Source organism: Aythya fuligula, chromosome 28 (assembly GCF_009819795.1).
Source record: "Aythya fuligula isolate bAytFul2 chromosome 28, bAytFul2.pri, whole genome shotgun sequence".
Classification (NCBI taxonomy): Eukaryota; Metazoa; Chordata; class Aves; order Anseriformes; family Anatidae; genus Aythya; species Aythya fuligula.
Genome location: NC_045586.1, coordinates 2,006,628 through 2,129,845, shown reverse-complemented (window position 1 = coordinate 2,129,845; position 123,218 = coordinate 2,006,628). Strand labels below are relative to the sequence as shown.

The 123,218-nt window shown below is 59.9% G+C and overlaps 16 protein-coding genes, 1 long non-coding RNA gene and 2 gene segments (V, D, J or C); 10 read left to right on the top strand and 9 right to left on the bottom strand.

The window, feature by feature from the left end:
* Nucleotides 1-7,532: 7,532 nt before the first annotated feature.
* On the bottom strand, nucleotides 7,533-10,960 carry LOC116499564. The segment is given in 4 exon segments: nucleotides 7,533-7,561; nucleotides 10,019-10,213; nucleotides 10,320-10,632; nucleotides 10,859-10,960. Coding segments are annotated over 4 exon segments (591 nt in total).
* A 1,223-nt stretch (nucleotides 10,961-12,183) lies between these two features.
* Nucleotides 12,184-15,291, top strand: LOC116499563. Its single transcript, XM_032204315.1, has 4 exons — nucleotides 12,184-12,250; nucleotides 12,376-12,702; nucleotides 12,964-13,242; nucleotides 15,209-15,291. The coding sequence occupies exons 1-4, from the start codon at nucleotides 12,184-12,186 to the stop codon at nucleotides 15,289-15,291; spliced, it is 756 nt and encodes a 251-aa protein (XP_032060206.1).
* Nucleotides 15,292-15,759: 468 nt separating this feature from the next.
* LOC116499562 lies at nucleotides 15,760-17,568 on the bottom strand. The segment is given in 4 exon segments: nucleotides 15,760-15,764; nucleotides 16,698-16,892; nucleotides 16,975-17,287; nucleotides 17,515-17,568. Coding segments are annotated over 4 exon segments (567 nt in total).
* A 1,474-nt stretch (nucleotides 17,569-19,042) lies between these two features.
* LOC116499561 lies at nucleotides 19,043-21,909 on the top strand. Its single transcript, XM_032204314.1, has 3 exons — nucleotides 19,043-19,394; nucleotides 19,654-19,932; nucleotides 21,827-21,909. Exons 1-3 carry the CDS (start codon nucleotides 19,043-19,045, stop codon nucleotides 21,907-21,909), a joined length of 714 nt encoding a protein of 237 aa, XP_032060205.1.
* Nucleotides 21,910-22,759: 850 nt separating this feature from the next.
* On the bottom strand, nucleotides 22,760-24,204 carry LOC116499559 (immunoglobulin kappa light chain-like). Its single transcript, XM_032204313.1, has 5 exons — nucleotides 24,151-24,204; nucleotides 23,611-23,923; nucleotides 23,334-23,528; nucleotides 22,952-23,073; nucleotides 22,760-22,792 (listed from the first exon to the last, which is right to left on the bottom strand). Exons 1-5 carry the CDS (start codon nucleotides 24,202-24,204, stop codon nucleotides 22,760-22,762), a joined length of 717 nt encoding a protein of 238 aa, XP_032060204.1.
* Nucleotides 24,205-25,603: 1,399 nt separating this feature from the next.
* LOC116499558 lies at nucleotides 25,604-27,570 on the top strand. Its single transcript, XM_032204312.1, has 3 exons — nucleotides 25,604-25,955; nucleotides 26,215-26,493; nucleotides 27,533-27,570. The coding sequence occupies exons 1-3, from the start codon at nucleotides 25,604-25,606 to the stop codon at nucleotides 27,568-27,570; spliced, it is 669 nt and encodes a 222-aa protein (XP_032060203.1).
* A 496-nt stretch (nucleotides 27,571-28,066) lies between these two features.
* On the top strand, nucleotides 28,067-31,991 carry APH1A (aph-1 homolog A, gamma-secretase subunit). 2 transcript variants are annotated; one of them, XM_032204484.1, is made up of 7 exons: nucleotides 28,067-28,180; nucleotides 29,383-29,553; nucleotides 29,859-29,932; nucleotides 30,308-30,430; nucleotides 30,597-30,724; nucleotides 31,093-31,216; nucleotides 31,509-31,991. In XM_032204484.1, exons 1-7 carry the CDS (start codon nucleotides 28,068-28,070, stop codon nucleotides 31,571-31,573), a joined length of 798 nt encoding a protein of 265 aa, XP_032060375.1. In that variant the 5' UTR covers nucleotide 28,067; the 3' UTR covers nucleotides 31,574-31,991. The 2 variants fall into 2 exon arrangements, with proteins under 2 accessions (XP_032060375.1, XP_032060377.1); XM_032204486.1 differs by having other exon boundaries at nucleotides 28,068-28,090.
* A 523-nt stretch (nucleotides 31,992-32,514) lies between these two features.
* On the bottom strand, nucleotides 32,515-34,952 carry CA14 (carbonic anhydrase 14). The gene is given in 8 exon segments (XM_032204311.1): nucleotides 32,515-32,603; nucleotides 32,850-32,976; nucleotides 33,068-33,225; nucleotides 33,308-33,374; nucleotides 33,490-33,585; nucleotides 34,503-34,636; nucleotides 34,735-34,819; nucleotides 34,821-34,952. Coding segments are annotated over 8 exon segments (888 nt in total).
* Nucleotides 34,953-38,186: 3,234 nt separating this feature from the next.
* LOC116499624 lies at nucleotides 38,187-39,440 on the top strand. Its single transcript, XR_004254244.1, has 4 exons — nucleotides 38,187-38,291; nucleotides 38,980-39,055; nucleotides 39,156-39,234; nucleotides 39,343-39,440. It is a non-coding gene; the product is annotated as an uncharacterized LOC116499624 (long non-coding RNA).
* Nucleotides 39,441-40,675: 1,235 nt separating this feature from the next.
* Nucleotides 40,676-41,321, top strand: MRPS21 (mitochondrial ribosomal protein S21). The gene is made up of 2 exons (XM_032204402.1): nucleotides 40,676-40,913; nucleotides 41,038-41,321. The coding sequence occupies exons 1-2, from the start codon at nucleotides 40,831-40,833 to the stop codon at nucleotides 41,216-41,218; spliced, it is 264 nt and encodes an 87-aa protein (XP_032060293.1). The 5' UTR covers nucleotides 40,676-40,830; the 3' UTR covers nucleotides 41,219-41,321.
* A 610-nt stretch (nucleotides 41,322-41,931) lies between these two features.
* Nucleotides 41,932-53,919, top strand: PRPF3 (pre-mRNA processing factor 3). The gene is made up of 16 exons (XM_032204401.1): nucleotides 41,932-41,981; nucleotides 43,624-43,801; nucleotides 44,062-44,192; nucleotides 46,935-47,081; nucleotides 47,576-47,659; nucleotides 47,741-47,961; nucleotides 48,345-48,651; nucleotides 49,362-49,528; nucleotides 49,687-49,769; nucleotides 50,379-50,522; nucleotides 50,662-50,761; nucleotides 51,278-51,391; nucleotides 51,795-51,913; nucleotides 52,431-52,514; nucleotides 52,874-52,935; nucleotides 53,262-53,919. The coding sequence occupies exons 2-16, from the start codon at nucleotides 43,657-43,659 to the stop codon at nucleotides 53,406-53,408; spliced, it is 2,055 nt and encodes a 684-aa protein (XP_032060292.1). The 5' UTR covers nucleotides 41,932-41,981; nucleotides 43,624-43,656; the 3' UTR covers nucleotides 53,409-53,919.
* A 1,264-nt stretch (nucleotides 53,920-55,183) lies between these two features.
* RPRD2 (regulation of nuclear pre-mRNA domain containing 2) lies at nucleotides 55,184-68,005 on the top strand (the record flags this gene model as incomplete). Its single annotated transcript, XM_032204399.1, has 11 exons — nucleotides 55,184-55,367; nucleotides 57,302-57,431; nucleotides 58,013-58,113; nucleotides 59,386-59,463; nucleotides 60,757-60,809; nucleotides 61,397-61,523; nucleotides 62,236-62,411; nucleotides 63,010-63,295; nucleotides 63,651-63,926; nucleotides 64,242-64,445; nucleotides 65,138-68,005. Coding segments are annotated over 11 exons (4,362 nt in total), but the record flags the coding sequence as incomplete, so codon positions are not given.
* A 3,799-nt stretch (nucleotides 68,006-71,804) lies between these two features.
* TARS2 (threonyl-tRNA synthetase 2, mitochondrial) lies at nucleotides 71,805-78,357 on the top strand. Its single transcript, XM_032204438.1, has 18 exons — nucleotides 71,805-71,877; nucleotides 71,973-72,160; nucleotides 72,291-72,414; nucleotides 72,798-72,919; nucleotides 73,009-73,126; nucleotides 73,218-73,282; nucleotides 73,408-73,486; nucleotides 73,598-73,744; nucleotides 73,865-73,963; nucleotides 74,260-74,426; nucleotides 74,540-74,702; nucleotides 74,777-74,914; nucleotides 75,346-75,423; nucleotides 75,564-75,664; nucleotides 76,115-76,216; nucleotides 77,026-77,098; nucleotides 77,224-77,338; nucleotides 78,158-78,357. The coding sequence occupies exons 1-18, from the start codon at nucleotides 71,818-71,820 to the stop codon at nucleotides 78,304-78,306; spliced, it is 2,088 nt and encodes a 695-aa protein (XP_032060329.1). The 5' UTR covers nucleotides 71,805-71,817; the 3' UTR covers nucleotides 78,307-78,357.
* A 1,309-nt stretch (nucleotides 78,358-79,666) lies between these two features.
* Nucleotides 79,667-85,702, top strand: ECM1 (extracellular matrix protein 1). Its single transcript, XM_032204310.1, has 8 exons — nucleotides 79,667-79,773; nucleotides 80,939-81,010; nucleotides 81,502-81,842; nucleotides 82,302-82,664; nucleotides 83,414-83,635; nucleotides 84,427-84,514; nucleotides 84,638-84,860; nucleotides 85,531-85,702. Exons 1-8 carry the CDS (start codon nucleotides 79,728-79,730, stop codon nucleotides 85,700-85,702), a joined length of 1,527 nt encoding a protein of 508 aa, XP_032060201.1. The 5' UTR covers nucleotides 79,667-79,727.
* A 1,404-nt stretch (nucleotides 85,703-87,106) lies between these two features.
* MCL1 (MCL1 apoptosis regulator, BCL2 family member) lies at nucleotides 87,107-91,927 on the bottom strand. The gene is made up of 3 exons (XM_032204621.1): nucleotides 91,238-91,927; nucleotides 88,891-89,138; nucleotides 87,107-88,530 (listed from the first exon to the last, which is right to left on the bottom strand). Exons 1-3 carry the CDS (start codon nucleotides 91,872-91,874, stop codon nucleotides 88,414-88,416), a joined length of 1,002 nt encoding a protein of 333 aa, XP_032060512.1. The 5' UTR covers nucleotides 91,875-91,927; the 3' UTR covers nucleotides 87,107-88,413.
* Nucleotides 91,928-94,618: 2,691 nt separating this feature from the next.
* Nucleotides 94,619-96,881, bottom strand: ENSA (endosulfine alpha). Its single transcript, XM_032204635.1, has 3 exons — nucleotides 96,728-96,881; nucleotides 96,298-96,423; nucleotides 94,619-95,587 (listed from the first exon to the last, which is right to left on the bottom strand). Exons 1-3 carry the CDS (start codon nucleotides 96,782-96,784, stop codon nucleotides 95,417-95,419), a joined length of 354 nt encoding a protein of 117 aa, XP_032060526.1. The 5' UTR covers nucleotides 96,785-96,881; the 3' UTR covers nucleotides 94,619-95,416.
* A 1,574-nt stretch (nucleotides 96,882-98,455) lies between these two features.
* On the bottom strand, nucleotides 98,456-102,390 carry GOLPH3L (golgi phosphoprotein 3 like). Its single transcript, XM_032204636.1, has 4 exons — nucleotides 102,226-102,390; nucleotides 99,710-99,841; nucleotides 99,431-99,545; nucleotides 98,456-98,986 (listed from the first exon to the last, which is right to left on the bottom strand). The coding sequence occupies exons 1-4, from the start codon at nucleotides 102,385-102,387 to the stop codon at nucleotides 98,559-98,561; spliced, it is 837 nt and encodes a 278-aa protein (XP_032060527.1). The 5' UTR covers nucleotides 102,388-102,390; the 3' UTR covers nucleotides 98,456-98,558.
* A 1,971-nt stretch (nucleotides 102,391-104,361) lies between these two features.
* HORMAD1 (HORMA domain containing 1) lies at nucleotides 104,362-113,821 on the bottom strand. Its single transcript, XM_032204309.1, has 12 exons — nucleotides 113,789-113,821; nucleotides 113,304-113,448; nucleotides 112,900-112,963; nucleotides 111,207-111,243; nucleotides 110,813-110,839; nucleotides 110,275-110,342; nucleotides 108,911-109,062; nucleotides 108,340-108,593; nucleotides 107,271-107,334; nucleotides 106,214-106,290; nucleotides 105,734-105,817; nucleotides 104,362-105,178 (listed from the first exon to the last, which is right to left on the bottom strand). Exons 1-12 carry the CDS (start codon nucleotides 113,819-113,821, stop codon nucleotides 105,107-105,109), a joined length of 1,077 nt encoding a protein of 358 aa, XP_032060200.1. The 3' UTR covers nucleotides 104,362-105,106.
* A 5,729-nt stretch (nucleotides 113,822-119,550) lies between these two features.
* Nucleotides 119,551-121,682, bottom strand: LOC116499749 (HCLS1-associated protein X-1-like). The gene is given in 8 exon segments (XM_032204580.1): nucleotides 119,551-119,652; nucleotides 119,746-119,890; nucleotides 119,974-120,124; nucleotides 120,751-120,866; nucleotides 120,954-120,999; nucleotides 121,108-121,288; nucleotides 121,290-121,508; nucleotides 121,630-121,682. Coding segments are annotated over 7 exon segments (885 nt in total). The 3' UTR covers nucleotides 119,551-119,652; nucleotides 119,746-119,771.
* Nucleotides 121,683-123,218: the final 1,536 nt, after the last annotated feature.

Here is a 123,218-nt window from a genome sequence, read left to right as displayed (position 1 = left end):
GGTTGCACGAGTGTTTTTGCAGCTGAGGGGTTGCGTGGACGGTTGCACAAGGGGGCTGCGGGCTGGGGTTTGCAGGGCTGGTTGCACACGGGGCTTGCAGGTGGGCGCTTGCACGTGCTCTGGCGCCGGAGGGGTTGCGCGCAGGGTGTTGCATGCCCGGTTGCATAAGGGGCTGCAGGCGGTTTTGCACGCTGGGCGTTGCACGGTGGAGGGCCGCAGGTGGCGTTTTTGCACGCTTGGTGAATTGCAAGGGGAGGGGTCTTTTGCACCTAGGGCCTTGCACGGGGGGTTGTGCAGAGGGTTTTGCACGCCCAGTTGCACAGAGGTTTGCACGCTGGGGTTATACCCTCTGCTGGTGGTTCCAAAGGGAGGCGGGGTGTGGGGGCTGCGCTGCTGTTGAGCTGCTCTGGTGCTTCCTCTGCACGTGCAGTAACAGCAGGAGAGGCAAATTGCAGCTGCCCAGGAGAGCCTTTGGGCGTTAAACTTCTGCAGGAATCCCCTGGAAAGCTGAACCCAACCATGCATCCCTTGCTGCCTTTTAGCCCCGTCCCACAAGACTAAAGCTCGTGTGAGAAAGCTCGAGGAAAACTTTGCCAAATTGCTGGCCCTGCTTAAAATTTGGATGCCTTCAGCAGCTGATGCTCAGCAAGCTCCTCCCCAGCGAGAGCTGCTTGGGTTTGCCTTGCAGCAAAGGCTGTAAAAATGCCCTGTTTGGGTTAATTGGCACAAAGGCAGCTTTGCAAATCCACTGGGGAAAGGTAGATGCACAAGCAGACGGTGAGCTGGTAAGTGACAGCGTAATTCTTTAATTTCAAGGCACAAACACACAGGTGGATATACTGTCTGCACATCTGGAAAACTTCTTTGCTACTTTAAAAAATAAAAAATTCTATATTTTAAGGCCACGGGAGGTGTTGATGTCCAGCAGTGGAGCCACCGAGTTCCTTGCCAGGCTGAAGGCGCTGCAGCAGCGGAGCTGCTCCAAGTATTTGTGTGTTGATTCCCTCGGCTTCGAGGCACAAATAGCCCCAGACGCTTTGGCAGCCGAGCATCTGAGCAAAACCACGGGAATCTCTGCTGGGAGGGGAGAAAATATTTCCTGGTTCAGGCATTGCAGGCTTTTCCTCTCCAGTTGTTGAGAGCTTGGCCGGTGTGTTCCCATATTTATCTGAGAAGGGGTTAAAAATGTGGTCAAAAGGACCCAATCTTGCTAGTTCTTCAACATATTTGGTCTGGAAGGTATTTTTATTTATCGGGTCAGAAGCACACAAATGCACCCACTTAGGGGAAAAAAAACCCTGGCTGGATTTGCTGAAGAGGGCAATCCGTTGCGGTGGCACTTGGGGTGCAAAAGGCTGAGCATCGCTTTATTGAAAACCGACTTTTCTTTGCAACAGCTGATATTGAAGTGCTTTAAAAGACACAATTCCCTCGGTGCAGAAATAAAAGCTCATCGGGGAGCTGGGGCAGGATTTAATGCCAGCTGTCTCGTCAGCGTGGCAACTTTCACCTGTTTTGGGACCTTTCCTGGAAAAGGCAGCAGGAAATGAGTGCCCTGTGTGCCAGGGAAGGAAATTCCTCGCAAGGGAAGGACGGGAGAATTGTGCTTTTTGCCTCGGCCTCGCTTTTGCCCCCCTGAAAACGCTTTGGGATCACGGCGTCAGCATCGGTTTTGTGCATTCATAACTAATGAATAATAAATAATAAATGCAGGAAACGGGGCTCAGCCCTCGCCATGGCGCAAAGCAGCGCTGCCTTCCCAGAAATGCCATCCTGGCTGTCAGCAGCTTTCTGCAAAGCCCTGACCCCAGTACATCCCCGCTGGCCCTGTGGAGGGCAGCTTCGAGCTCCTTTCTTCAGCTGCCTGCACGTTTTGGGGTGCACAGCTGGGTTTTTTGGGGGGTGAACCCCTAGTGGGGTGCCGAGCTGCCACTAACCCCCCTTTTTGGGGCTGGGGGTGTGCAGAAAGGGTCACAGATGCCAGGAGGTGGAGGTGAGGAGCCCCAAAGCCCCCCCAGCCTCCTGATTTGGGGTTTTGCTGCTGCATCCGTGTCGTGCCGCGGCTCCTCTGGGAGGCCGATAGGGCTGGAAAACCCAGCAGAGACCTTGAGAGCCCTTCTGGTTTCTTCCTGCGCAGAGATAATTGTGAACGGTTCTCGAAAACGGAGGGAAATCCTCTTTAGCCTTAAAGCTGCTTAGTGCATTTAGGGGCCGGGAGGCAGAGCCGAGCGGGGCACGATCGGGGTCCGGGGGTGAAAAACGGGGGAAGCTTCAACCTCCTGCTGCAGCCAGGGGGCTGGGCGGGCTCTGGGTTTTCCTACAGGGGGAAAAACTCCTGCAGGCATCCCAAAGGGAAAGGATTAAATGAATGCTGCACGGTCTGAAGGTGCCCCGGTGCGTGCCCTGCGCGAGCTGCAGCTCCTGTGATGGAAACCTCAGGATTTTCCTGCGACTTGCGGCAAGCTGCACGGTGCTGCGTTGGGAAGGAGGCGTCTGCAGGCTCTGCCGAGTAATATCAGCTTCCAGGAGGCTGCAGGGCCCCTTCCAGCCCTTTCTTTGCCCGTTTGCCACCAGCTGGGAGAGGGCTGGCGCCTCCAGCTGCGCGGTGCGAGCCCTGCAGGAGCCGTGCGTTGCGGTCAGCGCCCGTCTCGTGCGGTCGTGCACGGCGGAGACAAAGTCAATTGTTCGTCACTTTATTGGCAGGAGTTCATATGTACAACAGAAGAATAGGAAAGAGGAAAGAACCTCGGCGTTACAGAGCCCCTCGGTGTTTGCACAGCTTTTATGGCCCGCGATGGCATCATCCATCTGCTGGGAGCCGTGGGTGTCGAGTCACCGCCGTGCTAAAAACAGAGGCGGCTGCTTCGGTCGGAGGATGTAACTTCCAACGCGGTGACGAAATTCTTTTCTTCGTCCCAGTCGCCGCGTCTGCAGAGAGGGGAAGAGGCTCGGAAGCGATTCCCATGTCCTCCCATTGTGTTTCGGGGCGGGCTGGCGGCCGCGCGGGGATCCTGCGCGCACCTGGCTGCCGGCGAGCCCGAAAAAGAGGCTTGGGTGCTTCGGGAAAAAAAACTAAGCTGGCTTTTTGGCATTTCTGCAGGCAGTCCCGGTGGTGATCCGTGCTTCTCTGGTTGTCCCCAGCATGGGGCTGGCTGCCCAGAAGGTTTCCTTGTTTTGGGGAGGCGCTGCCGGGTGCTGCTGCCTTGGGGATGTCGGCGGTAGCGAAATGCTCCAAGCCCTGGTGCTGCGTGGCTCTCGTACCTGCCAAGCCTGGGGAGTCACAGCAGGAGACCCAGGAGGCTGAGAAGGACGACGAGGGGCAGGTGGCAGTGGAGGGGCGATCCCGCAGAATCTGGCATCTCCTGGGAAGCCGAGGAAGAGAAATCAGCTGGGTCCAACACGCTCCACCGATCCCCTCTGCCCTCCCCTGTCCCTGTGCGTGGGCTGCGGGGCAGAAACCAAAGCACCCCGGAGCCTCCCTGTGGCAGCTGGGTGAGCCAAATAGCTCCAGGTCACAGTTAAAATTTGGGGAGAAACCCCCTGTTTTGCACATCCCTTCCCCAAAGCCGGATGGTGCTCGAGCGGGTGGTCAGGAGCACGACCAACCCTCGTTGGGGCATCGGGCGTTAAATTTGGCTGGTAAGGCGTGCGGGAGGAGCCAATTTTTTTAGGAATCCGAAGAGAAATGCTTCGGGTACTCACCTCGTACATGTATATGGTGGGGAGTATCGTGATGTTCTCGGGGTAGTACTCGATGGTTGCGTACAAGTAATCACCTGCAGCGAAAGCAGCGTCCCGGTGAGTCGGTGCCACCCAGTGGAGGCTGGGAGCTGGACCCTGGGGGGCTGCGGGGCCACACCAGTTGCACCACTTTGCACCAGTGCAGCGGGTGCGGGAAAGCCAATGCTGCGTCACCCCGGCGGGGTCTCTGCTCTTTGAGCACCTCGGTGAGGTTTTAGCTTGGCAGAGCGTGATCCGGGATGTGAGCGAGAGCCACTGGGGGCAGAGCAGCTCCAGAGAAAGGGCTTTGAGCTCTACTTTTAATCCTTTTGTACCGTTTTACGCAGCTCTGGTCCCAGCACTGCTTAATTTCGGCCCTCCCAGAGGGAGGATGCCCCTGGGGGCGTCCGGACCCCTGCCCCCCTCCCCTGCTCCTGTTCCTGCAGAGCCTCAGCACGGGGTTGCCCTGCCCTTGCCCTGTGGTTCGTGTCGAAATTAGCAAAAAGCGAGAATTTCTTACTGAAGTGAGATGCGTATTCATATAAAAACTGTGTTATTTCCTCTTCTTCTCCCGCTTCAGCATACCCTAAAAACACAAAATCGAGCAAACAATCAAGAGAGGAGCGGTTTGTACCCCACCAGCGTCAGCAGACTTGCGTGGAGCCGGCTCGCTCCCCGCCCCAGTGGGACGTGATTTCGCAGGAGCAGCTCTGCTGCTTTATGGGCACTTTGCGCAAAACTTGCTCCCTCGTGGGAGTGCCGGATTTGCAGCCTGACCCCTAATTAAATCAGGGACTTCAGAGCAAAAGCTCTCATGTTACGGAGCGGACCGCAGCTTGACCCACGCTTGGGATTTCCCTCCGCGGGTTTGCCAAGAGAGGGATCGGGGGCAATGGGGCCACAGCCATGGGGTTGCGTCCCCATGCCCTGGGTGTCCCTGTGCCCTGGGGCCCGTCCCCATCACGGAGCCGTTTCCTCGGGCGAGCCCCTGTGAATGGGTCCGTGCACCTCACAACTCGTGCTGAGCCCTGCTCATTTCCCTTTTCCACAGCTGCACTTTTCTCCTCTCAAGCTCGGGGACTGCTATGACCCGACTCCCTTATTCCACTCGTGCTGACGGGTGGCACCCGCGGGTTCCCCTCTCCACCCCTTGCCCCATGTCCTCGCGTGACCCCGACATCCCCGGGCTGTGCCCCCAGCCTGGAGTCCGGTTCCCAGCACCACGGCGTGCTTTGACCCAGCCTCGAGGTGCACGGGGAGGCAGCACCGGGACCGGGTGGGCGCCTGGGACCTCCCTTTGGGAGGCTGGGACCCATCGGGAACGCTCCGTTCCTTTCCAGCTGCGCTCACGTCAGCTCCCAGCCACCTTCTCCCTGCGCTGGGCTTTCTGAGAAAGTTTTCCGAGCCGGCTCCTATTTGTGCTTGGGATAAAAAGGGAGCTGCGTCCGGAGCAAAGAGCTTCCATCTGGGAAGCCCCGGCTTCTTTTAACCCCTTGTGCAGTGCGGGACGCACGGCTCCATCCCTTTGCTTGGCAGAAGGGCTCCCTGCAGCCCAAAGCAGTTTCCATCCACGGCTTTGCTCCGGGCACTGCTGCTACCCCTCTTGGCTCACCTGGTGCCCTCCAGCTCGTGAGCACCCACCTGAGGACTCGGGCAGTCCTGTTTGTTCCCCAGCCCGCGTCCCTCTCCCTTAATTGGTCCCAGCTGCATGCCGCGAGCTCGTTTGAACGCAATGTGGGAAGCGTTAGGGATTGTCAAACCGCCTCCTGCACGCACCCGCTCTGCTGCGACCCCCGGCATGTACAACCCCTAGGATGCGTGCACCGAGCTTTCCCCGGCTCGGTTTTGCTCCAAACACCTCAGCCACCGAGCAAACCCCCCCAGCCCCTTCTGCCCGACCGCAGCTGGGCACCGTGCAGCATCCCGGGAGCGTGCACGCTCCGAGCTGCTCGAGCACCCAAATTGCGAGGCAGGTAAAAAAGAAAGAACAACGCGTTTACCCAGCAGAAAAGGAAGAGCCAAGAGCGCCGCGAACAAAAAACTCATCGTCCCGCCTCGCCGTGCCGTCTGCTGATGCCTCCCGGTGCTGCTGCTTGGCAATTTCTCCAGATGTCCCAGCGGCACGGCCGGGAGGCAGGAAATGACACTGCTGGGGGCCGGGCCGAGCAGCCCCCGCGCTGGGGAGAAGGCACCGCACGCTCCTCCGAAACGCGCCCACTTGGATGCGGTTGTGGGGTGGCTGGGTCAGGGGGGAGCTCGGGGCTTCCCCCGGAGTGGCAGCAATTGAGGATTTCCCTTGGCAAAAGAGTTTCCCCTTTGCCCAGGTGCGGGGCAGGTGGCTCCGGGGGTGGCTGCAGGCGGTGAGCAGCGCGCGAGGGCTGTGTCTGCAGGACGAGTGCTTCAGGAGGAGAAATCTGCAGCTGAGGGGCAGGGGCAGAAACGCTGGCTGGGAGCCAGGGCTGCTAAAAGCGGCTCCTGACTTCCCTTAAAAGTTTAGGGGATTTCTGTTGTCCTGGCTCGCGTTTAGCCTCCGTGTGCCTCACGTTCTCGGGCGGTAAGAAGAACTGGGAATGGTGGTGGGTGGATTTTATCCCACGGGGTGCAGAAGTGCTCCGCTGCGGGGTGCCTTCGGCCCCTTCCTTCTCTCTGCTCACCGTGCTTTGCGCTCCTGTCGCTGCATCCGCAGGGTGTGGTGCCCTGGTACGAAAACTGGAAACTAAAAACAAGCTGGGAGAACGTTTCTTGGAAAGAAACCAGGAGGAAAACGAGATGTCTGCGCTCTGCTCTCTGGGGAAAGACGCTGGCGCAGGAGGGCTCCAAGCTGGGCGTGAGAGCAGCAGCAGCAGGAGGAGGCTTAGGGGCACGCGGCTTGCTGCAGGCCGCACCAATCCCTGTTAATGCTTTTTTGGGGGAAAAACACGCCTGGCCGCTGTGGGTTCTTCTCCCAGCAGCAAAACCGTCGCGATGGGCACGGCGGCGCGGAGCTTTGGGGGCTTTGGTCACCTCCAGCACCCCTGGCACCGCTTCCCAGCCCCGCTGCCTCTTGTCCTCCCCGTGCCAGACGGAATTTGCAAAACCCTGGCCTAATTTCGGGGCTGGGAGTACAGGAGCGAGGCGAGGAGGGAGGCTGATGGCCCACGGCCACGCCAGCTCTGCTCCGAGGCGCCGGGGCACGGGCACCGTGGGAGCAGCATCACGGAACGGTTTTCCCCTCCTTGTGCTCTTCCTGTCAGTTTTACACTGAGGAATTAGCCAAAGTCTTCTGTCTTTTTTTGACGTTAGAAGCATCAAACAGAGCCTGGAAACGTTTCGCAGCCACCCATCGTCACGGGTGCTCTGCCCAAGGGGCTTTTTCCAGCGATCCGGAGAGCTTGACAAAGGGTTAAGCGTGGAGGAATGCTGAGCAACCGAGCAGGCAGGAAGCGAGTATCTCCAAAGCGTCCCCCCGACCCACAGAAATAACATCAAAACCAAAATCTCAACCCAAGCAGAAATCTGAGCTGGCTGGGAGCGATGCGGCGAATTCCAGCGGGGCTCGGGTGGGAACGGCAGCGTGGGAGAGGGAGAGCCGTAAAAGGTCCAAACACCGGGGTTTTGGGGCTGGTGGGGAGGGAGGGGCGAGGCAGGTTTAGGAGGATTATCTTGTGTTTTAGTCAGGGAGATGATGGGGCTGGGAAGACAAACTTCTTGGCAGGCAAACGAGCGGCGGTGGGAGCATCGTTCCTTTGGGGCTGAAATGGGGAAATGGGAAAGGGGCTGTGGCGGTGCTGCCGTGGGGGCTGTGCGATCTGCTCGGGGGCTGGCACGCACCTTTAGGTCTGCTCCTGCTCCCTCGTAACATCTGGCAACACAGCATTAAAACATCACCCGAGAAAAGCGGCCAAAAAGCAGCGCCTTTCCCATCTCTGCCCCCACGCGCCTATTTCAAAATCTCGCTCCTATTTTGCGTGAGCTCTGCGTTTTTCCCTCTTTTCCCTTCTTAAAGCCCGCGTGCCAAAAACCAAGGCCTCCGAGGTCGCGCGGCGAGGGACAGAGGGCGGCCCTGCATGTGGGAGCGCGGCCTTTCACATGGGAAAGTGTGGGGCGGGAGCCAAAAAAAAAATGTGTTTTTTTGTGCAAGGAACCACGCAGCTCGCACCGACGGCTCTGACCCCTCGCGGCACCCAGGGAAGGCACCCAGGGAGCCCGGGAAGGTGCAAAGGGAACCACTGGGGTCCTCTGCTTTAGGCTGCATGGCGTCATTTCCCAGCTTTAATAGGAGGAAGCAAAACTCGAAGGGAAATTAAAAAAAAAAAAAAAAAAAACGCAGCTGGTAAATAAGGCTGCGCGGCTAACAATGCCTCGCGCCCGAGCAGATGACATTAGCAGGATTCCTGCGGAAGCAGCCGAAGGACGTTGTTTGGTGCTTCTGCAGCAGAAAAGGAGAAGATGGATGGAGCCACCCTGCGATGGGAGTGGGAGGGAAGCCCCCGGCCTGCTCCCCACGGTGCCTGCACCCATGGGTGCTGGGATGGGGACCCCGCGGTGCCGCGCAGCGGGTGGACAGGTAGGTGGGGTGGGCGCTTCCCGCAGGAGCCCCCCATGCCAGGAGGGGATTTCTGCCAAGAGAAGGAGCCGATCCTCCTGCACGGCGCGGCGTTCTGCTCTAAATAAAGCTTTCCTGCCCTTCCCAGCTGGTTTGTGAGCAGCTCTCGGCACAGCAGGGCGTGCGCGGCGCTGGGAGGGAGGCGCTGAGATGGGAGAAAGGCGGCTGTGAGGGGGGATTCCCAAAAAGCGCCCACGGTGCACCCAGGGTTTTCCCCGTTCACGCTGGTGTTTGTTGCACCGTCCTCTTGGGGGGCTCCAAGCAGGCTCTGGCCAACGCAAAGGGGGTCTCCAGCCCCACGCTGCCCCCCTGCTGCTCCTCGGCTGGGACAGGCGCCGAGACCACCCCTGGCCTTCGTCCCGCACCGCCGACGCTGGGTGGGGAGCCCCAGGAGGATGTCTCCAAGCTGTTTGGTTGGCAAGCATCTGTCCCTTCCTAATTAAACACAGAGCAACGAGCTGGCTCCCAGGCTGGAATGCGGCTCGCTTCCCTTCCCCTCCCCATGGAGATGCTCCTCCAGCCGCGCGCGTCCGGCTGACGCCGAGGGGCCAGCTCAGCCCATGGGGGCACCACGAGTTTTGGCCCCGTCGCTCGGTGGTTTCCCCTTGGGGTTCATGTCCCAGCCACAGGAGCAGCAGCACGTGTGTGCAGGGGAAGGGGAGGTTGTGGTAAACCCTAAAGCCAGGGGAGCCTGGATGCCCCAGCACGGGGTTATGCACACAGCCAGGGACAGGGAAGGTGCCGAGAGCACGGGGAGCATCCTCAGAGCTGCTGCACATTGTGGGGTGGCCGTTCAGGAAGCAAAATGCAGAGAGGAGGGGCTAAAACAGGGCTGTGCTTAAGGCTCGAAGTGTAAAGGGACCTTTTTTTTGCCCTGTTCAACAGCAGCTCCCCGTGGCTGTCCCACGGGGTAGCACAGGGAGCAATCCCAATGAAGCCGAGACCTCCGTTGCTTACCAAGAAATCATGATTTTATTATCTGCATGGGATTCCTCACGGCTCTCGAGCTTCCCGCAGCGCTCTCCGCGTTCCTCCTCCCCCTCTGCCATGAAGCCGAGCAGGGAAATCCAGCAGAGCGCAGGATCCCACCACTTTCCCTTTCCTCTCTTGTTTTCGCCGCTCGCAGACCGCAGGCTTCTGGCAGGGCGGGCGCGGGGAAAGGGCTTCTCAGTGCCCCAGCGCCGCGTACTCGCACTCGGTCTGCAAGAGAGAGCGAGAAGCCGCGCGGTTGGGGCAGCGCTGCGCCTGCAGCTGCAGGGGATGCTTTGCCCGCGCCAAAGCCCCCGGCCGGGCTGCTTGGGAGCTCCTTCCTCCTGCCGTGCCCACAGCCTCGTGCCGGGGGCTGGGGAAGCAGCTCACCTCCGGGCCCCGTCTCGGCACCGCGCGGGCCGGCCTTCGGCGGAGCCGGGCTGCCCAGCACATCAAGGCGAGGACGGCGGCGCCGGGCGGCACGAAGGCCAGCAGCCACAGGAAGCATCCTGCTGCAGGGAGGGACGGGAGGACAAGGAGACGTTGGAATGGGGCACGGAGCTGGCGCCGGGGGCGGCCGGGGAAAGGGAGCAGGGCGGGGAGATGGGGCCAGGGCAGCGTTTGCAGCGTTTCAGCCCGGGGAGACGGGGAAAAAGGGATTTAAGGCTGGAAGAAGCAGGCTTGGAGTCCCTGCAAGCACAGAGCAACGCCCGCGGTGCCCAGGGGGAGGCTGCTCGAGCTCACCCGTGCCGATGGTCTCGCTGACAATCCTGCCCGTGCCGCGCTCGGTGGCCGTGCAATTCATGGCCCCGTCCCAGCGCTCGGCCAAGACCCAGGTGAGGTTCCAGGCACCAGGGAGGTGGCACAGCAGGGGGACAACGTCCGAGGGCTCCTCCGCGTCCACGGGCACCAGGATGGAGACCTTGGGCTCGGAGGCATCTGAAAATGAGTGGGAAAACCCAGTGTCACCAGGGATGTCCCCAGGGATGTCCCCAGGGATGTCCCCAGGGATGTCCCCAGCACCACCACACACTGCCACACTCACCTGTGACGAGGAGCCTGGTCCCGTTCCCAAACTGGGAGTGCAACACAGAGGAGATGCAGTAATAATACCCAGAGTCCTCACGCTGCACATTGCTGATACTCAAGGAGAAAATACCCTGTGCTCTCATCGTCCCTGAGTATCTCTCATTTGGTTTTGAGGCCTTTGCGCTCCAGTGAATCCATTCCAAGCTGCCGTCCGGCTTCTCCCTGTACCAATTGGCACGCTCTGGGTTACCCGAGATGCTGCAGCTCAGCTCGGCCGTCGCCCCAGGGTGCAGCCAGAGCTGTGCCGGGCTCTGCTGGATCCGCGGCTCCTCCGCAGAGGCGGCTCCTGCACGGGAGGAGTGGGTCTGAGCGCAGCAGGCAGTGCCACGGGGTCACCCTCGCGCTTCAGGCTGTCGCCTTCTGGCTCCAAACCAGCGGGGTTTCGGGGGTTTGTGCAAAATTGGCGTTGCACAGCGAGGCAGCAGCACCCCAGGGTTTACCCCAAGCGGGTTTAGCGTAGCAGAAAGCGAGGCTGGAGCATTGGTGCAGCGGGACGGGACGGGACGTACCTGTCAGGAGGAGCAGGAGAACCCCGGGCAGGCTGCACATCTCCGCCTGGGGCTGCCCACGCTCCTCGGTCGCCTCTCGGCTCCTGCAAAAGGCTTCGACACGGCACAAGGGAGCCTGGCTGTCGTCTGGGGTCGCGGAGGCACAGAGGGAAGGGGAGGCGATGCCTGGCGAGGGGACGGAGCTTCGAAAGCCAAACGGGGCGGCGGGCGCAGCCCCGGCCTCCTTCGCACCCGCCACAAGTGCTCGATGGGCTGCACACCCCAGCTCCTGCTCGCGGACTGCAATTTAATTGCAGCTCCTCATTGCAGCGGGGGGGTCCTGCTGCGCTTTGTCTGCCTGCGCCTCGCCCCGAGGAGCCCCAGGCATCGTTCCCTGCAGCAAATCTCACGAGGCCATGCCATGTGCACGGGTCTGCTCTGGAGAGGAGCACGACGAGCTCCGGGGAGGGCGGCGAGGTGCTTCTGGGTGTCTCTCGGAGCTGGAGCAGCAAACTCTGCTCGTGGAGGCTCGGCCTCGTTGCAGCAGCTGGAGGCTGGGTGCAGAGCCGAGGAGCGCTGCGGTCAGCCTCACCTTGTTGATTTTGTCACCTCTCTGCTGTTTGCTCGCACCGAACCCCTGCCCCCCAGCAAACCGTTGGGTCTGAAGGCTTTTGTCGCCAAAGCTGGGCGCTGGGGTAGCAAAGAGCCACGGTTGCCGAACCACAACAGGAAAGCAGGGCAGGGCTGGGGGACCAGAGTTGCCTCTCGCCTTCGGGCCGCGGCCCTTTGAACGTCACCGTTCAGGTCACTTCGGCTGACGTGACGATGGCTGGGGGGGCCGCGGCTGGGGGTGCAGCCGCCCCCGCCCCGAGGCAGCTCCCCAGCCTCTGCGCTGCGGTTTCCCCAAAGCAAGAGCGGCGGCACGGTGCGCTGTGGTTTGGAGTGCCCAGCGCTGGGGCTGGCTCCTTCCTTCGTCTCGAGAATTTGGGGGTGGGCACCCGAGGGCGTCGCGGGGCCCTCAAGGGGCCACCTGCGGTCCTGAGCGTCACAGAAATGGTTAAAAGCCAAATTTTCCTCCCGGATGTGGGTCCGTGCCAGCAAGCTGACAAGAGCTCTGCACCCGGCGATGCACCCCACAGCTGCCGGCAGCGGCGCGTGGGGAGGACGCATTCCCCGTGGGGACACCGCGTCCTTCGTGGGGACACCGCGTCCTCCGTGGGGACACCGTGTCCTCACGGCTGGGGGACATCGCTGCCAGGACCCCACACTTTGGGTAGCTGCAGGTCCCGGTGCACTCGGCCTCCCTGCAGAAGGACTGGGACGAGCACGCCGATGGCAACCCTGGGTTTCTCCTGCATGAAGGCGCTGCTGGCCACAGGGCTGCTTCTGCTCTGTCTGGGTGAGCATCGGGGCAGGCGCTGGGGAGAGGGGCTCCTCTCGCTTTCCGAGTGATCTCTGGGCGGTGGGAGCACCTGCTGGGCTTGGAGAGCAGGCATTGAATGAGCCCCCGGTCGGTCCCTGCAGCACCGGCAGCGCCACTGGATCTGCACCAGCCCCAGCCCGTCCTCTTCGTGGAGCCCAGCACTCCGGTGGAGATCAGCTGCATTCTGGGCGAGGGGCTCGATGGCAAAGGCAATGTGTTCTGGTACCGGCGTGTCCATGGGGAGTGGCCCCGACGGATCCTCAACTGCAGCCAGGAGGTTCAGGATGGATTTTCCTGCGAGTACACGAAGGGACGCACCGTGCTGCACATCGCTGCTGCACACACCAGCCACACCGGCCTCTACCTCTGCGCCTACTACATCAACTCCAGGCTGAAGTTTGGCAATGGCACCACGCTGATTGTGGGAGGTAGGGGGGCTGCTGGGCTGGTGGTGGCGGGTGGGGGGATCCCAACATTTACCCTTGAGCCCTCACTTGTTAGATGGGGAACCCCCCAAGTCTCCCCATTGCACGGTCTGCACCCATGTCCCTACAGCGGATGGGACCCCCGTTTCTCCCCATTGCATGGACCCCCCCATGCCCCTCGTGTCCCTATGCCGGGGTCCCCAGGGGCGAATGGGGTCCCTGCCCACATCGCAGCCCTCCGAGCCCCTGCTCTCCTCTCTGCAGACAGCTGGAAGGCCCAGAGCTGGGTGCGGTTGCTGGTGCCCCACGGCTCCCCTTCAGACCCCCCCGGCCTGGTCTGTGCCGTGGGCAACGCCAGCGGCCCCGTCCTCGTCTCCTGGCCGGGGGGGCCCCGACCCCAGCAGGTGCTGGGGCTGGGGGGCAGCACAGAGCCGCTCATCAGCCCCGCGGGCATCGCCGGGGGCACCGGGGGGCTCTGCGAGGTGCGCTTCAATGCCTCCGGTCCCCCCGTCCGCAGGAGCGTGGAGCTGCACGGGGCCAAAGGTGAGCACGAGCCTGGGCACCGGGGTGAGCAGGGGACAGGGCAGATGGGGTCACCCCCCCTTCCCGGGGGTTCCTCGGAGCTGGGGCACGTGTGGGGAAAGTGAGGCAGTTGGGAGTAATGGGGGATGTTGGGGGGCGATGGGGGGATAATGGGGGGCAATGGGGAGATGTTGGGGGTGATGGGGGGATGTTGGGTGGTGATGGGGGGAAGCTGGATAGTGATGGGGGCATGTTAGGGGGTGATGGGGGAATAATGGGGTGATGGGGGCATGTTGGGGATGATGGGGGGATAACGGGAAGCAATGAGGGATGTTGGGGATGATGGGGGGAAGCTGGGAGTGATGGGGTCATGCTGGGGAGCGATGGGGGAATAATGGGGTGATAGGGGTATGTTGTGGGGGTGATGAGGGGAAGCTGGGAGTGATGAGGGAATAATGGGGGGCAATGGGAGGATGTTGGGGTATGGGAGAGATCAAGGAGGGCACATGGGGGTCAGGAGATGGCTGGGACAAGCGGCCCCCCCCCAGGTGCCTGCACGACACCAAGTGCCGTGGCCATGGCCGCAGCCGGGGCGCTGCTGCTGCTCGGCCTCATCCTCGGCATCTCCTGCCTCCTCCGCGCACGGACAGGTAAGGAGCCGAGCAGGGGCTGGGGGTGACGGCCCCCTGTATCCCTTTTTTCCCCTGCTGCCCGGGACCCCACTCCCCCATCCCATCCCCAATTCCCCTCCGTCCCCATTCTGGGGACACGTCTCTGTCCCCGCCAGGACTCCGGCCCAGAGCCCCGAACCCTCCTGCACCCCAGCAGCAGCAGGTGAGGCCCTGCAGCACCCGGGGGTCCCCACACGGGGCGGTGGCAATAGCGGGAACAGGCACAGCCCCATAAGGGTTGGGGGCTGGTCTTGGGGCCGCTCTGATGGCGTTGGTGCCCACAGGGACAGCTGACGTACGCCCAGCTCCGCTTCGCCACCCCAGCCAGGGCAGCGCCGTGACCCACGGGGCTGGGCCCCAAGGCCTCGGTGGCGGCGCCGTGCAGCCCCGGGAGGCTGCGGCTGCCCCGGCCGCCGGGACAGCGGGGAGGAAGGAACGGGACCGAACATCCAAGGGACCGAACCTCCAAGGGACTGAAACTGCAACGAGGGGGCTCGAAGGAGGAGTGATTAACGGGATTGGACCTCAAATGTGGTGTTAATAAAGAGATTGGAACTAAAATAATTAATTAAACATTGTATTGAAACTGAATTGAGGAGTAAATAGAGAGAGTGAACCTCAAACGAGGATGAATAATGGGAGTGGACCTCATATGTGGCGTTAATAAAGAGATTGAAACTAAAAGGAGAAGTAAATCGTGGGGTTGAACCTGAAATGGGGAGGAAATCAAGACTAAACTCAAAACTCAACGGCCCCTGCAAGAAACGCCGCTACTGCTGCCTGGGGCTGGGGGGGAAGCCCCAGGCCTGCTCCCCACGGCACCCACGGGTGCTGGCACAGGGACCCCGTGTCCTGCGGGGCCGTGGGGCAGGCGATTCCCGCAGGAGCCCCCTGCGAGGGATTCCCGCGGGTCCTGGCACTGGGGAGTTAGGAGAACAGGGCGGCGCCTGCCCCTCCACTCCCCTCGCCAGGAAGCTGTAGGCCGCCATGAGGTCCCCCCTCAGCTTCCTCTTCTCCAGGCTGAACAGGCCCAGTGCCCTCAGCCGCTCCCCACACGCCTTCCCCTCTAGGCCCTTCGCCATCTTTGTCGCCCTCCTCTGGACACTCTCCAACACTTTCATGTCCTTTTTATACTGTGGTGCCCAGAGCTGCACTCAGTGCTGAGAATCATGCAGTCAGGGTAACACAGAATCACAGAATTTCTAGGTTGGAAGAGACCTCAAGATCATCGAGTCCAACCTCTGACCTAACACTAACAGTCCCCAAGAAACCATATCCCTAAGCTCTACATCTAAACATCTTCTAAATACCTCCAGGGATGGTGACTCCACCACCTCCTGGGCAGGCCATGCTAGTGCCTGACCACTCTTTGAGACAAGAGGTTTCTCCTGATATCTAATCTCAAGGTGAGCCCGCAGTCCTGCCATGATGTCTGCCAGCTCTCTGAGCACCCTGGGATGAACCCATCCGGACCCATGGACGCGTACGGATCCAGGTGGAGCAGCAAATCCCGCACACGTTCAGGGTCGGTTGGGATCTGATCGTTCCCACCGTCATGGTCCTCCAGCTCAGGGCACCCTGGGTCCCGAAGCCCATCATAAGCATTTGAAGACGGAGGCAAACAGGGCATTAAATGTTGCAGGGCACCACAAGTTTTGGCCCCGTCGCTCGGTGGTTTCCCCTTGGGGTTCATGTCCCAGCCACAGGAGCAGCAGCACACGTGTGGAGAGGAAGAGGAGGTTGTGGTAAACCCTAAAGCCAGGGGAGCCTGGATGCCTGCCCCAGCACGGGGTTATTTACACAGCCACGGACAGGGAAGGTGCTGAGAGCACGGGGAGCATCCTCAGAGGTGCTGTGCATAGTGGGGTCACCCTTCAGGAAGCAAAATGCAGAGAGGAGGGGCTAAAACAGGGCTGTGCTTAAGGCTCGAAGTGTAAAGGGACCTTTTTTTTGCCCTGTTCAACAGCAGCTCCCCGTGGCTGTCCCACGGGGTAGCACAGGGAGCAATCCCAATGAAGCCGAGACCTCGGTTGCTTACCAAGAAATCATGATTTTATTATCTGCATGGGATTCCTCACGGCTCTCGAGCTTCCCGCAGCGCTCTCCGCGTTCCTCCTCCCCCTCTGCCATGAAGCCGAGCAGGGAAATCCAGCAGAGCGCAGGATCCCACCACTTTCCCTTTCCTCTCTTGTTTTCGCCGCTCGCAGACCGCAGGCTTCTGGCAGGGCGGGCGCGGGGAAAGGGCTTCTCAGTGCCCCAGCGCCGCGTACTCGCACTCGGTCTGCAAGAGAGAGCGAGAAGCCGCGCGGTTGGGGCAGCGCTGCGCCTGCAGCTGCAGGGGATGCTTTGCCCGCGCCAAAGCCCCCGGCCGGGCTGCTTGGGAGCTCCTTCCTCCTGCCGTGCCCACAGCCTCGTGCCGGGGGCTGGGGAAGCAGCTCACCTCCGGGCCCCGTCTCGGCACCGCGCGGGCCGGCCTTCGGCGGAGCCGGGCTGCCCAGCACATCAAGGCGAGGACGGCGGCGCCGGGCGGCACGAAGGCCAGCAGCCACAGGAAGCATCCTGCTGCAGGGAGGGACGGGAGGACAAGGAGACGTTGGAATGGGGCACGGAGCTGGCGCCGGGGGCGGCCGGGGAAAGGGAGCAGGGTGGGGAGACAGGGCCAGGGCAGCGTTTGCAGCGTTTTAGCCCAGGGAGACGGGGAAAAAGGGATTTAAGGCTGGAAGAAGCGGGCTTGGAGTCCCTGCAAGCACAGACCAAGCACAGAGCAACGCCCGCGGTGCCCAGGGGGAGGCTGCTCGAGCTCACCCGTGCCGATGGTCTCGCTGACGATCCTGCCCGTGCCGCGCTCCGTGGCCGTGCAATTCATGGCCCCGTCCCAGCGCTCGGCCAAGACCCAGGTGAGGTTCCAAGCGCCGGGGAGGTGGCACAGCAGGGGGACAATATCCGAGGGCTCCTCCGCGTCCACGGGCACCAGGATGGAGACCTTGGGCTCGGAGGCATCTGAAAGTGAGTGGAAAAACCCAGTGTCCCCAGGGATGTCCCCAGGGATGTCCCCAGCACCACCGCACGCTGCCACACTCACCTGTGACGAGGAGCCTGGTCCCGTTCCCAAACTGGGAGTGCAACACGAAGGAGGTGCAGTAATAATACCCAGAGTCCTCACGCTGCACATTGCTGATACTCAAGGAGAAAATACCCTGTGCTCTCATCGTCCCTGAGTATCTCCCCTTTGGTTTTGAGGCCTTTGCGCTCCAGTAAATCCATTCCAAGCTGCCGTCCGGTTTCTCCCTGTACCAATTGGCATGCTCTGGGTTACCCGAGATGCTGCAGCTCAGCTCGGCCGTCGCCCCAGGGTGCAGCCAGAGCTGTGCCGGGCTCTGCTGGATCCGCGGCTCCTCCGCAGAGGCGGCTCCTGCACGGGGGGAGCGGGTCTGAGCGCAGCAGGCAGTGCCACGGGGTCACCCTCGCACTTCAGGCTGTCGCCTTCTGGCTCCAAACCAGCAGGGTTTGGGGAGTTTGGTGCAAAATTGGCGTTGCACAGCGAGGCAGCAGCACCCCGGGATTTACCCCACGCAGGTTTAGCGTAGCAGAAAGCGAGGCTGGAGCATTGGTGCAGCAGGACGGGACGGGACGTACCTGTCAGGAGGAGCAGGAGAACCCCGGGCAGGCTGCACATCTCCGCCTGGGGCTGCCCACGCTCCTCGGTCGCCTCTCGGCTCCTGCAAAAGGCTTCGACACGGCACAAGGGAGCCTGGCTGTCGTCTGGGGTCGCGGAGGCACAGAGGGAAGGGGAGGCGATGCCTGGCGAGGGGACGGAGCTTCGAAAGCCAAACGGGGCGGCGGGCGCAGCCCCGGCCTCCTTCGCACCCGCCACAAGTGCTCGATGGGCTGCACACCCCAGCTCCTGCTCGCGGACTGCAATTTAATTGCAGCTCCTCATTGCAGTGGGGGGGTCCTGCTGCGCTTTGTCTGCCTGCGCCACTCCCCGAGGAGCCCCGGGCATCGTCCCCTGCTTCTTCCTCTCTCGCTTCAGGCTGCAGCAAATCTCACGAGGCCGTGCCACATGCACGGGTCTGCTCTGGAGAGGAGCACAACGAGCTCCGGGGAGGGTGGCGAGGTGCTTCTGGGTGTCTCTCGGAGCTGGAGGAGCAAACTCTGCTCGTGGAGGCTCGGCCTCGTTGCAGCAGCTGGAGGCTGGGTGCGGAGCTGCCGGAGCCGAGGAGCGCTGCGGTCAGCCTCACCTTGTTGATTTTGTCACCTCTCTGCTGTTTGCTCGCACCGAACCCCTGCCCCCCAGCAAACCGTTGGGTCTGAAGGTTTTTGTCGCCAAAGCTGGGCGCTGGGGTAGCAAAGAGCCACGGTTGCCGAACCACAACAGGAAAGCAGGGCAGGGCTGGGGGACCAGAGTTGCCTCTCGCCTTCGGGCCGCGGCCCTTTGAACGTCACCGTTCAGGTCACTTCGGCTGACGTGAGGATGGCTGGGGGGGCCGCGGCTGGGGGTGCAGCCGCCCCCGCCCCGAGGCAGCTCCCCAGCCTCTGCGCTGCGGTTTCCCCAGAGCAAGAGCGGCGGCACGGTGCGCTGTGGTTTGGAGTGCCCAGCGCTGGGGCTGGCTCCTTCCTTCGTCTCGAGAATTTGGGGGTGGGCACCCGAGGGCGTCGCGGGGCCTTTGAGGAGCCACCTGCAGCCCTGAGCATCACAGAAATGGTTAAAAGCCAAATTTTCCTCCCGGATGTGGGTCTGTGCCAGCAAGCTGACAAGAGCTCTGCACCCGGCGATGCACCCCACAGCTGCCGGCAGCGGCGCGTGGGGAGGACGCATTCCCCGTGGGGACACCGCGTCCTTCGTGGGGACACCGCGTCCTCCATGGGGACACCGCGTCCTCACGGCTGGGGGACATTGCTGCCAGGACCCCACGCTTCAGGCATCCACTGGTCCCGGTGCACTCAGCGACCCTGCAGAAGGACTGGGACGAACACAACAATGGCACCCCTGGGTTTCTCCTGTACGAAGGCGCTGCTGGCCACGGGGCTGCTGCTGCTGCTCTGTCTGGGTGAGCATCAGGGCAGGCGCTGGGGAGAGGGGCTGCTCTCGCTTTCTGAGTGCCCCCGGGATTTGGGAGCACAGGCTGGGCTTGGAGAGCAGGCGGTGAATGAGCCCCCGGTCGGTCCCTGCAGCACCGGCAACGTTGCTGGCAGTGCAGCAGCCCCAGCCCTTCCTCTTCGTGGAGCCCAGCACTCCGGTGGACATCAGCTGCATTCTGGGCGAGGGGCTCGATGGCAAACTCAACGTGTTCTGGTACCGGCGTGTCCATGGGGAGCGGCCTCGGCTGATCCTCAGCTGTGACCAGGAGGCTCGGGAGGGATTTTCCTGCAAGTACACGAAGGGACGCGCCGTGCTGCACATCGCTGCCGCCCGCCGTGACCACATCGGCCTCTACCTCTGCGCTTGCATCTCCGGATCCAAGCTGCTCTTCGGCAACGGCACCGCGCTGATCGTGGGAGGTAGGGGGGCTGCTGGGCTGGGGGTGGTGTGGGGACCCCAACTTGTACCCCTGAGCCCTCACTTGTTAGATGGGGAACCCCCCAAGTCTCCCCATTGCACGGTCTGCACCCATGTCCCTACAGCAGATGGGACCCCCGTTTCTCCCCATTGCATGGACCCGCCCCCATGTCCCTCGTGTCCCTATGCCGGGGTCCCCAGAGGGACGCGGGGTCCCTGCCCACATCGCAGCCCACCGAGCCCCTGCTCTCCTCTCTGCAGACAGCTGGAGGGCCCAGAGCTGGGTGCGGGTGCTGGCGCCCCACGGCTCCCCTTCAGACCCCCCCGGCCTGGTCTGTGCCGTGGGCAACGCCAGCGGCCCCGTCCTCGTCTCCTGGCCGGGGGGGCCCCGACCCCAGCAGGTGCTGGGGCTGGGGGGCAGCACAGAGCCGCTCATCAGCCCCGCGGGCATCGCCGGGGGCACCGGGGGGCTCTGCGAGGTGCGCTTCAATGCCTCCGGTCCCCCCGTCCGCAGGAGCGTGGAGCTGCACGGGGCCAAGGGTGAGCACGAGCCTGGGCACCGGGGTGAGCAGGGGACAGGGCAGATGGGGTCAGCCCCCCTTCCCGGGGGTTCCTCGGAGCTGGGGCATGTGTGGGGAAAGTGAGGTAGTTGGGAGTAATGGGGGATGTTGGGGGGCGATGGGGGGATAATGGGGGGCAATGGGGAGATGTTGGGGGTGATGGGGGGATGTTGGGTGGTGATGGGGGGAAGCTGGATAGTGATGGGGGCATGTTAGGGGGTGATGGGGGAATAATGGGGTGATGGGGGCATGTTGGGGATGATGGGGGGAAGCTGGGAGTGATGGGGTCATGCTGGGGAGCGATGGGGGAATAATGGGGTGATAGGGGTATGTTGTGGGGGTGATGAGGGGAAGCTGGGAGTGATGAGGGAATAATGGGGGGCAATGGGAGGATGTTGGGGTATGGGAGAGATCAAGGAGGGCACATGGGGGTCAGGAGATGGCTGGGACATGCCGCCCCCCCCCAGGAGCCTGCACGACACCAAGTGCCGTGGCCATGGCCGCAGCCGGGGCGCTGCTGCTGCTCGGCCTCATCCTCGGCATCTCCTGCCTCCTCCGCGCACGGACAGGTAAGGAGCCGAGCAGGGGCTGGGGGTGACGGCCCCCTGTATCCCTTTTTTCCCCTGCTGCCCGGGACCCCACTCCCCCATCCCATCCCCAATTCCCCTTCGTCCCCATGCTGGGGACACGTCTCTGTCCCCGCCAGGACTCCGGCCCAGAGCCCCGAACCCTCCTGCACCCCAGCAGCAGCAGGTGAGGCCATGCGGCCCCCGGGGGTCCCCACACAGGGCGGTGGCGATAACGGGGCCAGGCACAGCCCCATAAGGGTTGGGGGCTGGTCTTGGGGCCGCTCTGATGGCGTCGGTGCCCGCAGGGACAGCTGACGTACGCCCAGCTCCGCTTCGCCACCCCAGCGAGGGCAGCGCCGTGACCCACGGGGCTGGGCCCCAAGGCCTCGGTGGCGGCGCCGTGCAGCCCCGGGAGGCTGCGGCTGCCCCGGCCGCCGGGACAGCGGGGAGGAAGGAACGGGACTGAAACTGCAACGAGGGGGCTCGAAGGAAGAGTGATTAACGGGATTGGATGTCAAATGTGGTGTTAATAAAGAGATTGAAACTAAAATAATTGATTAAACATTGTATTGAAACTGAATTGAGGAGTAAATAGAGAGAGTGAACCTCAAACAAGGATGAATAATGGGAGTGGACCTCATATGTGGCGTTAATAAAGAGATTGAAACTAAAAGGAGAAGTAAATCGTGGGGTTGAACCTGAAATGGGGAGGAAATCAAGACTAAACTCAAAACTCAACGCCCCCTGCAAGAAACGCCGCTACTGCTGCCTGGGGCTGGGGGGGAAGCCCCAGGCCTGCTCCCCACGGCACCCACGGGTGCTGGCACAGGGACCCCGTGTCCTGCGGGGCCGTGGGGCAGGCGATTCCCGCAGGAGCCCCCTGCGAGGGATTCCCGCGGGTCCTGGCACTGGGGAGTTAGGAGAACAGGGCGGCGCCTGCCCCTCCACTCCCCTCGCCAGGAAGCTGTAGGCCGCCATGAGGTCCCCCCTCAGCTTCCTCTTCTCCAGGCTGAACAGGCCCAGTGCCCTCAGCCGCTCCCCACACGCCTTCCCCTCTAGGCCCTTCGCCATCTTTGTCGCCCTCCTCTGGACACTCTCCAACACTTTCATGTCCTTCGTGTACCGAGGTGCCCAGAGCTGCACTCAGTGCTGAGAATCATGCAGTCAGGGTAACACAGAATCACAGAATTTCTAGGTTGGAAGAGACCTCAAGATCATCGAGTCCAACCTCTGACCTAACACTAACAGTCCCCAAGAAACCATATCCCTAAGCTCTACATCTAAACATCTTCTAAATACCTCCAGGGATGGTGACTCCACCACCTCCTGGGCAGGCCATGCTAGTGCCTGACCACTCTTTGAGACAAGAGGTTTCTCCTGATATCTAATCTCAAGGTGAGCCCGCAGTCCTGCCATGATGTCTGCCAGCTCTCTGAGCACCCTGGGATGAACCCATCCGGACCCATGGACGCGTACGGATCCAGGTGGAGCAGCAAATCCCGCACACGTTCAGGGTCGGTTGGGATCTGATCGTTCCCACCGTCATGGTCCTCCAGCTCAGGGCACCCTGGGTCCCGAAGCCCATCATAAGCATTTGAAGACGGAGGCAAACAGGGCATTAAATGTTGCAGGGCACCACAAGTTTTGGCCCCGTCGCTCGGTGGTTTCCCCTTGGGGTTCGTGTCCCAGCCACAGGAGCAGCAGAACACGTGTGGAGAGGAAGAGGAGGTTGTGGTAAACCCTAAAGCCGGGGGAGCCTGGATGCCTGCCCCAGCACGGGGTCGTGTGCGTGGCCACAGACAGGGAAAGTGCTGAGAGCACAGGGAGCATCCTCGGAGCCGCTGCACGTTGTGGGGTGGCCGTTCAGGAAGCAAAATGCAGAGAGGAGGGGCTAAAACAGGGCTGTGCTTAAGGCTCGAAGTGTAAAGGGACTTTTTTTTTTGCCCTGTTCAACAGCAGCTCCCCGTGGCTGTCCCACGGGGTAGCACAGGGAGCAATCCCAATGAAGCCGAGACCTCGGTTGCTTACCAAGAAATCATGATTTTATTATCTGCATGGGATTCCTCACGGCTCTCGAGCTTCCCGCAGCGCTCTCCGCGTTCCTCCTCCCCCTCTGCCATGAAGCCGAGCAGGGAAATCCAGCAGAGCGCAGGATCCCACCACTTTCCCTTTCCTCTCTTGTTTTCGCCGCTCGCAGACCGCAGGCTTCTGGCAGGGCGGGCGCGGGGAAAGGGCTTCTCAGTGCCCCAGCGCCGCGTACTCGCACTCGGTCTGCAAGAGAGAGCGAGAAGCCGCGCGGTTGGGGCAGCGCTGCGCCTGCAGCTGCAGGGGATGCTTTGCCCGCGCCAAAGCCCCCGGCCGGGCTGCTTGGGAGCTCCTTCCTCCTGCCGTGCCCACAGCCTCGTGCCGGGGGCTGGGGAAGCAGCTCACCTCCGGGCCCCGTCTCGGCACCGCGCGGGCCGGCCTTCGGCGGAGCCGGGCTGCCCAGCACATCAAGGCGAGGACGGCGGCGCCGGGCGGCACGAAGGCCAGCAGCCACAGGAAGCATCCTGCTGCAGGGAGGGACGGGAGGACAAGGAGACGTTGGAATGGGGCACGGAGCTGGCGCCGGGGGCGGCCGGGGAAAGGGAGCACGAGAGAAGCGGCTGCAGAGCGGGGAGATGGGGCCAGGGCAGCGTTTGCAGCGCTTCAGCCCAGGGAGACGGGGAAAAAGGGATTTAAGGCTGGAAGAAGCGGGCTTGGAGTCCCTGCAAGCACAGACCAAGCACAGAGCAAAGACCACGGTGCCCAGGGGGAGGCTGCTCGAGCTCACCCGTGCCGATGGTCTCGCTGACGATCCTGCCCGTGCCGCGCTCCGTGGCCGTGCAATTCATGGCCCCGTCCCAGCGCTCGGCCAAGACCCAGGTGAGGTTCCAGGCGCCAGGGAGGTGGCACAGCAGGGGGACAACGTCCGAGGGCTCCTCTGTGTCCACGGGCACCAGGAGGGAGACCTTGGGCTCGGAGGCATCTGAAAATGAGTGGGAAATCCCAGTGTCCCCAGGGATGTCCCCAGGGATGTCCCCAGCACCGCCACACGCTGCCGCGCTCACCTGTGACGAGGAGCCTGGTCCCGTTCCCAAACTGGGAGTGCAACACGAAGGAGGTGCAGTAATAATACCCAGAGTCCTCACGCTGCACATTGCTGATACTCAAGGAGAAAATACCCTGTGCTCTCATCGTCCCTGAGTATCTCTCCTTTGGTTTTGAGGCCTTTGCGCTCCAGTAAATCCATTCCAAGCTGCCGTCCGGCTTCTCCCTGTACCAATTGGCATGCTCTGGGTTACCCGAGATGCTGCAGCTCAGCTCGGCCGTCGCCCCAGGGTGCAGCCAGAGCTGTGCCGGGCTCTGCTGGATCCGCGGCTCCTCCGCAGAGGCGGCTCCTGCACGGGGGGAGCGGGTCTGAGCGCAGCAGGCAGTGCCACGGGGTCACCCTCGCGCTTCAGGCTGTCGCCTTCTGGCTCCAAACCAGCAGGGTTTGGGGAGTTTGGTGCAAAATTGGCGTTGCACAGCGAGGCAGCAGCACCCCGGGGTTTACCCCACGCAGGTTTAGCGTAGCAGAAAGCGAGGCTGGAGCATTGGTGCAGCAGGACGGGACGGGACGTACCTGTCAGGAGGAGCAGGAGAACCCCGGGCAGGCTGCACATCTCCGCCTGGGGCTGCCCACGCTCCTCGGTCACCTCTCGGCTCCTGCAAAAGGCTTCGACACGGCACAAGGGAGCCTGGCTGTCGTCTGGGGTCGCGGAGGCACAGAGGGAAGGGGAGGCGATGCCTGGCGAGGGGACGGAGCTCGATGGGCTCCTGCTCACGGACTGCAATTTAATTGCAGCTCCTCATTGCAGCGGGGGGATCCTGCTGCGCTTTGTCTGCCTGCGCCTCGCCCCGAGGAGCCCAGGGCATCGTCCCCTGCTTCTTCCTCTCTCGCTTCAGGCTGCAGCAAATCTCAGGAGGCCATGCCACGTGTACGGGGATGCGTGGAGGCACGGGTCTGCTCTGGAGAGGAGCACGATGAGCTCTGGGGAGGGCGGCGAGGTGCCTCTGGGTGTCTCTCGGAGCTGGAGCAGCAAACTCTGCTCGTGGAGGCTCGGCCTCGTTGCAGCAGCTGGAGGCTGGGTGCGGAGCTGCCGGAGCCGAGGAGCGCTGCGGTCAGCCTCACCTTGTTGATTTTGTCACCTCTCTGCTGTTTGCTCGCACCGAACCCCTGCCCCCCAGCAAACCGTTGGGTCTGAAGGTTTTTGTCGCCAAAGCTGGGCGCTGGGGTAGCAAAGAGCCACGGTTGCCGAACCACAACAGGAAAGCAGGGCAGGGCTGGGGGACCAGAGTTGCCTCTCGCCTTCGGGCCGCGGCCCTTTGAACGTCACCGTTCAGGTCACTTCGGCTGACGTGAGGATGGCTGGGGGGGCCGCGGCTGGGGGTGCAGCCGCCCCCGCCCCGAGGCAGCTCCCCAGCCTCTGCGCTGCGGTTTCCCCAAAGCAAGAGCGGCGGCACGGTGCGCTGTGGTTTGGAGTGCCCAGCGCTGGGGCTGGCTCCTTCCTTCGTCTCGAGAATTTGGGGGTGGGCACCCGAGGGCGTCGCGGGGCCTTTGAGGAGCCACCTGCAGCCCTGAGCGTCACAGAAATGGTTAAAAGCCAAATTTTCTTCCCGGATGTGGGTCCGTGCCAGCAAGCTGACAAGAGCTCTGCACCCGGCGATGCACCCCACAGCTGCCGGCAGCGGCGCGTGGGGAGGACGCATTCCCCGTGGGGACACCACGTCCTCCATGGGGACACCGCGTCCTCACGGCTGGGGGACATCGCTGCCAAGACCCCACACTTTGGGTAGCTGCAGGTCCCGGTGCACTCAGCAACCCTGCAGAAGGACTGGGACGAACACAACAATGGCACCCCTGGGTTTCTCCTGTACGAAGGCGCTGCTGGCCACGGGGCTGCTGCTGCTGCTGTGGCTGGGTGAGAATCGGGGCAGGCGCTGGGGAGAGGGGCTCCTCTTCCTTCCCAAGCTGCCCCCGGGAGATGGGAGCACAGGCTGGGCTTGGAGAGCAGGCGGTGAATGAGCCCCCGGTCGGTCCCTGCAGCACCGGCAACGTTGCTGGCAGTGCAGCAGCCCCAGCCCTTCCTCTTTGTGGAGCCCAGCACTCCGGTGGAGATCAGCTGCATTCTGGGCGAGGGGCTCGATGGCAAAAGCAAGGTGTTCTGGTACCGGCGTGTCCATGGGGAGCGGCCCCAGCTGATCCTCAGCTGCGACCAGGAGGCTCGGGAGGGATTTTCCTGCGAGTACATGAAGGGACGCGCCGTGCTGCACATCGCTGCCGCCCGCCGTGACCACACCGGCCTCTACCTCTGCGCCTGCATCTCCGGATCCAAGCTGTTCTTCGGCAACGGCACCGCGCTGATCGTGGGAGGTAGGGGGGCTGCTGGGCTGGGGGTGGTGTGGGGACCCCAACATGTACCCCTGAGCCCTCCCTTGTTAGATGGGGAACCCCCCAAGTCCCCCCATTGCACGGTCTGCACCCATGTCCCTACATCAGATGGGACCCCCGTTTCTCCCCATTGCATGGACACCCCCCCATGTCCCTCGTGTCCCTATGCCGGGGTCCCCAGAGGGACGCGGGGTCCCTGCCCACATCGCAGCCCACCGAGCCCCTGCTCTCCTCTCTGCAGACAGCTGGAGGGCCCAGAGCTGGGTGCGGGTGCTGGTGCCCCACGGCTCCCCTTCAGACCCCCCCGGCCTGGTCTGTGCCGTGGGCAACGCCAGCGGCCCCGTCCTCGTCTCCTGGCCGGGGGGGCCCCGACCCCAGCAGGTGCTGGGGCTGGGGGGCAGCACAGAGCCGCTCATCAGCCCCGCGGGCATCGCCGGGGGCACCGGGGGGCTCTGCGAGGTGCGCTTCAATGCCTCCGGTCCCCCCGTCCGCAGGAGCGTGGAGCTGCACGGGGCCAAGGGTGAGCACGAGCCTGGGCACCGGGGTGAGCAGGGGACAGGGCAGATGGGGTCACCCCCCCTTCCCGGGGGTTCCTCGGAGCTGGGGCACGTGTGGGGAAACTGATGCAATGTTGGGGGTACTGGGGGCATGTTCGGGGGCGATGGTGGGATAATGGGGGGCAATGGGGTGATATTGGGGGTGATGGGGGGGTGATGGGTGGTGATGGGGGCATGTTGGGGGTGATGGGGGGATAATGGTGTGATAGGGGGATGTTCGGGGTGATGGGGGGAAGCTGTGTGGTGATGGGGGAATAATGGGGGGCAATGGAAGGATGTTGGGGTATGGGAGAGATCAAGGGAGGCACATGGGGGTCAGGAGATGGCTGGGACAAGCGGCCCCCCCCAGGTGCCTGCACGACACCAAGTGCCGTGGCCATGGCTGCAGCCGGGGCGCTGCTGCTGCTCGGCCTCATCCTCGGCATCTCCTGCCTCCTCCGCGCACAGACGGGTAAGGAACCGAGCAGGGGCTGGGGGTGATGGCCCCCTGTATCCCTTTTTTCCCCTGCTGCCCGGGACCCCACTCCCCCATCCCATCCCCAATTCCCCTCTGTCCCCATGCTGGGGACACGTCTCTGTCCCCGCTAGGACTCCGGCCCAGAGCCCCGAACCCTCCTGCACCACAGCAGCAGCAGGTGAGGCCATGCGGCCCCCGGGGGTCCCTACACGGGGCAGTGGCGATAACGGGGCCAGGCACAGCCCCATAAGGGTTGGGGGCTGGTCTTGGGGCCGCTCTGATGGCGTCGGTGCCCGCAGGGAGAGCTGACGTACGCCCAGCTCTGCTTCGCCACCCCAGCCAGGGCAGCGCCGTGACCCACGGGGCTGGGCCCCAAGGCCTCGGTGGCGGCGCCGTGCAGCCCCGGGAGGCTGCAGCTGCCCCGGCTGCCGGGACAGCGGGGAGGAAGGAACGGGACCGAACCTCCAAGGGACCGAACCTCCAAGGAGGGGGCTCGAAGGAGGAGTGATTAACGGGATTGGACCTCAAATGTGGTGTTAATAAAGAGATTGAAACTAAAACGGTGGATAAAGCATTGTACTGAAACTGAATTGAGGAGTAAATACAGAGAGTGAACCTCAAATGAGGAGTAAATCATGGCGTTGAATGTGAAACGAGGAGTAAATATAGAGATTGAAGCTCAAACAAGGAGGGAATAATAAGATTGAAGCTAAAATGAGGAGTAAACAATGGTATTAAACCTCAAATGAGGAATGAATAATGCGATTGATGCTCAAACGAGGAGTAAATATAGAGATTGAAGCTCAAACGAGGAGGGCATAAAGAGACTGAACCTCAAACGAGGGAGAAATCGAGATCAAACCCAAAAACCAACGCGCCTCCCCAGGGGGCGCCACAACTCTCCCCGAACTACAACTCCCATCATGCCTCACGGCGCTGCCTCACCTCCACCACCCTCCCCACGGCCTACATCTCCCATGGTGCCCCGCGGCCCGGCCGCCCTCTGCCATTACCTCGCCCTTTTTGCAGGACTACAACTCCCGGCGTGCCCCGCGGCGCCCCGCCCGCCGCCCGCCGACCATGGGGGCCGCCGTCTTCTTCGGGTGCGCGGGCATCGCCTTCGGGCCCGCGCTCGCCCTCGTCCTGCTGACGGTGGCGGCCGAGCCCCTGCGGGTCATCATCCTGGTGGCGGGGTGAGGGGGCCGGGGGGGCTCGGGGGAGGGCCCGGGAGGTCGCCCCGGGGGGGGCCGCCCCGGTATAAGGGGCCCCAATGGAGGCCGGCCCTATATAGGGGGCCCTATGAAGGCCGGCCCTATATAGGGGCCCAATGGAGGCCGGCCCTGTATAGGGGCCCTATGGAGGCCGGCCCTGTATAGGGGCCCTATGGAGGCCGGCCCTATATAAGGGGCCCCAATGGAGGCCGGCCCTATATGGGGGGCCCTATGGAGGCCGGCCCTATATGGGGGGCCCTATGGAGGCCGGCCCTATATAGGGGCCCTATGGAGGCCGGCCCTATATAGGGGCCCTATGAAGGCCGACCCTATATAGGGGCCCAATGGAGGCCGGCCCTATATAGGGGCCCAATGGAGGCCGGCCCTATATAGGGGCCCTATGGAGGCCGGCCCTATATAAGGGGCCCCAATGGAGGCCGGCCCTATATGGGGGGCCCTATGGAGGCCAGCCCTATATAGGGGGGCTCCTGTGGAGGCCGCACTCTGAGGGGGGGGTGTTTGGGGGAGCCCCGGGTTGTGAGGCAGCTTCTAGGGTTTGGGGGGGGGGCTCTGGGGGGGCTGAGCCTCACCCCAAATCCCTCCTGGCAGCCTCCCCGTTGGTTCTTCTGTTTATTCAGAGCCTCGGTGCTGCTCGGGGCCGCTCCCCTCAGCCCCCGACCCCCCCCCCAGGATGTGGTTTTGGGGGCTCCCAGCGCCAGGAAGGTGCCCGGAGGCTGTGGGCTCCACCACAACCGCAGGGTTTGAACCCACGCAGCCTCCGCCCCGGTGGCACCGTCCCTGCCATGGGGGCCAGCCGAGCTGCCGGCCCTTTTTTTGTGGCTTTTTGGGTGTCTCCGGGAGATGTGGGGGCACTTTCCTTCTCTCGAGGCCAGGCCTCCATTTGGCCTTCCCTGGGCGTAGCACCGAGCGCCTCAGAGGGCAGCAGCTGTCCTCAGAGGAGGTTGTGGTGGCCCTGAGAGGAGAAAGGAAGATTTTAGGCTCCCAACCCGTTTGATTTTTCAGCCACCTCCTTGAGCCAGGACCTGTCGTGACCCGGAGCCAGGACAAAGCCGAGCAGCCTCCGATGGAGCCGCTCATCCTCGCGCGATTCCGGCCTCCGGCTCGTGAGGGGAAGCGCCTCAGGGGGGTCCCGGCCTCACCTCGTTGTTCCTCTCCCTCCGCAGGGCTTTTTTCTGGCTGGTGTCTCTGCTCCTGGCGTCCCTCATCTGGTTCGTTTCCGTCCACCTCAGCGACCGGGAGGACGCCAAGCTCCAGTACGGCCTCCTCATCTTCGGGGCGGCCGTCTCCGTCCTGCTGCAGGAGGCTTTCAGATTCGCCTACTTCAAGCTGCTGAAGTAAGAGCCCGGCCGGGGGCAGCGCTCCTCACAGAGCCCCCGTGGCTGCTTCCCCAAGCTTCCCTCACCCGGTGCTCTCTTGGGATCCAGTCGGTGCCAAACGCTGCTTTTTTTTTTTATCCAAGCAGCCCCCCAAAACCTCTTCCTCCTTAGATCCTGCTCCAGAGCTGTTATCCCTTGCTCCTGCCTTGTTTATAACCCCCTTCAAACCCTTCCCTGTTTGCACAAGCTCCTTCTGCAGCGCGGAGCCCCGTGCAGGCCTGATTCCTGCCCTCCTGCTCACTCTTTCTCCCCTTCCTGAGCAGGAAAGCAGACGAAGGCTTGGCCACGATCAGCGAGGACGGCCGCTCGCCCATCTCCCTCAAGCAGATGGCTTACGGTGAGCACGAGCCCGGGCAGGGCTTGGGGACAGCAGGACCCTCAGCTATCGGAGAGCAGCAACAGTGACCACGAGCCCACCGGGCTCACTCGCCCTTCCCAATTCCCTTTTCTGCCTTTTCCTGCGCAATTTGGGGAGCGGGGAGCGTGTGGGGGCACTGAGAGTGCCGGTCGGAGTCGGTGGGGACCTTAAAGATGATCCCGTCATGATTAATTTGCTCCTTGATTATTTTTTTTTCCCGTCTGCGCATCGCTAAGAGCCTCGGCCTGGTTCTGTTCCTGCACCCCCAGGGGGGCTGCGAGCCCCCGGGGCGGGCAGGAGGGGCGGTGGGCTGCGCTCGGTCTCCTTTTTCCTGATTTCCTTCTCCCTCCGCAGTGTCCGGCCTGTCCTTCGGCATCATCAGCGGCGTCTTCTCCGTCATCAACATCCTGGCTGACTCCATCGGGCCGGGCATCGTCGGGATCCACGGGGACTCCCCATATTACTTCATCACCTCCGGTGAGGCTGGGGCCAGGGGAAGAGCTCTCTTGGTGCAGATCCCGCAGCGTTTAGCCCCAAAACCAGTCGCACGAGGCACAATTTTGCCACCGGCGCCTCCCAAACGCCCGAGGGAGCCCCCCCGGGACCCCTAGCGTGAAGGTGTTGTTTTTTTTCCCCCCCCCAGCGTTCCTCACCATGGCCGTGGTTCTGCTCCACACTTTCTGGGGAGTGATTTTCTTCGACGCCTGCGAGCGCCGCCGCTACTGGTGCCTGGGGGTGGTGGTGGCCAGTCACCTCGCCACCTCGGGGCTGGTGAGTTGGGGGCACCCGGGGGCTTCCCCCAAAATCAAATCAGCCGTCGGCGGCGTCGGGAACCCCTCTAGGGACAGGGAGAGGACCCCGGGAGCACCTGGAGGCGTTTCCAGCTCCCCCAAATCTCCTCTGGGGATGTGTGGGGCCGCTCGGAGCATTCTGGCACGGCCCCAACCCGCTCGGGGTGGGGGGGGCAGCGGGATTTAAGCGGGGCTAAGGAAAACCTCGGGGGCAGCGGGAGGATTAGCTGCTAATCCCAAACGGGAAACCTCAAGGCTGGAATTTGAGCTCCTGGCTCCGCCGTCGCCGTTTCCCGTCGCTCACCCCGCTCTCCGTGTCCCCGTGTGTCCCCCCCCCACACCCCACAGACGTTCCTGAACCCCTGGTACGAGGCCAGCCTGGTCCCCATCTACATCATCACCGTCTGCACCGGCCTCTGGGCCTTCGTCACGGCCGGGGGCTCCTTCCACAACGTCCTCAAGTGCCTCTCCTGTAAGAGCCGGGCCGGGAAGGGCACTTTTGGGGGAATTTTGGGGCCTCTCTGCGTGTCCCGTGGCGGGGGGGGGGGGTGACCGCGGGTTTCGGGTGCCCTCAGCACCTTCCCCCAGAGCCACGGGGCGGCGAGGAGGGGTCTCACCTGGACCCACCTCCCCGCTGCATCTCCTGGAAGATCGGGGTTCCTAAAAAAAACCCAAAAAACGCCCCCCACCCCACAACGTTTCCACCTTCTCACCCTCTTCATCCTCGCCCTGCCTGGGTGTTTTTTTTTTCCCCCCCCCTCCAGGTAAGCAGGAGGCCGACAGCCGCGTGATGATGTACTCGGCGCTGCGGGTGCCTTTCGAGGAGTGAGCCGCGACCGTCCCCGGACCCCAAATTTTACCCCCCCCCCGGGGGGAACTGGACGATGCTGGGGCTGGGGGCAGCCTCCGTATGGGGTTTTTGGGGGATTTTGGGGAGTTTTTGTCCCCCTACAGCTCCCGGCTGTCTCTGCAGGGCAAGGCCGAGCCTCTCCGCCCGTCCTGCCCCAGGGCACAAACTCAGCTCCGAGCCCCAACCCTAAACCCCCCCGTTCCTTTTTGGGGGGGTTTTGGGGCCGTTTGTGTCCCCCCCCTGTGCCGTGGCGCCCCCGTTAGCTTCGGTAGTGACCCCCCGTTGGCCTTTCCTTCCCGGGAATCCCCTCGGGGTGGGAGAAAAACCCGGGGACAGCCCCGGGGCTGCTGCGGTGCCACCGGGCTCGGGGCAGGGCCCCCCCCGTGTCCCCCCCCCCACCAGCACAAGGGACTCAGGGCTGTGGGACCCCCCCCCCCCAGAGCATCCCACACAGCCCCTGGGAGCGGGGTGATGGCTGAGGGGGTTTTTGGTGCCCCCCCCCACTCGCTGCTCCCCACTTTTGGGTCTTTTCTAAGCGCCCCCTGGGTGGTGGGGGGGGTGGGGGGGGGTTAAATTATTTTTTTGATTCAGAGTAAAACCCTTTTAATAGTGACTACGTGGCCTCGAGCTTTGTGGGGTGGGGTTGGGGGGGGAAAGGGGGTCGGCGCCCCTCATCCTGCACTGCTCCCAGCCCCCTGGGTGCTGGGGGGGGGGATTTTTTTTGGGGGGGGGGCTCAGGGCCGGTGGTTCTCGGGCGCGCGGCGCGAGGAGGCTTTGAAGACCACGTCCTGCTGCTGCCTGCTCCTCGCGCTGCCTCGGGGGGAGACAGAGACCCTCAGGAGGGTGGGGGGAGAAAATTGGGGGGGTCCTGGCCCCCCCCCGGCGGGATCAGGGTTTGTTTTGGGGGGGGGGGGGGGCTCTCACCGCAGCCTCTTGCTCGCGAAATGGACGGCGAGGAAGAGGCCGAGGCAGCCGAAAACGGTGCCAAAGACGATGGCGACGACTTCACCTGCATGGAACCCCCCCCCCAAAAAAAAAACAAAAAACGAAAAAAACAACACTCGGGGGCTGGGGGGGGGCGAAAGGATGCCCCCAAAACCCCCCCCCCAGCCTCTCTGCCTGCGCTCTACCTGTCGAATATCCCTCGGGCCCTGCAAGGGAAGAGCCAGCGCTGCCCTCGGGCCCTTGCTGGGGGCTCTGGGGGGGGCGCCGTGTGTGTCCCCCCCCCCCCTCATCCCACCCCATTTCCCCTCACCGCTGCTGAAGGACGCCAGCACCAGCCTCTGGTTGAGGTCCTGGGGGGCCCGAAAATTCTCCTCCAGCCTCTCGGGTTCGGGCTCGTCGGGTGCCGTGGCGTAAAGGGAACCCCGCAGCTGCTCCAGCTGAAACGGGACCGGGGTGGGGGCTTCAGGGGCTGCTCCCCCCTCGTCCTCGACCCCTAAATCCCCTCCAGACCCCCCCCAAAATCCCCACCTGGGCCCGGCTGAGGAGGACGGGCTCCTGGAAGACGCTCCAGAGGACACTTTGGAAGCAGGGGGGGGTGGTGAGGGACCCGTTGTAGCGGTAGTAGCGGTCCAAGCGCTGGGGCAGCAGACCCCGCAGGCTGAAGGAGGGGATGGAGGTCGCCTGCCCTACAAGAAATGAGGGGGGGGGAACAAATTGGGACCCCCCCCGGGGGAGGTGAAGCCCCCACTGTCCCCCCTCACCCCTCACCGGCGTAGCGGATGCTGCCCAGGTGCCTCAGGATGTTGTCGTAGGCAGGGTTGGGTTCGTCGCCGGCCTGGATGGAGATTTGGGGTTTTTTTTTTGGGGTGGGGGTCCCGAGGGGGTCAGGACGGTGTTAATAGGGTTTGGGGGGGGTTGGGGGGGGGGTTTCCCGGCCCCCCCCCCCGTACCTCCAGCAGGACGCCCAGCACGGCCAGCCCGGCGGCGTGGTGCTGAGCCTGGCTGGCGTTGGCGAAGCGCTCGGCGTCGTAGTGCACCACGTGCAGCTGCGGGTTCAAGGGGGGGGTCCCCTCGGTGTGCCCCCCACCCCAAACCCCCCGGGCGGTGCCCTGCACCCTGCCCCGGCCCCTTCCCGCTTCCCGCAACAGGATCCCTTCGCTCTGTGCCCGTTTCCCACCCCCAGCCCCGTTCCCAGCCCCGTTCCCGTATCCGATTCCCACCCCAGGACCCGTCCCCGTACCCATTCCCCAACCCACACCCGTTCCCATACCCGTTCCCATGGGGATTCCCACCCCAGGCCCTGTTCCCGTGCCCATTTCCCACACCAGGACCCAATCCCACACCAATTCCCACACTGGGCCCCATTCCCACACCGGCCCCCCACCCCGACCCCAATCCCACACCCATTCCCACACCCATTCCCACCCTAGCCCCCTACCCTAACCCCAATCCCACACCAATTCCCACCCTGACCCCATTCCCACACCGATTCCCACACCAGATCCCACCCTAACCCCAATCCCACACTGGACCCCCACCCTGACCCCATTCCCACACCCATTCCCACCCCAGCCCCCTACCCTAACCCCAATCCTACACCAATTCCCATCCCGACCCCATTCCCACACCACCTCCCACCACCCCCGACCCCATTCCCACACCAATTCCCACCCCAGCCCCCTACACTCACCCCAATCCTACACCGATTCCCACACCGGGCCCAACTCCCACACCAGATCCCACCCTAACCCCATTCCCACACCGATTCCCACACCAGATCCCACCCTAACCCCAATCCCACACCGGCCCCCCACCCTAACCCCAATCCTACACCAACTCCCACACCGGGCCCCATTCCCACCCCAGCCCCCCCAACCCCACTCCCACCCCCATTCCCACCCCGACCCCACTCCCACCCCCATTCCCACCCCGACCCCATTCCCGGGTTGGGGCCACCCCATACCTCAGCGGGTGCCCGGTACCCATCCAGGAGGTGCTCGGCCCCCCCATTCCGCCCCCAATGGAAATGGAGCTGAGCGGCCGCGAAGCTGTGGGGCAGCCCCCCCAGGCGCAAAGAGGGGGGCAACGCCAGCACCGCTATAGGGTCGGGGGGGGGTTTCACTAAGCGGGGACCCCAATAAACACCCCCCCCACCTCCATCATCATCGTCACCCCCCCCCCCGGTAGCCGCTCACCGGTGTGGCCGTTGTTGGCGAAGCCGAAGGGGGCGGCGGGGGGGCGGCCGTAGCCTATGGGGCGCAGGGGGGGCAGCGAGGGGTCCGGCAGCGCCCCCCCCCGTCCCAATATCGATGGGGGATTGGGAACGGCCCCCGCAGGCCGGGTGCCCCTCGGGCCAGTGCTGCTGCCCCCGGGGACCTACAGGCACCAAGCCCCGTGGGTGTCCCCCCCCCATTTCAAACAGCCCTAAAAATACCCTAAATACCCGCATTTCCCCCCAATTTCCCTCTAATTTCCCCCCACCCTATAAAAAAACCCCAAAACCCAACCCCATGGGGACGCCGCCACCGCTCTGCAATCTTTTTTTGGGGTATTTTTTTTTTTTTTGGGGGGGGGGGGGAAGCTGCCCCGGGCTGACCCCACAACGGAGGCACCTGGGGGGGGTCCCAGTCCCTTGGGGGGGGGCACTGGAGGGGGGGGGGCTTAATGGGGATTTGGCCGGGGCCGGACCCTAATTGGATTTGGCAGCCGGAGCGGGGCCCCAGGCCTTATGTAAAGGAGCACAATGGGGCCATTGGAGCGCACGGGTGGGATTTTTTTTGGGGGGGGGGGACACAAGGATATGGGGGGGGCTCTGCCCATCCCGCGGCACCCCAATTTGGGGGAAAATGGGGCTTTTTTGGGGGTTTTCTGGGGTTGTCGCCCACCTGGTGGCATCCCAAATTGGGGGAATGCTGGGGGGGGAGGGGTTGGGCACCTGCTTTTTGGGGGGGGTCCCAAATGGGGAAATGGGGGATTTGGGGGATTTGGGGTGGGGGGGGGCAGGGGGGGCCCCCAGGGGTGCTGCCACCCCCCCCCCCGACCCCACTCACCCTCGTACGTCCAGTGGACACCTGCGGAGGAAGGAGAGGTATTTGGGGGGGGGGGGGGGCAAGGTTTTAGGGTCGGGGGCCCCCTCCCTATGCCCCCCCCCCCCCCAAGGAACAGAGCGGGGCGAGCTGGATGGGAGCAGCTGAGCCCGGATTTGGGGTGAAATCCTGAGGGAATGGGAAAAGGGGGGGAGTGGGGGGCTACGGGGGGGGTGCTGGGGGGGGGGGGCACTCACCGGCGGGGAGGGCGGGGGCCAGGCCCCCCAGGAGCAGCAGTAGGGTGAGCAGCATGGTGGGGGGGGGCAATGGGGCCGGGTGCCGCCGGCCCCCGCTTTAATACCCCCGGGGGGACCCGAGTAGGGGGGGGGACGAGGGGGGGGGGAGGGGGCGGGGCTGGGGGGCTCGGAGGGGGCTGGGGGGCGGGGGGGGTCCTGGGGGGGGTTGGGGGGCATTGGGGGGGGATAGTGGGTCTGGGGGGGGGCTTAGGGGGTCTGGGGGGGATGTTTGGGGGGCTCGGGGGGGGGGGGTTAGGGGGTGGGGGGGGTCCGGGGGGGGGTTGGGGGGCATTGGGGGGGGGATAGGGGGTCTTGGGGGGGCTTAGGGGGTCTGGGGGGGGGATGTTGGGGGGACCAGGGGGGGCTTAGGGGGTGGTGGGGGTCCTGGGGGGGGGGGGGTTGGGGGATGTTGAGGTTCTGGGGGGTGATGGGGGGCCGGGGGAGGGCTTGGGGGGCCGGGGGGGGCTTAGGGGGTGTTGGGGGGGGCATTGGGGGGCTTGGGGGGGTGTTGTTGGGGGTCGTGGGGGGGGTTGGGGGTGTTGAGGTCCTGGGGGGGGGCTTGGGGGGCCCGGGGGGGGCGCTGGGGGTCCTATGGGGTGTGGGGGGGCCGGGGGGGGCCGATGCTGGGGGTCCTGGGGAGGGTTGGGGGTGTTGAGGTCCTGGGGGGGGGCTGGGGGGGGCGCTGGGGGGTCCGGGGGGGGCGTTTAGGGGGGCGGGGGGGGTGTGCTCGGGGGGTGTTGGGGGTCCTGGGGGGGGGCTTTGGTGGTCTGGGGGGGCTGGGGGTCACTGGGGGTCATTGGGGGTCCTGGGGGGGCTCAGGGGGCACTGGGGGGGGGCTGCCCCCGCCCCGCCCCCTCCTGCCCCCGCCCCTCCCCTCCCCGCCTGCCCTCGCGCGCGCTCCCGCCGCCCCCGCGCGCTCCCGTTCCCGCGCCCGCCCCCGCGCGCGCTCCTCCCGCCCCGCCCCGCCCCCACGTGGGCGCACACGCGCCTGCCCCCCCCCCACCCCCCTCCCCCGCCCATTATGTAACGGGCGCCGAGGCGAGGCCGCGCCCTCCCATTGGCTGCGCCCTCCCGCCACTCAATCCGGAGGCCGCCTCCCATTGGCTCTTCTCGGGGGTGGGCGGTACCCAGCGTCCGCGCGGCCACATGGAGGGGCGTGGCCGCGGCCTTCCCCCTCGCAACCAATGGGCGCGCGGCGGCCACCGCATTGGGCACGGCGGGCGGGCGCGTCAGCCAATGGGAGGCGAGGGGGCGGGGCGAGGAGCCGAGGCTCCTCCCACCGGTGGGGGCGAGGCAGCCAATGGGAGCGCGGGGGGGGCGGGGCGTCGCGGGAGGCACGTGCGGCCGTGCACGTGTCCGCGTGGGGCCGGGGCGGAACCGGCGCCGGGACCGGGCCCGAGACGGGGACGGCGGGGACGGGACCGGGACAGCGGGGACGGGACGGGGGCACCGGGACCGGGGCACTGGGATCGGGACGGGGGGAACAGGGGAAGTGGCACCGGCACCGGGACAACGAGACCGGCACCGGGACCGGCATTGAACCGGGACAGCGGCACCGGGACCGGGACCGGGACCGGGATATTGGGACCGGGACATTGAGAGCGGCACCGAGCAACCGGCACCGGCACCGGGTGCAGGCATCGAGACATCGGGACATCGGCACCGGGACACCGGGACCGGGACCGTGACATCGGCACCGGGACACCAGGACACCGGGACCGGCACCGGGACCGGGACACCGGGACACTGATACCGGGACCGGGACACCGGCACCAGGACCCGGACCCGGCCATCGATACCGGGGCACCGGGACACCGGTACCGGCCCCGGGACACCGAGACCGGCACCGGGACCGGGACCGGCATCGAACCGGGACACCGGCACCGGGACCAGGACCCGGCCACCGGGACCGGGACCGGCCCGGGGCCAGGGCCGTTGGCACCGGGACCCCGACCCCAGGGGCGTCCACACCGGGACCGAGCCACCGGCAGCAGGTGGGGGGCGCGGAGCCGGTACCGGGGGGGGGGGGGGCGGCACCGGGAAGGGACCCCCCCACCCCCCCCGTCCTTCAAACCGCGCCGATCTCCGGTTCCCTTTTTTTTATTTTTTTCCCCCAATTTTCCCGTTTTCCCCTTTTTTTTCCTCCAGGTGATTCCGCCCCCCCGCCCCCCCCCCGGATCCCCGCCATGGAGCCCTCGGGGACCCCCCCCCGCGGGGCCGAGGCGGGGACCCCCCCCCCGGACCCCCCCTCGGAGTCCCCCCCGGGGTCACCCCCCCCCGGGATCCCCCCGGGACCCCCCCTCGGGACCCCGGAAGCGACCCCCGGGGGGGCACCGGGAGCCCCCCCCCGGGGGGAAGAGGCACAAAACCGGGGAGCCCGGGGCCGCCCCCCCCGCCCCCAGCGACGGCGACCGCCTTTTTGCCCAAAAAGTGAGGGTTTGGAAGGAAAAAAAGGGGGAGGGGATAAGAAGGGGGGGGGGGCGGGTTTTGGGGGGGGTTGGGGGGGGGTTGGGGGGTTTTGGGGGGGGTTTGGGGGGGTTTGGGGGGTTTTGGGGTGATTTGGGGGGGGTTTGGGGTGGGTTTGGGGTTTTGGGGTGCCTGTGGGATTTGGGGTGGTTTGGGGTTTTTTGGGGGGGGCTGTGGGTTTTGGGGGGGGTTGGGTTTTTTTGGGGTGATTTGGGGGGTTTTGGGGTGGTTTGGGATTTTTTCGGGGGCAGCTGTGGGTTTTGGGGTGGGTTTGGGGTGGATTGGGGGTTTTGGGGGGCTGTGGGTTTTGGGGTGCTTTGGGGGAGATCATGTTTTTTTTGGGGGGGCTGTGGGTTTGGGGGTGTTTCTGGGGGGCTGTAAGTTTGGGGGGGTTGTGGGTTTTGGGGTTTTGGGGTGGGGTTGGGGGCTTTTGGGGTGCCTGTGGGATTTGGGGGGAGGCTATGGCTTTTGGGATGCTTTGGGGGGGCTGTGGCTTTTGGGATGGCTGCGGGTTTGGGGCTTTTGGGGTGAATTTGAGGAGGGGGCTGTAGGTTTTGGGACGCTTTGAGGTGGCTGTGGGTTTTTTGGGGGGCGCTGTGGGTTTTGGGGTGTTTTTGGGGGGGGGCCCTACACTGACACTGCCCCCCCCCAGTGCCGGGAGCTTCGGGGCTTCATCCGCCCTCTGACCGAGCTGCTCAACGGGCTGAAGATGGGGCGCTACGACAAAGGTTGGGACCCCCCCAAAAACCCCAAAACCCCCCAAAAATCCCCCAAAACCCCCCAAAATCCCCCCCCGGGGGGCACATTCCCAGCTCCTGCTCCCCCCAGGGCTCAGCAGCTTCCAGCAGAGCGTGGCCATGGACCGGATCCAGCGGATCATCGGCGTCCTGCAGAAACCCGAAATGGGGTGAGCCCCCCCAAAAAAAAAAACACAACAATTTGGGGTCCCCACAGCTCCCCCCCACCCTTTTTAGGGCCGGGGGGGGGTTTATGGGGTCACCTTCCTCTCTTATAGGGCCCGTTACCTGGGGACGCTGCTGCAGGTGGAGGTGATGCTCCGGGGCTGGTTCCCCCACGTCGCCCCCAAACCCGGGGCCCCCCCCGGTTCTCAGGACCCCCCCCCCCCCAAAAAAAAATCCTGACCCCCCCCAGGAGGAGGGGGCTTGGGGAACCCCCCCCAGCCCCGTGGGCGTCCTCCTGCTCCTCCACGACCGCCTCCGGCCCCGTCGGGCCCCCCCCCCCCGGGGGGGTCACCACCGACACCTCGGGGACGCCGCCGCCGCACCACGGGGGGGGGCAGCACCCCAAATGCCCCCCCCCCCCCACACCCGGACTGGACCCCCTGCCCCCCCCCCCCCCACCCCACGGCTCCGGACGCGTGATTTTGATTTTTCTTCGATTTGATTATTTTTATTATTATTTTTTTTTAGGGTGGGGGGGCTGTTTATGGGGTGCCCCCCCCCCCACCTCCAGGAGTGCTGTGCCTTGCCCCCCCTCCCCCCCCAACATTTTGGGGTCCGAGGGGGGGACGCACACGGGGGGCGGGCCCCCCCGCAGCGCGGCCTCACCCCGGCCTTGTGCCTTCCCCGTGGTTTTTTTTTTTTTGGGGGGGGTCCCGTGCCCCCCCCCCACCCCCCCCGGCTTGATCCCAGCCCCCCCCCCGGGAGCAATAAACGGGAGCGGCCGGGGCCGTTTGGTGCCGGTGTCCTTGTCCCCTTTTGGGGGGGGGGGTTTGGTGGGGGGGGGGGGGTTTATGGGGTCCGGGGGGGGGCTGCAAACCCTGTCCCCCCCCCACTCATGCCCGGTGTCCCCTTGGGGGGGGTCCAGAGCCCCTCCTGCAGGGCCTGGTGTCCCTTGGGGGGGGTCTTATGGCCCCCCCCCAGCTCTGGGGTCCCCCTAGGGGGGGTCTCACAGCCCCCCCCGGTTCTAGTGTCCCCCTGGGGGGTCTCATGGGGCCCCCCCCGGTTGTGCTGCCCCACTGGGGGGTCTCACAGCCCCCCCCACAGGTTTGGTGCCCCCCCAGGGGGTCTTAACCCCCCCCCCCAAGCCCCAGTGTCCCCCTGGGGGGGGGTCTCACGGGGCCCCCCCGGGGATTTTTCCCCCCCCCCCCAGCCCCTGGGGCTCCCCCAGCCCCCCCCGTGTCCGCTGCCCCCCCCCGGGGGTCTCAGGGCCCCCCCAGCTCCCCCCCTCCAGTTTTGGCGCGCTGGGGGGCGTGGCTCCAGCAGGCCCCGCCCACCTTCATCAAGCCGCGCTGGGTTGGCCCCGCCCCCTCGCACAACCCATGCCCTCTTCACTCAACCCGCACCTGCTTGCTCTGGCCCCGCCCCCCTTCCGTTAGGCCACGCCCCTAAATAGAGCCCGCGGCGACTTCCGCTTCCGGGGCGCGCGGCCTGGGAGAGGAGCCGGGGGGCGGAGGAGGCCGCGGGGAGGCCCGGAGGGGGCCGGGAGCGTCCCGGGGGGGGCCCGGCCCGGTTCCAGCGCCTCTCAGCGGAGCCGCCGGGCCATGGCGAACCACCTGCGCTTCATCGGCCGCACCGTCATGGTGCGCAACGGCAACGTGGACGCGGCCTACGGGGCCCTCAGCAGGTGGGGGGGAAGCGAATAAACCCCCGGGGACGGCCCCCCCCCCCCATATCCCCCCGGAGCTTCGTTTCCGGCCCTCGGAGGCCGCTTTTTAACCCTTTCGCCGCCGCTCTCGGCCCGCCCGCAGGATCCTGGCTCACGACGGTGTCCTGGAGACGGTGAAGCAGCGGCGCTACTACGAGAAGCCGTGCCGCAAGAGGCAGCGGCTGGCCTACGAGGCGTGCCGGCGCGTCTACAACGCCGAGATGGCTCGCAAGATCGCCTTCGTCGCCCGCAAGAACCGCCCGGACCCCTGGCAGGGCTGCTAGCCGGGGGCGACGGCTGGCTGGCCGGCCGCCTGTCCTGCTGGCCGGCTGTCCGCCCAGGTGCCAATAAACCACCGCGCTCTCTAATAAATCGCTCCTTTTTCCAGCTCGGCTGCCCGCCTGTGAGGGCTGCGGATGAGGGTTTTTTTTTGGGGGGGGATTTGCGGCCTCTCTTCTCCCTCTGGGATTGAGGGCAGGCCCCTGGGGATTTGGGGGAGCCTCCAGGGGGGCGGGAGCAGCTGATGGTGTGGGGGGAGCGCGTTTCTGCTGCCTCTTCTCCCCTCCACGGGACGGGGGGGAGGCACCCAGGGGATCCGGGGAGCTCCCTGGGGTCGGGGACAGCCCCTTGGGGTATTGGGGGGGGGCTGTCGGGGGTCGGGGCAGCCCTTGGAGGGGTGGGGGGAGGCCTTGGGGGTGGGCTGAGCCCGCCGGGGCTTTGGGGCAGCCCCCAGGGGGCGGGGGGAGCTCCCCGAGGTCATGGGGGGGAGACCCGCGTCACGTGGGAAAGGCCTGGAGTCACGTGGGAGGGGCCCTGCGCCGCGCCCCGCCTTCACCCCCTCCACGTGATCCCGGCGGCCTCGGCCACTCCCCCTTTCCCCCCACCCCACCCCCTCCACCTTCTCGGCACCCTTCGCGCGGGCGGGCGCGCATGCGCCCGGCGGCCTCGGCGGCCGTTTCCGCTTCCGGCCCCGCCGTGCAGCCGCCGTCAGGGCCGCCGCCGCCGCTCGGGGCCTACCGGGGCCTACCGGGGCCGAGCCCCGCCGCGGTGAGGGGGCCGGGAGGAGCCGGGGGGCTCCGAGGAGCGCCGGGGAGCCGGGAGGGGGGAGGAGGGAGCGGGCCCGTTAGGCCCTGAGGGGCTGCGGGAGGGCGGCGCTGCCGGGCGGGAGGTGCTTGGGGAGGGGGGGGCGGCGGCAGCCTGAGGCGAAACGGCTTCGTGTGGGGGCGGGGAGGGGGCACCCGTAGGGAAAAACCCACGGGTATGGGAGATGAGGGGGGAGCCGTGTGTAAATACCCACGTATATGGGTGTTTAGGGGGCACCCGGGTGTAAATAGGGTCAAATGCCTGCGTTTAGGGGGCACCCGTAGAAAAATAAAGGTGTGTGTGTGAATTTAGAGGGCACCCCTACGTGAATAGCCACGTATATGGACGTTTAGGGGACACCCATACGTAAATACACATGTATATATACGTTTCGGAGGCACCCCTGCATAAATACCCGTATATATGGATGTTTATGGGGCACCCATGTGTAAATAACCACTTATGAGGACGTTTAGGGGGTACCCTTACGTAAAACGCGTATGTATATATACATTTAGAGGGCGCCTGTCTATAACTACCCACATAGATGGGTGTTTAAGGGGCACCTGTATGTAAATACCTGCATATATGGCCATTTAGGGGGCACCCGTACATAAATACATGTGTATATTTGCATTTAGAGGGCACCCCTATGTAAATACCCACGTATATGGGCATTTAGGGGGCACCCACGTGTAAATATGTGTTTATATAAACATATTTAGGGGACATCCATACGTAAATACGTACCTATATATACATTTAGGGGGCACCCATCCATAAATACATCTATGTGTGTATGTTTAGGGGGCACCCACGTGTAAATACCCACACACCTGAAGCTCTCCCTACTTTTAAGGCTGGATTTGGAGACAAAACGCTGCAGCAGAGTTCTCTCGGGCTGCGTTTGGTGCTATTTCAAATCCAGCTCCATGAAACTGCTGCGGGAAGTGTGCAGCTGCGAAGGTTTTCCCCTCTTCTCAGGGAGTTCCGAGCTCCCCAGGGAAAACCTGTCCCCCTTGATGCTGTCTCAGACTTGTGGGTTTACTTTTTCTGCTTGTTTTTTCGCAGCCTTTCTGATGAGAAGAGCTTTGGTAGAGTTAAAACCCAGGATTTTAATTAATTCTTCCTTGAAATGACGGCTGCATTTCAAGCTTTGTCTGCTTTCTGCTCAGACAGAGCCACAGCAGCATCGAGGCTCGGCGAGCCCGTTCTTTTGGGCGAGGAATGCCGAGGTCAAACACATTCCCTTAAGAAGATTTTCTCTCGTTTCCAGATAAAGGAGACTTGGGTTCCAAATCAGATTAGTGCCCGGCCGCGTAATTAAACATTATTGCTTCGGCATAGCTCACGTTAACGAGGCGAGAGCGGTTAATTGAGATTGCTGGACTGGCAGCCATGGAACTTCTGCACCAGGCACAAGTGACAGAAATGAAGGGCTTGTGTAATTTTAGCTTGTGGCTTAAAAATAAGGGGGCAAAAGTGATCTCCGGGAGCTTTCACCAGCCCTCAGCTTTCTCCCTCATGAGAAAAGGCACCAAACCGAGGGTGAAATGATCCTTTTTTTAGTATTAACCTGTGGTTTTCTTGCCCGATTTCTCTGCAGGTGTGAGCAGAGTGACTTGGGCCGCCAGCCGCGATGGCGCTGTCCAAAAGGGAGCTGGACGAGTTGAAGCCATGGATCGAGAAGACGGTGAAGCGAGTGCTGGGCTTCTCCGAGCCCACTGTGGTTACCGCAGCGCTCAACTGCGTGGGGAAGGGCATGGACAAAAAGAAAGCGGCCGGTACGTCCCCCACGCTCCCAACCCCACCCCACAGCTGCCTGTAGGAGTGCTCGGGCCCCCTGGAAGACCGAGACCAGACCAGAAACCTGCATCTGCACATCCCTGAGGCCCCTGGAGCCCAGGATGCTGCACTAATTGGCTCAAAACCTCCTTTTAACTCAGAGTTTTATGGCTTTGCAGAAATTTCTGTGAGTTCTCTGCTCTCCCGCTCGTGCCGATCAGGGAATTGTGCTGTTCATGCAGCTCCTCTTCTTTTCCAGACCACCTCAAGCCTTTTCTCGACGACTCCACCCTGAGGTTTGTGGACAAGCTCTTCGAAGCGGTGGAAGAAGGCCGAAGCTCCAGGCACTCCAAATCCAACAGCGACCGGAATCGGAAGCGAGAGCTGAAGGTGAGCCGAAGCCTGGTTATCGATTGTTGGTTTTTGTTGTTTGGCGGCCGTGGAGGCAGCACTGGTACCCTGCCACACTTTCCTCTTCCAGAGAGGTACATCCTACACCGCTTACAGTTCAAGAGAAAAGCCCCTCTTCCGTGACGAAGTGTGTGAGCCTTTACCTTTCAGTTCTCTTGACCTCCTGGCGAGGGAGCGCAGCGCTCTCTGAGGTGGTGTCCGAGGTGGAAGCCTCAGCTTTTGGTTTCTTTAACAACCTCCACTAGGCTCGTGCAGCGCAGGGACTTAAAGAACCGGGCTCCATCTCCCCGTTTCCTTTCGGGCTCGATACCGGCGCACGTGGCAGCGCTGAGGCTTGGCTGCCCTGCAAGCTGGCAGCCCGGGACAGGGCATCCCACCTCCAAATAACTTCCTCTTGCTCTTCCTCGCTCAGACGTGCTGTATTTTGGTCTGTCAGCTCGTGCTGCCCAGCCCTGAGTGACCGGGTCTTCCTCTGGTGGCTTTTCCTTCTCTTTTTTTTTTCCACCTGGAATCCACGCAGGGTGATTTTTGGCAACTTTTCCCCCGCCGCAGCACGAGGTGGGTTACAGCAGGGATTTCCAGCCCTGCGGTGTTTCTCCCACCTACCACCTGCCTGGGACAGTGGAAGTCTCGTGCGTCCAAACCTCTTTTCACCTCCTGTGTTCTCTTGAAGACTTCACTCCCCACCTTCTGGAAATGCATTTGTTTCACCACTCACACACTGGGTTTAAAAGTTTACTCACAAAGTTTCCTTTAGCTTTTTCTGAGGTCCCTATTTTCTGGCAAACTTGCATTTCTCTGTAACCGTTCAGTCGGCACCTAACCTCAGTTATCCAGAACAATCCTTCCCAGCTGCCCTCATTCCCTATTTTCTTGGAGGAATTTGCTGCTTCTCCCACCCTCTGGCCCTCTGGCAGAGGTTTTTAACACCAGCCAGGGAAGGGCCTCCTCTGGGCTCCGGATGCCTTCACGAGTTAAGGAGGAGAACTTAAACAGGTTCCATCCTGCCCATTTCAGTGCAGCCCGAGGAGCAGCAGGGTTTTAAAACCCAGCCTAGTTAACTGCTCTGCGTTTGGGTGTCCCAGTGACCGATGGAGCTTGAAGGACTTGAGGCTTTTGCCACGGTCTCGGTTGGAACAAGGGTGCCAGCGGGCATCTTTCGAGCACTTCCGTGCTGTGGTTCTGCTTGAATTTGGGTGTTAGCCTGGCACAAGTGCACGTTAGCTGCCACGGGGTTATTAGAAAGCGAGATTTGGGCCAAGGCCCTTCAACACTTTTCCTTTTGCCCTCTTGGGGAGATGGCAGAGAGACGGGAACATCAAATTGTGTCGCTGCTCAGCAGTTCGTGGCCCCAGGCCGCAGCTTTGTGGGGAGACTTTTACAGTCCTGTGGCGCTGCTGGCTTGTGTGGATCTCCCCGTTTCTTCAGAACCTGAATTCAGCCCCAGCTGGCTTCCAGCTGTCCTCTCGTCTCTCATCTTCCTTGTGGCACCTCACTACGAAGCGAGGTGGCGTAGTGAGGGGGTCGGATCGTGGCCGTGTGTGTCGAGTGACTGCCCCCCACCGGCGCTGCAGGTTTTAGGGTTGAATTTGTACTCGTGTGCTCAGGTCTGCGGCATCGAGCAGCGGATTAATTCGGAGTGCTGCTCGTCGTGTTAGCCGGCTCCAGCCTTCTGTCTGCTCTTCCTCCTCTCTCCTTGGTTAATTCTTGTGGGGTAGGTCATTGCTCGGGAAGTTTCAGGAACTAAAACGTAACGGTTTACACACTTTATACTATGGGCAAGTCCTTTCTCTTGAACTTGTAGGTTTTCCAAGAAGTACCTGTGTCTGGATGAGGATGTGTCCCTGTAGAATATGAGCCATTGTAGTGAAGAAGGGATTCCAACTAACGCTTACAACCGGTGTGTATATTTTCATTTCAAATAACACCCTCACACACTACAGTAACACAGTTGCATGGACAAATCCAGCTTCCTGTATGCAAAACCGGCACTGACAGACGGAAATCTGTGGCTGCAAGTACACAAAGGGTGCTTGAAGCCCTCCCTCAGCGCAGAGCTCTGCGGGACGGGCGCTTTTCCTTTGGTTCCACGCGACGGCCGCTTCACGCGAGTCCGTCCGTGTGGTCGCTGCTCCCCGAGGAGAGGGAGAAGGGAGGCTCGGTTTGAGCACGGTGCATCCAGCTCCAGGCTGGAGCCTCGTGGGTTAGGAGCGTGAGGAAATGCAGCAGGTTTGCCCTAGGACTGCGTTCTGCCTTTGGTGACAGCATGGCGGGACAGCAGCCTCCTGTGCCCACCCCTCTGAAGTTGGCTGAAGACACAGACGCCGTTTCGGCCCGCTCAGGGGAGCTCGTGTGCAGGCTTCTTCCAGCTCGCTGGGGATTTGAGCGAGAACTTGGATCCCAGGGCCAAAAAATCCCTTCGCCACCTGAGAGCGGCGATGCCTTTTCCGCAGGGGTATCCCCGTGTGGCCCCCCTGTGCTTTAAGCTGCCGGGTGGATCGTCGGCGATGCTTCTCTGGTGGGGAAGCAGGGCACAGGCTGCACGTGGGACTCACGGTTAGGTCAGGCTGCGAGTGTCGCCCTGGAAACTCTCAACCACGACGCGGTGCTGACCTTTCGGTGCTGGATTTCCTTCTCCTGGTGCTTTCTCGTCCTAAAGCAGCGGCCCTGAGGGGAGTTCTTGGCTTTTAACCAGTCTGCTCTTTCTTTTTGCTGCTGTAGGATGTGTTTGGTGACGACTCTGAGGTATCCAAGGAATCTTCTGGCGTCAAGAAGCGGCGCATCCCGCGGTTCGAGGAGGTTGAGGACGAGCCTGAGGTTATTCCAGGCCCGCCGTCGGAGAGCCCTGGGATGCTGACCAAGCTCCAGGTCAGTCCAACCGCGCTGTGTTACGCCAGCTCTGCCCCCAGAACCAGCGCTGCCCATCTCAGAGATCTCAAATCCCGATACAGTTTAATGTTTTCTTTGTTATCTTGACTCGTATCACAAGCTGAGGAAGCAAACGGCGAGTAGCTTTTGCCTGTCCTTTGGTTGCTGCCCGTGTTCCCTTCACAGAGCTCACTGCCACTTGTGCACGGGGCTAATGATAACGCAAAGTCTTCAAGTGGGAGAGTTTGGACGTTCTCTACACAAGCTGGAGTGAACGGGAAGGGGAATGGGGCTTTGTAGGCAGTGCCAGCACTGTAGGATTCCTTTTCTAGAGCTGGAGGCCATCAGTTAAAGCAGTTTGATAGAGCCCTGTGCTCACCAAGCTGGTCAGCACGCATTTGCAACTCTCAGTGGGTGTGAAAAAGATGCTGGTGACCCCTTCTCTCCTTCTGATAGAGCGTCAAAAAAATCACCATCCAATTTTCTTCCCACAGATCAAACAGATGATGGAGGCAGCCACTCGCCAGATCGAAGAGAGGAAAAAGCAGCTGAGTTTCATCAGTCCTCCGACGCCACAGGTATCTGCTGGGAGTAACGCGTTGGCGTGACCCGGCTGTGCCAGCCCAGCTCCGTAACAAAATGTATTTCTCTGTCAACAGCCAAAAATTTCTTCTTCGTCCCAATCGGAACGTCTCCCCATCGGCAACACGATCCAGCCCTCCCAGGCAGCGACGTTCATGAACGACGCCATCGAGAAGGCGAGGAAGGCCGCCGAGCTGCAGGCCCGAATTCAGGCCCAGCTGGCTTTGAAACCGGGGCTCATCGGCAACGCCAACATGGTGGGGCTGGCCAACCTGCACGCGATGGGGATCGCGCCTCCGTGAGTAGCCCCTGTTCCTTCTGAGCTCCCTAATCCTGATGGTTTTAGTGCCAGAATGCCGGTGGAGGGTCTGATCAAAGGTTTCTTTGGTGCTCCATCAGTTCCCAGCAGTGCTTTAATGATTGCTGAAGGGATAAATTATTTTAGAGAGGCAAAACGGAGGTTGCTCCGTCCCAGGGTAACGCTCTCCCAACTTCTGTGCGCCAGATTTGAGTCCTTTCTGGCCATATAGATAAAAAATTAACGGTAGAAAGAAACCTTTCACAAAATTTTCACAAAGTATAGGCTGGTCTGGTGCTTGCTATGGAAATGTGGCTCTTGCTTCCTTCGAATTCCTGCTGTAGCCACGTTTTAATGATGTGGTGTCTCTGTCTTGCCGCCAGGAAAGTGGAATTGAAGGATCAGACAAAGCCTACGCCACTGATCTTGGATGAGCAAGGCCGAACTGTTGATGCAACTGGTAAAGAGATTGAATTGACTCACCGCATGCCAACCCTAAAAGCAAACATCAGAGCTGTGAAGAGAGAGCAGTTCAAACAACAGCTTAAAGAAAAGCCCTCGGAAGACATGGAGTCGAACACTTACTTTGACCCCCGGGTCTCCATAACCCCAGCCCAGCGTCAGAAACGCACCTTTAAGTTCCATGAAAAAGGCAAATTTGAGAAAATTGCCCAGAGGTTGCGAACGAAGGTATTGGAGGTCTTGCCATGCTAACTGACAGCACAGAAACGAGGGTTTGGTTTAGGAGGGGGCGTTGACTCTCCTCTCTTGGGTTGTGAAAGGGAGCTCTGTTCACTTGAGTAAGAAGCTTTTTGAGTAAAATCACCTGCAGCTTTTCTGTCACCATCATTCGTGTTGAAAAGGTAGACATCCGCATCAGAATGTGCTTAAAAAGCATTTTCAGATCTCTTCCCTCACTTGGTGAAAGACAAAATCTGGTGTTTTATTGAGTTTGTTTGTTTCTTTTTGACAAAAGACTGAAAATTTCCAAAGAGAGTAGATCGTTTTCTGGCTGAGTCTTCTTTCTGCAGAAGCGGTCACCTTACGGGTGCAGATTTTAAAAAAAATCTTGGTAAACTGCCCAAGTACCTGGGGAGAATGGGGAGAAGAGCTTAATTAGAAAAGCCCGGGGATGTGCATCACAAGGATGACGATGTGCAACCCAGGGAGATGTTATTTTGGGATCGTTCCGTGCTCCTATTAGGCTTGGTAATAAGACAAGTTTTGGGGCAACTTTGTGAGCAGAAGCACTCCGTCATCATCTTTTATGTGGTTTCTTCTGTGGTCTGCTTCAGCTTGTGTGCACCTGCTCTTTTATTATTTATTTTATTTAAGCGTGCTGTGCTTAAAAATGAACGCTGGATGACCTTTCTGTGCCCCTTTCCTCTCCTTGTTCTCAGGCTCAACTAGAAAAGCTGCAGGCAGAGATATCTCAGGCTGCCCGAAAGACAGGGATACACACTTCTACCAAGTTGGCTCTTATTACCCCGAAAAAGGAGCTGAAGGAGGGGGAGATCCCAGAGATAGAGTGGTGGGACTCGTACATCATCCCCAACGGCCTTGACTTGTAAGTAACCGATGTGCCAGGCTTTGTTCTGCTGCAGGAGGAAACGCGGGGGAGGTTTGGGGAGGTAAATGTGGTATCTTGAGCACTTGGGCACCTCAGGCTGGACAAATCTGCTTGAGCTATTGAATTCCAACGATGCCCAACTCTCTCCTCTCCAGAAAAGGCGGAACGTCTTCAAAGAGGGATGAGTACTTCGGCATCACAAACCTCGTGGAGCACCCAGCGCAGCTCAACCCACCAGGTACTGCCCTGTAGCAGCCTCTCAGATTTCACCGGTTGGGGTCAATTTTGCTGTGAAGCTGGATGCAAAAAACTCCAAAAGGTTGACGTGAGGTGGGGCAAACCAGCATGCGAGCTGTCAGCAGTAATACTGCTTTCCCTGTAAGGAAAGAAGCCATGTGAAGATAAATCTGAAAGTCCTGTAAAAATGGTCAAAATTGAGAGGGAGAGTCTCTATTGTTTTTTGGAAATTTGTTTTAAGACCTGTAGTGGTTTACCAGTAGCTTGCATACCTTTTGGTAGCCTTCCCCTTGCTAGCTGGGTAGCGGTGCAGCTGCAAGATCTGCAAGATCTTCGTCTCGGGCAGGTCAGTTTTGATATTCTTGCCCTGAGGAAGGGCCATAAAACAACAACAAAGAATTTTACTTTCCTGTGTAAATCTGTGAATAGCAAAACTGTTTTCCTAGCTTGGTAGTCAGCGCAAACAATCCCTGCAATGCTACAGTCAATGAAGTGTGGATATAACAGAGCATGATGCGAGCGTATCCCCCCCCGTGAAGGATGCAGGTGATATTTTTTGTTGCTTCTTCAAAGTGGATTTACATTTCTGTTGCCTTGTTTCTCTTCCCAGTGGACAGCGACACACCGGTGACCCTGGGTGTTTATTTAACCAAGAAAGAGCAGAAGAAGTTACGGCGACAGACTCGGAGAGAAGCCCAGAAGGAGCTACAAGAGAAGGTCAGGCTGGGCCTGATGCCGCCGCCAGAGCCCAAAGGTAAGGCTGCAGCAGGCTGCGTGCCAAGAGCCGGGCTAACGCAGGCCCTTAGCTCTTAAACCAGTAACCTGGGCCAAGGATGAAGGGCAAACTGGGCTGCTGGGAACCTCTCACAGCTCCCCTCTCGTTTTCCTCGCAGTAAGAATTTCAAACTTGATGCGTGTGCTGGGGACGGAAGCTGTTCAGGACCCGACAAAAGTTGAAGCTCACGTCAGAGCGCAGATGGCGAAGAGACAGAAGTAGGTGGCACGCTGGCCATTCTGTGTTTGTCCTTTTTAGGTGGAATTAGTGGCGGTGCTGCTTTTGTTCCTAGAGAATGAAATCCCTGAACAAAGCAAGAGCAGTGGGATTATGTGCGTGTGGTGCTCTTGCAGCCTGTTTCAGCTGTCCTGAATGGGCTCCCCAAAGCCCTGCGCAGGGAGAATGGTCTGAGGGATCGATTCTTGGCACTGAAGAGGGACTTTGTGCCCCTTATTAACTGAGTTTCCCACCATGATGATGACTGGCATCCCAGTTGTTACTAATGAATGCGTTCAGGGAAGTGACCAGGGGAGAATTGGACTGGTGACTGGATTAAAAAAGCCTGTGGCCTGTTAATTCGGGTGGGTTAAGGTGGGAATCTGGGTGGAAGTTGAAGCTGTTTTGGGATCCGTGGAACATATTCTTTGTTTAGGAATTGAAGGGTCCGTTTTGAAGCTGTAACGGGTACGTTGTAGGCTGCGTTTCTGCTTATTGCTGTGTCTCTCTGTACCCAGAGCTCACGAAGAAGCAAATGCTGCAAGAAAACTAACAGCAGAACAACGGAAAGCGAAGAAGATTAAAAAGCTCAAGGAAGATGTTTCACAGGGAGTTCACATAGCTGTGTACAGGTGAGTGCTGGGCTACGCGCTCTTGACAGATGCTTGTACACGTGTCTGTTTTCTAAATAAACCTGAGAAATGCCCTACAGAAACGTGCTACTAGAGAGGATACAGCTGGGATTGAAGTTGCTGATGAGGAGACTGATTTACTGGGATATCAGAGCTCACTTGATGCGTTGCTGTTCAGAAATGTTAGGAAAAAATCAAGATCTAAACAAAGCTTGAATAGGAAAGGGTAGGTGCAGGCTCTGAGCGGTCTGATTACAAGAATAGATGATTTGGAAGTGTAAGTAAAGCTCTGAGGAGCTGGAGGCAGGAAACATTTGAGACCCAGCTGAGGAAGGGTAGGGAGTGCTTAGGCTGATGATATAACTGTTTTTCCACAACCTCTTGTTCTTTATCCCGTTTTCAGGGTCCGAAACCTGAGCAATCCAGCCAAAAAATTCAAAATCGAGGCGAACGCTGGCCAGCTGTACTTAACAGGCGTGGTGGTTCTACACAAAGACGTCAACGTGGTCGTAGTAGAAGGAGGTGAGGACTCGGGAGGCAGGCTTTTTGGTCACAGCGCGGTGTTCTAAAGCTTGCCTCTAGCGACAATTATACCTGCGTGTGAAAACAGCTGACTGAGGGTTATGGAAAAACGAGGAAGTAAGGAGGCACTTTGAAACTCCCTTAATTACTGTTATAATGGGGTGAGCACCGACTGCAGAGAGCGCTGTAATCCAGTTAGAAAATCCAGTACACTTGATGCTGAAGGGAAAACACGCTTTAGATTTTAGATCTTTGCTTCTGCCCAGAGCAAGGAGGGCCTCGGCTCAAAGCCTGGAGCGTTTTCTCACAGTTTGCACAGTTCTGAGCATTTTTGCAAGGTGCTGAAGAGCACGTTTGGTAGCAGGAAATCCTGAGATGGCCAAGAGCTAAGTGCTGTGCCAGTGGCTGTGAGAAGACTGCTGTGTTTGTGGGGGCCGTTGGTTTCTGCTGCTTTTTAGAATCTCCTAAAAGCTGAAGGTTAAGGAACGATGTGAATGTGATTCTGACTCTCCCCCAGGCCCGAAAGCACAGAAGAAATTCAAACGTCTTATGCTGCATCGAATAAAATGGGATGAGCAAACATCAAACACAAAGGGAGAGGGTAAGTGTAAAGGTCTGTGGGGAAGGGGGTGGCAGGAGATCATCTCGTGGCCGTGGGGAGGAAAAGCTTTTCTGGAGGAGACCAGATTTAACCAAAACGCAGCCCTCTGTAACGAACACACCAGTGCTGGAGGGGGAAAAAATTTTGGGGTGTGCATTTGTGGAGGATATCTTGCAATTCCTGAGTGTTCCTGGTGTGTTGTGCAGAAGCTGGGGGGTCAGAATTTTGGGGTTTGACGAGGCAGACGCTCGAGACAGCAGCTGTAAGTGCAATCGTGCAGCAGAAGGGGTGGAAGGGGGCGGTGAGGCAGCAGCTAGGGTCCTGCAGGACTAGAATTTGCTTTTTGTTCTTTTTTCCAGATGATGATGAGTCCGATGAGGAGTCTGTTAAGAAGACAAACAAATGCTCTCTGGTTTGGGAGGTGAGTAGCAGTTTTGATCTAATCTGATCTCCGGGGATTTGAGTGGGGCGGAGGCTGAACCTGTCCAACGGAGCAGCTGAGGTTGAAACGATCAAATGACAATCCACAGAACTGAACAAAAACATCTCCGGGCTCTTTCTGTACACATCTAACTGTAGTGGAATTACGAGTGTCTCCCCTGCAGCATAAGGTGTGCTTGTGCAACAAACCTATCGCTTGTTAACCCGGGAGAACATTTGTTCCAGGTTCCCCGAGGGGTTCGGAGCCTTATTTCAGTGACTTTCCCCCCAGAGACGTGTTGCCAAGTGTCCCGTTTCTCCTTCCAGGGCACAGCAAAGGATCGCAGCTTTGGCGAAATGAAATTTAAGCAGTGCCCCACTGAAAACATGGCACGGGAGCACTTTAAAAAACACGGCGCAGAGCACTACTGGGACCTGGCTCTGAGCGAGTCCGTGCTGGAATCCACAGACTGAGGGTGCCGCTGCCCCGGCACCCCTCTTTGTTTGAGAACAATACCTCGTGGGATCTTGGACAAAACCCCTTCCTCCCCTCCGGTCTCCACAGTACAGCGCATACGATTAAAGAAATATTTTTTAAAACAAATCAGTTACACGTTTTCTGGATAAATTCAGCCCTCGGAGATTGCAGTGCCAGGGCGGCTGCGCTTTAGTGTCTCTTAACTTCTCTGGAAAGAGTTGCTTGGGGGTTAGAGGGGAGAAACAGTTTTCAAAGATGTCTTTAGTCCTTAGGGAACGAGCCCACGGTCTCAGAGTGAGGTACGAGGGGCGAGGGCACCGGGCAGGGTTCGTGGTGCCACGGGGCGCCGTTTCCCCGCGGGGCAGAGGGGGGTGAGCACAGGACAGCCCCGCGGGTTGAGGGCGCAGGGGAAGGAGCACTTGGCGTTTGTAAAGCAAGAGTAGGAGACGGGGACTTAGCCCACATCCTATATTTCAATAATAAACGTGGTTTTTTTTAAAAGCTGAAGCTGTGGTAGTCGATGTGAATTTCTGGGCTTGGGGGAGCAGCGGGGCCGGGGGTCTTTTTGCCCGGGTGTTTTAACCAAAGGCTGACCCTGCTGTGAGCGCATCCCTGTGAGGGACCTGAGGTGATTCAGCCCCCGGGGCCGGGCAATGGGGTGGGGAGACCGGTAAGGCTCCCGGTAAGGCACGGCTCCCCAGTAAAGCTCCCCAGTAAGGCAAGGCTCCCCGGTAACCTGGTATGGCACTGGTTCCTGATAAAGTTTCCTTAATAAAGCTTCTGGTAGGGCAAGGCTCCCTAATAAGGCTCCCCGGTAAGGCACAGCTTCCTAATAAAGCTCCCTAGTAAAGCTTCCCGGTAAGGCACGGCTCCCCGGTAAGGAAAAGCTTCCTAATAAAGCTCCCCGGTACGGGAAAGCTTCCTCATAGGGCTCCCCGGTAAGGCGCGGCGTCCCGGTAAGGCTCCCTGCTCCGCCTGAGCTTCCCGTTAAGACCCCCGTTAAGGCACAGCCCCCCGGTAAATCTCCCCGCTAGATCAGATTCTGCTTCCCGGTAGTGTTAAGCACCCCGATACGGCCCCATTTCCCGGTGGGACTCCCCGCTCCGCCTCCTCTCCCGCTCCCGTTTCCCTCAGCGCCCTCCCCTCTCCTCCCTTCCCGCCCCGGCGGCGGCCATTTTGTGGCGCGGGGCAGGCCGGGAGCCCCTCAGAAGGGGGCGGGTGGGCGGGGGTGCGCAGGGCGCATGCGCAGCGCCTGAAGGGGCCGGAGCGGTTGGGGTTGGGGGGGGGGGGCGCCGTGTGAGGGAGCCTGGCACAAAATGGCGGCGGGGGGGCGGGCGCTGCGCTCGGGGGGGGCCGCCGCCGACTGAGCGGCTCCGCCGCCTCCTCCCCGCTCATCCCCGGCCGGGGGGGGGGGGCTTGGGGGCTTCAGGGGGGGCCCCTCCGGCCTCCTCGAGCCCTTTGGGGTTGAGGCGTTTGCAGGCGGCTTCGTCAGCCGCAGCCTCTCCCCGCCCGCCAGCCAGCGGGGAGGGCCGCGGCGGCGTTTTTTGGGACCCCCCCCCCCCCCCCATTCCCCGGGGGGGAGGCCTGAGGGGGGGGTAAAAGCGGCGGCTGCGGCCTCCCCCCCGCCCCCCTCCTCACGGCGGGCAGCGGCCGTTGAGGCTCCGCCGAGCGGCCGAGGCCCCGCCTGGGCGAGGAGGGCAGGAAGATGGCGGCGGGCGGCGGCGGCAGGGCCTCGTCGTCTTCCTCCTCCTCTTCCTCGGCCGCCTCCTCCTCATCCTCCTCCTCCTCCTCGGCGGCGTCGTCTTCAGCCGGCGCCCTGGAGGCCTCGCTCGACAGAAAGCTGCAGGCGGTGACCAACACCATGGAGTCCATCCAGGGCCTCTCCTCCTGGTGCCTGGAGAACAAGCGGCACCACAGCACCATCGTCTACCACTGGATGAAGTGGCTGAGGCGCTGTGAGTGCAGGCCCCGGGGGCGGGGGACGCCCCCTTCCCTTCCCTCTTTCCCCCTCCTGGGGGCTCCCACCCCAAAAAAAAAAAAAAAACAAAAAAAAAATCCCCAGGGTTGAGGGTCCTGAGGGGGGGGGGGGGGAACGGGGCCTTGTTGTGGGCTCGGGGCTGGTGTCCTTGGGTTGGGGGGCTCTGTGCTGAGGGGGGTCCCCAAGGTGATGGGGTCCCTGAATTTGTAGGGTCCCTGTGTGGGTGTGAGGGCAGAGCCCCCAGCCCCATATTCCAGCCCCAACCGCTTGCCCCATGGGCAGGGGGCAGCTTGGAGGGGGGGGGGGCTGGAGCTGTGGGGTCGCCCCCCCCGGGTTCCCAACCGAATTCAGGGATCGAGCTGCGGTCTGGCGGCCTCTGAGGCGTGATTACCCGGAGATATTCCAGCCTTGCGTAGCTCCTGGGCGAGCTTTCTGCTTAGAATCGCAGCTTTGTGCTTTAAAATTAAAAAAAAAAAAAAAGCGGTACCTTGGGCCTCCGAAATCCTGCCCGCGCTCGCCTCGGTTGCGGTGCGTTGTTGTGAGGGATGTGGTCGTGGGGCTCAGGCGTCGTCACCCTCCTGATCCCTGGGGCGAGCGGCCTGCCAGAGGCGTAAATATGAAAAGATTTAAGTGCTGGGGGTCCAAATTCCCCTTTGGCAAACCCCAGCAGCAGGCTGGGTGCCAGAGGTGGGGGGGGGGAATGTTTTCCCAAAGCTAAATAAGGCTGAGCTCACTGCTGCGTGGACGCTTGTGTGGTGCTGTGGGGCCGTGGAGGTGATGGCAGCGAGGGCTGAGGGCAGCAGAACAGCCCCCAGCTCCCTCCCCGTGCTCAGGGACACGCAGAGCAGCTCCTCCTGCTGCCACCCAAGCATTGTGGCTCCTCGGCCCGTGATCCCTGAGATCTCTGAGCATCTCACCGTGGGTCAGGCTCAGCATGACCCGGCTCCCAATTCCCTGCCTGCATCTCAGGGCAGCTTTTCCTTGGCCTGCGCCCTCGCTTCCAGCATTTTTCAGGCGCAGCCCTGCTCGTTTTTCTTCCTCAGAGCTCCTGTCCTGCTCGCTCGCGGCGCTGAGACCCTTCCCCATGCCCCGTGGCCGCAGCATTTGTCTTTCCGCACGGCTCCTCCGCTCCACAGAGCTCCCAAAGCCCCTTTTCTACCCCTCGCTCCTGGCACTGCCCCTTCCTCTCATTTGGTCTCCTTTATTAGCCTTTATCTTGTTCCCAAGTTCATCAAAATCCATTTAATTGCTCTCTTTTGGAGGCTGACGCTCTCTCCTGCTCTGCCAGCTCCCGGTCGCCACCAAGCTCTTGGCTCCCCCCAACCCGTTGGGACCGATGTGGGCTTTTCTTTGTCATTATTATTATTTTATTTTCTTCCTGGTGACTTCAAGGCCAGAGCACCGTGGGCAGGACGAATTGGGGCAGAAAGCGAAGAAATGGGGGAAACGAAGCGCTCAGGAGGCTGCACGGGGTTAAATGTGATTATTCTTAGAAAATCGTGCAGCCCCAGAGCTTCAGGGGCCCTACGAGCCCCACGCTCCAGCAGCTGACCTCCTAGTGCTGGCTGCTGCCTCTCCTTCTGGTGCTACCTTCCTCTTGTTTAGGGGATGGCACAGAAATTGTGGGTTTTTTTGGGTGTATTTCTGTGTTCTTGCTGTGCCCGAGTCAGGACAGGGGCCTGACGTTATTAGGAACGACGTTTATTTTTGGGGAGAGCTGGAAGTGAGGTGGCTGGGAGCCGTCCCCTCTAAGCTCCTGATTTCTCCCGTTAGTTTGGGCTTGCTGCTAGACAGAATGGCTGCAAAACGAAAAGCAGGAGCTTAAATCACATCCAGAAGCGCCGTGGGCACGGCTGCTTTTACCTGGGGATGAACCTGAACGTTGTTTGTGTGTTTGTTTTTTGCCTTCAGCCGCCTTCCCTCATCGACTGAACCTTTTTTACCTGGCCAACGACGTGATACAGAACTGCAAGAGAAAAAACGCCATCGTGTTCCGCGACACGTTTGCAGAAGTGCTCCCTGAAGCTGCTTCGTTAGTGAAGTAAGTAACGGCGTGCTGCAAGGCTTGGCGTCCCCAAAAACCTGCTCCCTGAACGTCTCCCAACTCTAGAAACGTTAGCAAAACGTCACGGATTGTTCCTGTTGGGTTCAGCCCTTTAAAACCCCTCGTTTTGAAGGTGTTATTTTGTGCCCTCGCGCTTGCAGGCACCGGTCCTGCTTTCCCAAGGCCACTCGGTCGTGCTAAAAATGCTCCGGGGCTGTGGTGTGAAGCTCAGTGCTGTGACACCAAGAGCTGTGCCCATCCTGGGGGCTGCCAGGAGGGCGTGCGGCTGCCTTTTGGCCCCCGGGGGATCTTGTTCACCTTCAGGTTCTCAAATATCCCTATCTACGGGTTCTCAAAGTCAGTCTTTAGCCCAAATTTGGGGTTAGAAATGATAATGTGGGAGAAATCACAGTGAGCTTGCTGCTGCTCTCTGGCATGGGGATGTGATTTGCTCTGAAGGGTCTTGGAAACTTGATTTTAACCTAGAATTACTTTACTCTTTTTAGAATCAGGAGAAATTGGTGTGTGGAGGGAAAAAATAATAATAATAAAAAAAACAATCTGCTCTTCTCTTTCAGGGATCCGTCAGTTTCCAAATCTATAGAAAGAATCTTCAAAATCTGGGAGGACAGAAATGTGTACCCTGAGGAAACGATTCTGGCACTAAAAGAAGCTCTGAGTAAGTCACTTGCCCTTTTTGGTTCTTAACTTACCAATGCACGTGCAAGTTTGATATGGTTAAAGACTACTCCTGATGCCAGAGTGAAATGCCTTTGTCACATGTGTGCTCTTTCTACCCTTGCACAGAGCAAAAAGGAAAGGTAGCGAGGTGTGAGGGGCACAGAATTTGTCTGCTTCGTGCTTCTTGTACCTAAAGACAGCTCTGAATCCCTTAAGGGAAGCTGGAGTTGTTCCAGCTGAGAGCAAAATCCATGTGGATGTGAAGTGGTCTTGGAAATCCCGAGCGTTGTGCCCCGGGAGAGGCTGTGTCTGCCTCTTCCTTTGAGCACGAGCCCTCTTACACCTGAACTGAGCCTTGGATGTGATGGAGGTGTGAACAACAAAGGTGGTTTTGTTCCTCTCCACTCAGTTTTAGTACTAAGTTGTAGTTCCTGATATTTGTCACGTAGGAAACCGGCTGAAAGCAAAGCTGGAGGCTGAGGTAGCCTGATTGTGCTTACCAAACACTCTGCTTAAAAACTGAAATCACGAACACTGACCTGGAAGCGTGTGTAGTCAGGTAAAAACAGCAATTAAGCCAGCACAATTAGCCAAAGATAAGTGTATGGACTTATCTCGAAGGCAATTAGACCCCGTTTGTGCTCTGTTTGGTTACGTCAGTAACAGCCAAAGGAGCTGCAGGAAATCCTTGCCTGTGGTTTCGAAGGGCCAGCTGTAGTTGTTGCAGAGGGATCCAGCACCCTGGGCTCCGATTTTGGCACACGGAGAGTCTGTAGTTGAGCACTGCATGTGGAGAAGTGAAGTTTGTGTGTCCGTTAGGAAACCTGGAGCTTCTGTAACTTGAAATGTGTTTCTGATCACTTGCAGATCAGGTGTGATGTCTGTTTTTTCAACTTGCATTGCTTGTCTGTTGAATGCTGATTTCCTAAAAGCCTACCTAAAGGGCAGTTATAAAACTAAACCACTTTTTTTTTTAGATGCATTGTGTTTTTCCTTTTTATTTTGGTCATTACTGTGATTTTTGAACTGTCTTAGTGCAAGGGCAAACAGAAACTTGATTTAAAACTGGAAGACCATCCCGCAGGTTGCTGTATCCCTGAGTAAACTTAGGTTCTCTTGGGCATCCAGCAGCTCATCGAAGGAAGTTGGTCTAGGTATTTTAAAACAAATTTCTGTTCACTCTTTTTACCATACAACCATATGGCACCAAAAACCAGATTCTTAAAGGAATCCCATAATGCCAGACTGCAAAAACTGAAATGTTTTCCAGGTACCACTTTCAAAACTCAGAAGCAGCTGAAAGAAACTCTGAACAAACAACCGAATAAGCCGTGGAAGAAATCTCAAAGTAAGGAACCAATGTGAACTCTCTGAACTAATATAAAAATTGCCTTCTTGAGGAACAGAAGAAAGGCTAGCCCTAAACGGGCAAAGTACCTGGACTAAAATACGAGCCAGCATGCACCTTCCAGGCTTGTAAAGCTCCTTACAGACTAATATGTAAAGTGCCAAGGAGTTGTTGCTAGAGAACCACTTTTTTTTAAAGGAATGAAGTGTGAAAAAAAGACTTGAGAGCAGAGAGTAGAGGAAAGATGAGGTGAAACCTCTTGGAAACTGGCGTTAGACTATGCAGAGATGGAGAGAAGACAGCCAGAACCCTGCGCTTGGGCAGCAGGAAGGCGTGGTGGACAGGACCTTCATGTTCAGGAACACATCTTCACCAGCAAGCTAGATGCTAGAATAAAAGCAACCTGCAAGCTGGCAGTGCAGATAACGAACTTTGCCATCCAACATTCCCAGGAGTGCAGCCTAGCTGGAAATGCATTTCTCACAGGCTAATCTCAGTGTACACTGAAGCCCCGAATGCAAGATGATGGAAGGGTAGGGCTAAGATGCAGCACGCGCCTGCTGGTACCAGTGCTGAGAGCAGAAGGTTAACGAAAGGGCTTGGAAGCTTTAATTACTTGGCTAACACCACCAGCAAAAGTGCATTCCCCAACCAAAGTGCATTCAGCACGGATGAAGGATTTAGCCTTTCACTTCAGCTCACACGTTTCTCCTCTTTTTGTCCAGAAACAAACGGATTTAGCGTCTCCTGATGATGGGATTCCATCCGTCCCGTTAGTGAGGTGTCAGAGTAGGGGTGTAGGATTTTTTGTTGAGGTTGAGAGCTTGGTTAAGCCCCGTAAGTAGGAAAGAGGGACCCCATCTGAAGGAAATAATGAGCTGTGTGGTAGCTCCGAGTCTGGCATTTAGGAAATCTTATTACCTTGTAGGGAAGTATAAGCTGTGATCTGATAAAGCTCCTAGATCAATCTTTGCAGGGACTTGTCTTCCCAGCAGCAGAGCTGGAGAAGGTACGCGCAGCAAACTTGTGTAGCACGTAAAAATGTGAAATTAGTCTGATTTGTTGGCCACCATCACAACCTAGCTGTGCGTGACCGTGTCCGGTTTAGCTAACGGAAAGCCAGAGCACTGAGGGACATCGTGTGGAGGGCAAGCTGCGAGGAATAACAGCAGCCTGCGAGCCTTTTGTTGAGTTTTGTTGAAATGTTTTTGATTAGAGCTGCCTTTTGTGACTTTTGATTAGCATCAACCTGTGATTCCTTGGTGTCTTTATACTTTTCCTTTCTTCCAACAGCATCCACCAACCCAAAAGCTGCTTTGAAGTCCAAGATTGTCGCTGAATTCAGAGTAAGTCTGCCAGTGGAAATGTTCTGTTGTGCTAACCTCTGTCCTTGGGCTGTCGCTTTTCTGTCTGACGTCCACCAGCAGCATAAGCTTTATCAGAAGCTCTGGTATCCAGTGTCTTTTTGTTTCTTGGTGCTGTTGGCTGCTAGGCATTTCAGCTGTGAGCCTTGTTTAGGGCTAGTAGTGAAAAGTGCAGCTTGGGGTGGCAGAGGAGATGGTGGCAATAAATTCTTCTAGAATACTCCCTCGGAAGGAGCAAGATCTGTTGCAGAAATGCATGCTCACTGCTGAATGTAATGATTAAAAAAAAGTCCTGTCCCTGTTCTTAATCATCACAGCTAAGCCAGGAGACCTGTAGAAGTGCCAGCCCTGCCTAAACCTCTGTCAGCTGATCTGGTGGACTTCAGGTTCAAAATCCAGAGGTTCCCCTAGTCTATTTCTGCAGTAGCTTTAACTCAGAAATGAATTAAATTAATTGAAAAGAAGCAATGCTTGTTGCTGAAGTAGACCTGCGACGTTAGCTTCGCGAAGCAGAGGGATCTGTTTGGCAGGATGTGATGAGGATTCTTCTCTCGTTTGATTTTTTTCAGCCCCAGTCTCTCATTGACGAATTGCTGTTGTATAAGCGCTCGGAAGACCAGATAGAACTGAAAGAGAAGCAGCTCTCCACTATGCGAGTGGATGTGTGCAGCACTGAAACACTGAAATGCTTAAAAGGTAAAGATAGTATCTAATGTATAAAAACTGCTGTCATGAAGGAGGCACGAATACACGCTCTGGGATGTCGCAACTCGTACTTTCTGTTGAGCCTTAAGCCAGAAATTGGACTCTGTGCATTTCAGAATCATTAAACAGGTGCCTAAAATATTTAATTTGGGCCTGTATGTAGAAACGATAATGAAGGAAGGACAGAACTCCAGATTTTTGCCTCTTCCCAAACAGAAGGGGGCTCTCTGGTTAATAGAAACAGCAAAACGTTGCACTTCTGCCTTTATTTATCATTAACCACAAACGAGTTGGAAAACAACAAGGACTGCTTGCAGCTCGGCCTCTTGCAGTGCCTTTAGCTGGTTGATGACAGCCTGGTTCTCCTGCAACCGATCTCCTCAAGCACCAGAGGGGTGATGTGTGTCACATGTGTGTCACTTTACACTTTCAGGATGCTGCAGCAGTGTTTTAATGCCATGGTATCACCCCACCTGCTCAGCGTGGTGCATGAATGCTGCTCGCTGCCTCGCTTTGCATGCCCAGGGCAGGGCTTTGTGGCTGCTGATCCATGAGCGGAGCAGTTTGGGGAGCAGAAAGTGGTGCGGTGCGTGGGGTCTCCTGTCTCAGCTCCCCACTCGCTGCTGTTCAGGGGACGCTTCTGAGGGCTGATGTCCCGTTTGGTGGACGACAGCTGACCCACGCGATGTTATTCTCCTTCTAGACAAAACAGGAGGCAAGAAGTTCTCCAAGGAGTTTGAAGAAGCGAGTTCAAAGCTCGAGGAGTTTGTAAACGGCTTGGACAAGCAAGTGAAAAACGGCCCCTCGCTAACTGAAGCTCTGGAGAACGCTGGTATATTTTATGAAGCGCAGTACAAAGAAGTCAAAGTCGTAGCGAACGTAAGTGTGATTTTTCCTCAGCCTTCTTCGTGTGGACTGATGTTTGCCTGTGTTTTGCTGGGTAAACTGGAGGCTGAAAAATGCATCCTCTGTCTGTTTGGGAGAAGGAGATGCTACAAAATTCCTGGGTCGGAGGCTGAGTTTGCAGAACCTTGCACATTGCTGCAGTTTCAGCTCCTCTGTGTTTTTGAAAGGGGAGATAATTGCACTTAGTCTAACAAATCCTAAATTCTGGAAACCACACGAGGTGGTGTAGTCAGTGTGAGAACTAGATGAGCAAACTGAGAGAATTCAGTACAGCATTGCAGAAACAGAACAAACAACCCTCCCCCCCAAAAAAAGAACAACAGAAACAGTAGCTCATTTGTTTTGTATGAAAATTGTTTTAAGTAACTGGAAACAGCTTTTATCTTCTCCTTCTTATGCGTTCCTTGCTCTGCAAGTCAAAGCTGAGATTTTACTGCAAGGTTCTGAGTAGGGTACACATAATTGGAAATGGAGATGGTTTTCTCAGGATGTGTTCTGCTTTGGTTAGAGAAGTAATTGAGGCATGTTGTCTTCCGATAAAAGACTCAGTTCAATGTCTGTTCCTTCTCAGGCTTACAAAACGTTTGCTAACAGAGTGAGCAATCTGAAGAAAAAGCTGGATCAGCTGAAAGCAACGCTTCCTGATCCGGAGGAGTCTCCTGTCCCCTCCCCGAGTATGGACGCCCCATCTCCAACGGGCTCCGAGTCCCCCTTCCAGGGGATGGGGGAGGAGGACAGCTCACGTTCTCCAGCAGTTGGAAACCGCAAGACGGCGTCTCCAGAGCCCGTGACAGATAATCGGGACGTGGAGGACATGGAACTGTCTGACGTGGAGGACGATACGTCTAAAATCATTGGTATGTTCTGCGCGAGCAGCGGTGGGACTGCGTAGAAATTGTATCTGCCCAAAACACCCTTTGCAAACCTCATTTGGGAGGGAGAGCAGGTGCAAAACCCTCGCTGGGCTGCGGATGGCGCACTTGAGTTGCAGTCTGCACCACTCCTCCAGCCCCAGCAGGGAAGTTGCGAGCTGCCTGGGATTGTTCCCCTCTCCCAAACCACTCCCCACAATGCTTTTTAGATAACCTCAGGGAGTCAGACTCAAATTCCCTGCCCGGTGTTAAGTGAAGATCGCATTGAAAAAATCTCATACCCTAAATAACCCTTAAAGGACAGAGAGATAATTCTGGGCTTCTTCTCCCCCTGCTGCAGTGGAGGAGAGGAAGGAGAAGCAGGCTGCTCCACCTTCAGCCCCTGTGAAGGCTGAAAATGCCCCAAAAGCAGCGCCGGCCACCGCTGCTGTCAGCACAACCTCGGTGACAGTGACAACACCCGCCCAGACTCCTCCAACTCCTCCAGCTCCCAAGGTGGTGAGCGCAGCGCCCGTCCCTCCATCGCCAGCGCTCGCCTTGCCAAACCTTGCGAACGTCGACCTGGCAAAGATCAGCTCCATCCTCAGCAGTTTAACTTCTGTCATGAAAAACACAGGTGAGTGCTGAAGTGGTCCCGGCGCAGGTGCTTGTCTTTGAAGAGCTGATGGTGGAGTTTTCCCTCTGTAATCTTTTAGAGCTAAGTTGTCACAAAGTAATTGTCGCAAAATAAACACGATTGAGTTACTGCTTAAAGGTTGAGTTATTGCTTAAAGATTGGCTCGGTCTCTCTGACACAACTCTTGGCTTCGTGAGCCTCTCCTCGCTCACGCTCGCCGGAACTCTGCTGCGGTTGTATCTGTGGGAAACGTGAGCCAAAAAAAGCTCCTCTTAATGAAGCAACATAGGTGAGCGGTGTGTGCTTCCATCCTAGGTGTCAGTCCTGCATCAAGACCTTCTCCGGGAACCCCGACAAGCCCAACAGCTCTAACTAGTGGCCTGAAGACTCCTGTCCTGGGGACTCCATCTGCTCCTTCAAACCCGTTAGCAAATATTCTCTCCAAAGTGGAGATAACTCCTGAGAGCATTCTGTCTGCCCTCTCCAAAACCCAGACTCAGACTGCGCCAGCCCTGCAAGGTACTGGGGTGGATTTTGAGTGAATGTCTTAACGGTGCGTTCGACGTCAGCGTCGGCGCTGACACGTGCTGCTCTGCAGCCCTACAGCGAAAGTGAGGGGAGAAAAAGCTTAATTGAAACGTGTTACATTTTTTGGCAAACAATAGATGACCTCCTCAGGTAACAGGAGTGTTGTGGAGCGGTGTTTTCTTACCTTCCTGTACATCTTCACGTTTCTGACCTGACCGTTGGGCATTTTTCCCGGAGCACTTCGTGGAAGAACAGGGAGTGTGACAGGAGAGCAAATGAGGTCATTGTGGTTTCTTTGTGCTTCTGAGAGAGCTTTTCTAGTGGTTAGAGCAGAAAAAAACTTCTCAGAGGCGCTCGTCGTGCTTCTGCAGCTCTGGTCAGCAGCGCAGCGTGCGCGCCTTTTATACTTGGCTGCAAAGCCAGGATGAGTTATTACTGAACTTACTCAGACGTATGTTGTAACTTTTATTTATAGGTTAATTATTGCCTCTGGCAAAAGTCCGTAGCTCTGTGGGTGCTCACATTAATATTAAATGCAGCAAAATCCAGTCGTTTTCCTGGCTAAAACACGAAGTAGTTTTAAGGAACATCTGTAATATAAATATAGGAGTCTCGCCCTTGACAGCGGTTGAAGTTCTCTTGCCTCTCACCCCAGTATCTGATCGCAGCGTTTTTTCTTCCAGGTCTGTCATCCTTACTTCAGAGCGTTGCTGGAAACACCATTCAGTCGAGCGAAGCCGCCTCGCAGAGCACTTCAGCGTCACCAGCCAACACAACTGTACCGTGCGTGAAGGGAAGGAATATTCCTTCCAACACCCAGTCCTTTATATCCAAAACTTTTGGTTATTCTCCCAATTCGTCAACTGCCGAGGTTTCCTCGACTTCAGTTACGAAGGCTCCCATTGGACATACCGCGGGGCTTTCAAGTTCCAGTTTTAAGCCGCCAACCAATTCCCTGGGATTCTCCAGTTCCCACCCTCCCAGTCCTTCCTCCCTTTTACCCACAGACACCTCAATGAGTCAATCCTCCGAAATTTCAAAGGCGAAGCTGGAATCGGAACCCCCCTCCCCAAGCCTGGAGATGAAGATACACAACTTCCTGAAGGGAAATCCCGGCTTCAGCGGCCTGAACTTGAATATTCCGATTTTAAGCAGCTTAGGGTCCAACATCGCAACGGAAAGTCACTCGGCTGACTTTCAGCGTGGTCCTACCAGCACTTCCATGGACAATGTGGACGGAACGCCGGTGCGCGATGAGCGGAGTGGGACGCCCACCCAGGACGAGATGATGGACAAGCCAACGTCCAGCAACGTTGACACCATCTCCTTGCTGTCAAAAATCATGAGCCCCGGTTCCTCTACTCCCAGCAGCACCAGGTCGCCTCTCCAGAGCAGGGACGATGGCTATCCCCAGGAGCTTTCCAATTCTGTGCACACCTACCGGCCCTTCGGCCTCGGCAGAGATTCTCCGGCCGGCATGTACAAGCAGCCTGCAGATAGCATGGAAATCCCCTCCTCTTTAATGGACTCCTCGCAGGAGAAGTTTTACCCGGACACGTCTTTCCAAGAAGACGAAGATTACCGTGACTTCGACTACTCTGGCCCCCCCCCGTCTGCCATGTTAAACCTGGAGAAAAAGCCCGCAAAGTCGATTTTGAAATCGAGTAAATTATCCGAAGCTGCGGAGTACCAGCCGGTCCTGTCCAGTTACGGACAAAGATCGCAGGATTTCAGCGTCAAGTCGTCGTTCCCTCAGTCGATGAGGTCTATTCTCGATCAGAGCGAGAGCTGCGACCCGCTGTCCACGTCTCCAGGGCTGTACGGGAGCTACGGGCTGCGGGGCAACGACTCCACCTCGGATGGTTCCCCTTCGCCCAGTAAGAACGACGTTTTTTTCGCACCCGACTCCAATCACAACAACTTGCCGAAACCCGTGGTGCACTCGGGCCTCTCGCAGAAGCAATACCCAGACTCGCCCCACTCCATTCCCCACCGGTCCCTTTTCTCCTCCCAAAGCCCCGCGGGCAGAGCGGCCGCGACGGGCGTGGACAAATCATTGGGATCTTCCATTTCCGCCACCTCGACGATGGAGTTCAAGAACATGCTGAAGAACGCCTCCTCACGTAAGCCCTCCGAGGAGAAGCATTTTAGCCAGATTTCTAAAAGCGGCTCCAACGAAGGGGTCGCTTTGTCCAGCCACGGCCAGGCCGGAGGGGCCAAAGGCGAGCAGCAGCAGCAGGAGGAGCACTACCGCATCGAGACCCGGGTGTCGTCGTCCTGCTTGGATTTGCCCGACAGCACCGAGGAGAAGGGAGCCCCCATCGAAACGCTGGGCTACCACAACGCCTCGAGCAGCAGGGGCATGTCCGGGGAGCCCATCCAGACCGTCGAATCCATCCGAGTCCTGGGGAAAGGAAGCAGAGGCCACGGGCGAGAGGCGAGCAGGTCGGGGTGGTTCGAGATGGGCAACGCGGCGAGCGCCTTCGATAACGGGCCCTCGAGCGCCTCGGAGCTGCCCGGCATGGGGGGCTTCCAGGCGCAGTACAAGGAGCACGTGGCCCCCTTCCAGGAGAGCGTGAACAATTTCAGAACGAATAACTTCAGCCCCGCTTTCGACCACCACATGCCACCTCCCATCCCGCCTCCTCCCCTGGAGCACGGGACTCCTTTCCAGAGGGATCCCGTCGGCCCTCCCCCGGGCCCCCCGACCGCTCCCCCCAAGGATCACGGCAGCCTCTTCCCGCGGGATCACTCGGTCCCCCCGCACCTGCCGCCCGTGGATCACACTAACCCCTTCTCGAAAGAAACCTCCTCTCCCCTCGCCCTGCCCCACGGCGTGCCCCCGCCTCCTTCCGTGGAGCACACCGGGGTCCCCTTCCCCGCTCCCCCGCCGCCCCCCGTCCCCGGGGAGCACGCCGGCGTCCCCTTCCCCACGCAGCAGCCGCCGCCGACCGGGGAGCACGGCGGCGTGCCCTTCCCCGCGCCTCCCATCCCCGTGGAGCACGGCGGCGGCGGCGCCTTCGCCAAGGAGCACGGTACCGTTCACCAAGGGACGCTGAAGGAGCATTTTAACGTGCACCCGGGACCCAGGGAGGCGACGGCCCAGCCCCAGCGGGACCCCGGCGGCGCCGGCGGTGGTGGCGCCCCCCTGGTGGGCCGCGTGCGCGAAGCCGTGGGGCTGGGGGGCTCCCTCTCCAGGGAGCAGCAGCAGCTGGGGCCCGCCCGCAGCGTCACCCCCATCGGCCCCGCTCACAGAGACACTGCCAACCGCGGCGGGATGATGGTCAGGAACCCGCGGGCAGACTTCAGGCCCAGGGAGCCCTTCCTAAACAGAGACCCCTTTCACAGCCTGAAGAGGCCCCGGCCGCCTTTCGGGAGGGGATCCCCCTTCTTTGCACCAAAACGCCCCTTCTTCCCCCCCAGGTACTGAAGCAGACGCCCATCTCTTGAGCGAAGGTATCCGGACATTGTAGAGAGCAGGGGAGTAGCGCTTTCACTTGGTTTTTCCTTTTTTTTTCTTCCCCTTTTTCCCCCTCCCTCCCTCCTGAAGAGCCCCGTAACACTTTTTTCCTAAATTAAATGTTCTGTATTTTTTGGTTGTTCATTTCCTAAGCCACCCAGTTGGTGCGAGACTAGAGAAAAAAAAAATGTTTTAACAAAAAGAAGTATTGCTGTTGTAATAAAACTTCCAGTAGTAGTCTAAACAAAAAAAAAAGAGATGAAATGCGCGATGTTGGGATCTTCTTTTAGCTGATTACCAAATGGCTTCGCCTCCCGAGCCCTCGCAGCCCGTGTCAGACCACAAGGAGAGGTTGGGGGCAGGAGCTGTGCCGCTGGTAGGGAAGAACGAAGGGTCCAAGCGCTTTTCTGTGGTGATGGAGACCCCAACCACCCCAAGCAACCCCTCCTGTGCCTTTCCTGGGGGGGGAATAACCCCCACCAACACCCGCAGGCTCTGCGGGGCGTCCTCCCCCCGACCGCTTCTCTGGCTGGCAAAAAAAAAACACACCACAAGCCCCTGCTCGGTGGCTGCCCCAGGAACCTTGAACTTGGTCTGCTTTCGGGCAGCGGGCTCTGGCCTGCGCGCTCCCCAGCATCTCCCGCGCAGGTTTTGGCCCCAAAAACCAACAAATCGGGAACTCTCCAGTGGCCGGCGTGTTCCCTACACCCATCTAGCCGCAGCACCCTCTGCACGGCCGCTGCTCGCGGCAGCCCGCGTGCTCGTGGCCCCTTCCGTGGAGCTTAACCCCCTTTGGAAAAACCCCTCTTGTTTGCTTTTTTTGTTTGTTTGTGTTTTGTATTTTTTTTTCCCCCTTTTTTTGTTGTTTTTTCTTTTTTTTGTTTTTTTTTTTTTTCCCCTGGGAACACTGTTTGACTTTCTCTGTGTGTGTATATATAATCGCTTTTTAACGCCATCTCTGATTGTGTGAAACTCACAGGCTGTAAGCTGAGAGACAGAACCTGCATGCGGAGGAATGGGGACGAGGCCGGGCCCCCTGCTCCCTGCGTGCTCTCCGTGGGGACGGCCCTGCCGCCGTGTGCGCAGGGGGCTTTTATATGAAGTTGGAATTTTACTTGATTAATTTTTATTTTATTATTATTTTTTTTTTTTTTTAGTTGGTAGAATTCATTATCTATATGTTTGATAAAGGTGTAGGGTTAAATATCTACATAAAAATTGCAAAAAAGAGCAAGTGGCGGAGCATTTCTTTGTTGCGTGTGCTCGGGCTGTGCTTTATTTAACGCAGAGGGGGTGCCCGCGAGGAAGCTGCGAGGTTTTGGACGGGGAGCTGGGCGAAATGCGGCAGGGAAGAAGCCAACGAAGGACGTTCAGAGGCACGAGGGGCTGGAGAGGAGAGGAGCTCGGGGCTGCTCGTCCTTTCCCTGTGCCCCAAACCCTTCAACACCCAGCTCTGACTGCTCCAGGTCATTATCGTGTCCAGGTTTAGGGTCTGGCCTCCAAACCGCAGCCGCGTGGGGACAGAGCCAGCGCTATCTCCGACCACCTTTTCCCTCTAGATACAAGAATGTGAATGATTTTTCTGCTGCTCTTGCTTGAAGTGGTGATTTCCAGGCCCAGCTGGGTTCGGCCGGGAGGTGAGGGTGGCCGCTCGCCGGCATCCTGCCACTCCGCGGTGGCTTTTGAGGTCAGATGAAGTGAAAGGACTCGTGCTAAGGCAAAAAAAAAAAAAAAAAAAAAAAAAAAAAAAACACAAAACATTTTAACAGTGGAAGCTGCGAGGTTTTTCTGGTTGGAGGTTTTCCATTTTCCTCTGTGCTGTTACTTTAAAATAGCGGAGGCCCCACTGTACATATGTAAAAACCACCCGGTGATTTTGGGGACGTGAAGGCGTTTGCTTTTCCTCCCGCGTCTGTGATTTCAACCCCCGTTAACCAGACTTTAACTTTTGTATTTCACCTGACACGGAAAACAAATGAAATAAACGTGTATTTTTTAAATAAAAGCATGAAGCGGTGTGTCTCCTCATGGCCACGGCTCACCTGTGGGACCAAGAGGTCAGCCGGACACACGGACACCCACCACACTGTTGGATAATGTGAATAATGTGCGTCTTTTTTTTTTTTTTTTGATGATTTTTGTTTGTTTTTTTTTTGTTTTTCTAAACCCTGCCGAATAACCGAGCGTGCTCGGAGGCCGCGGGAGGGTGAGCTGCTGTCGTTCCCAAACCGCTGTAAATACCGCCTGCTTTTTTTTTTTTTTCTTTCCCTGTGCCTGTAAAGACGAGCGGGGGTGCGTGGGGTCGGGGGAGAGGAGGCGACGATGAATCCGCAGATCATTTTGAAAAATGTGTATTAATACATTTAATAAAACACCTACTTCGGCTGGTTTCACACTCTTCTTTAACGGGGCCTTCTGCTTGCCTGTGGGGGCCGCCGGGCTGCTGGTGGCTGCTCCCAGGCCTCTGCTCTCCGCTGCTGCTCTTCCTCCTCCTCCTCCTCCTCCTCCTCCTCCTGGGTTTCCCCTTCCCAGGATCCGAGGGCAATGGGAGAGGATCGGAGCCTCGCCAAGCACCTCCGTGGAGCCAAACTGCCACTGCACGTGCTGCTCTCCCCTGCTCCACCTCCTAGGGTTTTTCTTTCACACATGACTAATTTGGGGCTCTTTGTGCTGTTTCGGCTGCTTTTTCCTTGTGTTTTGCTTCAATCGGATAAGGGCAAGGACCCGCTGGGGTCTGGTTGTGTCCCAGCCCTGGGTATTTCCCTGCGGTGTCCCCAATTTTCCTGTCCCCCACGGGCTGGAGACGAAGCATGGCCACACTGAGGATGAGTGGAGTGAGCATCGACGCGGGCTTGTACCCCAAAACGGAGGCTGCTGCTACGGCTTCGTCCCCACAGCACCCACGTGCAGGATCCTCGGACCTCAGCCTACAGCAGGGTGAAACCTTTGGAGAAAGAGGGGGCTCCCAGACCCTATAACAAGAAGCCCCCAAAGGTTTTTGGGGTCCCAGAGTTGGGGGAGCCAAGGTGGGGAGTTGGGGCTGCTGCCGGGTGGGCTACAGGGGGGCTTCTGGTGGCTGGATGGGATTTGGGCTGCAGGAGAGCAAAATGGGGGTGTTTTGGGGTCTGGAGGATTTGGGGCGTTTTGAGGGATCTGGCCACAGGAATGTGAGCTGACAGTAGTTGGTGGCTGGAGGATTTGGGGCGTTTTTGAGGTGGAGCTGGGGGCAGGAGTGCAAAACGACAACATTCTGGGGTGCGGAGAATTTGGGGCGCTTTTGAGGTGGCCGCAAGAAGCGTCAAATGGCGTTGTGGGGTCTGGAGAATTTGGGGTGTTTTGAGGGGGGTCTGGCCACGGGAGTGCTCAACGGCATCACCTCAGGGGCTGGAAAATTTGGGGCACTTCTGAGGTGGCCGCAGGAGCACACAATGGTGGCGTTTGGGGGGTTTCTGCTGAATTTGGGGTGTTTTGAGGGCTCTGGCCACACAATGGCAGCATTTTGGGGTCTGGAGAACTTGGGGCACTTTGGAGGCAGCTGTAGGATCCTAAAACGATGATGTTCTGGGGGCTGGAAAACTCGGGGCGCTCGAGGTGGCTGCAGGACCACAAAACAGAGACGTTTGAGGGGGATCCGGTGCAATTTGGGGCCGTTTTGAGGTAAAGCTGGAGGCGGGGACTCAAAATGGCGGCGTTTTGGGGTCGGGCTCCCGCGGTCCTAAAACCCTTGGGGACCCCCAGAAGGGGCCCAGCCCCCGGTGGCGGCCGGGCTCGGGGCCTGAACCGGGGCCTAGGCCCGGACCGGAGCCGGGGGCTGGGGTGGGAGCGGAGCCGGGGAAGCTGAGCCCGCCCCGGGGACGGCCCCGGCGTCCTCCCGCTGCCGGAAGGGGCGGCCCAGGCCCCGCCATGCCGCCGGCCCTCACCGGGGGGCGGCTGCTGCTGGGGTCAGCCCCTCGCCGGTACCGGGTGCGCCGAGCCCCGTGTTCGGGGTGGGGGGGGGTCCCCACCGGGGGGCTCCCCCATCGCCCTGACCCCCCTTCCCCCCCGGGTTCTCCCCGCAGCCCCAGGTCGCCGAGCGGCTGCGGCTTTTCCAGCGGCTCCAAGAAGCCCGGGAGAGGAGGGCTGGGGGCGATGCCGACGGGGGGAGCCCCCCAGTGGGGACCCCCATCCGCATCGCCCTGCCCGGGGGGCGCTGCCTGCACGGCCGGGCCCTGCAGACCACCCCGCGGCAGGTGGCCGAGCAGTTGGGGTACGGCATTGGGGGGGTCCCCCCTTATCCCCCCTTTATCCCCCTGGGTCCCCCCGGTTCCCCCGTCCCGCTGCCGGGCTCCTTTCCCACCCCCACCCCATTTCACGATGTCCCCTCCTTGTCCCCGCAGGTCTGGCCTGGCCGCCTCGGTGCTGGTGGCCCGGGTGAACGGGGCCCTGCGGGACCTGGAGCAGCCCCTGGAGGATGACACCGAGCTGGAGCTGCTCGACTTCGCCGCGCCGGAGGGGCGGGCGGTGAGTGGGGGCCGCGACGTGGCCCCCCCAATATCCCCCAGTGCCCCCACATCCCCTCTGTGCCGCCCCAATCCCCCCTATTGCCCCCCATTGTCCCCACATCCCCCATTTCCCCCACCATGTCCCCCGTGTCCGCCCCCATTGCTCTCCGTGTCCCCCCTGATCCCCCATTCCCCCATATCCCTCACCACCTCCATGTCCCGTGCCCCCTGGGCTTCCCCCGATAGCCCCCATGCCCCCCACACTCCCTTTGTCCCCCACATTCTTCATGCCCTTGGTGTTCCCGATGCTCCCCACGCTTCCCGTGTCCCCCACCACACACCCTGTGTCCCCCGTGCTTCCTGACATCTCCCGTGTCCCCCCGTGTCCCCCTGTGTCCCCAGGCTTTCTGGCAGTCCAGCGCCTTCGTCCTGGGAGCGGTGCTGGAGCAGTTCTACGGAGCCACCCTCTGCAGCACCGTGGCCACCGAGGATGGCTTCTTCTGTGACGCCCACATGGGGGACAGGTACGGGGCCTTCGGGACATGGGGGGCGATGGGGACGGTGCCCTGTAGGGTCCGTCCTCACACCCCTAGCTCATCCCCGTGCCCCGCAGGACGGTGCAGCGCAGCGAGCTGCCGGCGCTGGAGGACGCCTGCATGGCTTTTGCCCGTGCCCAGCATCGCTTCGAGCGCCTGGAGGCCACCCGCGAGCAGCTGGGGGAGCTCTTCAAGGTGAGACCCCCCCTCGGGTGTCCCCTCCCCGAGCACATCCCTCTCGGAGCTGGCGGAAACCTCTGCCACCCGCCTTGCTCCCCCCCCCCAGCACAACAGCTTCCAGCTGCAGCGGATCCAGGAGGAGGTGACGTCCCCCACGGCCACTGTCTATCGGTGAGCGCCGGGGTGTCCCGGGTGACATCCGTGGGCTGCTCGGGGCAGGGCGGCGACACGGCCGCCTGCTGTGTCCGTCTGTCCGTCATCTGCTGTGTCCGTTTGTCCCTCCGCCGCCCTCGCAGGTGCGGCCCGCTGCTGCAGCTCTGCCGCGGCCCCCTCCTGGGGCACACGGGGCTGATCGGGGCCCTCCGTGTGCTGACGGTAAGCTCAGCGGGACGGGGGACGCGGGGCCGGTTGGGGACCCAGCCATCCGGGTTCCCTCACGCCGCCCCCCTCCCCCCCCCCCCTTTTTGCTCCCTTCTCTCCCTGCAGAGCTCGGCGGCGTTTTGGGGGGACCCCTCGGAGCGCCGCTCGCTGCAGCGCGTCGCCGCCGTCGCCTTCCCCAGCACCCAGGAGCTGGAGGCCTGGCAGCAGGCGCAGGACGCGGCCGCTCTCCGCGACCACCGCCGCATCGGCCGGGTGAGCCCTTGGCAAAGGCCAGGATTTTGAGCCCTGTAAAAGAGCCCTGGATTTTTGGGGGCTCGGATGCCGGCGTCCCCCAGCGGTGACGTTTTCCCCGACCCCCCCCCCCCCCCGCAGGAGCAGGAGCTCTTCTTCTTCCACAAGCTCAGCCCCGGCAGCTGCTTCTTCCTGCCCCGCGGCGCCCACATCTACAACGCCCTCGTCGACTTCATCAGGGTACGGCCACAAAACCTCCCCCGAGGCCTCGGGCTGTCCCCTTACCCCGCCGCTGTCACCGTCACCTCCTCCGGGAGCCGCTTGGGGACGGGGCTCTGCCTCTGCCCGGCTGCACCCCGACCCTCTGGGCCCCCCCATCGTGGTTTTGTGGCGGACTCGGTGGCGTTAGGTGCACGTTCGGCTGATCTCAAGGCTCTTTTCCAACCTCAAATATTCCGTGAACGCCCTCGCCTCGCCGTGGGGGGGCCGTGCAGCTCCCCCAGGGCTGGGCTGACGTCCCCACCGCCTCCCCGCAGAGCGAGTACCAAGCCAGGGGCTTCTGCGAGGTGGTGACCCCCAACGTCTTCAGCCCGCGCCTCTGGGAGCTGTCGGGGCACTGGGAGCACTACAGCGCCCACATGTTCTCCTTCAGCGCCGGCGCCGAGACCCTTTCCCTCAAACCCATGAACTGCCCGGCCCACTGGTGAGCCGAGCGCCCGGGGCCGAGCGCGGGGCGGCGGGACGGGGCTCGGCGGGGCTGACACCGCGTCCGTCTGTCCCTCTGTCCCTCCGTCTGTCCCTCTGTCCCTCCCCAAGCCTGATGTTCGCCCACCGGCCCCGCTCGTGGCGGGAGCTGCCGCTGCGCTTGGCCGATTTCGGGGTCCTGCACCGCAACGAGCCCCCCGGCTCCCTGACGGGGCTGACGCGGGTGCGGCGCTTCCAGCAGGACGACGCGCACATCTTCTGCACCCTGGAGCAGGTCTGGGGGTGCCCCCCCACCCCCCCAAACCCCCTCCCCAAAATCTTTTCCTGCTCACGGCTCCCTCCCCGCAGCTGGAGGCCGAGATCGGCGGCTGCCTGGACTTCGTGCGGACGGTCTACGCCGTGCTGGGCTTCTCCTTCCGCATGGCGCTGGCCACGCGCCCCGACGGCTTCCTGGGGGACACCGTGACCTGGGACCGCGCCGAGCAGGTGGGGACGAGGACTACGTGCCACCGGGAGCTGGCTTTGTCACCGCGTCCCCCCCCTCCTGGCTTCGCTGTCGCATCTCCTGCGTGCTGCGTTCGTCACCTCCGTGCCCCGAACCTCCTGGGCGTCCCCTCCTGGCTGTGCCCTCGTTGTTGGGTGCTGTCTGCGGTGTCCCCTTGTCCCGTGCACGGTGTCACCTCCCCTGCTGTCACCTCCCCTGCGTCAGGTCCCCTCCGTCTGCCCCCCTGCCCCGCGTCCCGGTGTCCCCATCCCACCCCCGCCACCTCCCCGCACCGCATCCCTGGTGCCCCCCTTCCCACCTTCACCCCCCCCCCCCCATCCTCTGCATCACCTCCCAGTGTTCCCAGTGCCCCCCCACCGCCACATCGTGCCCCCTCCTCACCTCCCCGTTTGCGCCCCCCCCCCCCAAGCAGCAGTTGGAGCGGAGCCTCCAGGATTTTGGGGAGCCCTGGGAGCTGAGCCCGGGTGACGGCGCCTTTTACGGCCCCAAGGTGAGCGCTGCAGGGGACGGGGGGGGCCCAAAGGAGCCCGTGGGACACGAAGGGGCCCTTTGGGACCCCCCAGGTCTGCGTGTCGGGGTGGAGAGAGCTTCACTTGCTGCCCCCCCCCCCCCCCCCTGCTTTTTTTGCAGATCGATATCCGGATTCAGGATGCGCTGGGGCGGCATCACCAGTGCGGCACCATCCAGCTGGATTTCCAGATGCCCGAGAGGTTTGGGCTGGAGTACGCCAGGTGAGGGGGGGTTTGGGGGGGATTTGGGGATTTTTGGGGGCAGGATTTGGGGGTTTGGGGGCAGGATTGGGGATTTTGGGGGCAGGATTGGGGATTTAGGGGGCAGGATTGGGGATGGGGAGGGGGATAGGGGTCGGGAGGGGTGCTCAGAGTTGGGGATGTGTTTGGGAACGGGGACAGGATTGGGGACGGGGGGGTGTTGAGGGGGGAGGGGGCAGGATTGGGGATGAGGGGGCTCAGGGTTTGGCGTGGGGGGGGGGGGGCGCAGCTCAGGATTGGGACGGGGTTGAAGGAATTGGGGCCGTCAGAGGGATCGGGACGGGCAGGGAGGGGATTGGGGCCACGTGTGGGGTGGGGAGCTCAGGGCTGAGGCTGTGCTGGGCACTCGGTGCCCCCCTGCAGCCCCCCCGCTGCTGCCCCCACCCCAAAAATCCCTCTGTGCCCCCACAGTGCCGCCGGGGGGGCCACGAGGCCGGTGCTGATCCACCGCGCGGTGCTGGGCTCGGTCGAGCGCATGGTGGCCGTGCTGGCAGAGAGCTGCGGGGGCAAATGGTGAGGGGCTGAGGACCCCCCCCCAAAGTCCCGGGGCATCCCAACCCCCTTGGGCAACCCCAAACCTTAGGGGCACCCCCAAACCTTAAGGAAACCCTAATTCCCGGGACACCCTAATCCGTAAATGCACCCCAAATCCCTGGGACATCCCAAACCCCTTGGACACCCCCAAAACTTAGGAGCACCCCCAAACCTTAGCGACACCCCCAAATCTTAAGGACACCCTAATCTGTACAGACACCCTAATCCGTAAAGGCACCCCCAACCCCCTGGGACATCCCAAACCCCTTGGACACCCCCAAATCTTAGGGGCACCCCCAAATCCCCGGGACACCCTAATCCCTGGGACACCCTAATCTGGAAATGCACCCCAAATCCCTGGGACATCCCAATCCACTTGGACACCCCCAACTCTTTGCAGCACCCCCAAACATTAGGGGCACCCCCAAATCCCTGGGACACCCTAATCCGTAAATGTACCCCAAATCCCTGGGACATCCCAATCCACTTGGACACCCCCAACTCTTTGCAGCACCCCCAAACCTTAGGGGCACCCCCAAATCTTAAGGACACCCTAATCCCTGGGACACCCTAATCCCCAGGACACCCTAATCCATAGAGGCACCCCCAACCCCATTGCCCACCCCCATCCCCAGACCACCCCCAGCAAGCCCCAGGGGCCCCCAAACCTTCCCGATTCCCTCAGCACCCCCTCTACCACCTCCCCCCTATCCCCCCCGATCCCCCCTAATCCCCCCCATCCCCCCAAACCCAAGGGACCCCCCCTCACCCCCTGTGCCCCCCCGCAGGCCGCTGTGGCTCTCCCCGCTGCAGGCCATGGTGATCCCACAGGCACCCGACTCCGAGGGCTACGCCCGCGAGGTGAGCACGTGTCCCCCCCCCAGTGCTGTGTCCCCCAGTGTCCCCCAGTGTCCCCCAGTGTCTCCCAGTGTCTCCCAGTGTCTCCCAGTGTCTCCCAGTATCCCCGCTGAGCCGGTGCCCCGCAGGTCCACGCGGCGCTGCGTCGGGACGGCGTGGCGGCCGACCTGGACGCCGACGCGGGCTCCACCTTGAGCAGGAAGATCCGCCGGGCACAGCTCGCCCATTACAACTTCCAGCTGGGTAAGGGGGCTCAGGGACCCCCCCCCCACGGTCCCTAAAATCACCCCCGGTGTCCCCGTCCCCCCCCCCCTCCCCGTTTGCTCCGGGTACCCCCCCCCAAGCGTGGGAGCGGCTGCGCTGAGTCAGTGGTTCCCGGCCGCCCGCCCGCCCCCGCATCCTCCTCCCGACCTGGAAGCTGAGATTTGGGGATTTGCGGGGTGGGGAGGGCCAGGAAGCGGCGGTGGGAACCCCCCCCCCCACCGTGGGATTCCTCTGGGAATCCTCCAGGATTCCCTGTGGGGTCGAGTCGGGGGGGCCCCACGCGGGTGCAGGGTGCGGGTGCGCAGCCGGCAGGGGGCTCTGGGGGCTCACGGGGGGGGCACGCACACACGGGGGGGGCCCAGACACGCGGGGGGGGGCACACAAACACTGGGGGGGGGCCCCCACGCGTGGGTGGGCTTGGGGGTGGCATCGGGGGGGGGGTGGCACACGCGTGGGTGCGTGCATGAGGGGGGTGCCCACGGGTAGGTGCACGAGGAGGGGGCTCCGTAAGCGTGCCACGGGTCGGGGGGGGGTGCAGAAAAGCGACGTGGGTGTGCAAGGTGTTGGGGGGGGCCCCAAAAAGTGGGGGGGGGGCACCCACGGGGCATGGGCGCAGCCTGGGCGTGAGCGTGTGTGCGCAGGGGGGCGTGGGTGTGCACAGCGCGGGCGTGTGTGCATGCCGCGAGGGGCACCCCCCCGGCACCGCGAGGGAGCCGGGGGGCCACCGTAACCCCAAAAAAACGCTCTCTAACCTTCCCCCCCCCTCCTCCAAATTTTTTGTGCCCCCCCCTCAAACAGTGGTGGGCCGGCGGGAGCAGGAGCGCGGCACCGTCAGCGTCCGCACGCGGGACAACCGGCGGCTGGGGGAGCGCCGCCTGCCCCTGCTGCTGCAGCGCCTGCGGGAGCTGCGGGCCGCCCGCGTCCCCAACGCCGAGGAGCTCTTCTGACCCCCCCCGTGCCCCCCCAAAAAAAATAAATCAAAAAAAAAATCATTAAAATGCTGCAAAACGCTGCCGGGCTGGGTGGTTGCGGGGGGCGCCGACCTCATCCGGAGCCTCCCCGGTGATGTGAGCAGACCCCCAGGGTCCCCGGGGGGGGGGGCAAGAAGCCTGTGTCCCCCCCCCCTCATTTCCCATTTGCACACTTGTGCCCCCCCCATTTGCACAATTGTGCCCCCCTCCCCATTTTCACCTGCGCCCCCCCCATCTCTCACCCTGCGCCCCTCCCTTTGCACACCCGTGCCCCCCACCCGCACGCCACCACCCCCCCCATCCCCAAATCCCCCCCCCATCCCCTTAAACCACCCCCCCAGCCTCTAAATTCCCCCCCCCCCAATAAAAAAAAAAAACAAACAACAACGTCTGGGTCCCCCCACCCTGACGCCTGTTGCCCCCCCCCCCCCCAAACCCGGACGCCTTTGCCTGGGTTTTCCCCTACCCGGGGGGGGGCCAGGGGGGGTTGCGCAAACCCGCGTCAGCCGGCACCCGTTGGGCAATCGGCGGGGGGGGGCCTCTGCGGGCACCGACCCAAAATTTGGGGTGCCCCCCCCTCCCTTCCCTGTGCCCCCCCCCCCATGCTGGGAGCGGGGTCAGCACCCCAGCGGGGTGCGGGGGAGCCGGGGGAGCCCCTCTGTGCCCCCCCCCATTTCCAAAGTGGGGGGGGGAATTTTTTTTGGGGGGCCCCCCCACATTCTTGGGGTTAAGGGACGTGACCGAGGTCGTGTGACCCGGGGGGGGGTCACCTCCTTTGTCCCCAAGGTGGTTTTTTTTGGGGTGGGGGGGACACGAGGCTGAAGCCACCCCTAGGATGGGTTTGGGGGGGGGGTCCTGCTGCAGGTGCCCCCCCCCAAGTCCCAATCCCACCACCCTGTCCCCGTGCCAGTGCCCAAAAAAGAGGGGGGGGGGTGAGTCACCGGGCGGGGCATGGCCGAAACGGGGCAAAAACCACAAAAATCCGCCCCGCTTTGACGCAGGGGTCCGAAAGGCAACGGGGGGGGGGGGGGGGAGAAAAAACGAGGGGGGGGGGGGGTTGTTTGGGACAACTGGTGAAGGGAAAGGGGGGGGCACCGCGCTGCCCCCCAGTACTCCCAGTGCCACCAGTAAGCCACCGGCCAGGCCGGTTGTGCCGGTGGCCCCTGGCTTTGACCCCACAAGGCCGCGGCCGGGCCCTGCCCGGGGGGGGGGGGTGTGCACCCTTGGGTGGGGGGGGGGGGGGGGGGGTGAAGGGGTGAGGTGGGGGCCAGGGTGCCCCCCCCGTGGCCCCCGCCGCGACGTCAGGGCCGTGACTCAGCCCGCGGGATGAGGCCCCGCGCCGCCCCGGCCCTACAAAAGGCGGAGGAGCCGCCGGAGGCCCCACAGCGCCCGCCGCCATGGCCGCCTTCGGCCTCCTCCTCCTCCTCCTCCTCGGCACCGCCGGTGAGTCCCGCGGCCGCCACCGCCAGCGGGGCCGGGACGGGACTTGGGGACAGGGGGGGGACGGGGACACCCTCAGGGTTAACAACCGGGGGTGTTTTTTTTTGGGGGGGGGGTGTCCTCCTCCTGGTAGCTGGGGCGCTGCTGGGCTACCTGGGAGCCTTCCCTGGCTACCTGGGGCACTTTGGGGCTACCTGGGGACCCTCCTGGCCACCCCAGGTTCCATCCCCAGGCATTTTTTGGCCACTTTTTGGCCACCCCAGGTCCCCTCCCAGCCACTTGTGTCCCCTCCTGGCCACCTGGGACCCCTCCCTGGCCACCTGGGGCACTTTTGGGCTACCTGAGGACCCTCCTGGCCACCTGAGTCCCCTCCCCAGCCACTTTCTGGCCCCTGTTTGGCTACCCCAAGACCCCTCCCAGCCACTTGTGTCCCCTCCTGGCCACCTGGGTCCCCTCCTGGCTACCTGGGACCCCTCCCTGGCCACCTGGGTCCCTTCCCTGGCCACCTAGATCCCCTCCTGGCCACCCAGGTCCCCTCCCCAGCCACTTTGTCCCCAGGACTTTGTCCCTGTTTGTCCCCTCCCAGTCCCCTCCCAGCCACCCAGGGCCCTGCTTGGCCACCCCGGGTCCCCTCCCCAGCCACTTTGTGGCCCCTGTTTGGCCACTCCCAGTCCCCTCCCAGCTACTTGTGTCCCCTCCTGGCCACCTGGGACCCCTCCCTGGCCACCTGGGGCACTTTTGGGCTACCTGGGGACCCTCCCAGCCACCTGAGTCCCCTCCCCAGCCACTTAGTGGCCCCTTCCCAGCCCCTTTTTGTCCCCTTTTTGGCCACCCCAGGTCCCCTCCCAGCCACTTGTGTCCCCTCCTGGCCACCTGGGACCCTTCCCTGGCCACCTGGGTCACTTTTGGGCCACCTGAGACCCTCCCTGGCCACCTGGTTCCCCTTGCAGCCCATTTAGGGTCCCTTCCCCATCCCCTCCGTGTCCCTTCCCAGCCCCCATGTCCCCCCCCCGGCATTAGGGTCACTTCCCCTTTTCCTACCCCGGTCCCCGCCTGCCCCCGCCCTACCCCCGGCTGCGGGATGGGGGGGGTGGGGGTGAGTTTGTGGGGTCTCTGCCCCACATGGGGGGGACGAGGGCTGTGCTCACTGTCCCCCTGTCCCCAAAAGCGGCCCTGAAGCCCCGCCACCCCGTGGTGCAGGAGCAGCTGATCCCACAGCATCCCTATGACATCGAGCAGGGTGAGTGGGGACGGGGGGCACTTGGAGGGGGGGGGACACACATATGGGGACACAGGGGCAGGGATGGGGACGGGAATGGGAATGAGATAAGGGGTTGGGGGACGCAGGGGGGGTTCCCAGCGATGGGGACATGGATGGGGGGAGACACGGGGATGGGGGGTGACATGGGGATGGGGGGTGACATGGGGATGGGGGGAGGACACGGGGACTGGGGGAGGACACAGGGATTTAAGGGGATGGAGGGGACAAGGGGACAGCTGGGGTATGGGGGCAGGAAGGGACAGGAGGGGACAGGAGGACACGGGGCCAGGGAAAAAAAATGGGGGGGGGGGACACCTGGGACCACAGGGACACCCAGGACCGGGGTTGGGGGGGGTCATGCATATAGGGTTGCCATTTTGGGGTGGGCAACGCGTGCTTGCAACAGGGCCACATGCCCACACACCCCCCCATCCCCTTGTGTCCCCCCCTCCTTGTCCCCGTCCCCGCAGTGATGCAGGAGGAGCAGGACATCGAGCTGCCCCCCGGGGTGATGGACGCGGCCAAAAACCCCCCCAGACCCCGGGCGCCTTCGTCCCCGGATTCCGTCGACGCTTTCGGCGCCTCGTCGTGGGGCAGCACCTTGGAGGGTTTCCCCCCGGCTTGGCCCCTTCCCGACGCCTTGGCCCGGCACTGCCGCGCCCCCACCCTGCTGCCCCGAGCCCCCCGGCCCTCGTTGCCCCCCGCCGCCTTCGCCCACCTCCGCCGGCAGGTGGAAGCCCTCGACGCCTTCTGGCCTCGCCTCGACGGCTGCTGCCGCCGCCCGGCCCCGCTGCCCTGCGCCCGCCGCGCCGTGAGTCCCGACCCCAAACCCCTCCAGTGGCCCTATATCGGGGTGATCCCGTTCCAACCCCAAATCCGGACCCCAAACCCTTCTGTGGACCTATATTGGGGTGATCCCGTCTGACCCCCAAACCCCTCCGTGGCCCTATATCGGGGTGATCCTGTTCCGACCCCAAATCCAGACCCCAAACCCCTCCGTGGCCCTATATTGGGGTGATCCCATCTGACCCCCAAACCCTTCCATGGTCCTATATCGGGGTGATCCCGTTCCAACCCCAAATCCGGACCCCAAACCCTTCCGTGGACCTATATAGGGATGATCCCGTCCGACCCCAAATCCGGACCCCAAACCCTTATGTGGCCCTATATCGGGGTGATCCCGTCTGACCCCAAATCCGGACCCCAAACCCCTCCATGGCCCTATATCGGGGTGATCCCATCCCTATTGTCCCATTTTCCCCCCTCGCAGTGGACCGATGTCCTGGACACCTTCTGCGATGACGAATTTGGGGTGAAGACGCGCCAGTTCCACTGCTGCCGCCGGCACGGGGCCGCGCGGCGCCGCTGCTTCACCGACGCCACCGCCGCCGCCACCGCCGCCACCCACGTCACCCAAGTGACCGAGGTGACCGTCTGGGACGTGGCCCACGAGCCTTCCTTCCCCCCCGGCGAGCCCACGGCCGCCAACATGGACAACATCTGCCGCCTGCGGGGGCTGCGGCCCGGGCCCCGCGGCCTCCCCGGGCCCCGCGCCCGTTTCCACACCCGCCTGGAGCGCGACTTCGGCCGCTGCTGCAACAACGGCACCGGCCTCGAGTGCGCCCGCGCCGCCGTGAGTGTCGGGGGACGGGGACGTGGGGTGGCGTGGGTGTCCCAAGGGGTGACATGGGTGGCCTAGGGGGTGGTGTGGGTGCCCTAGGGGGTGATATGGGTGTCCCCAAGGGTGACACGGGTGGCCTAGGGGGTGATGTGGGTGCTCTAAGGGGTGTCATTGGTGTCCCCAGGAGTGACACAGGTGTCCTGGGGGTGATGTGGGTGCCCTAAGGGGTGTTATGGGTGCCCTAGGGGTGTCCTGGGGTTGATGGGGGTGTCATTGGTGTCCCCAGGGGTGACGCGGGTGTCCTGGGGGTGGCATGGGTGCCCTAGGGTGTGACACAGGTGCCCTAAGGGGTGACACAGGTGACATGGGTGCCCTAGGGGGTGTCATGGGTGTCCCCAGAGGTGGCACAGCTGTCTTGGGGGTAGCACAGGTGTCCCAAGGGGTGACACAAGTGTCTTGGGGGTGGCACCAAAGGCCGGGGGGGGTGACACAGATGTCCTGGGGGTGTGCCACAGCTGTTTGGGGAGTGTCACTGGTGTCCCGGGAGTGGCACTGGTGTCCTGATATCATTGGGGTAGCGGGGAGGGGGATGTGACATTGTCTTGAGGGGGGGCTCCGGCTGTCCCAGAAGGGTCCTGGGCTATCTGAGGACCCCGAGTCCTTGCTGGTGGTGGCGGGGGGGGGTGTCCCCATGGTGCTGGTGGCCGGGGTGGGGACGGCCGAGGACAATTCCCCCCAACCCCCGTGGCCCCCCCCCACAGTGGCAGAAGGGCCTGGATCGCTACTGCCGGGAGGAAGGGGCGGTGAAGATGGGACAGCACCGCTGCTGCCAGCGGGGGGGGGGGTCGTGCCCGCAGCCGCTGCTTCGCCGCCGCCGCCCCCCACCCTGCCTACGACCGCGAGCTGCACAACGTCAGCCTGGCCCGGCTGGGCCCCGCCATGCTGCGCACCCTCTGTGGCCCCATCAGGCTGCTCAGCAAGAGGTGGGTGGTGGGGGGGGGCACCCATAACCCCAGGACCCCCCCTCCTTCACCCCATAACCCCGGGACCCCCTCCCCATAACCCCAGGACCCCCTCCCCATAACCCCAGGACCTCCTCCACATAGCCCCAGGATGCCCTTCTGCCCCCCCCCCATAACCCCGGGACCTCCCCTCCCTCACCCCATAACCCCGGGACCCCCTCCCCATAACCCCAGGACCCCCTCCCTCCCCATAACTCCGGAATCCCCTCCCCATAACCCTGGGACCCCCTCCCCATAACCCCAGGACCCCCTCCCCATCACTCCAGGCCCCTTCCGACATCTCCCTGACCCCCCCCACAGCACCAGGACCCCCTCCCCATAACCCCGGGACCCCCCTCCCCTCTCCCCATAATCCTGGGACCCCCTCTGGCATCTCCCTGCCCCTCCCCATAACCCTGGGACCCCCTTCCCATAACCCCGGGAACCCCTCCCCATAATCCTGGGACCCCCCCCAACATCTCCCTGCCCCTCCCCATAGCCACAGGACGCCCTCCCCATAACCCTGGGACCCCCCCCATCTCTCCATCCCCCTCCCCTAAAAATCCATGGGTCCCCCCCCATTTCCCCCCCCAAAAACCTCCCAGGGCCCCCCCCATCTCCCTTCACCATCCCCCTCAGAACCCTCCCACGCCCCCCCAAACCCCCCCCAAACCCCTCATCCCCCACCCACTGAATGAACACCGGGGGTCGCGGCTGGGGGGGGGGACAGAGAGGGGACACGGGACCCCCCCCAAATTAATGCCCCCCCCCAGACGGCCGGTACCGGAGCTGCTGGAGGCCGTCACCTCCTCCTGCTGCGCGTTGCCCCCCGAGGAGCAAAGCCCCTGCGCGGAGGAACAGGTGAATATTATTTTGTGGGGGGGCCAAATTCTTATTTTTTTACCCCTCCCGCCTTGATGACCGTCCCTCTAATTAATGAATTAATTAATTAATTAATGAATTAATGAATTATCTCCCCCGCAGCTGTCCCAAAGCATCGACGAGCTCTGCGGCTCCTGGCGGGACCCCCGGGCCTGCTGCTCGCGGGGGGGCCCCGAACGGCACCGCTGCTTCGCCGAGCGTTACCTGGGGGGGGTCCCCTTGGCCGCCGCCGTGCCCCCCCCGGCCCCCGACCACCCCCAGTAGGGCCCAGGGGCAATAAAAGGACGCGAGGCCTCAACCTGCTCCCGGGGGGGAGTCGTGTTTTGTTTGCGGCTGGGGGGGGGGATTTGGGGGTTTTTGGGGGGGTATTTTTGGGGCTGGGGGGGTGTTTTTGGGGTTGGGAGGGGTGTTTTTGGGGTGTGCCGGGCGTGTGCGTGTTTGTGGGGTGTCGCAGCGGGGTTGGGTCCCGCTGTGTTTGTGGAGCGGGGTGCGCCCAGGCCCGCACCCACGCGTGTCCGGGGCGGGCCCCGTGGGGCCCCCCCACGGCGCCGCTGACCCCAACCGGATCCCTCCCAGTCCTCCCAGTAGCCCCAGTGCCGGCCTCCCAGTAGCCCTAGTACCCTTCCCAATCCCACCCCACGTACAGCGAGCTCTTGGGGGGGATTTGGGGGATATTGGGGGGGTTTAGGGGGATTTGGGGAGTTTTGGGGGGGCTCAAGGGGGGTTGGGGGCACTTTTGGTAGTTCCAACCCCCCTCCCCCGGTCAAAATCTGGCTTTGCAGAGCACTGGAAAAGGTTTTTGGGGGCACCGGTGTTCCCAGTGCTCCCAGTGCCCTACCCCCCCCCCCCACCAGTGCTCCCAGTGCCCCCCAGTGCCCTGCAGCCCCTCCCAGTGCTCCCAGTAGGCTCCCTGGAGCACAGCACCCTCTGCTGGGGGGGCTGTCAGGGGGCGATCCTGCACCACCCCACCCCCCATTGTGGCCCATGTGTCCCAGTATGGGACACCAGTACGGAACACCAGTTTGGGACACCAGTATGGGATACCAGTATGAGACACCAGTATGGAACACCAGTAAGGGTCACTGGTATGGGACACCAGTACAGGATACCAGTTTGGGACACCAGTATAAAACACCAGTACTGGACACCAGTATGGGATACCAGTAAGGGACATGGGACACCAGTTGGGGACACCAGTATGGTACACCAGTAAGGGACACTGGTATGGGACACCAGTATGGAACACCAGTAAGGGACACCAGTACAGGACACCTGTATGGGACACCAGTATAAAACACCAGAATGGGACATCAGTATGGGATACCAGTAAGGGACACCAGTATGGGACACTGGACACCAGTACAGGACACCAGTATGGGCTTTGGGCCACCAGTTTGGGCCACCAGTACGGGACACAGAAGACCAGTATGGGCCACCAGTTGGGGACACCAGTACGGGACACTGGACACCAGTACAGGACACCAGTACGGGATTTGGGACACCAGTTGGGGCCACCAGTATGGGCCACTGGCCACCAGTTGGGGCCACCAGTACAGACTGGGCTGCCCTCCCCCGCCCCTCCCAGGAGCTGCAGGCCCCGCCCCCCGACGCCCCCGTCACGTGACCGCTCCCCACGCGGTCTCGCGCGGGTGTGGGGGGGGGAGGGGCGGGGGACGTGGGGGGGGGATGGGCGCGGGTTCCTGGAAGCGGTCACGTGAGCGCGCGCCATTGGCTGGCGCTGTTGCTGGGCGGGGCCGGGCAGAAATAGCCCAGCTGGGAGGGACGGAGGGGGGCGTGGCCACGCCCCTTCCCGGAAGTGCCGCGTTTCCATGGCAACGGGGGGAGGCCGCGGCCTAGCGGAGCCTGCACCGGACCCGAGGCCTGCACCGGACCCCGAGGCCTGCACCGGGCCGGGCCCCGCCACCCCCCTCAGCTTCCCCGGGGCCTCCTCTGCTCGAACCGAGGCCCTTGAGCGGCTCCCGAGGCCTCAGGGCCCAGCTCCGGAGGCCTCGGGGCCCTCCCCGTTCCCGTGGGCGGTTCCCGGGGCCTCAGGGCCCTCCCCGCCCGCTCCCCATCCCCCCCCCCGGTACTTCCGCGGGCGTTCGCGGAACGCGGCCGGGCTTCTCCGAAAAGCCGCGGGGCAGGGGAAGCTCCGCTCCCTCCCCCTCGGTTTCCAGGAAGGGAAGCAGGAGGCTGAGGCCCTCCCCGCAGCCCCGAAAGCCCGGCTGCAGCTGCAGGGCCCCACTGCGGGGCTCCCCCCAGCATCAAAAACCGAGGCAGCCGCCGCTGAGCCCCCAGCCCGAGTCCAGCGTGGCCACAGCCAGGCGGCTGCAGCTCCTCCACCACCCCAGCAGCTCTCAGAGGCAGCCGCTCGTGGATTTTCCCCACCTCCGAGGAAGTTCCCAGCTGGGGAAGGCCTCGAGAAGCAAAGGCAGGGTCCTGGGGGGTGGTTTTCTGCCAAGGGGATCCCCAGGGCAGCAGCAGCCGAGCTCCCTTACAGCAGAGGAGCAGTGAAGGCCCTTGCTCTGCTCGCACACCCCGCTCCTTTCCCAGGAAAGGGCAAGTTCCATGCCAGGGGATCGAACAGAAAACATTTATTGGCAGAACTAAGTGCTTGCTCAGCACACAAGCAGGCCTGGCGAGCGCTGCCCTCCAGCTCCCCGCTCACGGTTGCGTGAGGCATCGCTCAGGCTGCAGGTCAAGCACCGTAGGCACCTTCTCTCCCCTCTCACTTGCTCAGGGCCCCGTTCTGCGAGGCTGAGCTGCCCCAGGGCCCGACCGATCCACGGCTGGGGCTGGCCCTGGTGGAGGCACCGGGTTTTGGATTCTGCTGCAGAACATTCACATTCAAATACCAGCTTCGCTCCACTCCCTGCTTACGGGATCAAGATTAGAGGGGAGAGAAGGAAGGAACTGATACCAACTTCCCCATCTACTCGAAGGAGCTAGAAAACCCCAAAAAAAAAAGGGAGATAAAAATAAACAGGAACACCAAGTGTCGCCAGCAAGCTGTGGGCACAACGCGAGCCCCCCCAGGCTGCTGCTCCTTGGCAATTTGGCTCGGGTGCATCTCTGAAGAGCTCACTCGGCGTCGAGGCCGAAGGCTTTGCTACAACCACACGAGGGATGAAGCACGGCGTGCCCGTAAGCAGCTCCATCACGCTCAACCCCCCTGCCTCTGCACTGCTAGCTCGGTAAAAAAATGTACATATCCTACAGCTTGGAAGTATTTACAGCTTCTTTACAGCTTTCTCCGCCCCATGGCTCTTTTTTTTTGTTGTTGTTTTGTTGTGTTTTTTGTAAATACCCACAAAGTGCACTCCCTATTTTTAACCTGCCTGTGGCGCAGCGAGAGCAGTCAGACGGGGCAGCAGCTGCCTGCGGTCACCGCGCCGCGCCGGCCCCGCTCCGCCGCCTCCCTGCCACCTGCTGCCAGCCCCGGGGTGGCTCCGCTCCTTCCCGAGGCGGCGCCGGGCTCGCACTCGAAGCTCTGACAGAGGAGCTGCTCTCCCCAGGAGCGCCAAGCTCTGAATATCTCGCTCCCACCAAGCCAAACCCAAGAGGGCTTCAGTCCGGGCGAGGCTAAAAACTCCGGGGTAAAACCGAAGCAGTCCACTCGGGCTCTCAAACCGAGCCCGTCGACCAAACTTCTCCCGCTTTCTGCTCCCAAAAGCGATAATCCTCATGGGTCCCCTCGCAATCCGACCGGCGCACGCCTTCCTTCGGAGGAAAGGATTGCTCGGGGGAGGCCTGGGGGTTCTCCTGGGGGGTCGCTCGAGTCTCAGCTTCAGAAATACGCCCGCAGGAGGAAGCTCGCCAGCTCCACGACGCAGAGCCGGGCCACCCAGAGTTCCGCACCTCTGCGGCGTGCCGGGGGTTCACCGGATCATGTAGGCCAAGCTCGCTCCCAGTCCTGCCACTCCCGCGAACGCCATCAGCACGTTCCTGATGCTGCCTTCCAGGTCTTCCACTCGGAAAAAGTCGACGAAACCCTCCTGGGGGGGGGAACAGAAGGCAACAAGGCACCGTCACCTCCCTGCCACGGCACTCCCGGAGCCGCCACAGCCACGGGGAACCCCGCACGGCTTCGTTTTGGGGCCGCCACCGCCTCCTCCCGGGTGTAGGGCTGCGTTTTGGGGTCAGGGCCGCCCCGAGCAGCTAGGGGAAAGGCGTTGCTGCCTCCCCGGTGCCCTGGCTGTGGTTTTAACTGGAACTGTGACTCATCCCGCGTTCCGCTGACACACGCGGCTGTCACCCGGCGGGGGCGAGGGCAATAGGAAAAGATCGGATTGTTCCGAAAGAAATAATAAATAAATCAAAGGCTGGCGGGGCTGGGGCCGGGCGGCGTGACTCACCCAGCCTCCCTGGCTCACGAGCCACTCGCGCTTGGACGAGACGAGGGCGTCCGTGATGATCCTGGCCAGGGAGCCGATGCTTTTCTCCTGCTTGACGCTTTTCAGGTGCCTGGCGACGAAGGCGCCGAAGGAGATGAGGGTGACGACGCGCCCCCAGTTGGTCACCCCGTCGCTGAAGAGGTGGGCCGCCACCTCACCCACGGCCTGCAGGTCTTCCTCCTTCTTGATTTCCAGCTTCCGAAGCATTCCTGCAAGAGAGGCTGGCTCAGAGACTCGCAAAAAAAAGGCAAAACAGGCAGAAAAAAAAAAAAAACTTCTAGTTATTCCCCCCCACACCCCATGAGGGATCTGGGGGGCCGGCCCTGAGGCTTGGCACCGGCGTGAAGGTGGGTGCAGCGAGCGGAACCACAAAAATTCCCCGGCGCGACCTGCGGTGCCCCCCTCCCTCATGAATAAGCAAACAAACCCTTCCGAAACCGAAAGGCAGCGCTTGTTATTGCTCAAAGCCGCAGGAAGCCTCCCTGCAGCCAGTTCCTTTTCTGCACGCACGAAGGGAACGTCCCCAGTCCTCAACGGCCAGCTCCCGGTGACCCCCGCGCTCCCCCCTTCGCCCCCCTGAGCGTGGTTTCCTTGCCAGCACCCCAAAAATTTGGCCGGGGTGGTGAAACCCCAAAAATCTCGCCCAGCAGGGCGATGAGGGAAGGGGTGGGGGCCGGCTCGAAACCCTTTGCATTTTTTAAAAGTGCAACATCCTGCTGCGGCAGGGGCGGCGTCTCGCCGCCAGCTGGCTCGGGAGCTCGCTTCTGAGTTGGGTGAAACCAGCCCAAAATGGTCAAATCTCCCCCGTCCCCGTGGAGCTGACCCCAAAGGGTTGGTACGTGCTGGTCTGAAAAAAATCCCGCTGCTGGGTTCTGGGAAAGCAGCCCCAAAATGGTCGGTTCCGCCCCGTCCCCGGGGGCTCGCTTCCGAGTTCCACAAAACTGACCCAAAATGGGCAGTTCCCACCGCTCCCCGGGGACTCGCCTCTGAATTCCATGGAACTGACCCAAAATGGTCAATTCTCGCTGGTCCCTGAGAACTCGCCTCCGATTTCCACAAAACTGACCCCAAACGGTCAGATCTCACCGGTCCCTGAGGATTTATGGCTGAGTTATGTTAAAAGGACCCAAAACGCTTGGTTCTTGCTGGGCTTAAAAAGTTTCACTTCTGAGCTACGTGAAACCAGCCCAAAATGGTCGGTTCTTCCCCATCCAAGGGCTCACTTCCGAGTTCCACAAAACTGACCCAAAATGGGCAGTTCTCAAAGGCCTCCAAGAATTCACATCCGAGTTCCACGAAACCACCCCAAAATGGTCAATTCTGCCCGGTCCCCAAGGACTCGCCTCCAAATTCCACAAAACCAGCCCAAAATGGTCCAATCTCCTCCATCCCTAAGATTTTCTCCAAGTTAAGCAAAACTGGCCCCTTTTGGTCGTTTTTTTTTTTCCAGTCCCCGAATTGCTCACTTCTAAAATCCACAAAACTGACCCAAAAAGACCCATTCTCACCGCTCCCCCAAAACTCGCCTCCAAGTTCCCAGAAACCAGCCCAAATTTCCCCGTTCTCGCCGCTCCCCTCAGAAACTTGCGTCCGAGTTCTGGGAAGCCTCTCCGAAATTTCCACTTCTCCCCAAAAAAACCTCACCCCCAGAATTCCAGGAAACCCGCCCAAAATTACCCATTCTCACCACTCCCTAAAAACTAGCCCACGAACTGCAGCAAAACACCCCAAATTTGCCCAATTTCCCCCCCTTCTCCCCATGGACGAGGGGTTACCAACACCTCCGCCACCTGCTCACCCGGGACCACCGGGGCTGAGTTTTTTGGGGTCTATTTCGGGACCGGCTGAGTGGGATGGGGGTGGAATTTTTTGGGGTGGATTCCGGTAAAACCACCGGGCTCGGGGCCAGGAGCGCGGGCGCGCCCCGTTTAATCGGTAACCGGGTTATCAGCGCCCTGCAGCCCCGGCCAGTTTCCAACCCCCCCCATTTCGGGCAAAGTTCACTTTCGTTTTTGGCCGTTTTTAACGCGCTGGGCTCCGGGGGGACCCTCCCAGCCCCCGGTAGACCCCCGTTAACCCCCGTTAAACCCCGGTAGAGCCCCGTTAACCCCCTGTAGGCCCCAGCAGACCCCCGTTAAACCGCGGTAACCCCCGGTAGACCCCAGTTAAGCCCCGGTAGAGCCCAGTAGACCCCCGTTAAACCCCGGTAGACCCCCGTTAACCCCCTGTAGGCCCCAGTAGACCCCCGTTAAACCCCGTTAACCCCCGGTAGACCCCGGTAAACCCCCGTTAAGCCCCGGTAACTCACCTTGGAAGGCCAGCTCGTGTTTCTCCAGGACTCCGTCCCCCACCCTCCTCAGCGTTTCCAGCGCTTTCTCCATCACTCCGTCCCCCGCCCCCCCGGGCCTTCCCAAAAGGCCCGGAAAAAACTTTTTCAAGCCCGGTTCCGTTTCCCCCGCCGCTTCCCGGAGATACCGGAGGATCAATTCCAACGAGTCCTGCCTCAGCTCATCCGCGGGTAACTCTGGGGGGGTCCCCGGTAGAGACCCCCCCCCATCTCCTCCTCCTCCTCCGGGCCCTCCCAGCTCGGCCTCGGGCTCGCAGCCGTCCAGCTCCTCCTCGGGGCTCCACAACGGCGGCGACCGGGGAGCGGCGGAGCCAATCAGCGAGCGAGGAGCGGCGGCGGAGCCAATCAGCAGCGAGCAGGGGGCGCCGCGAGCCGCCGGGAACCGGGAGCGGGGGGGGGCGGCGGCGGCGGCGGCGTGAGGGGAAGGGGGAGAGGAGGAGGAGGAGGAGGAGGGGGAGGGGGGGGGGGACGGCGGGGCCGGGGCCCCCCCCGTTGAGACCGGGCCTCCCCCTCCTCCTCCTCCTCCTCCTCCGGGCCCGGTGCCGCCGCCGCAGTAGAGGTTGAAGCCGATGAGGGCGTTGCGCGGCAGGGCGAACATGGCGCCTACCGGAGAAGCCGCCCCCCCCCCCCCCCTACACCGGGCAGCGGCCAAACGGCTTCGAGGAGCGGGGCCGGGAGGGCGGGAGGAGGCCGCTTATATGGGAGCCGTGACGCCAACGGGGGGGTGGGGACGGGGGGGGGGCGAAGCCGGTTCCGCTTCCGGCCGGGCTCCGCCTCCCGGGGCCGGATCCTGGTTCCCCTCCCCCCCCCCCCTCCGCCCTCCCCGTTCTCTTGTCACGGCCCCGCTCCCCCCCCCCCCCGCCCCCCCCGCCACGTCCTCAGCCCCCCGGGAGGGGTTGGGGGTGGGGGTTGGGGTGGGCACCGGGGGGGGTTTGGGGACCCCCGAATGGGGTCGGAGGAGAAAGGGACGGGGGAGGCGCCACGTGGGTGCTGGGCTCTGCCCGTGCCCCCCCCCCCGGACACGCACAGTCCCGGTGTCCCCACAGCCCTCGTGTCCCCACCCCCGCTGCCCCCACACCCCCGTTATCCCCTATTCCCCTTATCCCCATTTCCCTCATGTCCCCAGCCCCAGTGCCCCCCTCGTCCCCGTTATCCCCCACCCCCAGCGCCCCCATCCCCAGCACCCGCACGTCCCTGCTGTCCCCACACCCCCCTTGCCCCCATTACCCCCATCCCCAGTGCCCCCACACCCCTGGTGTCCCCACACCCCTGATATCCCCATTACCCCCACCCCCATTATCCCCACTTCTCTCATGTCCCCGTTACCCCCGTCCCCAGTGCCCGATGTCCCCGTTAGCCCCCATCCCCGTTAGCCCCCATCCCTGTTAGCCCCACTTCCCTCATGTCCCCATCCCTGGTGTCCCCACACCTCCCTCGTTCCCATTATCCCCATCCCCGGTGCCCCCACATCCCCAGTGCCCCCATACCCCTGATATCCCCATCCCTGGTGACCCTTGTCCCCATTATTCCCCATCCCCGTTATCCCCACACCCCTCACGTCCCCATCCCCAGTGTCCCCTCATCCCCATTATCCCCCATCCCCGGTGCCCCCCCATCCCCAGTGCCCCCACACCCCTGACATCCCCATCCCTGGTGCCCCCTTGTCCCCATTATCCCCTCTTCTCTCATGTCCCCATCCCTGGTGTCCCCTTGTCCCCATAAACCCCATCCCTGGTGCCCTATGTCCCCGTGACCCCATCCCCAGTGCCCCTTTGTCCCCGGTGTCCCCATCCCGCTGTGAATCCACGCAACTGAGGGGCTTTGGGGCTCCCCCCCACACACCCCAAAATCCTCAATGGGATTTTCTGCCTGAAGGGGGGCACGATGCTGCAAACGGGGGCCAAAATTCGCCCCCATATCGTGCCCCCCTTGGGGAGGTGAGGCCGTGCCCCGCTGCCACCCCGTCCAAAGGCCACCGGCATCCTCAGGGCAACGTCAGCCCCGGCGTCACCACGACGTGACGAAAGCGGGACACCGGGCACGGGGCTGCGTCCCGGTTCCTTGGGGTGGCGAGGAAAGCCACCAGCCCCCCCAAAAAAGGGCCGGGGGAATCCCTGCCCGACCCCACTGCGGGATGGGGGAAACTCCACGGGGGATAAAAGGTGTGGGGAGGAAACCCCAAGAGCCCCTGGGATGGGGTTTTCTCCTCCAGGTGGGGCAGCGAGGAGCCCGAGGAGCTGCCAACGCCAAGAACCCCGGGGTTTTGGGGGCCCCAAAGCGCTGCCAAGTCCCCAAGTCATCACCCCGAGTGTCAGGCGGGGACAGTGGAGGAGGAAGCTGCGGTTACGCCTTGTCCCCACTGCCCTGACGCACTTTTGCCCCAAATCGTCAAAGAATCGGGGACGTGCATCCACCCCACACACCCCAACCCCATCGCTGCCTCCCCTTTGACCCCATAAGCAGCAGGACGGGGCTGCTCCGGGGGCCGGCGAGGCAAATCCCAACCCCAAAACCCCTTCCCGCGGCCCCAGGGAACGCGTCCTTGTGGGGGAAGCGAATTCTTGGCAGCGGGAGCAGCGGGAGGCGAGCTGGGTTTGTTCCGGCAGCGCCCGGCGGTGCCAAGCTCCGCGGCACAAACAAACCCGGCTGGAACAGCGCGTCCCGGCCCCGGCTTTGGGGTGGGGATCGTAAAAAAAGGCCAAAAGGGGGGGGAAACAGGGAGTGGGGGGCACTGGGAACGCCCGGTGCACAACCCCGAGACGGGGCCGGTGCTCGTTTGGAAGGCTGGAGGGGGAAAATGCCCCTCCCGGTGCCCCCCCGGGCTGCTCAGCTGATTAATGTCATGTTAATGGGGCAGCTCGGCAAAAAGGGACAGGTCTGGGTGTCCCAAATGGCCCCCAGTACCCTACGGGGGGGTACAGGGGTGTTTCAGCCCCCCCCCAAAGAAGGGGGATGAATTACGGCCAAGCCTTGCTCAGCCAACCCGCTGAAACCCCACAAGTTTTTCACCTGCCCCCCCCTTAGCGCTCAGCTCCCTCAGCCCCTCCTGCCTCAAAGAAACCCCACAGGAGCCCCCAAAAATGCCCCAGGACACCCTGACGCAGGGACGTGACCCCACTCCACGCCGCAGTCATGTTCCGGAGCTGCTCTGGCTGCTTCTCATCCTCTGGCGTCACCGTCGCTTCCTCCTCCTGCTCTGGGGGAAGTCGTGGTGGCCGAGCTGTCCCCTCCCTGCCCCCACTTTGCCTTTTTCCCTACCTTGCCTTTTTTTCTTCCTTCCCCATTTTATTTATTTATTTTTTTTTTTACAAGCGCGGCACGCTAGAAAAGAGGGGAGATGAAGAAGTACAAAATTAGATATATTTTTATATATACGATTCGTTATCTATTTACAAACACAGCTGGGACAGGCGGCGGAGCACGAGGAGGCTGCGCAGCTGCTGCCCTGACCGGGCCACGCAGGGACCGGAGGGGAGCCGAGGACGTGGCTCGCCTGTCCCCACTCCGCTCCTCGTCCCCACAGAGGGGAAATCCCCTCGTTTGGGGTCTCTCCAGACCCCCCAGCAGCAAATGTGGGCGTCGAGAGCAGCCCCGGTGGTGCCGGTGCTCGGCACATGCCCGAGGGAAGCCGTACCTGTGCCGCCCGCTGCCTCCCTCCTGCGGTTTCTCTCCTGTCCCAAAGGGGAATCCCTAAAGCCAACGGCGTCCGCTCGCCCTCCCCTCGCCTCTGGAACGGGGACAGAGCTCGGGATGGGATCAGCGCAGCCCTCGGGGCCCTTTTGCTGACCCTACTACGACCGCATGCTGAGCACGTGGCGCCCCGCAGGCTGCAGCCACGGCGCTGCCCTCGTTTTGTTTATCAAGCCTGAAACAAAAAGGCAAGAGGGGAGAAAAAAAAAAAATCAATCAAAAAAATCCTCTCTGCAAGCAGGGATGGTTCCCAACGGGGTGAAAACGAAGGCAGCAAACCAGCCTCCGACACCTCTCCTAGGGTTTGGTGTGTGTTTGCTGTAAATACTCATAAACTACGTGGATTCTGGTGCTCCCAGCCCTACAGTAGAGTGAAGTTCAATCCAATTAACCAAAAGAAAAAGGAAAAACAGGGGAAAAAATAAAAATAAAACAGCCTGTGAGCGCAGGCTACCCGGCCAGCTTGCTGGTCACAAGCGAGGATTTTCTCTGCGGGAGGTCCTGCGGCGTGGGGATGTGGTCTCCCGTCACCAGGTTCTTGTCAGGCCCCGCGCTGGGCAGCTGCTTGTTCTTCATCTTCGCCTTGGCCATGTTGTAGTCGCCGGAATCGAAGTATTTTTGCTGAAAAAGAGAAGAGAGAGAGGGTGAGTTAATTTGCAGAGGTTTGCAGCACTCGCAGCCGAGCTGCGGGGCACGGCCGAGACCTGTGTGTGGGGCCAGAATTGAGATTCTTTACGGGGCTGCCAGGGTTGGCACACAAAACCAGACCACGAGGGGAAAGGAACAGCTGATTTCGCTCATCCTGCTGGCACAAAGGCAGGGTTTTTGCCCCAGGGAGCACAGCCTGGCCCGCGGCAGGGCTTCTGCTGGCGCCATGCAGGTCGCAGACAGGATCCTGCAGCCGAAACCCAGCAGGGAAAAAAGCCAGCTGTGTGCCAAGCAATGAAGTAACCCTCATTATTTTTTTTTTTTTGGCTTGCTTTAGGAACTGGCACCTAAAACCGACATCCCCAGCGTTTGTGTCGGTGACAGAGCACACGCAGAGGCCGCGGGGACGGCCGTCAGCAGGAGTGGAAGCCCCGGCGTGTTCGGAGCTGGGGAGCTCCAAAGGGATTTGTGTTTCCTGCCCCAGCCTCTGCAAGGAGAGCCAGCAGCAGCAACCCCAGCAGCTACAGATGACTCTGGGAGGAGGATTTCATTGCTTTTCCAGGGAGTACAGTGAGGTTTTGTGCTGAGGTGCAGCTGCCTGACTTGCTGCCGTTCCCCCCTGCCTTTTGCACAGGCCCAGAGCCTGGGGAAGGCCGCAGAGGCCGCGGCCGGGCCGTGAATACCCCTTTCTGCAGCCTCTTCATCAGGAAATCGGAGCCTCCGGGCTTCTGGCCCAGGTTGGGGTATTTCGCCTTCAGCTTCGCCTCCTCCGCTCGCTCAGGGTGGGCGATCTCCTTCTCCTGCGCATCCTGGAAAACGAGAAGGGGCTGAAGGGGGCCTGGGGGGGGCTGAGGGGGTCCTGAGGGGCGTCTGAGGGCCCCCAGCCCCACACCCCCAGTATCCCACAACCCCCCGCGCGCCCCTCCACACAAGCTACCCTTTTCCCCGCCCCTCCCGGAAGTCCCTCCTCCCCCCCTCCTGCCGCGCAGCCAATGAGACGCCGGCGTTACTCAGATGGACAGCGGCAGCAAGCAATCAGCCAGCCCGGAGGGGAAGATAGACGCGCTGCCCAGCCAATAGGGAGGCAGGAGGGCTCGCCGAGGGGGTTCCCACCTGTTTTTCCTGCCCGGGTTCCTCCGTGCGGGTGCCGGTGCCGAGCGGGGCGGCCATGGCGGGGAGCGGCGACCCCGGTGGATCCGCGCTGCCTCCGCGCTGCCTCCGCGCCGCCCGGCCCCGCTCTCTGCTCCAAAATGGCCGCTGCCGCCCCCTGCCGCCTCGGCAGTCTGACGGACAGGCGGCCGTCCAATGGGAGCGGGGAGGAGGGCGCGCTGACATCACCTCCAACCAATCAGCGCCAGCGTGGGGCGGGGAGAGGGGCGGGGCCTAGCCGTCCCGGCTGGAGCTGTGGGGGGCCAATGGGAAGTGAGGCAGCTTGAGCGGGAAGGCGGAACCCCGTCAGCTTGATTGACGCTGGAAAGAACCAATAGACAGAAGGACTGCGGCGGGGGACCCAATGAGCGGGCGGGAGGGGCGGGGCTTCAGCTCGGCTGCAGGAACAGGCCCGGGCGCCTCCTGGCGGGCCGCAGAAGCCCCTTGGAGCCCTCAGAGCTCCCAGTGCCCCCAGTGCTCCCAGTACTTCCAGTGCTCCCAGTGTCCCCAAGCACCCCCACTGACACCCCCAGTGTCCCCAAGCACTCCCATTGCCCCTCCCAGTGTCCCCCAGTGCTCCCAGTGTCCTCACTGGGGCATCGTCCTGATCTGGCCTCATGGCCCCACAGTGTCCCCATGGCCCAGCCACAGCCTTGTGGCCCTATAACGTCCCCACGGCCCTACAGTGTCCCCATGGCCCTGCGCTGATCCCATGGCCCATCATTTTATCATGTCCTGCAGTGTCTCCATAGCCCCCAGATGTCCCAGTTTCCCTTAGCACCACACTGTCCCCATGTCCCTGCATGGTCCCCATGCCCCACACTGTCCCCACGTCCCACACTGTCCCCACAGCCCATAATTTTCTCAAGTTCCACAACGCCATAGCCCTGAAACATCCCCATGGCCCTACCTTATCGCCATGTCCTACAATGCCCCCATGTCCCACGGTGTCCCCATGTCCCACACTGTCCCCACAGCCCATAATGTTCTCAAGTCCCACAACATCTCCATAGCCCTGAAACTTCCCCATGACCCTACATTATCCCCATGGTCCTGTGCCATCCTGACGCCCCGTTGTGCTGCGGGCTCCTTGCCCACACTCCCCACAGGCACCGGCACCGACCCGCTGCTTTCCTGGTGACCCCAAGAAGGTGCCCACGAGGATCTGTGTCCCTGGGGACAGCCCCGGGCCTCACAGAGCAGCCCTGGGGTGCGGGAGCCCAGCTTGGGGTGTCCCCATGGCACCAGCAGCACCGAGGACCTGCCTTCCACCACCAAACCCTTTTATTAGAAGGAGCAGTTGGAACCGCCGCGACTGCAAGCTATGGGGCTTCAATACCCAGAAACACGTTCACATCCACGGCGGGGAGTCCAAGTGGCAGAGGAGGAAGGAAATTAATCATAATTAAAACGGAAAAAAAAAATAAAAATCACAGTGAGCTCATCCCCTTCTTGAAAAGAGCCGCAGGGCAGCACAGCCCGAAGGCTCAGGGCCACCCCGCAATCGCACGCAGGGGAAGGAGAGGGTCCGGGCTGTTCCTGAGGGGGGTCTGAGCCCCTTCCCATTGCGATTTGGCCAGTGGGGTGCCTCAGTGCTGCCACAGCAGGCATCCAGCACCGCCGGTGGCCGTCACCTCCGCTCCCTGGGGGCAGCAGCCTCTGTTGGCAGCGGTCCTGAGGCTCCTGCCCCCCTCCAGCCCTGCGGGGAGAGCTGGGCTCGCCACCACCCCGTGCCAAGGGAGCCCGTGGCCTCACGCCGAGGCAGGCGAAGCTCCGCCGCCCACCCTGCGGGGCCTCAAGCCTTGTTGAAGGCCGCCAGGATGGCCCAGATCATCTCCGTGTCTCTGTTTTTGGCAGCTTCCACTTCTGGATCTGCGTCAAGGACCTCCTTGGTCCTGTTCATCGCCACCTCGTACCGGTCGTCCGTCAGGCTGCTGAAAGCGTTCTCCAGCACGTCCGAGGAGTGGGCGAGCACCAGGAGAGCCAGAGTCCTGCGGTCCATGCGGTGCGGGTCGCCCGCCCAGCGCTCCAGCACGCCTTCCTGCAGCCTCTTGAGCAAGCGTTGCTTCTCGGCGGCGTTGCTGACGGGGTGCGTGGTCATGTCGAAGAGGAGGAAGTTCTGCTTCTCCGTGGTGAGGATGCCTTTCTCCACCAAGCTCTTGGCGATGCGCTCGCGCACGTTCCGCAGCTGGTACTGCAGCTTGAAGGGGTTCCAGGTCTCCCCTGAGGAGAAATAAACCATGTTGGAGGCTGGGTGGATGGAGCCTGGCTCAGCCCCAGGCTGCCTGGGGGAGCTGTGGGTGCCCCATCACTGGGGGGGCCCCCAAGGCCAGGCTGGATGGGGCTGGGGAGGCAGGAGTGGTGCCCATGGTGGGGGCAGGAATGAGGTGGGCTTTGAGCTCCCCACCAACCCAACCCAACACAACCCAACCCAATGCAACCCAACGCAACTCAACTCAACACAACCCAACCCAACCCAACGCAACCCAACACAACCCAACACAACGCAACCCAATCCAACCCAACGCAACCCAACAACGCAACCCAACGCAACCCAACCCAACGCAACCCAACGCAACCCAATCCAACCCAACTCAACTCAACCCAACCCAACGCAACCCAACGCAACCCACACCATGACTCTGTGCCTCCTCTTGCTGGGCCTACCCGTGAGCAGCTCTATCCAGGTCTGCACCGTTTCTGCAGGCTCCGTGGCCTTGATGTGCCGCAGGGTCTCGTCCAGCAGGATGTCACCAGTTGGAGCGTCCGACTTCAGGTGCACCTGGGAGGCCAAAAGGACCAGGAGCCATCAGGCTGGGACGCGGGCAGGCATTGAAGCACGCCACAAAGCCACCGCGGGGCGTGTGTATGCATGTGTGGGGGACACACAGGATGGCCGGCACCCTTGGCACTGCCTCAGCCCTTCGGCCCCATCGCTGCCATCACCTTTCTGTCCAGCAGCCGCTTCTTCCTGGCGGTGAGGGGCTCCAGCTGGATGCGGCCCCGCAGTGCCAGCTCGATGAGGATGCCGCCGCGCAGGCCAGAGGAGATGCAGTCGTTCCAGAAGGAGGTGTAGCCCTGCGGGGACAGGGACACGTGTGACGCCGGGGACAGGCGGCCAGAGCCCCACCGCCATATCCAGGGACCCCCACCCCCAACAGCCCCTCACAGAATCAAAGAATCATCAAGGGTGGAAAAGATCTCCAAGATCTTCTGGTCCAACCACCCCCTACCACCACTGTCACCACTGAACCATGTCCCCAAGCACCAAGTCCAACCTTTCCTTGAGCACCCCCAGGGACGGTGACCCCACCACCTCCCTGGACAACCCATCCCAGTGCCTGACTGTGTAGAAATGTCTCCTCATTTCCAACATGAACCACCCCTGGTGCAACTTGAGGCCATTCCTTCTACTCCTTTCTTCATGGAAAGGGCTGCCATGGGCTGGGCAGCACTTGAGCCAGACCAAACTCAACATGTTTCACATCAAGTGGTCTTTTTGGAGCCCTGCCCTGAGAAATGGGGGCTCCCGAGTCCGTATGGTGCTGGTCATAGCACTGAGAAGGTGCAGGGGGCTGGAAAGCATGGTCCTGGAGGGACTGCTGGTTGCATGGGGTTCTCAGTCTGGGAAGGGAAGGTCTGGAGGCCGGATGAGGGGCCCCAAGGCTTAAAAGCCAGCTGCAGAATGAAGGGAATGGCCTCTTCTCCACCTCCACCATGTGGCAGATAGGGGCCGGGGCTGCAACTGCAGTGGAAGAGATTCAGGATGGCCCCGAACTCACTGTGCCCGAAGGATGGATGGGGCTGGGTGCTGTGCCCCGTTCCTGGCCCTCGCTCCCTTTCCTTGGAGCTTTTCTTTGAGAAAATGGGGAGGAAGGGGGGAAAGGGCAGCTCTAACCGAGCTGGGGGACCACAGACAAAGCAACCCAAGAAGCCCTTCCCAAGACAGGAAGGCCGAGAGCTTGCGGCCTCCTACGTAGAAGCTTTTATAGTCCATACAGGTAACCTCCTGTCCCCAGGGTGTCTGTTTGTACAGCGCATCTGGACACCGGGTTGTTCAGCTTGCTCAGCACTGGGAGTCATAAAATAAATTAAAGCCTTTATTTGCCTTCTTCATTTCCTTGTGAGCGAAGACAAAGCAACCCTTCACGCTTGTCTTTGCTAAGACGTGCTGATTTCCTTCCACGGGAGACGCACTGTGGTGTTTTTTTTTCTTTGCACGTGCCCTTTAGGAACCAGTTCTCTGAAAAAGGGCATGGAGGTTACCAACGGTTTCGGTTCATTGGACTGGAAGGCACATTTCACCCCAGAAATTTTAAGGGGGCTGAAATGAGAGAAATTGAAAGCTCCTTGGGTAATATCAGCTCCTGAAATCAGACTGGTCACGAATGCTGGTGTGCAGCCAGTGTCCCCTACGTGGACAGGCTGGTACTTAAAATAATGAAATTGCATTGTGGGCTCACTGGGTTTGGCTAAAATCATCTTTTTCATTAGTATATTTTTTAATTTTCCCCTGCTCATCAAACCATGAGGGTGGACCGTGAGGCCTGCTGCCTGCGTCTTGCCTTCAGGTGGCAAAACACGGAAGGACAGGACGAAAAACAAACGAAGAAATTGTAAGACAAGTCCTTCTCTTATCTCTTGTGCTCTCCTCACTTCCTGGTGGCTGCAAGGCCATTCCCAGGAATACGTAAACCACACCAAGAATGCTCAACGTAGCCCAGGCAGGAAGGAAGCCGTGCCACGCTGCTCTCAAATATTTGCTCCCAAGTTATTTGCGTGATGCTCCCCGGGTAACCCCGCTCTCCTGCAACTCCCTGCTGAGCTTGCCAAGCCCTCAGCCCCCCGCCGCATCCGTCCCTGCCAGAAAACCACGGCCAGAGCAGGGCTGGGGGGCATAAGGTGCCTGCCCAGGATTATTCAAGGACCACCGGGGCCCCAGGGGCTGGGAGCACAGGCACCTCGCACCCCTCTGCACTTGTTGCTGCCTCAGGAAGTGCCTCGGGCTCCTGCTGAGCCTCCCCTTGCCTCATTTTCCCCATTTTGGCGGAGGGGAGGGGCAGTATTGCCGTGCCCCAGGGGATCTAAATGCAGGCATTGCCGTGTAGGAAGCAGAAAGGTGCCGAGTGGGGCCGGCCCCGCTGTGGGGGCTGATAACCAAGAGCCCCGATCGCCCCTGGTGCTGCTCGAGCAGGGAACGGCAGCCACCGGGGAGCTCATCCTGCTCCAGCCCCTTTCTGTCCCCTTGCCCCCTTCCCTCAAAACTTGCCCTCATCGTTTCTCAAAGAGGGTTTTGGCGAAGAGCAAACGGCGCCGGGGCATCTCTGTGCTGCCGTCGGGGCTGCCACACGAGGCTGTGGGTTTCCCTAAAGCCTCACTTGAAGACCTGCAGCCTCGCTTTTGGACAAACTGCTCATTTTAAGACCCGTGGCCTCGCTTTAAGACCTGCAGCCTCGCTTTACCTGCTTGTCCTTCAGTCCCAGGAGCAGCACCTCCTCCATCAGCGTCAGGCGGGTGCCTTTGGAGTCATCGTCCTCCAGGTCCCTCTCTTCCTCGCCGTCCACCCTCTTGCCCACGCTCCCACCCGCCTCGGTGCGGCGGCCCCGGTGGGTCAACGTCGTCATCGCCACCCGCGGCCGGGCCGAGGACCACGCGCGAGGGCAGGGGGCTGGGACCCCCGGGTGGCCTCCGGAGGTGTTGGGGAGCCTTCGCCCCGTTTCCCCGGGGAATCGCAGCGATGGCTGGACGGGAATCACCGGCGGGGAGCTGCCGCCCGTCGCCCCGGGATGGGGTTGAAGCCGGTGGTCGCGCTTCCACGGAGCTGGCGAGACATTGGGACGGCGACCGAGCCTTCACGCCCCGGGGACCCCCGGCTTGGCCATGGGGTCAGGAGCTCGGTTCAGACCCGGGGAGCAGTGGCAGCCCCCCCGGGGGCAGCTCGGCTTCTTCTCGGGGTTTATCCCGGGGTGTCCAGGAGCTGAGCTCGGAGCCTCGCTGGGATGGCCGGAGAGCAGCCGGGGGCGAGGGACGGGGCTGGGGAAGGAGCCTCGGGGCCGGTGCGGGAAGCGAAGCCGGCCCAAAGCTCCCCGGGCTCCGGGAAAGGCCAGCGGGGGGCCGGCACCGGAGAACGGAGCCGCCAATGAGCACGGGGGGGGCGGCCCGGGACGGCCCCGGGGGGGGCGGTGCCGGTTGCGGCCGGGACGAGGCGTGTGCGGGGCGTGCAAGGAGCGTGCAGGGGGCGTGCTGCTTGTGCAAGGCGTGTGCAGGGTGTGCAAGGGGCATGCTGCTTGTGCGAGGCACGTGGTGCTTGTACAAGGCGTGTGCAGGGTGTACAAGGTGTGTGGTGCTTGTGCAAGAGGTGTGCAAGGCAGGCAAGGGGCATGCTGCTTGTGCCAGGCATGTGCAGGGTGTGCAAGGAGTGTGCTGCTTGTGCAAGGCATGTGCAGGGTGTGCAAGGCTCACAGTGCTTGTGCAAGGCATGTGCAGGGCATGCAAGGGACATTCTGCTTCTGCAAGGTGTGTGGTGCTTGTGCAAGAGGTGTGCAAGGCAGGCAAGGGGCATGCTGCTTGTGCAGGAGTGCAAGGAGTGTGCACGGAGTGTGCAAGGCATTCTGCTTGTGCAAGGTGCCTGCAAGGCACACAAGGCATCAAGGCTCATCCAGGACACGTACAAGGCTTGGAAGGTGTGCAAGACGCGTTGCACACTGGTGCGAGGGGAAGGCTGTGCACAGACACTGCAGTGAGTACAGATACAGGAACCGACGCTGCCAGGCCCTAAAGGGCTACAGGACAGCTGGGGAGAAACTCAGGGGGTGCAGTGTGGGGAGTGGGGTAATGCCTTGAGGCAGAAGAGGGCAGGTTTGGGTCAGTATCAGGAAAAATTCCGTCCCCAGGAGGGTGGCGAGGCCCTGGCGCAGGCTGCCCAGAGGAGCTGGGGGAGCCCCATCCCTTAGGGGGGCCCAAAGCCAGGCTGGATGGGGCTGGGGGCAGGAACCAGGTGGGTTTTGAGGTCTCTGCTAACCCAACCCTTTTTCTGAGTCTGCGGTCAAGAGCTGCAGAGGAAATCCTGTTAAATCACACCGCAAAGCCGACAAAACCAGCTGGTGCTAATTAAATCCTGCTCATCCGGTTCAGCGCTGAAGAGAACTGCGGGGCTGTGACCCACACCTTGACCCACACCGTGCTGCAGGTCACACGTAGGGCATGGGGCAGCACCAGGGGCTCTCAGCACCACGCCAGGAGCTGGAGATCCCCCTGGGGCTGCACCGTGCCTGTGTCCCCACTGCCCGGCCAAGGAAAGTTCCACATCCGCAGGGTTTTGCCCCATTTGCTCTTTCCCTGCCTTTCCTTAAGACCACGAAGTGCATTCCGATCAGAACGTGGAAGAAACACACAGCCACACATTGAATGCTGCTTTAACGGAGAAATAAGATAAAAAGATGTCAGTTTAAATTCAAATATATATCAAGAAATGCTCAGCTATCCACATCTGAACACAGGAGCTGTGCAACAGCTTCCCTCCAATTCTTTTACACTACATGGAAAAAAAGAACAATTATTTTGGCAGAACAACTCAGCACCTTTTCCAATCCCTGCAATTAATCATTTCTGATACATTCAGGCTTCTCTTTCAACTCATCTCACACCCTGAGAACAGGTGCCTGCCAGGCTCATACCCTTTGTAAATATATATGAACACCTGTACACAAATCCTGGTATTTTGGCATGAAATACGTGGCTAAAGGTATGAAGAATGCTTGCTTATTGTTCGTCTGGTGCCTTTGGTCTGGAAAGAATGAATCAAACATCCGTAACTGTTCCAGTTCTGCTTGCTTTGTAGTAAAACCAAGAATTGTAACACAGCTTAACAGCTTTCCTAAACTTGCTCCAGAAATTAAGAAACCTGCTCCAAAAAATAACACCGAGACTTGAGGATTTTGGGCCCTGGAGGGCAGGTTCTGACCAAGGAGCTCCTCAGCTTTGACGTACAGCCCAGAAAATGTTACCAGTGAAATCTCACACTGCAGGGTTTAAGCACGTTATTAGCAGGGAGCCCCCATCCCCCAAATCACCTTCGTTACAGATTTTTTCATTTTTATCCCAGAGTTACGTCAGTAGCCAGCCTCTGTCATTCCTGATGGGGATACAGCCTCCTACAGAAAGGAACTTCTGATTTACTCCACGTGGCTTCTTGGTAGATTTCTCCCTAGAACCCACAACATCTTGACTACAAATAGAACAAGGTCCCTGAAAGAACACTTAAATATTAACAATCGCATTAAACAACCAAAGGGGAGTGGTGTGGAGAAGCACCCTAGAAGCCAACAGCCAGGAGAGGGGTGTCTAAAACTGCTCCTTCGGCTCACTGATTTTCCTCCTTTTCGGCAGCACGTCTTGACTGGAAGAGGGCTCGGCCTGCAGGGAGAAACCAGGCACAGGGTTACAGGTCGTGGTGCTGCATGGGCTGCTCCTCGCTGCCACCACATCTAACGAGAAGAAAATCCACCCCAAACCTGGCTGTGCAAGGTGCTGAGCGCCCAGCTCCTGCTGCTCCCCACTGCTCAGAGTTTTTTTTTTTCCTAAACACCCAGAGCAACATCTGGGCACCGAAGTTTTTACAGCACAACCCCCCCCAGCGGCAGGGGAAAGAGCAGGGGATTTATTTACACTACAAGGGCAGTGCCCCCACGTGCTGCAGCTTCAGGCAACGCACCCCAAGCCCGGTTCCTGGAGCACCGTGCCACCTTCTGACCTCCACCTGGGCATTTCTGACTCGCACACGTATGACAAGGTGAGTTTAGCCTCTAGCTCTGCAGCACCTCTGCTCGTTTAAAGCACCTGTCTCGTCTAAATTCTAGCATTGTTTCATTTTTTCAGCATGAGCTGTAACAGAGGTTGGAGTTTTATTCACTGCTTGCAATAGGAAAAAAAGTCTTAAAGAACAGAAATGGAAGAAAAGCTGATACTAACGATGTAGGTTTGAAATAACTTCCCACTCCTTGTCCTGCTCTCTGACATATTAAGTTCAGATGTCTTACTTGCCAAATGATCAACCTAAAATGAGAAGATAAATGTTAAAAATCAAGTTTTCATCTGCTGGAATTAGAAGAGAAGTTTCTGTTAGGCAGAGTGCTCATTTATGGCAATTTACAAACATGGGAAATTGCTTTTCCATTTCTTGTAGCCTCAGTCAGCCCAACTGTTCAGTTTGAAAACTGATCAGAGCACCAGCCTTTGGTTATTCCTTCTGATTGCTGTAGAATATTCACCATTTTTGTAAAACACTGGGAATTAAAATCATAACGTGCTCTACTGCTGAAAATACTGCCTGTTTTAAATAAATGTTCAGCAGATTACTGATTAATCACTTGAGTTAACTCAAAACACGGAGTTCAAAGCTTCACAAAAGCTCTAGTAAGAGTTGAAGCTGGCAGAGAGTGGTTTCCATACCTGGCGATTGGAAACGTACAGACTCCTGTTCTCTCCAGCCTTCGTCACTTCATCTCCTCCACCAGGGACACCCGGTTCTGTAAAAGTTGTTAAATAACAAAGCACACAGTCGACCAGGCACTAACAGCCTCTTACCACTGCAACGCTTTGACACGAGGAAAATGCACGGTTTTATGTGACACAGACTCACACGTGCTCTTTGGAAGGATGGGCTCGATCCCCAGACTCTCAGTGCCCATCTACATCACACCTTACTTGTGAGGATAAACCCTCACGGGTTGGTTTTGCACTTCTGGCACGCTTCTACCCATCCCAAACCACTGTCAGCAGGTGGCTGGTGCTTTGTAACCTGGCCACATACAGCTGAGGACCTCTGCCTGCAGCTCCAGGTCACAAAAACCAGGCAGGAGGAGGAAAGAATGAGCTCTGAGAGCTGGAGAGGTTTTTTTTCTTCTTCTTCTTCTTCTAATCCACTGTGGTTTTTTTCCTAGGATCCCCACATAAGCACAAACTGGTTAGAGGTGACAAACAGGTTCTTCAGAGGGGGAAGTGACTAACTGAACTATTTCTGGATGACAACCGCATTCTTCTGACAGTCTGGCAGGTCCCATAAAAAAGCATTTTACCAACCCTGTAAGACAAGCTATTCATCATACTTTTACATTTTTTTTTTTTGAATTCTTGTGAATTCTACAAGCACATAAAAGCTGCGGAGCTTTTAATGGGTACTGCAGTTCTGCAGCCTACTAACATCAAGAGAAGTGGTTTACGTGTGCTCTTTCCTACACATTTCCATGATTATTTTTCAACAGCATGGGGATATTAAGCTGTTTTTGAGAAGTTGCACCTTTCTGAAAAACAACTGTAATGTCTCTATTTAACACAAGTAAGTACTTCACAGATCAAATCTAGACTAAAACAAAGGCACAGCAATGGGCGTGAGGAAAACACCACAAATCTGAACATGGCAGCCTACAGCAGAAAACTGAGTATTTCTTTGAGTAGCATCAGGAAAGAGGCACAAACTGAAGAGACTTGGAAAACAGATAAATTTTACCTTGAGCTTCCGAAGTATTCACGCAGTTACCATCTTCCACTTTATTATCTAACACGGGGTCTTCCTAGATAAAGAAAAGGGTCTGTTACTTACAGCAGACATAAAGAAAAGTTTCTACTCACAAAAGCTTTGGAACAGATCTTACCAGATGGATTCTTGGTGAAACGAACTGCTTTAAAATAAAAGAATATGATATGGGACGTACAGACTAGCTCAACATTAGTTATCAATGCAGGCATACATTTAATTCAATTACTGAAAAACATGTCCAATTGTGAAAAACTGTAACAGATGCTAGGAGAAAACCATTGGAGCACCTTTGTGTTGCTGGTAAAGCAGCGATGGAGCCATGCACAGAGGTAAGGGGCTGCCAAACAACTGCTGGGGAGGCCTTGGTAAGGAGGATGAGCCAGAAGCCCTGAAGCTTCTTTCTTACCTATGGCCAGTGTGGAACAGCAGAGGATTTCTGCACCCAACAGCCCCTAAGTGTTCCCTGCTGCCTGCCCAACGCTCAGCCCCATCTCAGAGGCTCCAACACCAGCAGGACGTGAGAGTCTGTCGGCATGTTCAGATTTGGCTGTGCTTTTCCTGACAGAAATCCCACTCCAGAACCAAACTGAGCCAAACAGCATCCCCAGCTGGGTTTACCCTGCTGTCCAAGAGCAAATTCAGCCCTGGTCAGCACCGCCTGGACGCAGGGGTTTGCTCAGGAAGGGCATGGGACAGCCACAGGGAGGTTTCAGGGTGGCTGGAGCTGAGCAAGCAGCCAAATGTACCCGCAGCACACCGCTGCTTCCTCCCTTGCTGCTCCTCTCCTGCCTCGGAGGGCTCCCAGCAGCGCAGGCATTGTGCTGATGCACTTGTTCCACACTGCTTTAATGACAGATTGCCAACTGGAGAAGTACAGTTAGAAGCGTGCTGAGTACCTGCTGTGATACTTCAGTGCCTCTGGAAATACCACATCCCTTACTAATGTTATCCTAACAGGCACAGTAGGATGAACAGCCCCTTTCTAGAACATAAACCACAACACATCTCAAGAAGCTGCACAAAGCACGTGAGCTCTTACATCCATGTGCTGGTTTTCCTCTGGATCATCTCTGTCCACTCTGAGCACCTGGAGAGGCTGATCAGTATCTCCTGGCTTCAGTATGCTCTCATCGGCGTTTTCCATCCTCTGTTTGTCTGTTGTCACTTTGACTTTCAGCATGTGAAAAGGCGTTGGCACTTCACCCATGTTAAGGTGCATGGGCTCTCCCTCGAATATCATCCCCTCACATTCACCCTCCTTAAAACCAGGAGGCTGGTAATCAGGTGGTGTAACTGTAGGGAAGAACACACGAAGCGTTGCACTGCAACAAAACATGCTCTTGTCAAATTAACCTCAGCTCGTGCAGCTAAAAGACTTTTCTTCTTTTTTTCCCCCACTGAAATCCTTGCTCCAATGAAGTCAGCTGTAAGACTGTACAGTCTGTACAGAGATCAGATCTGTGCCCCTTGGATTTTAGAACCTGTCCCAAGAAATAATTAAACACGGGAAAGTTTAACAAGTCCTAGCCACCACAAAGATTATAGGTAAAAATATTTCTTTGTTTTCAAACGTCTAAGCACAGCTGATAAATTAATCAGGAAAACGCTACCTTCATCGTAATAAAACAGCTTCATGGTCAGGCAGACATCATTTGGTAACGGACCAAGGTTTTGCATCAGAACGTAAATCTTGCGAATGAGGAGGATGCTTGCCTTCTTGGTGTCTGCACAGGTGATCGGGGAATCACTCCCTTTGCTCTTGCTAGAAATGGACAGAGTGTTCAGCTTTTTTTATACAGAATGGTTTCAGTGTTATAATACACAGACACGACATCCCATTTCTGAGATCACAAGGGCTGCAGCTCCTACCACCACCAAGGTGAGCAGCGTGCTCTGTCCCTTGTGAGATCAAATTCTGAGCCAGGAACATCAGGGAAGCGTTGGGGTGCAGCAGTTGTGCCCTACAGCTATATTTTAGGTTACACAATGCTTAAAAACAGATGTGAAATAGAAGCTGGTACATTTGCAAGCCCCAGTCCTGCTAGGTCTCTCACACCCATAGTATTTCAGGGGCTGCAAGTAACACTCCTGATTTTGACAGGGAAGGTTACTGATAAGGGAAGATGCCTGAGGGACTCCTGGCATCTGGCTCGGCAACACCCAACTCCAAGCAGCTGCCCCAAATTCTACCTTACTGTCACTAAAAACAGAGAGGTCTTGCTCTGCTACCACTCCCTCCTCCTCACAATCACCTTCCCAACTGCATTCCCTGGAACTTGTTAACATCTTCACAAGAGCCTGATCATTTCCCAGAAATAGCCCAGGTCAGAGAGGTGTCAGAGGACCTGAGCAGCCAGCCTGAGGCACGCGAGTTATTTCACAAGGCACACAGCCTTTTGGAGGCACCTGAAACAGTCTCAGATGTGTTTCCCAACCCCGCAGACATTTCTCTTTCCCCGCAGTGTGGCAAGGAAGCAGGACTTGTTTTCGAATCAGCCTAGTGCACAAAACCAGCCTGCAGTGGCTGACTCCCATCTCCTGCCACCACGCGACTTTCAGAGGTACGTAACCAACCTCAGGCCAAAGGATTGCAGCACTGTAGCCCACTCTCCCCCCCCTTTTTTTAAAAAAAAAAAGTTTAGAAATCATTTTATGTCAGAGAAAAACTGGAAGGAGTACGTTACGCAAGGAAAGAACTGGTCACGTTTCGGTATTTGTTTAGAACAAGTTACTTCCTTGTAGCTAAGGAACGTTTTTTTTGACTGCATATTTCACAAATATCCTCACGACACACTAAAACAATTCACTGTATTTTAAAAACAGCCTAACTAGTAAGGATGCACTGATAAAATTAGTCGTAAGATCCAGATTTAGAGGAGCAAAAGCCAACCAGAAAATCTGAAGCTCTTACGTTTGGGTTGGTGCATGCAATGAGCTTTAAAACCACAGAGCAGAGCAGTCACGGGGACAGTACCTGCTGAAATTCAGGAGTGGCCCGTTGTGGGTGTACTTGAATTTGAAGTGATAACATTCAGTAATTGTCTGCAAACAAACAGCAATTATTAAAGTTGTCAAGCAAACAGCTACTGCTTCTACTCAGGCATTTGATAACTTGGTATTTAAACAAAATGATGATAGCTCCTAGCTCCCAGCCTGAAATACAGCACAGGAATACTTCAACAGTTTTAATGTACACTATATTAATCAAATCAAAAATCTAAAGTTCTCCCCTGGAATCACCCCAATGAAATATTTTAAAAGAAACTTTAGCAGAAGTTTTTAGAATTAAATATTCTATCCACATTTTAATTGCTATGGAACTATTTCACCCAGCTCACAGACAAGGGGACAGTGGTTAGTTATGGATTTTCCCCACAAAGAGCCATGAGTTTGTTACACAGAGTTAGGACATGCACTGGGGAGAAAATTCAGTCCTACTGCTTATATACAGGCAAGCTTCACTCTGCCTATCCTGTCATTAGTCATCAAAGGAATTATTCTACCAGATTTACCTGAGGATCTTCTGGGTGGGTATAGACCTGGATTTTTAAAAGTAAAGACAGGAAGCAGATTAAGAACTGTACATACATCTAAGCACGGATCCTTAGAGTAGTGCCTTACTTTTGATGTACTTACCGCTAGGACAATCATTCTTAGCTGTTGGAAACATAATTAAAGCAAAAAAAAATAATTAGATATACTCTACAGCCTTTTTTTTTTGCTTACCAAGCTGTTTTGTTTCTTTAGCCCTCAAAACCAATTATGACCACTGGAGGCCTATTTGAAGGAATCTGAGCTACCCTGTAACCAGAAAGTCCTAGAACTACAGTGGCAGGCAGTGGAATTCTATAAATGAACATTCCCATACACTTAAAAAAAACAAACAAATGATACTAGAAGACTTACATATTTCTTCTGCAAGGCATCATAGCATCCTAACATCCTGCAAAAATCAAATAAGATTGTCCATCTAGTCCTGATTAAAATACTCCCACAGAATTAAAGTCTTTGTACAGTCTTACTACTGCTGTAGCTAAAATAATACTTATTCCATCATGTCTTTTTATTAGTAATAATTTTTTTTTACTTACCAAGTAAAAATATGATCTATAAGGAAACAAAACAAGGCCATTGGATGCTTATCAGTGTCAAATTTTATATATGGATTCACAAATCAGCGTATGAATGCTTCAACTGAACATCTCTGAAGCACAAAGGCGTTATTATTTAGCTGCTGGAATTTTGTTTTCCTATAACATGCAAACAGGACCCCAAAACTTACTGTAATTTCCCCTGCAGTTCTTTTGACTGTGGTCAACGAGCAGGCGTTACTTTTGGCACGTCCACAATGCTGAGTTACAAAACTCTGCTCACCTGTAAGCGACGAAGGGCTTGCACAAGCCCTTGCCAGCATCCTCAGGCTGCTGTGCCACTGCCCTTGCATACTAATGCTTGGTTCCCATCTGAGTGACCCAGTCACACCCCCAAAATCACAGCTCAGCATCTCCAGCACCTCGCAGCGACTGCCTCGAAGCCCCAGCTGCTGAACTGCTTTGTTTCTAAACGCTCGCCCTCTCATTCTGGTGTAAGCGTGAAAATTGAGAGGTCCTAAAAGCAGGAATGTGTCCTCTCAAAGCCCTGGTGCAGCTTGAGCTCGACCACAACACGTTCAGTGCATGGGCAGTGACTCCAGTTCGTTTCCTAAAGGGTTCGACGCGGCCTGCAGCGGGGTTAAATCCCGTGCACGAAATTGCTGCACCCTTTCCCCTACCCTGCAGAACCGAGAGGACCTCGGGAGTCACCCAAACACTTCTGAAAGGAAATCAAAGCCACACCTGGAGGCACCCAGTAGTGAAACAACTGCAGGCAACACCTCAGTAACCAGAGGGCATCTGAGCAGTGAGGAAGTTGGAGGTATTTAAGCCCATTCTCCTGCAGAGCTGGGAAGGAATCCATTTCCCCAGGCAGACAAGAAACACCCCAGGTGCCCTTTGCCTCATACACACCTTTCTAAACAACAGGGAGGGCAGCCAGGAACCAACCTCGTTGCGAACAGAAAGGAAAACGATAAATACCTCGAGTCCCAACTGAGGCACTCGACTGGGTGAACGTGCAAGAGGGCTACCACCTGCAGAGACAACTCTGGTTTGGAATAGGAAGGCCCACGGTACCACTTTCTTACACAAAGTTAGCTCCAGACCTTCAAACACAAGATGCAGAACAGCAACAGGCTCAGTTTTCGTGGGAACACTGCACCCCCTACCCAGTCACAGAGGAATCGCTGGTTATGTTTTTTGCATTCATCTGCATCGTGAGCATTCTCCTGCACCCATGGAAACCAAACATAAAGCACACTCAGTCTAAACAGTGACTGAGCCCTATGAAACACTGGGTTGTAAGCTTCCTAGAACAGGAACTGAAGAAATCAACGACAGCTTTACCAAAATGCGTGCGGTTTTATTTTCTGAGTAAAAAATTGTTACTAAAAACACTGCCCGTGCAGTTGTTTACTTGTAGAAAGTGAAGTTTTCTTTAGAGTTGCAAGCAAGGAAGGCATCTTTCGAGCTCACACACCATGCAAGTGTTCTAGTTAACATACCATTTCACCAGCTGAGTAGAGCCAGGACAGTTCTTGTCTTCCCTCAGGATTTTGACGCACAGATCTCAAAACAACAACAAAAAAAGTATGTTAAATATTTTTTTTATATGTTAAATATTTTTTTAATATAATATTTATATTATATGACAAAATTATGACACTAAAAGTGAAGTTCATTCCCCAGAATTATATGTTAAAAGTAGACTATCACTTACATTGCTCTAAATATTCTAATTCCTGCATCAGCATCACCCCTATCTTTAATAAAACTCCGTAATATTAGCAAAGTTTTATGACATTCATAAGAAATAGCTATTGCCTTTAATTAAATGAACTTTAATTTATTTAAAAACGCCAACTTAACAACCACCCTGTGCCACTGCATCATGCAAAGAGCCTGTTACCATCCAGGTATCTTGTCCCATAGGCACTTTCAGGGAAGATCCCCCTCAGGTACGTGATGCAGGACACTGCCACCGCCAAGAGCCTCTTCACCAGCGTCAGAGATTGCTGCTCTGTGGTTATTTTATTGGGAAACACAACCGCACTCTGTAAGAGGAAAAATAGCTTTCAACATCAAACGTGCAGCCTGCGGTCTGTTCTGCTGCCTAACATTTTAATTGACAAGCATTTATAAAACTAATCATTTTCTTCACACTTGGTGTTCCTACGTTTTTAGGACATTGACAATTTCTACCAAGTGTATGACTGCAAAGTTCAGACTTTTAAACCTATTTTGAGCACCTTTATGTGTAGGTGAGTATTGAATTAATCCATCATTTTCCAACCCAGAAATCTTACAAAGCACCTGGGTGCATTACTTCAGCTACGATTCACTGTTTTTCTTTATTTGAATAGCACATTGTGCTGAAACATGACAAAGTCATACCGTACAGTTCTTCTGCTTCTGAGCAGTTGCCATTTTGCTGATTTTACTCTTCTGGCTGTTAAGAAAACATCTGCATTAATGCACGTACAACCACTGCTCAGGAGCGCGTTCAGCTCACGCTGCAGCTATTTGGTTTTATCAGCCCAGTAGCTGAACCTACAGATGTTTCCTGGGCAATTTACCTCCATCAGCTGACAAACTCATTTAAATGGAACAGCACACGAGGTCTTATTTAGTAATTGGCTGCATTAGGCCCAGGATTTTTCACTTCTAACAACGAAGGGAAAAGTTGCATGAGCTAAATAAGATCAGGGACACATGTGCATGGGCAAAACCCACCCCAACCACCACCTCCCCTGTGTGTGTCAACACAAAGCCCCCTTCCCCAGCTCCCCATACGTAATTATAGTATTTTGGGCCTATTGGCATGATATAGGAGCCTTTGAAATAGATGCTACATGTTAACACCAGCCAAAGCCAAACCATTCTGGTTTTGGCCACCACCTCCAGATTTCGGTTGTTTTCCTTCACCACTCAAATGAAAACACACAGAAACAGAACCTTCCACGGCTCCTTTTTTTGCCTGTTTAACCACTTTTTGACAATCCCTGACATTCAGTGGTTTAAGCATGTGGTACGAACACCCCGAATAAGCCTTCCACAGCCCTGTCTCTCAAAGTGAGATGCACCTATGATGAAGGACAGTAACCCCTTCCCTTTGTAGTCCGGAAAATACACCAGATTGAAAATACACCTCCAGAAAACACCACACGAGGCTGAAAAAGCCACCCCACAATAAGCACAAGGGCCTGACACAGACCCTCCCCCTTCACTCCTCAGAACGCAACTGGCCCGGCCCGCCCGCTCCCCTCCGCTTTTATAGCCCGCGAGGGCCGTGCGCAAAACGGGGCGGGGCTACGAGCTCTGCACGCGGCGCCGCGGGCCGTGCGCAGCCCCGCCTCCTCCAGCCCTCAGGCGGCAGAGGGGCCGTGCGCAAAGCTCCCAGTACACTCCCAGTACACTCCCAGTACACTCCCAGTACACTCCACTCCAAGGCTTCTTCAGAGCTCCCACTTCTGCTCAGAGTCTCCCCCTACCTGCCCCCAGTTCCAGGGTTTTCAGTGTAAAAAATAAACGTATTTATGAAGAATTTTAATCCCTGTTCAGCTGCTGGGATTGCCTTGCACAACCAGTGCTCTGTTGCTGCCAGTACAACGGCCAAAGCCAGAATTAAAAGCACTTGTTGGGTTTATAATTAATGGGAGGGTATTTGCTGTGAAAAATGTAGTGAGGGAAGTGGTGCTTGACTATGGGAAATCCAGGGCAGCTCCCACCACAGTCAGCTGTGAGGCTGGGTCTTTTTATTCAATCAAATTTGGGAATCGTTTTAGCTGAAGAGGATGCTGCAAGTGCTGTGATCAAACTGGTGGTGGACATCCCAACTCTGACATTTCATCACATTGTTTGGATGTCAGCCCCCTGGCTCTGTGTTGATTGGGGGCACCTCTAAGAGAATTAACTTTGCTTCAGGCTCGGTAAGGCAGCAAAGCTTCATCCCCGTGGCTTGTCCCTAGCAGAAGGTAGAGAAGAGGCAGCTTGGAAGTGGTTTTCCAGACCTGAGGCTGTATACCTATGACAGTTTAAAAATCAAACAAGTGAAAAGCGCAGAGAAACCCTGTTAGAAAGTAAAAGAAATAAGCATCAAGTGCTTTGGTGTCTGTGCCCCGTTCTGTCTCATGCTTGCAAAATATGCTTAGTCTGCAAAATGGTGCAATAAAACAAAATGCCTCTTCTCACCAAGATGTGAAACCTGCACGTAAAAACGACACGGGCACCATGGCAAGGCTTTGTGTTTGGGCTAGGTCTTACAGAAGAAGAACCTCCGAAGAACCTAGGGGAAAAGACCCCGGGGTGATGCCACAGCTGCCACCTCAGGGGGCACCTCTGTGACCTCAGAGGCGTCTGTGCTCACCCCTGGGGTGAGCCTGAGGTCTGCAGTACCCCGGAGATGGCGAGGAAGGCTCCCCGAAAGAGGCGCCCGGGGGCACCGCCGGGCCCCTCGCAGAGCGAGGCCGCCAGCAAGCCCACAGGGGAGGCAGCGGGGCCGAGCCCCGGGTACGGGATGCTGAGGCTTTGCTGGGAGGCAGTAGCCCCAAGTTTTGCCCCACAGGGGGGCCAAGCCCCAAGTTTTGCCCCACAGGTTGGGGCCAAGCCCCAGGTTTTGCTGTATGGGGAGGCCCTGCCTGGCTGAGCGGGGTGGCCGTGCGGGCAGAGACCCCGCCAGCATCCTGGGACACAGTGGCCATGGTAGGGGACTGTCCCTGCTCCCTGAACAGCATGGGGATATTGAGAGCAGATCTAGGTTAGATGTAGGGGAGAAATTCTTCACCCAGAGGGTGGTGAGGCGCTGGAGCAGGCTGCCCAGGGATCCTGTGGAGACCCCTGAAAATCACCCAGCCCCGCTGCCCTTCCTTGCTGCAGCTGGGAGGCCCCTGGGAGCCTTCCCAAGCCCTGTCCTCGGGCTAGGGGCTCTGTTGAGGCTGCTCCTGCCTGCTGTGGCTCCTGCGGACAGACAGGCTTCAGATTTTTCCTCCCGCAGGTGCCTCCATGTGCAGGTTGGGCTGCAAGAGGTGAGGCACTCGTTGGAGCTCATTCCTGGCTCTGCCAGTCAAGAGCCTGCAAGGCAGCATGACACGGCCACGGAAGCTGCGGGTAAGCTGGGCGCTGCTGCTTGAAATCCCCTGGGGTGACCCCACGGAGCTCCTCTGTGCCCAAGGAAATCGCTCCAGCAACATTTCCCCCGTGGCAGAAGCACCACAGGCTGCTGTCCTCCGGGGCACGCCTCTGGTGGGGATTCGGGGCAGGAGAGCTCAACACCGAGAGCTGACTTTGTGCTCATTTCTTTGCCCAGGGACGGTCGTCGGCACTGCTCGCCATCTGGCAAGGGTCCTCGTGCTGCAGACCCTCCTCAGCGCTTGCATCCTCGCTGCGTACGTACAACACGGTTCTGTTGTGGATTAGGGGAGAAATGGGATGGCCGCAGGCCGGAGTGTGAGCAGGGGAGGGCAGGGGGTACTGCCCGGCCAGCACACTGTGGCTACCACTAGCCAAAGCTCTGGCACTGCTGTTTCCATTCTGTAGCTGTGTTTTTTTCCCTGGGTTATTCCCATGCCCTTTCTGAAGGTGCTCCTGGAGCTCTTCCTTCGGGGAAGATCTGCCTGCGGCGCTGGGCAGTGTGGACAGAAGGAGAGTTTCTCCTGAGGGCTGCCCGCTCAGCTTGCTCTCCACAGCAGGCTTCCAAAACGGCTTCTTTCCAGACTGCGACTGCAAATCCACCCACAGCAGGGGTTGCCCTTGGAATATTAACACCATCACCAAGACTCCCTCCTTCTTAGGAAAAAGATGACCCTGCGCAAGAAGGAGCTCTTGAAAATCCTCCTCGTGGTCTCAGTGATCCTTGGTGAGTTTTCACGAGGAAACACCTGGCCATGCCCATGTTCCCTGCATCCTCCTTTCACCCGCTGCCACCCAGCAGCAGGAGGAGACGCGGTGACCACGGGCAGAGTAACCGTGTCCCGGTGATGTGCGTTGCAGCAGCCGGCGCAGTTTGCTGCAGGACCCCGCGGCTGGGCTGGAAAACGGGGGCGAGGAAAGCGGCCCAGGTGAGCGACTGCTGCGGGGCAGGCAGCTCCTCTGGGAGTGCTGCTGCTGGGAGCTGGGGGCATCGTTTTCTGCTCTGGCTCCCTCTGGAGCGACCCGAGGAAGCGGCAGCTTTGCCGTGTCTCCTCGGGGAAGCCCACGGGGAGCCCCAGCAGCTTCGATTCTCTAAGGGAGAGCTTTTCTTTTCCAGAAGCTGCTGGCAGAAACGGAGTCTCTGCGGTAAGAGATGTTTCCTGAGCCAGGCTTGGTTTTGGGCAGTAGCAGCTTCTGACCTCTGGCTACTTGCACTCATTTTCGTAGCGTCCTGGGCTCGTGTAGGTCTTTGGGTCTTCGCCTTTTGCTAAACCCAGTGATGAAGGGAAGCACCCACGCGAAGGAAAAAGAAAGGAGAGCCGAGCACAGCCTCCTCGCTGGGCTTGGAAGCTCTCAGGAGGGGACAGGGCAAGCTCTGACGGGATCTACTGCTTTCCTGTTGGCCGCAGGAACTCTCTGGATTCTGTGGAGGTCCAAGCCAAGAAGATCCAGCTCCTGCTGGAGCAGCTGGCTTCGCTGAGGGCAGAGCTCAGCAGCGTGAAGGAGGTGATCCTGCACTTTGTGAAACGAGGCCGGGATGAGCACAACCCCTGGAGAGGCTGGAGCTGCAAGCGTAGAGGGTGGAGGCAAGGCTGTGGGGCCTGGCCCACGTCTGCGCTGTGGCTGCAGACACAAATAATGCTCCTCAGCCCTTCCTTCTCCTGCCAGAGAGCAGAGAGAGCCTCGCCTCCCTCCAGGCAACGCTTGCCTTGAGCTCCCCTGGAGAAACTGAGCCGCTGCTGCTGCTGCGGTTCCCTCCTGTGACCGCTTCTGTCTTTCCCAGGAGGTTCAGAAGCTGAAACGGGCAGCGTCTGAGACGGCTTCGGAAGACGATGCTCAGCCTCCTGAACGGGCACTGGAAAGCTCAGGTACAGCCACACGCTCTCACAGGGGCTGAGCAGCTTCCCTCTGAATCCCGGGGCCGGGTTCCCCTTTGCTGCCCGTGCTTGGCGTCCCCGTGGGTGCTCGGGGCCTCCCAGCGCCACCAGAGCTGCTCCTTGCGGTGCAGAGCAGCAGCCAGGTGGCTCCTCTGCTTTCCCTGTGCAGCTGGGCACCTCCACCCGGCGAGGACGGCGGCGAGATGAGGGGCTTGGCACCAACAACACCGTGTGAGCACCGTGTAAGCACCGGGGTGTCCTACCCCGCAGCCTCTTGCACCCTCATGCCCCTTTCTTCATTAAAGGTGCCACCACCGACCATGTGAATGCCCAGAGTTGGTCCTGCAGGCTTTTTTTTTTTGCTTCTTCCGTGCCATGAACTCCTCCTTTTAACCATCTTGCAGCTTTCAGCCCTTCCTGTGGGGTTAGCAGATCTCCCCACAGCCCGGTTCTATTGGGTAAGGATCCTAAAAGCAAAGGTCTAACGCAGGGCACAATTCTTGCACCCTAGAGGCCTCCTGGGGACACTTCCTTTAATTTACTGCCTTCTGGAGGTGTCACAGAGCTCTCCAGTGTGCTCCAGGGGCCTCCCAGGGGCCCACGTTTTGTTCCAAAAGCAGCTGGAGCCATGGGAACGCTCCCCAGTGACCTCGTGGGTGCCCTGGAGTCCTTGCAGGCAGCACCACGGCCCTTCTGTGAATCAATAATCCACTCCAGAGTCCTCGCGTGTCTACAAGGACTACCTGAAACCCTCCCAGTGACCTCCAGTGTCCTCCAGGATGCCACAGAGCCCTCCCAGTGCTGCCTTCAAGCATCCTGGGGCCTTGCAGTGCTTCCTAGGACCTTCTGGAGGCCTCGAAGGGCTCTAGCACACCATGGAGACCTTGCTGGACTCCCCGGTGCTCTCTGCAGTCCCCTGCAGGCCTCCCAGTCCCCCCCTGCTGTTCTCCAGTGCCCTGTAGGTGCCTCCCAGCGCTCCCAGTGCCGGCGATTCCCAGGCAGGAGGGGGGGAGGCGGGCACGGGGCTGTCTGCACCCACAGGGCAGCCCCCGGAGCTGCCGCGAGACCCCCACCTCCAAATCTGGGGGGGGTCCCGTGCCCGAAGGAGCCTCGCACACCACCGTTAGCATAAATAGATTTTATTACTCTGTACACATCTACACATTTGCCCCCAAAACGCGGCGGTGCCCCAGAAGGAGGTGGGGGGGGGCAGCCCCCAGCGCAGCCACCGCGTCCCCGCAGGACCTGGCCCACCTGCGAGGAAAACGGGCGGTGAGAAGGGGCTGCACCCACCCCGGGCAGAGCCAGAAAGCCCCCCCGTGTGCCCCCCACACCCCTCTCACGTACCGGGGGTGGCCAGCAGGAGGTCAGGGCTACCAGCCAGAGAACCAGCGACGGAAAAAGCTGCCCAGCACGGCCGAGGGGTCGCTCAGGGTGGGCACACGGAGCTCGTCGTGCGGCGGCCACGTGCCTGCGAACTGTGCCAGCTCCCCTGGAGGGCAGGGGGGGCTCGCTCGCAGGGCGCTGTCCCCTTCCCCTCACCCCTCCTGTCCCCCTCCCCGGCGCCCCACTCACGGTCGTCCACGCCGAGCAGCTCCTCGCGGTGCTCCTTGCCCTGCCTGTCCTCCGTGGTGGTGCTGACGAAGGCCTGGGCGCCCCTCCGCAGGGTGACGGTCGTCTCGCGGCGGCCGTGGCTGTCCTGCACCGTGCGGCGCTCCTCCACCGCCTGCACGGGGCACAAAGTGGCACGGGGCACCCACAAGGTGTCACAGGGTGCCCACACCATGGCATGGGGCACCCATGCCGTGGCACAGGGCACCCACACGGGGTCAAGGGGTACCCACAAAGGGTCAAGGGGCACCCACATCATAGCAGAGGGCACCCACGAGGGGTCAAGAGGCACCCACACAGTGTCATGGGGCACCCACACCATAGCAGAGGGCACCCACAAGGGGTCAAGGGGCACCCACAAGGTGTCATGGGGCACCCACACGGGTCAAGGGGCACCCATGCCATGGCACAGGGCACCCACAAGGGGTCACAGAGTGCCCACAAGGTGTCACGGGGCACCCACACCATAGCATGGGGCACCCATAAGGTATCATGGGGCACCCACACCATAGCATGGGGCACCTACACGGGGTCAAGGGGCACCCACGAGGGGTCACGGGGCGCCCACACCATGGCATGGGGCACCCATAAGGTGTCATAGGGCACCCACACAATGGCACCGGGCACCCACACCATAGCATGGGGCACCCACACCATGGCACAGGGCACCTGCACGGGGTTTCGGGGCACCCACACAGGTCAAGGGGCACCCATAAGGTGTCACGGGGCACCCCCACTCACCCCATCAGGCAGCGTCACTTTGGTGACGGAGACACTCTGGAAGTAGGAGCGGGGCTGGGGCTCGTGGGGCCGCAGGATGGTGCCCAGCCCCTCCGAGGACACCTGCGAGTCCAGATCTGCGGGGGGGGCCGCAAGGTGAGCACGGGGAAGGGACAACGAACCCCGACCCCCCCCCCCATACAAGAGGCGCCCCCCACACCCACCTCGGTCCTCCCTGCGCTCCGGGGGGGCCGGGCGAGCGTCCTCCAGCTGCAAGGAAAGCCAGGCACCGGTCACCGGAGCCCGGTGCCGGGACCGGGGGGGGGGCTCCGCTACCCGAGGGCCCCCCCTGGCAGGGCAGGGCCCCCCCCCACGTACCTCAGGGAGGAGGCTCCAAGGCCGGGCCGGGTCTCGGGAGCCCTCGGGGCCGTCCGGGTGCTTCAGCATCGAGTCCCGCAGCGGCCGCCCGGGGCCGGGGCCGGGCAGGGGGGGCTCTGCGGGGCACAACCGGGGGTGAGGGGGGGTGAGGCCGGGCCTCGGGGCCCCCCCCTGCGGTCCCGTTCCCACCTATAGCCGGGGGGGGCCCGGCCCAAGCCCCCCCGAAGGAGCCCAGGAGCTCAGCCGCGTCCCGGAACAGCTCCTCGAGGGCCCCCCCGGGGCCGAAACCGAAGCCGAAGACATCGGGGGGCGGCGGCGGTGGCCGGGGGGGGCCCTCGGCGGCCTCGTCCTCGTCCTCGTCCTCGTCCCGCGGCGCTCCGCCGAACAGCGGCTCCCGGGGCCTGCGGGGGGGGTGGCGCTGAGACCGGGAAGGGGAACGGGAGGCCCGCAGAAGGGGCCGGGGGGGTGTAGGGGAGGCCCGGAGGGGGCTCCGGGAGGGGGTCCCGGGCCCGACCCCGGTACCTGCGGCCCCCCGGGAGCCCGAAGAAGCCGCGGAAGGCGTCGTAAAAGCTCATCGGGCCCCGCCGTAAAGCGCCGCCGCCGCAAAGCGCCCCCGGGGCCGGGAACGGGGCTGGGACAGGGCCCGGGGCCTCCCCGCCGCCCCCCCCCCCCCCCCCCCGCCACGGCGTTTGTGGGGAGGGGACGGGAGCAGAGGGGGCCTGGGGCCTGTCGGGGGGCGCAGCCCCAGTAACACACCAGTAACACACCAGTAATACACCAGTAACAGCAGCAGTCCCAGTAGCACCAGTAACACCGGCAATCCCAGTAGCACCAGCAGCCCCAGTAGCACCACAGCAGTAACGCCAGCAGCCCCAGTCACACCAGTAACAGCGGTAACGCAGCAGCCACCTCATGAACACCAGTGGTCCCAGTAACATCAGTAACCCCAGTACCACCACCAAGAGCAGCCCCAGTAACCCCAATAACACCAGCAGCCCCAGTAACACACCAGTAACCCCAATAACACCACCAGCTGCAGCCCCAGTAACCCCAATAACACCAGCAGCCCCAGTAACACACCAGTAACCCCAATAACACCACCAGCTGCAGCTGATTCCGGGTAGGGATACATTTAGGGTTGTTTGGAAAGAGCGAACACAGAGGGTCCAGTTGCATGTGGGGCTGCGTAAAGGCTCCCCTGGGGAGTTCAGGTGTACCTAAAGCCTTCTGTTGGGGGCACTTTTTGATGGGAGAAAGGGGTGTGACTTCTAGGGTCATAATTAGGGTTAGTTTTGGGGTTACTGGGAGGCTTTCAGGGGGAGCTAGAGGGCTCTGAGTGGCCCTGGTTGACAGGGTTGCACAAGGGTGCACTGGAGAGCCCCGTGTGTCCTCCAGAGGCCTCTAGATCCCAGGAAGTGTCCTTGTTTTGCCTCTAGGGTTCAAGAGGAGGCTCTCAGAGCACCGCAGGGTGCCCCAGGAGGCTTATACGGTGTCCTAGAGAAAATTGGGGTCACTGAAAGCCTTTCCAGAGGACATTTTTTGTCCTTGGTAGACCCACAGAGGATCTGGAGTACCACAGGAGGCTCCTGGTGTGCACAAGAGCGCACTTGAGGGCCCCGTGATTCTGCTGGACACCAGACTCTAGGCAGAGAATTTATGATTTACTCCTATTATTTATTTAGAATGTTTATTTATTATTATTATTTATTCCTTGTTTTGCCTGAACGGCTTGGAGGGCGCCCTGGGAGGCATCCAGGGCATGCTAGGCGACACCGAGGGGGGGACTCAGAGGCTGTCCGGGGAAGCCCAGCCCTGCAGCTCCCGCCCGACCCATGGTGTGAGGCGGCCACAGGGAAGCCCCCCGGGGCCCAGCAGCTGAAAGAACCGGTCCCAGCACCTCCATGGTGATTAAGGAGGCATTGGGGAGGCATTGGGGAGGTAAGGACAATCCCCAGACAACGAAACAAGACACTGGAACTCATGATAAGGAAGCGGCAGACGGACAGAGAAACAAATGTAAGGACTATGTATCTCGAAACTGGACATTGGAATTCATTATAAAGATACAACAAATTCTTAATTGCTCTTGCAATTATGAAACCTGCCAACTC

Bases quoted from the DNA above. Each gene is read 5' to 3' on its own strand.
- LOC116499561 (XM_032204314.1), top strand. From the start codon at position 19,043: ATGAGCCCCCGGTCGGTCCCTGCAGCACCGGCAACGTTGCTGGCAGTG. The intron at 19,395-19,653 runs GTAGGGGGGCTG...TCCTCTCTGCAG, and splicing joins CACCGCGCTGATCGTGGGAG to ACAGCTGGAGGGCCCAGAGC. The intron at 19,933-21,826 runs GTGAGCACGAGC...AAATACCTCCAG, and splicing joins GGAGCTGCACGGGGCCAAGG to GGATGGTGACTCCACCACCT.
- LOC116499558 (XM_032204312.1), top strand. From the start codon at position 25,604: ATGAGCCCCCGGTCGGTCCCTGCAGCACCGGCAACGTTGCTGGCAGTG. The intron at 25,956-26,214 runs GTAGGGGGGCTG...TCCTCTCTGCAG, and splicing joins CACCGCGCTGATCGTGGGAG to ACAGCTGGAGGGCCCAGAGC. The intron at 26,494-27,532 runs GTGAGCACGAGC...GTGTTAATAAAG, and splicing joins GGAGCTGCACGGGGCCAAGG to AGATTGAAACTAAAACGGTG.
- ECM1 (XM_032204310.1), top strand. From the start codon at position 79,728: ATGGCCGCCTTCGGCCTCCTCCTCCTCCTCCTCCTCGGCACCGCCG. The intron at 79,774-80,938 runs GTGAGTCCCGCG...TGTCCCCAAAAG, and splicing joins CCTCCTCCTCGGCACCGCCG to CGGCCCTGAAGCCCCGCCAC. The intron at 81,843-82,301 runs GTGAGTCCCGAC...CCCCCCTCGCAG, and splicing joins TGCCCTGCGCCCGCCGCGCC to TGGACCGATGTCCTGGACAC.
- ENSA (XM_032204635.1), bottom strand. From the start codon at position 96,784: ATGGCCGCCCCGCTCGGCACCGGCACCCGCACGGAGGAACCCGGGCAG. The intron at 96,424-96,727 runs GTGGGAACCCCC...CTCGTTTTCCAG, and splicing joins AACCCGGGCAGGAAAAACAG to GATGCGCAGGAGAAGGAGAT. The intron at 95,588-96,297 runs GTATTCACGGCC...TCTCTTTTTCAG, and splicing joins TGAAGAGGCTGCAGAAAGGG to CAAAAATACTTCGATTCCGG.
- MRPS21 (XM_032204402.1), top strand. From the start codon at position 40,831: ATGGCGAACCACCTGCGCTTCATCGGCCGCACCGTCATGGTGCGCAAC. The intron at 40,914-41,037 runs GTGGGGGGGAAG...GCCCGCCCGCAG, and splicing joins GCCTACGGGGCCCTCAGCAG to GATCCTGGCTCACGACGGTG.
- LOC116499559 (XM_032204313.1), bottom strand. From the start codon at position 24,204: ATGTGCAGCCTGCCCGGGGTTCTCCTGCTCCTCCTGACAGGTACGTCC. The intron at 23,074-23,333 runs GTGAGCTCGAGC...CCCTCCCTGCAG, and splicing joins CAGCGAGACCATCGGCACGG to CAGGATGCTTCCTGTGGCTG. The intron at 22,793-22,951 runs GTGAGCTGCTTC...TCTCTCTTGCAG, and splicing joins TGCCGAGACGGGGCCCGGAG to ACCGAGTGCGAGTACGCGGC.
- HORMAD1 (XM_032204309.1), bottom strand. From the start codon at position 113,821: ATGGCAACTGCTCAGAAGCAGAAGAACTGTACG. The intron at 113,449-113,788 runs GTATGACTTTGT...TTCCTCTTACAG, and splicing joins AGAAGCAGAAGAACTGTACG to AGTGCGGTTGTGTTTCCCAA. The intron at 112,964-113,303 runs GTAACAGGCTCT...TGTTGTTTTGAG, and splicing joins TGGGACAAGATACCTGGATG to ATCTGTGCGTCAAAATCCTG.
- PRPF3 (XM_032204401.1), top strand. From the start codon at position 43,657: ATGGCGCTGTCCAAAAGGGAGCTGGACGAGTTGAAGCCATGGATCGAG. The intron at 47,962-48,344 runs GTGAGTAGCCCC...TCTTGCCGCCAG, and splicing joins GCGATGGGGATCGCGCCTCC to GAAAGTGGAATTGAAGGATC. The intron at 51,392-51,794 runs GTGAGTGCTGGG...TCCCGTTTTCAG, and splicing joins GTTCACATAGCTGTGTACAG to GGTCCGAAACCTGAGCAATC.
- APH1A (XM_032204484.1), top strand. From the start codon at position 28,068: ATGGGGGCCGCCGTCTTCTTCGGGTGCGCGGGCATCGCCTTCGGGCCC. The intron at 28,181-29,382 runs GTGAGGGGGCCG...CTCCCTCCGCAG, and splicing joins GTCATCATCCTGGTGGCGGG to GGCTTTTTTCTGGCTGGTGT. The intron at 30,725-31,092 runs GTGAGTTGGGGG...CACACCCCACAG, and splicing joins ACCTCGCCACCTCGGGGCTG to ACGTTCCTGAACCCCTGGTA.
- MCL1 (XM_032204621.1), bottom strand. From the start codon at position 91,874: ATGTTCGCCCTGCCGCGCAACGCCCTCATCGGCTTCAACCTCTACTGC. The intron at 89,139-91,237 runs GTGAGTTACCGG...CCTCTCTTGCAG, and splicing joins ACACGAGCTGGCCTTCCAAG to GAATGCTTCGGAAGCTGGAA. The intron at 88,531-88,890 runs GTGAGTCACGCC...TCCCCCCCCCAG, and splicing joins TCGTGAGCCAGGGAGGCTGG to GAGGGTTTCGTCGACTTTTT.
- GOLPH3L (XM_032204636.1), bottom strand. From the start codon at position 102,387: ATGACGACGTTGACCCACCGGGGCCGCCGCACCGAGGCGGGTGGGAGC. The intron at 99,842-102,225 runs GTAAAGCGAGGC...CTGTCCCCGCAG, and splicing joins TGGGACTGAAGGACAAGCAG to GGCTACACCTCCTTCTGGAA. The intron at 99,546-99,709 runs GTGATGGCAGCG...TTGGCCTCCCAG, and splicing joins AGCGGCTGCTGGACAGAAAG to GTGCACCTGAAGTCGGACGC.
- LOC116499563 (XM_032204315.1), top strand. From the start codon at position 12,184: ATGGCAACCCTGGGTTTCTCCTGCATGAAGGCGCTGCTGGCCACAGGG. The intron at 12,251-12,375 runs GTGAGCATCGGG...CGGTCCCTGCAG, and splicing joins GCTGCTTCTGCTCTGTCTGG to CACCGGCAGCGCCACTGGAT. The intron at 12,703-12,963 runs GTAGGGGGGCTG...TCCTCTCTGCAG, and splicing joins CACCACGCTGATTGTGGGAG to ACAGCTGGAAGGCCCAGAGC.
- TARS2 (XM_032204438.1), top strand. From the start codon at position 71,818: ATGCCGCCGGCCCTCACCGGGGGGCGGCTGCTGCTGGGGTCAGCCCCT. The intron at 73,127-73,217 runs GTGAGACCCCCC...CCCCCCCCCCAG, and splicing joins AGCTGGGGGAGCTCTTCAAG to CACAACAGCTTCCAGCTGCA. The intron at 73,283-73,407 runs GTGAGCGCCGGG...CCGCCCTCGCAG, and splicing joins CCCACGGCCACTGTCTATCG to GTGCGGCCCGCTGCTGCAGC.